Source organism: Numenius arquata, chromosome 5, assembly GCF_964106895.1.
Source record: "Numenius arquata chromosome 5, bNumArq3.hap1.1, whole genome shotgun sequence".
Lineage (NCBI taxonomy): Eukaryota > Metazoa > Chordata > Aves > Charadriiformes > Scolopacidae > Numenius > Numenius arquata.
Window position 1 is genome coordinate 54,750,304 of NC_133580.1, and position 144,179 is coordinate 54,894,482.

Below are 144,179 nucleotides of genomic sequence, written 5' to 3' on the forward strand. Positions count from 1 at the left end.
GACATGATTTCAATTGTGCCAAGATATTGTAAGGCTGTCGACTAGGTCTGCTATCCTAGTCCAGCTTTATAAAAGAATACTTTAAAAAAAACATTAAATAGTATGTGCAGCACTGCAGGCACTCTCTATATATGAATCTTTAAAGTAAAAGTAGACAGTGCTTTGAGAGGACTCGGAGGGGTTTATAGCAAGCATGGTGATATGTTCTCATTTGTATGGCAAGAGCACAAAAACTCCAGCAACTGGACCAAGACAGCAAGGTGAAATCTCTGCCAGGAGATTGGTGCTTACAGGAGGAGAATTAGAGAAAGAGGTAACAATATGAGAGCCCATACCATTCCTAAAAGACATTCCTAGATGACAAGCATCCAAAAGCCAAACATGCAAGACCCCTTTCATGCTCAGCTCCCTTAATGGGAGGAAACAATAACCTCAATAAACTGGCTTTTTGAACATCTGATGAACTTGCGGAAGGTCAGGAAACATTTCCTATGTTAAGAGGTTTACAAAGGAAGGTGAGAATTAGAAGAACGCAAGGCAGAAATGCAGAACACCCTGAGCATCCGGTTAGTTTAGCTTCAACCACCTATAATTCTCAGAGATCAAAGTGCCAGTCAATGGCAGGAATTAACACATTCCAACATCAACATCACCATAACTGAAATTAACCTGTGTCCCACTTGAAAATAAACAGCAGGCATTTTGAAAGAGGAAAGCAATCCTCCTTTTTTGCTCCCTCAAACTATTTTTCTTACATTTTTATGCTAACATTTTCTTCTACCCCATCTTCTTCACCTGTCTCCCCTCCAGTGTCCTTTTCCCCATTTGCTTTCCTTCCATTCATTCATTCACCCAGTGTGGTGTATGTGGAACTGACATAATGCTCACTCTTACATCATTCATTCCGAATGGTTATCAAGCATGGATAAAGGCTCTATGAGAGAAAAGAAGAATTAGCTTATCGCCTACAAAGTAGAGGCAGTCCTTACAGGACCCTCTCAGAGGTCAACCATCCTTGCTGTAGATTGTTATGCACTTCCATAGTCTCACTGCAGCACCCTATTTCCTTTCATAACTTGGTCCCTGTCCATGAGCTCTTCAGGGCATCTTATTCCTAAACAGGATCAAAAACATTAATACTACAGGGAGGAGAGGGCGGTGAATGTAGAGGAAACAGAGTAAGAACCACCATCAATGGGCTCAGAAAGATCAAGAAGAATTGCCAGTCTAGAAGCCCAAGGACTTAATACAAAAGAGTCACTGACTACTGGGGAGCCAAGAAGAAAAAATCCTACCGCCTGCAAGGTAGAACAGAAATACACAGACAGCTTGTAATAAGCCTGACCCACATCATCAAAATAAATAAGAGCAAGACCTTTCAGTTATAGCAGCAAGGTATACTGAGACAGGAAGGGTGTATCTTTAAGTAGTCCAAACATCCTCTCTCCCAAAAAAACTCACACTTTACTATATCCCAAATCTAGACCTCTATAAAATGCATTACAACTTCTGTCACTCACCTGTTTTCAAACAGCAGGCAGCTGTCACTGCCTGAAAGGAAAACCGCATTGTATTACACTGAGCTATCCATCAGACACAGGTTAAGTGCTTTGCTGTAGCTGACTTAGGGATAAGCTTGAGTTTACAGAATTCAACAGCTTCAGCCAGCAAGGAATACAGCAGTTCACTTCCTGAACCGAGCACGGGGCATATGGTCATTATACCAATGCCCCTCAGCTTGTAATTTTAAATACAATAAAGAGTTGGAATATTCTGTGCTTTCAAGATGAAAACACTCAGCTGAGAACAGGTAAGACAGACTCCAATTTAGCAGCATCCTCCACTAAAATGACCAAGCTCAAGAAAGTTGCTCTTTCACATGCACATGGCTGGTCAGTCTTCAAACATGAGCCAAACAAACATACCCAGCCTTCAATTAATTTATTTTTAACACCATTATTTTAAAGTAGTTTTAGTAAATGAATTTAAATTAATGTTGCTGATATTATCTACTTCAATAGCAGTTGTAACTATTAAAGCAGTTAAATGAAGCACATCAAAAATATTTCCACTGTTTATTTTTCAGTTCAGTAAGAAAATATTCTTCCATGATCCACTGCAGAGGGTACTTTTGACAGGTTTTTTTGTTGTTTTGTTTTGTCATTCTTCTAAATAACCTAGGAATAATGCACTGTAATCTTTAAAAAGTATTTTTTTCTAAACTTTGGTACGTACCACTGGGGCATAGGGGCAGGGGGGGAACAGAATCTAAACATCCCAATCAATGTTCCAAGAGGCAGAGCAGAAGACAGTCTGCAGGACAAGGGATACATTAAGTCACACCAATGACTGCTTGAAAAAGTTGATGAGGAGAATGCTTGCCTCACCAGAATGAAAATCAGTTTTAAGCACCGAGAAGCCAGTTGTCATTATGGAGATCAGAAGTATAAGTGAATTGAAAAATTATTAGACATATTAAGGAAAAATGTTCGCAAGCTATTGAATTATAAGGGTACAATCTGCAGCTCAGCAAACTCCTATGCCACAGACTGCCATAAGTTTAAAAGAAAGCCCGGGGGAAATATCAGTTTCTATTCATCTCATCTTTTTTCCCCACAGGCGTCTGTGACAGGACATGGAGAAAGAGATAACCACCAGACATCACACCAGGCTAGATGGACCTTTGATCTGATATACTATGACTCTGCTAACAGTAATCCACATCAAAAATAATTTTGCAAGGTGTATGCATTTTGCCCGCATCACAGTAATTAAGAACAGTCAAGCAATTCTCTTAACAGACAACTGCAAGTTACCTACTTCCCTTTTTCAGATACAGGTAAAAATCAAGGCTAAGAAATAATATGACTGCAGGTAATTATCTTCAATCAGCTGCAAAGCTAGAATAAACCAGCTAAGAATTATTAGTATCCATCCTTGTGTTGAAACCACTAGATGGTGCTTCTAAAATGAAGCAATTCAGTACAGAGAACTCTAAAACTGAGTAATGTATACTGATAAGTTGCCTTCCTCAGGATTGTTATCAATAAGTAAGAAAACCTCCTCTTTCTTCTGCATTCGAAAGTCATTAAATGTTAATATAAATATTGCATTAAATATCAAGTTTTGTTCACAAACTGCTGTGCCCAAAGGCTTTGGTTATTGTATGGCACCAATAAAAAGCAGCTTTATGCTAAAAATAGCATTTACCTCTTCTTTCACTCTTCATTCAAGTAGTTTCCTCTAAGACATTTTTCCCCAAGACTGAACTCACTCTAGTTCTCTTCTGTAAAGAGCAAATCCTTCACTTTTAAGATCTGGAAACCATAGCTAAAATAAGACACTAACTGCCTTCTACCTATCACTCTGTAAAATCATCCTTCCTTTTTCATTCACTTCCCCAAAACTAGTCTCAGTAGTTGCTTGGCTACTCCAGCAGCTTCATCCCTTTTGATTTCTGACTATATCCATCCATCAAAACACTGCTTAAAATAATTACCCCTTTTTCTGCATCACATTCTACTGACCCAGCTTTAAAAACACTCCTTACAGTATGTTAAGCATAGTTAACTGTCATTTTTTTTTACTATCTTGCATTCTTCTAAACTTCAAATTCCTATTAGTCTTTAAAGACACCTTCCTATTTTTCAGCTTACAATCAATTTTCTCCTATAAAAATTCCTACAAACCTGTTTCTTCTCTTCCTTTAAAAAAAAAAAATAGTATTGACTATATCCTACTGTATTTCCCATCTTTTACTTCTTTGACTCAGTTCTGCCACTAAGCAACCCTGACAGCACTGCTAAGAAATACTACCTTATGTGCAGCTTTTAATGTTCAACCCTCACCTACAACTTTTTTTCAAAACACTTCTCCTTGTGCTAAGTAATGCAGAAACTCCTAGAGGTCATTTGATTTTATTTTTGCCATTGGCTCTCACTTTTATACTTTAGGGGATTCCTCTTGATCCTCAAGGAATTCTCTCCCTCCCCCCCCCCCCCCCGCCTTGCTTGTATGGGAACTTCTTCCAAGATATCCATTTGCTATCTCTTGTTTTAAAGCCTTTCTTAAATTAGCATACCTATCTTTTGTTCAAAGTCCTTGAACAACTATTATTAGCAACTATTATTACTAGCTATGGCTTCTTTCTTCAAAGGTAGCTTAGTAAGAACACCCTTAAAAAGTTAGAGAACTGCACTATGCACAAACACAGAAGCAAGCCTTCTCCAAGTACCAGCCATTCCACTTATCCCTTAATGTTATTTCTGGTCAGAGAGCACCATTGCAGAAACACGTTAACAGGAAGCAAGACCCTCTTGTCTTGAAAATGTATCTGCTAAGCCAGCTGCAGAAAGCAATGATCAGATTTAAAAAAGAAACCAATGAAAAGTACTTTGAAGCAAATACCCAGGAAGATGGCAACTACAATTCTCAGCATCTCCAAGGACTCTAGGTGAGAAGATATGTAATCCCTGAAGCATGTGAAGGAGGTCTGCTGAGCACCTACTTGTCAGTAAGCGTTCACTCCTAGCTACAAGTTGGGGCCATTTCCGTAAGCCTATCTTCACATCTCCATGGGAGTTACACAGCCTTTTATTTAAAACAGACACTAACGGCACAGCTGTACCTTGCTCAATCTTGGAGGAGAGGAGGGTTAAAAAAAAAAAAAAATGATACAAAACCTCCAGGCTTATGCAAGCCTTGTGAGCATCATTGAACTGGGACAAAGCATTCACAAAGCAGTATCTTTACTACCAATGACTATGAATTCCGTGTGAATTATAGGAATGCAAAAAATTCTTCAACATTTACCGCAAGAAGTTTGCATTCTTTTCTACGTAAAAAAAACAGGAGCAAAAAATTAGGTTAGGGAATGCACAACTGAAATAAATATCAGAAAAAGAGGGTAAGGTCTCATGAAAAAATATATTCCTTGGCTTTTCTTCCCCAGGTAAGTTTCACATTCATAGATGTCAATACAAAACAAGCAATATTTTTAAAAATTAAAATATAAAAAATAAACAGAAGATGTTTCAGGCTGTTATGCTAAACAGATGAAAAATGTCTTGAAATTGTGGTAAGAGACAGTCAAACACTTAACAGTTCTTTCAAAATATCAATAAACTTGAGCACAGTTCAAAAAAGCTACCCTCATGAGCTAGTTAACCATGCCTTTTTCAAGTTCTTTATATTTGAGCAGCAACATTCACCGAAATTATTCTGAACACTTTGGATATCAAAAACATTTCAAAACTCTGCAAAAGCAGTCCAGTTCCGTATTTTTGCTGGATGCTGAGATCTGCCTGGGAGCAGGTTCTGACCTGACACCTGTGGAATGCTCCAGCAGCAGAAGGTACAAGATAAGAAATTCTCTGAAGTGACAGGAAATATTTCTATTATATCTGTGCACACAGACAAATATTTTTATTTTGAAGGAATCATCCATTGTCTCAGAAAGGTGGCAGTGCCTGGAAGCCTGTAGTGTCCTGAGGAGGTCAAACACAGTAACTATTGTTCCACCAGTGTGCTGCAATTCAAGAACAGTATTGCTTCAAATCACTCCTCTTCTTTTTCTCTCGGTTCAAAAGCAAACACCAACCCCCCTCCAAAACTTAACACATTGAATCTGAAGTCCCCAAAAGGAAAACACATCATACACAAAACATTTAAAAAATTAAATAACAGTAACAACCAATGTGCACAGGAGGCTGGAAACAAATCTCTGCTCTGTCTCTGTTACATCAGTTAAAAGTCTGCCTCCTACCAACTAAGCGGATCACACATCACTACTATTTATTTCATTCTCCAGTTACCTCTACCATCGGCATTTGATCTGGGTTATTAAAATCTGGTATATCAGCATACCTGAAGAAGTGCTGGACAGGAAGAGCACTGACTGCACAAAGATCTAGCAAAGTCGTGCTGTTCTCATGACACACTCACAAAATTAGTCAAGACTGTCCACTTCCTACACCCACATTTTCTCTCCAGTCCTTGGTATGTTCAGACAGGGAGGCAGCAGTTACCAACTAAATATCTCTGTCTAGATGCAGGTCTCTGCATCTTACAGGAACTTGACAATTATCTTGATAGTTTTCTAAGTCCATCTTGTTAAGCAGTATCTGTTCTATTCCATTTCCTGGTCTCCCCCATTTACAGAAATTAAGCTGAATTAATTTACATATTTGGGGTTATGAAGAATTATGAAGTTGTTCCCCTAGGATTAAGCTAAACCATATATTCAGGTTTCTGAACGGGCTGTACTGTAAATTTGCTGCACTCTGATGTCATTCCTCACCTTCCCTCCCCCCTCTTCAAAAGTATCTCTGAATGGCAATCAAAGCTGTAGGACCAATGCCAGTAGCATCAAAATCTGCTGCCATGCAGAAGTCCCATTATATGATGGAACGATCTGGAATACTTCAAAAGAAGCATTCCCCAGCATTGGTAGTAGCAAAAACTAACTGATAACACGTACCCGACATCTGTAGTACCTAACAGAGGATTATAACTAAGCAATATAAGTCACTAGTGGCGACAGCCCCCATCAGAATAAACATTCAAAAAAGTAATCTTCAGAATACATAATAGTCAAAATAATTTCAAAATAGACTGTGGAACCCAGGAACCTTTCAGGAGGGAATCCTAAGGATTCCTTGATTAAATAGAAAAGCAAGTAGTATAACCAGGAAAGTTACAGTCCCTAAATGTGAACTCCTCCACCTTAATTTCCACCAAAAGCACTATTCAAACTTCTGTGTATTCAATGCATTATCAATACCAATTCAATAGGCACACGAGAGAAAAATGCTCGTTTCTGAAAGAACACGATTATAGCTCACCAGTAGCCCATTCTGAATAACAGTACAAAAATGATGTAGTAAGCTATTGAGAATAACAAAAACTATTCACAAAGGATAAATATACAGAAAAAAAAAAATTTTAAATTAATTTATGAGGCCCAGTGTCATGCAACAGGCTTGCAAAGTTCCTTTACCCACAGAAGAGTCCCACAGAAATATAAGCGTACGCTGTTTGATACAGACTTTGGATGCTCAACATATAGCATAGGAACCAGGTATTTTAATAAGGTAAGCTTTATCATAAAAAGATGAAGTCTCCATTAGAAAGAAAATTAACGTGAAAACCAATTAGTTTTTATTTTAAAAGTGACAAAAGCTATATTTACAATTATTTCTCCTGCATTTAAGATTACAAATATTTCCTGTTATTCATTAACTGTTGCTCCTTGGTGTAAAACAAACAAATAAATTTTATTGAAAGCTCCCTGTATTTTTTTATTGTGTTTTCAGTTACCTAATGTCTAAATGATTTTCCTTTCAGTTATCAGCAGCAATATCAGACAAATACGTGTTCTTCAACAGTACTCACCCAGATTACGACTACACACAAAATCCATAGAGCCAGCACAATCTGAACTTTTATTTTGCATTATTTCTTTGCCTTTTTTTTTTTTTAAACCCTAGCATACTGGCTGGAATTCAAGTAATAGAACTGTGTGCATGGAAGATGTACAAAAAAGGAGGCTTAACACTATTACTGAAATTAAAACATAAGGAAAAAAAAAAAGGGTGCTAGAGACAGACAGGGGCAAAAATTAAAAGCAGTCGTTCATGAAGTAAGTAACTACGCTGACGGCTGTAATGCCTGGACAAAAAACGACGCTGCAGAGGTTCACAATCAGTAATGCCCTTCATATACGATCTGAACATCACATGTGAGACAAGATCACTCTCCAGACAGTTGTTATTTAACTCGTGCCAAAAGACGATAATTTCATTGCAAAGCAAGCTATGATTCTTGGATTCCTTCCAAGAATTCCATAGCGAGAAGAAAAAGGGCAGAAAACGCACACCTACAGAGCACCATTCAACAATTTTTATTTTTTTTTTTTTTTTTTAAACTTAAAAAGTTCTCAGGTCCACGCCGATAGCACTGACAGCAGAACAGGACCGACCGAACCGCCTCTCCCCCGCGAACCACGGCACACAGCCGCCGGCAGCTCAGCCGACACGGGGCTACCCAGGTGCCGGTACAACCGCCCCCGCGCCGCGGTGCCGCCAGCCGGTCCGCAGCCCCCCCGCGGGTTCCCCGGTGCCGGCGTCACCCCCCGGAGCTGGGGAGAGCCCCGAATCCCCTGTGTCCCTCCCCGAGGCCGTGCTCCCGCCAGGGTACAACCAGCACCAGGACACAGGCTCTGCTTTGTCATCTCCCCCCCGCCGCGGGCCGGCCGCTCCGCGCACGCCGCTCCGAGCCGTCCGCCCGCTCCGCCGCCGCGCACGCTCCCGGCCCCTCCCGCCTCACCCCCGCCGAACGGCGTCCAGTGGGACTCCTCCGACAACGAGCGAGCCGACACCCCCCCAGCCACCGGCTCCGCGCCGACCTCACGGCCACCTCCGCGGCGGCAGCTCCCGCCTGAGGCACCGGCGCCAAACGACCCACCGCCGCGGTTGCGCCCCCGCCTCCGTCCCCGTCCCCTCCGCTCGCCCCTCAACTTCCCGGCGGCGGGGTAAGGGTGACCCCGGCGGGTGGGGAGGCGAGCCGAGGTGCCCCCCGGGCAGCGGCGGCCGCCCGGCGCCGGCGGCTCCTCACAACTTACCTTGGGTTTGTAGAGCCACTTTCGGAACCTGTTCATCATCACCGCTGCCGCCACCCCACCGCCGCCTGCCGCTGCCACGGGGGCTGCCGGCTGCCCGCCCGCGCCGCTCGGGGGACCGGGGCAAGCCCTGCCCCTCGCCGGGAGGCTCCGCCGGATCGTCGCCGCCGCTGCCGCTCTTCCTCCTCCGCCGCTGCCGCCTCCGCCTCCTGAGGGCAGAGGCCGCCGGCGGCTGCGGAGCGCGCGCTGCCCTCAGCGCAGGGACCGGGCGCCGCGCCGCGCTGACAGACCCCAAAACATCGCGCGGCCGGCAGCGGCGTCCCCCCCGCGCCACCAGACGCATGCGCAGGGGCAGGCCCACCTTCTCCCGCCCCTCTGGCTGCCGCCGCCAATCGGAAAGCGGCCGGGGACGGTCCTCCCGCCCCCCCGCGGCGGACTCGCCCCACCCACTCTACTGCTCATTTGCGTAAGACGGGGAGGGGGCGGAGGGACTACGCGCCCCGGCATGCCACGCCCCGCAGCCGCCGGGCAGGGAGGCAAAGCGTTATGATCCGGTGGATGCCGGGACTGGTAGTCTTCTCCACTGACAAGCCTTGAGCGTCTCAGCTTCAGGACAGCAAGCCCCTGCTTGTGACAGTCAGCCCCACCCCAGTGCCCGGTAATCGGTTAATTGATTTCTAGCCGCCCCTGAGAACAAAAAACGGGGAGGGGGCGGAACGGGTTGCTTGACAACAGCGGCAAACAATCGCCGCCATCTTTTTTTTCCCGGCCGGGTAGTTCTTTGCCCCAGATCGGGCCGTTCCGCAACACGACGGCGGGTGCGTGGAAGAACTACAGCTCCCAGCAGACCCCGCGTCCCTTAGCAACGGCGCCGGGCCGGGCAGGACCGGGTCGGTGGGCGCAGCGGGGTCTTGGCGGCTGGAGGGTCCCACCGCGCTGAAAGAGGGGCGGCGGGCTCCGGCGGGGAGGCAGGCGGCCGCCCGGGCTGGCGGGGACAGCCAGGTACGGGACTGGGTCACGGCCGGGCTGAGGGGCCGCCCGTGGGGACTGCGCGCTCGCGCCGTTACCTCAGGCGGCGGCGCGCGCCCTGGGGCCCGGGGAGCTGCACCCCGACGGGCTCACCGGCCTCAGTGAGCAGCAAGGGGGCTGCAGCCGTGTGTGGCACCTTGGAAAACAAAACTGGGTAAAATGCTTGATGAGTGTGGCACGCAGGAAGACACTGGTGCCCTCGGCAGGTTTATAACTACTTCACTCCTTTATTAGGTCTCTATAAATACAGTAGAGAAGATCAGTGGGTCCTGTGTTATAATGTAGACAGGGTTGTTGGGCTTTTCTCCCAGTTTTCATTAACTGTTGTGATTTTTGGGCAAGTAGCAGCCTTGGTGTCCTTTCGCTTACCTATCTGGTAAGTATAATGCAACTTACTTCCAGAAGGTGTTGTACAGGGGATATTTAATTGTGAAGTTCCACCAGATATTTCCACAGAAACAAAACAAAACAAAACCCAAACCTGAGTCAAAGAAAATATTTGTAGTAGGTGCACAAAACATTGAAATACTTGCAAATTAAAAATGAACGTAAGATCCAGGCCATGGCTGCTCAGCATGAATGTTCTCCAGCTGATGTTTTGCTGCCTTAAGGGAGGAATCTGCTGAAAAGAGAACCTGTGCCCAGAACTGCTCTCTGCTGTGCTCAGGTGACAGTCAGCGATGTAGAAAAGTCCACAGTAAATGAGAATGGCAGGATATAACCGTTGGGACAATTGTAACCTGTATTCAGTGGCTCTTTTTCTAGCTCACAACTGAGAGAAAAACCTATTCCATTTTGAGCAGTATCTACTTGACCTGACTGAATTTTGCAGGGAGGCTTATTTCAGCTCTCTCTTTAAGAAGGACGGCTTTTACCAGAGGAAATGCAATTGCAGTGTTTCTAGGCCAGGAATATAGGAGCCAGTGTAAAACCTGAAGGAATATTTCAGGTCATTGAAACTAGTCCCCACAGTTGTGGCCAGTCTTGTCCTATGTAATTGCTTTCAAAATACCTCCAAGCTCCATTGTAAAATAAGGTTAAGTCAGGTTCTTACCTCCTTTAACTGAAATTCTACATCTGTTAGTGGAAGAAAATTTCTACCATTTTGGACACAGTACATATCATTTCTATACATAGCAATTAGAATATTCTCCTAAATGGCTGGGTGGAACTAGGGCAGCATGTCGTAACACAAAGCATTTTATTCCTGATATGCATGTTTTAAAACATGATAATAATAGCGGTTTGTTTAAATACAATCACAAGTGACGTTTTTCTGTTAAGAAACGCCGCATGTCCAGAGTTCTCAAGGCGTTGCTCTATGTCTTAGTTTTCATATTCCAGTTTCTGGTTTTAGTGATTGTTATTTGGAGGGGAGAGGTTCAGCATGTACAGAGCATGAGAGCTCAAACTTATTTCTACTATGCCAGAAGAAGAGCTATTTATCACTGGGAGAGCTGTTGGAGCCTGAATTATGATTCAGCCCGAATGAGTACAGAAGTATTTCTCTCTCCCTTATCCAAAATCCCTTGTGAGTGTAAGAACCTTGGCAGGTACAGAGAAACAGATCATGTTTCTCAGAGGAGTGGAGAAATGGTGATTCCTTCTGCAACAAAGAGACACAGTAGCACCTCTTTTTTTATTTGCCATCCCTTGTCATGATCCAGCCCTGTTTTGCAAAACTTCTTTTTTCAATTTTGTCTTGGTCATACCAGGTAACTAAGTGCCTATATTGAGCATGATCAGAGACAAATTATTTTTTTCAGCAGTTTGAAGTTAGTAATTAAAAGTGCTGTTTAGGTAATTATTGAGTATGAAAATGCTGAAAGACAGGGTACAAGAACACTGTATCTGGAAATGTTATGATATCCTTTTAAAACAAGAAATGAATTATCTTTACCACACTGGGAATGAATCATCTTGATCAAGCATTCTTTTCTAACACCAGAATATGATGATATATAAAATACAGGAATGATTTTCAAAATATATTTTTATTTTCACCATGAAAAATGGCTCCTGTGCTCATTTTTTCCATTGCTAAAAGAGATTAATGACTTTCACCCTTGATCATTGCTATCATTGGTCTTTCATACACAACATGATGTGCAAGTGTAAAAAAAAAAAATTATATTTTTTGTCGTGTGAATATTAAAATTGAGGTAGCCAGTTCTGCAAACTCTCATGCATATGAGTAAGACATCATTTGAGATAGATATCATCTAGTCATTTCACAAACAAAGCACCAAGCATAGAAAAGTATCCAACTGCTGTGCCTTCAAAAGCCTTGGCAATGGCCTAGACTACTGATGTGTTGTGATCGCTACCCAGCTTGCTGACCAACACTGTCTCATTGCTTCCTTATATTTCCTCTCTGTTCCTATTCTTTTTTTATTTTGGAAAAATAGGCTGTTAGTAGCAACGTGATAAGATTTAAGGCTAAAATTTTGCTTTCAGTTGCATCTCAGTGGGAAGAGTAATGTATTAAATAGGACCTGTATAGCACACATGCAAAAATTCATGCTTTTCTCTAGTATTATCTCTAATCATATTTCATCAAATAACCTGATACAGAAGCCATTTCAGGTATCATCCTAAGGATCTTTTGAGACATTTCAGAATAAGAAATATGTAATTATGTCTTCTATTTTATTGATGTTTGTACTGTATTCTCATTTCTCCTGTTAGCTGTTCTGAGTAACTGTGATTTTGAAAGCTTGACCTAAATGTTCTTTTCTACATTACTGCAGTATATCTTCTCTATGAGCCTATCAACATACATTATGCTACAACTGAAGGAGGCATGAAAAATTAATGATTTACTGTATTTATAGGATTCTCCATGGTGAAGATGGTCAGCCATGGAAAACATATTGCAATAATAGTACAACAGCTTAACAAATTTAACCCTGAAAATCAGAGCGTGGAGGATTTCTTGAATGAATCGGCTAACATGTTGCAGGTATATTGTTTCAGTTTATCTTACATAGCTTACTGTGTTTTACTATGTGATTTTAAATATAAAGATATCTGTTTTCTAACATGTTGTTGTAACTTTCATAGATTTTTCTTACAGTGACATTTTTCATCAATGACTAAAGCCCAAATTTTTATGGTTATCACTAGAAAACAAGGAAGTAAAGATCAGATGTGTTAACTGTTTGGGTAGCAACAAAAGATGGGGAAAGCAACAACTTCCTAAAATGGATATGACGATGATAGGAAAAGCTTCTCTTCCTCTTCTGACTTAGCTGTTCTGTACTTTCCTATGTCCTTTCCTCCTTCCAAACAGCAGTTTCTGTCAGCAACACCCATTTTGTATATATGAATGCAGTTCAGAAGCTGACTCACAGGATCAGGTATTCTTGCTTTGAGGACATAAGTGACCATCAGAATAGTGGGACAGAAGGCAAATGGTGAGAATTTCTTAGATATTAGGAAGAAATTCTTTACTGTGAGGGTGGTGAGACACTGGAACAGGTTGCCAAGGGAAGCTGTGGATGCCCCTTCCCTGGAGGTGTGCAAGACTAGGCTGGATGGGGCTTTGAGCAACCTGCTCTAGTGGGACATGTCCCTGCCCATGGCAGGGGTGTTGGAACTCAATGATCTTTAAGGTCCCTACAAACCCAAACCATTCTATGATTCTAAGTGACAGTAAATCAACTACCTGATTTTAATCTAATACTGCAAGTAACCAGACCAAGATTTGCCAATATGTAGCTATACTGGCTGAAGCAGTTCCCATCCTTTCCTGATGAGGACTGTCACCTCTTCCCATCTTTTTGTCCTCAGTGCCACCCTGACTTGTGCTGATGCAGCTACTGGATTGAATCAGCTTTAGAAAATCACTAAGGGAAGACAGTAACATTGTTTAGACTGCTATTGTCTATGCGTGCCATGTGTTATCAAACTACATAGTCAGAGACCTGATTCCACACTGCTGTGTAGCTCATGTGCTCATTTCCACTTCTGACAATAAGGTCTAAAAGTTAGATAATCTTTTACATTTATTTTGCATAAACACAAATGACTACAAGAATATAAAACTATGGAGGTGTGATACAAAAATCAGAGGCTGCGGCAGTGAATCCATGCACATTTCTTGGGTGCTTGCTTTCTTAAACAGTTTCCACTCAGGCCTGTAGTTTCTGCCACTGCTGTCCTGCCCTGTAGGACTGGCATAACTGTGCATTCATGTGCTGAATTACATCAGGGAACTGATCCAGTTTCAGAATAATCACCTTTCACTGGGCAGAGAGCAGGTAAATTCAGCTGCCACTGCTGCCAAAATAAATACTTGTAAAAATTAATATTCAGATCATTGTTCTTCTCAGCCCAGAAAAGGTGATACAAAGGCAAAAAAAGCAGTAACTCCATTAGAGAAACATGAATCTTAAGTTTCGTAATAAACCCTTTCAAAAGAGAAAGAACAAGGAGGATAGCTGATGCCAAAGATATGGCAGAAATATTTTTGTGGGATAGTTTCAGTTCACTTACTACATAATATTTTTGCTGTGAATTTATCTGAGAAAGTAAAAAGTAAGATTTGTGTTTATATAAAATTCAGCTTTGTTTCAATAACAAATGGGTGATTCTAATTTATCATGGAAAATTCACTTCACTTCTTTCTTTTCTATTTCACAATAGGCATATGATCCTAAAAATGCTATAGCATTTTTGTATACATGATTTCCAGGCTTGGCCACTAACCAATTAGTCAATATTAACTGACCCATGCAGAAACTTACTCCAGTTTTTATCCTGATTAACACCAGCACTTTAAATCATAGACTAGATTCAAGCCTGTATGTCTCATGTATGACAAATAGCAAACCTAGTGTTGTGTACTATTGACCAGCCAAAATTCAGGAGGGTCAGATTCCAAGAGCACAAATCTAGATAATTGCAAGACACAGCTCTCTTTATATTTATTTACTTCCTTAGGTATGCAGTGTATCAGACTTGACTTTTCTACAAGTTACTATCTCCTATTCTATTAGACTTTTCTAACTGGTTATTTGGTTTTCCATCCCTTAAAAGTACAATCAGATTCCAGTTATTATTATCAACACTCTATGTTCCATTCATATTATATGTCTTTATTGTATTTGGATGTTCTGTAGTTTTATGTCTTTCTACTATGATACCTGAGGTGTCTTGTTTAGTTCTTTGATAACCTGTTAATGACTTACATAAAATATACTTCTTAGCCTATTGTCCAGCTGTTTGTGGTCATTTCTGATGAAACCAACAATTTTGGGGAAGGTTATTTCTCTCAAAATAAAAAGACAGCATGCACAGGTCATTGCAAAATATGTTCAAGGGAGGTCAGCACCCCAGCAGAGTTTCTGCCAGGCTGCAGTATCCACTACGGCTGCCAGTATTGTCAAGTGCCAGATCCTAGAGATAAGTACCTCTAACAGCCACATATTCTCACCTGAACTGCAAGGAGCAGATAGCAAAGGACATTTTGCAGAGCAAAAATATCTGTCAGAATGAAGTAGGTTTCGAAGAGCAATATAAATGCTTGTAGGAGCTGATCAAAAGTAATAAAATTACTTGTTTGGAAATCTAATAAATGAAACAGAGAGATGAGCATCCTTGGCTGATCAGAAATGGAGGATTACGTCAGTAAAAAATAAGAGATAACAGGTAGAAAGGAACTGAATTGTGAAACATCTTGATAGCAAAGACAGGCAGCTTTCATTTTATGTGCTAGAATCAACTGTGGTGGGGTAAGTGGGTCAAAACAGTGGACTAACAGAACAATATCTTAACGATATCATTCCAGATAGTTGATTTGCTAGAGAAAGATTGGGTTAGTTAAACCCAAGGAAGACATGTTTATTACAATAAAATAGGAAATGTTGAGACACTACCTTAGATTTTTAGCTATGAAGCAATCGGTAAATACTACTTGAAACCAGCTGTTCAAAAAGAATGAAGAAGATGTGCACATAGACTGGTTATGATATCCTGGAGAACAGTCTATGTGAAAAATGACCTCTAAAGTTATGGGCTACGCTAACAGGCAGGGTGGCAACAGTACCAATAATTGAGGAAAGAAGTAGCAAGCTCTGAAGTTTTGTTTTAGCATTGTTGAAATTAAGCTGACAACAACAAGAAGTAAATGTCACAGAGGAAGGCCAGCAATTCAGACTGTAGGGTTCTTATTTGTGTACATGATAAATGTGAATATGTTATGAAAGTAAGTTGGATTTAGTCCTAAGGGAGTGAGTCTGGAAGGCACAATCTGTCTTGATCAAAACATCCGTCAACCATCTACCAGGGGCATAAGACCATTCTTATGGGAATCCTTGCAAATTAAAGCAGTAAAAATGACTGACAAAGTCAGGCACAGGAAAAGAAATTAAAGCGGGCAACCAAATGTATGTTAAAATGAAGGACTTTACAATATGAATATATAAAAAAAGAAAGAGGCATAAAATCCAAAGGGTCAAAGCTGTACGGTGAAAATATACCAGCCACTAGGAATAACTTGCTTTGCAAATGATAGCAAAAAGTAACTGGTAGATTTCCATTTTAGATCTTTTACTAAGCATAGAATTGGGTTTTGTTGAATATTCTGCTCAAAATCCAACACATTTCCATTGGTTTCACTGTGCTGCTGCAAAGATGGATCTCTTCATCTCTAGATGTTCCAATTTTACTTACACGTAAGGTTAGATAAATAATTAAAACCCAAAATACCTGATTGTGTGAAATAATAATACTATATTTTGCTCTTTCCTAAATGCTGTGTAGAAATTTTTATGGTTTTGGCAGTTCACAATGGTTGGGAAATAGCTGTACTGTAAGAGGTTTGGGAAACGCTGCTAGCCAAATATTGTAAAGACGGAACAGAAAGATAACCCAGGTTCTGTTCTAAGATCTATCATCTTTTTATCCCTGTCCTTTCTCTTACCCATCCTCAAACTTACTTGCCCAGGTCTCCTCATTTAACCTGTCCGAGTTCCAACTCTTCAAGTTGTTGATTCCAGTGTCCAGCAAGTCCTGCTCACCTCAAAGTTTTGGTTTTGTCCTGCTCACCTCAAAGTTCTTGCACATTTGGTTCCAGTCTCTACTGTACCTAAATCGAATCAGAAATATCCCTCTCTCTTCAAACTGAAGCCCACAGAGAAGATAGGCAAGACATGCTTTCTTCTATCAGTTTGAGCTCCCAGACTGACCCAGCATGGCTTGTCCCAGTCTCATCCTGTATTGTAGCGAACGCTCTGCTCGCCCTGGGCTGTGTATGGTAAGGGCACACAGAATCTTCAGGGAAGCTTACTGCTACAGTATAAATTCACACAAAACACACACAAACAGATATTTTTGACTTGGCAAAATGTGCATGGATTTTCCTAAGAAAACCAAAAGGCCAAATTTGTAAGGCACTGCTTGACCCCTTTGTGCCACTTTGAAAATAGATCCCTGTTTCCCTGCGTTTGATTTGGAGCTACTTACTGTTTCCAAATAGCTAGTTAAAAAACTGAAAATTTGACAACTTTCTATCAAATATCACTTCCTTATATCAGACTAAGGGAGCCACTGTCATCTTATTCGTCTTGAATAGCCTGGAAAGATATCCATTAACTTCAACAGAAGCAGCCTCTTGATTATTATTTTTTTTATTTCTTAATGCATATTTATAATTTTATTTAAATATCAATGTTCCCATCTGAACATATTCTCTCATTGTAGGAAATCTTGTCTCAAGCTTCAAGACAGAAATCTGTTTGGAAAACATTTGGGTGTACAGTCTGCCTCGAAGTATATTCCAGAGTGACTGCCCAAAGTCAGAAGCATGACTCTGTACATATATTGGTTTAAATAAGATAAGTAGTTGGCCATCTTTATTTATAGAGAAATGATGGCATTAGATACTGCTATCACGAGTTATGTTTTTATATGGGATTTAGCTTTACACAGTCCATTTACAGTACACATCTAATCCCTCTGTACTGCTTTGAAAAAGCACCCACCTTTCCCTGCATTTTTGTAATTGAGGTAGATCAAGCAGATAACGCATCCAATAAACCTTGAGATATATTTTTCTTTTTTGCTTTTTTTACTTTGCAACCACTCAGTATTTCAAGCTAGAAATAAGCAATCAGAGAATTAGTGCTACAGGAATAGAAAGTTAGTTTAAAGAGCAGAGGTAAACCATTACTTTGACAGCAGTTCAGTTCCATCTGAATAACTGTATGTATAAAGATAGAATCTTTTTTGGTGTGATGGAAATGCATAAATAAATTGCTGTCAGGTTACTAATAGTGTTTAAAACCAAGGTGCCAAAAGCGAACATAATCTCTACAAGGCAACTCAGGAAGCAACAGAGAAAGACACATTCCATTCTCAGTTCCTATCATCTAACTCCTAGTTCACGCTTCTATATACGAGTGGAGTTACGGAAACTCACTGTTAATTAGCCTTCCGTTTTTAGACAAATACAACTGAAATAGGGTAAGGATTTTTAGTTCTTGAATAGTGGGAGATAATTAACATGTTTTCCTCTAATTAGAATGTTATGATCAAAATTAGTCTAGAGGTGATTCTGTGTTAAACTCCATATATTTTATTTCTGCAACATGTGAATTTTATGTCATAAAAGGAATTTCTATTTGTTGTTCTCAGTGAATGATCAGACTTGATTTTCTTCCAGGAAAAAAACTACACTTTGACTTGTAATTCAGTTATTTTCAGTCTTCATGTTTATTGTATTGTAAGTTATGATCCTTATAACATAATATTGGACTTGTTTTTCACTGCAAATATTTTCAATAAGAATATAGGTTCATTAGTGTTATGATGGGTGATTCCGAGTTGCAACAAAAAAGCCTTCACCTTCAATCATGAAGAATCATATTATGCCCCTCAAGCCTCCTAAAACAAATAAGCGCAAATAAATGCTTTTGCTTCAGTGTTGTGACCTTGTTGCTATTAAAACAGAATTCAATTTGGATGATTGTGAATAACACATTAACTTAAAATAATTCTTTAAGTCTATCTCAGTTCTTTAAATTACTAGTATTCGCATTCAAATTTACATCTCTGTTTCTATTTTTCTTCATTTGAATGTCCAGTTTACTTCTCCTTATTTATCTTCCTAAATGCATTTTAATACTCCTTTCATCAGACTGATGTCCTCCAGATAACATCTTTGCTCTTGTGTACTAAACCCCCCTCTTTTTATTAAGTATTCGTCATTTAAATCTATCAAAAATGACCCATATCCAGAGTGATCCTTTATCCGGTGTATATTGCATGTAAGCATATTGTTTCATCAGGCCATTTATAGAAATGGACTGCATGGGTTCGTTTTGAAAAAAAAAGATTATGTTCTGTATCTAACTGAAGCATCCCAGGCTTTTTTTTTCTTCCTTGTGACTGTTAGAATCAAGCTTTTGCTATGATAACAAGAGACAGATTTTAACACAGAAGTTACCATGCAGTGTTTGTGCCTTTCTCTATGCAAATAACTACTTGATTTTCAGTGGAATTATTTGCTTCATTTGCTTCAATTAGATTTGAAGGATCAGATCCATCATGTTGGCCTTTATAAATCCCATTTACAGAAAAGCTTACTTCTGTAAAATCAGAACTGCCACCCCAAATTCACTGTTTTACTCCTTTATCCTTCTGATGTTGATGGCAAGATGAACCTGTTTGTGAGCTTTCCGTTTCGCAAGAACATGGTGTAATTTGGCATATTCTTCATAGTTCTCATTTGTGTTGGTTCAGCTGGGTGTCTCACACATGCCCACTCAACTGTGAGTAAAATCTCCAAATGTCAAAAGTCATAGATTTGGTTTCAAATATGAAAATAATGTAATCTAAGATTATTTTGATACGTGGTGAAAAAAATCCTACTAAATTATACAAGTCTAATATGTATTATTAGTTACTGACATAAATGTAGATTAGGATCTTTCTAAGGAAAGGACGGAATCTGATTTTTCTGCAATGTCCCGCTTGTGATTTAATATTAAGTACAAGGGAAAATAACATTAACTGTACTTCTTCAAGATGGTCAGCATTATCTTATGAAGATGAAAATACTAGCTTGTGACTGCAACATAGACTGTAAGTAGTAGAAACAGGACTTTTTCCTACTTATAACCTAAGATCCCAAGTTTTTTCCCTGTGTTGAAATTACAGGAAGCATTTTCGTTGACTTCAGAGGGAAAGAGGACTGGGTTCTGGTGACTGATTCAAAACCCAGTGAAGTCAATAGGAATATTTTCTTTCATTTCCACAGCATTTTGATGAGACCCTTGGAGAGGACTAGCACTGATATCTGAAGCACTATACATTAATCAGAACACATCTGTAAAATGTGCATATTCTGCCTAGAAGTAGAGAAGTGCAGTACATACTATTACTCAGTTCTCTCAGGAGGTGAAAGCTATTTTATCTTTTCATCAAATATTATCTTCTTTCTAAAATGTTTGTTTCACCTTAAACTAAGTCTTTATTCTGAGAAGTCTCAAACAAGGCAATGCTGATATTCTTTTTCTTCCTTCTCTCCAGAAACAAGTGCTTTTCTTTCTCTCCTTACCCATCCTTTTCTGATCTCTCTGGCCCTTAAACAGGTCCCATTGTAACCATCCTTATTGCCATATACCCTCGGTGGCGAAGCTTGCTTTTTGAAGATACTTCTCCATTTAATTCCTGACATTTCTTTTACTAACACACATTGAAAGTTGTTTGTGTACAAAGTCCTATGCTTAAGCTTTCTTACACAGTCTCTTCTCTCCTTGAAGAAACTGGACTGGCTCCCAGCTACAGCTAAGTGTCAGGGAGCAAGAAAAATACATCCACGGAGGCAGGCTAAGGGCATTAAGGATTTCTCAAGTCGGGGAGATAACACCAATCAGCACATATTCAGACAAAAGTTATGTTTTTTTCACAGGATCACTCAGGATAATTTCAGGTAGGATCATTCTTTTATAACGTAAACATTTGGGAATCAGAAAAAGCTGAAATTCAATGCCATAGACAGAACGCTTTCAGATATTTTTATGGGAATGACATTGTGAACACATATAACTGTATTTTACTTATATCCAGTGTAGCCATTGGTCAACACAGTAATATATAGGCTTCCAAACATTAAAAATCTAGGACCATCCACTATTCATCTGCCATAAACTTACTATTCTTTACACGACAAAACAACAAATAATAAACTGTAACATTAGAGATAGAGAGGTTGTTTCCTGAGCATGGAATAGGTATATTGTTCAAGATCTGTTTAATCTTCTGATAAGTTTCAATATTTGGTGCAACAGAAGATGGTAGCTGCATGTGTTACTTTCACCTGTAAATTATCCGGCCTTCTTCGTGCTGAAGGACTCACACAACATAAATGCAAACATAGCTAACTGCTAGTTGTTTCAGAGAAAGACATGAGGTAAAGTATACTTGAAGAGGTAAGAAGATGGTCTGATGGACAGAACAAAGGCTGACAAATTAGCATTTATTAATTCTTTTCTTGTTGTCACCAATGACTTAGTTTGTCGCCTAGGGCAAATCTCTTGTCTGCTCCATACCTTAGTTAGTGCATTGGCAAAATAGCATTAGCCAAAAGGAATCTCATTAAATGCAATTGTGTTCTCAAAGTGTTTTGAGAACCTAATACAAAAGGTGCTATAAATGTACGATCTGTCATCATATTGTACTGTTTCAGGACCATTTGACCCACTTCTGAAATACATCCCACTGACATAAAAAGCACCTGTCCGGGGTTGAGAGACACAGGACTAACTTTTCTTTTAATGCTGAGAAAATTGCACTTCTGGAAGACTCTAGTGTCTGAATTTGTGAAAATATTTACTTTATAGCCAGCCAGGCTCCATGGGATTCAAGGTTAGTGTTTTCGAGCCTTGCCAGGTGCAGGGACAAGGAGGAGCAAGGCCTGGGCATTTGACCCAGGCTGGCCAACAGGAGTATTTCATACCATGAATGTCACATCCAATGTAAAATAGAAAAGTTTGCTGCGTAGCGGGCTCTCTCCCTGATGGCACCGGTCCAGACAATTCCTTGCCCCGGTGCCGGAGCCCTGAGGCCTTCCCTTCCTCCTGAAGCCATTGCGCTCGCAGCATCCGATACTTGCTATCCACTGCTGGGAGTGCACAGCTTCCTACTGATATGGTTGGCTGAGTATAATTTCTGTATATCTTACATCAGTATCGGGATTAATACTGGTTCTTTAGTATTATTGTTAATTATTTAGTCTTAGTCTATTAAATCTATTTATATTTCAACCCTTGTGTTTCTTTGTGTTCCCCGATTCCCCTTTCCGGGTGGGGAGGGGTCATCGGGTGGTAGAATAATTGTCTAACAACAATAGATTGTTATAGGTTCTCTCAAACCGTAACAGCACCATAAAGCCACACAGAAAGAATGCACTTAGGGATTCGCGCTACAAGTGACACCTTCCCAACATATTATGTTCCCAAAGCAATTATGATTTCAGACATACAGATAAACAGTAAATATCCTTGATGAAATTTGTTCAGGACACAATGCACTTTCTATGCAGAGAGTATCCTAACTGTTTTAAATTATTGGCTCAGGTTTTGATTCACTACATTATCAGCAGGGCTTAACCAACAACTGGCTCACCTTTGAGATTTCTTATCTAAGTACTGTTCCAGCCCAGTCTTGTTTAGTTTATGATGAGTTCTGATGAGATCACTTCCTTAGATAACACAGCTGCAGGCTGCTTAACTATTCTCAAGTATTATAAGTAGAAGCAGAACACTTAGTACCATTTGTAATTGAAAGCAGGTTCAATTGATGATATTTCATGAGAAGACTCTTTGGTCCGTGGTCCACAGAACTACCAATCGGTACTTTAGTCCCCAGCTGCACCTCCTGTCCCCTTGTTGCTTATCTTGAGGCCATGTGTGGTTATGTACTTTCTTGTTCAGGAAGTAAGAGTAAGCACTTCTTTCTGTGTTTGTCCTAACAACTAACTTCTGACTGACTTGTTAATTCAGAACAGTAAAAGGAGTAAATGTAAATATGCAAGTGCATTTTTATGCTGTAGTCTGAACTGCATAGGAGATATGATTTGGGCACTGGTGTTGTCTTGTTGTTGTCTGTTTGTCTACTTTTGGTCATCTCTCGAAAGTACATTTGAAAAGTACTGATTTGTTTTAGCACTTTATACATGTATGATATATATCAAAGTCCTAAGAAGGCGAATGCAAAAATTCTAATCAAATAAGGATCTTGGAAACAATTTAGCTTTCTACAAGAGATAGTTGTGAGAGTTTTTGTTGGACTTGTTTCCAAATAGGTTGTCCGGTTTTACTATGGACCTTCCATTAATTGTCAGAGCTACTGCTGTCTGCAGATTCATTTGTTCACTGTTCAAGGGGAACAAGTGTTTTAGATTCAAAATGTCACAATTATACTTTTACTGGAACTACGTCATCCTGTCTCACTTTGCTGTCAGGTATTTATGTTTGCTTTTGCCTTTTATGGTGAATTCTCAGATATCTCATATCTAATAGGGGATATATATTTGAACATTTAGTGGGAGGTTAGATTTCTGGATTTTCTTTGTCAGTTTTATGAAAGAACTTCCATAAGTCTTCATCCAGAAAAGGTATATTTGGAATAGACTATGTGCCTCACAAGAATGCTCAGTGCTTAGCCAGATGGAGTCCTTGCTTCCCATCAAGTTTATTTTTTTGCATATTTTCTGATACTTTTAATCTTTTTCCTCTGCTTTTCCATTTGTGTCCATCCTCCATCTAAGCCCTTCTGTATCTCCTGTTTTCTGTTATGTTCCTTTTTACTCCTTTCTCTGTGCTCCTTCTTTGCCACCTCACTCTGGTTGGCTTAATTTTCCTAAATGCATTCCCCTTTATCTTTGTCCCATCTCAAACACAACCTGTCAGTTTTTGTTTCTGTAGAGCCCTGATTAAGAATGTAAGTGATATCCTGCTTATTCACACTTAAGTCTCTGGTGCTGCCCAGGAGACTCTGTGAAGCTTCCATGTCTCTATGTAATGATTAGTTTGGTTACACCACTCTTTCTTCTTACCAACCATATCTGTGTCACAGAATATATTCAGAGTCATATCTAATTACTTCAGTTATAGAAATAAAGCTTTTCTATCATTATAACTATTACTAGCCTTAAGACCTAAAAACCACAAACTGAGCTTGATTCTGTTTCTGTATGTGCATCATTAGTAATACTGTCTGTTACAGTTCTGCTAGAGAAGTAGTCATGTATTAATGTAAGCCCAATGACAGAAAAGAAATTGCAAGGATGTATTTAGGTGTCATTTTGCCTGCATATGTGTGTGTATATCCATATATAAATATATATTTATATAAATATAAATATATGTGTATATATTTATATGTGTGTATATAAATATATACATATATTAAATATATATATATAGATATAAAAATATACATGGATATGGATACAATTATATGGAGGCACTATTTTTTTCCAGTGATGATGCACAAATTGGAAGAAATGAAACCTGGCTTTTGAGCAGGAGTAAGTAAAAAAGAATTACGCTTACCCTGAATGATAACCTGAGAAAATACACTTGGAATGCTTCTGCATAATTTTTTATATTTAAAAATTAGAACTGTAATTTTAAAGTTTTGCCTTGTATTTTCTCAGTCTCAAAGCCCTAGATAGTATCATACAGCAGCCTCTAATAGTACTTTTAAACTAGGAATGAATCACATTAGGGAAATAAAGCGATCAAGATGCTAGAAGATAGCCTCCTAGGTAAGGTGAACCTCCTGATATATTATTGCAGTTCAATTGTTCCCACATCTCAGAGCTGTGCGAGAGATCATATATCAGATGTGGACTACATGTTTTCATAGGATAAAAGAAGCTTTTTTCTTGGCTTCTTGGCTAACCTCCTTAAGTCAAAGAATGTTTATTGTTTGTCATTTTGTCATACCGTGGCTGTCCTTATACAGTTCATGTAATAACAAACTGTTCTGAGCTTCAGATTTTGTTGCAGTGTTTTAAAGATGATCCACACTAGAAGTCATCTCATGTAATAACAAATATTCCATAGGCAATTTATTATGCGTGAAACTCACTGTAAAGTTCAGGAGCATTCAAACTTTTTAAAGGAATTATGAGCTACGATACCAGTGGTGTGCAGTGGGCATCTGACCCTCCTCTTTTGTGTTCTCTTGTGGTATTGCATGAACATTGCAAGTGACTGAGAGCACAGCTGGATAAGAAACACACAGTCTGCATTAACAAGAATCCTGGCACCCACAGGTTTAGTTTAAAATAGTCATATTCTCCAATATTAGGTTAGCAATTAGTATTATTAGCAGTTAGTATTGCTAACCTAATATTGGAGAATATGACTATTGCAGTAGCAATTAAGAGTCTTTTCCATAATCCCTGTCCAGCTTCTCCCCTTCATTTAGTCTCCCCAGGTAGCACGTCTACAAAGAACAGGTTTCCTACTGGAAAAGCAAACTCTTATTGAAACTTTGTCATACTGTTGATTAAGTTAATCATTGCTTATAGCTCAGAGACTTCAAATTTTCTTTGCATTAATTGTTGACTTTCACACATCAAGGCCTTTGAACTAAATGTGTATGTCAACAGATAACCTGCGACTTTAACATTGGGGAAGGTTACGTTTTACTTAACAAGGGTCGTTAATTTGTTAGGACTGCCCATATTTGATAGTACTAGAAGTGTGTCAACCCTACCAAAGGCACTGCTGTTCATTATTCATGTTTTCCAACTGCTTCAAAATGATTGTATTTCTCTTTGTACACAACACTTAGTAAGTAATCATTATTAATTTTATATCTCTATAGACTCTTAATGTAACAGAAGAAAAATTTGTATTGGATACACTAGCTGGATGCATAGAATATAAATCCTTATTGGATGTAGTAGTCAATGCCTTTTTTGTTCGGGATGGGAGATACTGCCTGATTTCTGAGCGTAATCTCTATATAGGTAAGTTTTCTCTAAAAACCAGATGTGTGTAAACACCAAATGTGTTTACAATAGAATTTTTTTTTAGAAAATGTTTTACTAATTTAACGTCTTAATATTATATTACATTTGATGCATTGTCATTTGCCCAGTGCAGTATGAAATACAGGACCTTTTCCAATGGCCTTACAATGTGAAGCCTAAATCTTGAAATTGTTATTTAGTCTAGACTCTCACAGTGTTAACTGGAATTTTCCTGTGAGAAAATTGTGCAGAATATGCCTGCAGATTAGGTAACATGCAGATGGAAAATAGCATCAGTGACTGGAAGAAGTATCTTGGAAGCTTAACCGTTACTTTAAAAATTGTTCTTCAGCAATTTCCCTTTATTCTCTTCTATACAACCTAGTACCTCTGCCATTCAGCTACAAAATTGTGTAACAAAGCTCTGTCTGCTGAGGAACACAGCATGTCTCACAGTATGAAGATACAATTGTCTCTACCCATAGATGGGTTTTTTCATTACTTACCAACACAATCCCATAAATAGACTTCTGTCTGTCTCCATGAGTGAGGTCAATTATTTTCCATGTATTAGTTATTTGGTTAGAATCAGTTACAATACAACTATATCTGATAGTGTGTGCTAGTTAATCAGAGTAGTTACTACTCCCAAAGCTATTTTAGGCATTGAGAAGTATATTAAAAAGTAATATAAAAATATTTTTATGCTATGCATTTAATACACATGTACTGAGGTTGATTTACTAAGTCCCTAAGTAAGCTGTAATTACAAATGGCACTAGCATTGGTTCTCTAAGTCAGACATGTTCTGAAGCTTTGTTGGTACTTTGAAAAGTCCAGTCAATTTAATTCAAAGTGGTTGAAAAAAAAAATTATCTAATATAAGTATATCTACATTTCATGTTTTAAAAGCTATGAAATTTTTATGGCACTTCTAGTTGCTTCCGTCATAATATGGAAAGGTATAGAAATGTAAATCAAATAACAAACAAAAGGGAACCTAAACTGTCAAGGATGAAATTAATAGTATATTGAGTTTATTCTAAATGGTAATGCTTCATTGTCTCCATTTCTCCAAAGCCATGTTTTTCAGCGTCTGGAGCACATAAATTCTACCTTTAAGCTGAGTGTTGCTATAATTGGATTGTCATGACTGGTCCACTCAAAAGCCTCCATTAATCATAGGCAGAGGGTAGGCTCCGGAAAATTTTCCTTTATCAACAAGTTGAGAGTCTAAGGTCATTGGCTTACATTTTTTTAAGCCGCTTGTGATTCCCTTTGCCAAGCTGCATTGACACTTAAATGATCAAAGCTGCTTATAAAGGCTGTTGCTATGTGTGAGCAGATTTGAATTTAATAAAGCTTGTAGGAGATAAATGTATATTCTACTAAGACTGCTTAAATATGTTGCTATGCTAAAGCACAAGATTGAAGCCTAATGATACACTGAGTTGGCTCCAGCACATTGGCCACAATTTACTGATTTTATCATTACTGTTTAGTGGCAGCTAAAATACTGCAGTGCAAGTGAAGTCTAATTGATCAAAGTGAATATGGTCAACTGGAAGCTGGCACAGGAGCTCATGAACTTTATAGGTCTGCAAAAATCTCACAGCACTGACTGTGCCTCTTCCTGTATTGAGCTGCATACTTGCCAGAGAGGGGTGCAAGAATCAGATTTGGATTTCCCAGAGAATTTCACAATTTAAAATTTTGGTTTTATTCTAACTCAGAATAAAAACAAAGATTAAAAAATTTCTGCAAAATGGTCACTTGCCAAAAAAAAAAAAAAGGAAAAGAAATACTAGAAATGTCATATTTTATGTCTAAAATTTTTGTTATGTATAACATCTATATGAAATATGAAATTTATATAATATATATGAAATATATATGAAAACTTTAAAAACAGAGTATGTTGAAAAATTCACTATCAAAACTTTCTTTTATGTCTCCTATTCACTTTACATTTTCCCAGAATAAGATTGCTTACACTGAAAATGTTGGTTATACTAAAAGAGAGCTGTTTCCAACAACGTAATACTGTCAGAAACTTTTCAGTCATGTCTCTCAGGAGCCGTTTGACTCCTGTTCTCCCTGTCTTGTTGCCAGACTAAGACAGAATTTCACAGATGGAATATGCAGGTAGAAGCTGGTACTAGTACCCAAAGAAACAGGCCACCGTTTTTCTCACTACTGGCCACTCATTCTCACCCCTGTCATATCTTCTCTAGAGTTAGAACTTACGTTTAGCAGCAATCCAGTGAACTGATCAAGAAAGTGCTTCAGGTAAAAATTCACAATCTTAGTTTTAACTTGGCTGTGTGGGTGACTGTACTTGCCCAAGAGAAGAAACACCAGGAAGCAAAAGGAGGGGATGGGAACAAGCAATTAGGGGTTGATAGAGCTTCTTGTTTTAGTGGTGATGTTGGCATAATGAAATGACTGTGAAATCACGGCAATATCTTACCTTTGGCCTTACAGGATTCCAAATGCTGCTACGGTAGATCTCCCAGCTTTGCAAACAGATATTTGCAGGCATCCAAAGGACTTCTATGAACGATTTCAGATAGCTACAATTGTTTTACATTTTTTGTGTAAATGGACAGATCCTCAGCTGTTAGAACTTCCCTAAGATTGTGTAGATTTGCACTAGCGTGGATCTGACTCTTGAAAAAGATAACTAACTTATATGAACCATACCACAGAGTCACAATGCTAATAATGAACATAGGGTTAACATTATAACTTCATATTACAATTTGTCAGTCAAGCATTATTTTGCCCAGTTAGATAAATAATATTGAATACTATCTAAAATAAAAGTAACAGTCTAAATCCCAGAGTATGCTGAGTATAGGATATAGGTTTATTAGAATTTCCTGCTGCATTTTAAATGTATGTATCTTTTGATAGTTATTTGTTATCTGGCTACTTTTCAACTACAAGAGCTCGGTCTTCAGCACTTCAGCAGAATTGTGAAATCTCTGGACACTGCAAAAATGCAAAAGGTAATTAAAGTATAAAATATTTTTTAAAAAATAATTAATGATCTCTTCATTGTGTTTGATTAATCAGAGTACTTTTCTCAACTTTCAGGATAACTTAAATGGAGAAATTAGTGTCATTTTCTGTTCAAATTCAGAAATTAAATTTGTCTTTTTTATCACAAAAATCTTCAGTTTCTACACTTAGGGAGTGACTTTCTCATATTCAGTCAAAGATCAAGTTAAAATGTATTTTATATAATCTGGGAAGGTAGAATAATGTCATGATTTACAGTTCACGTGATTTACAGTTGTCCCTCCAAGTGCATACAGACTTTTGGTTCTACTCACGTTCTCTCTTTGACTTTAGGCAGGGTAAGTTTTTTTCTGTAAGGAATGAATCTATTGAAACTTGCAGTTCCTGTTGATTAGTGTTCTTCTTACCTGAACAACCCACTGCCACTTTGATTATCAAGTCTATTGTCCCTGCATCGTTTTTTCTCCTTCCCAAAAAGCAATTGCTCATTTGGAGCTATGCATGTACCGATTGCCCTGTTACAACAACATACATCCAACTGACCAAACCATTGCTGCCAAATAGAAACACGACAACAAAGTTCCGCCTGGCTTTTCCTCTCTGGAGTCACAGATTTGGGATTCACTCCACTACTTGTTTGCTAATTTTTATGAAATTTGTAGAAATATAAATATCTTCTGCTTCTCTTTCAAAATGGTTGAAAGTGCTAATTATCTTAAAAGCTATGTTGTAAAGGGGGAGAGGGATAAACTGAGCACCAAGGTATATATACTTTGAATGTTCACATGGATGCCAGTGTCTCTTTAATGAGTACAGTTGCTTTGTAATATGTAGGGAGAGAGTAGGTTAGGTTGTCTGCATAACATTTTTAGAAACACTCTTAGTCACTTTGTTTTGGTGGGCTTACTATGGAATGTTTTTTATTAATCCTTCCAGAGACAAAAATGATACATTTCATTAACTGTTAGAAAGAACAGAGAAGTGGCTTGAAGAATTATCATAATCTGGTAGACAGACAAATCACTCTGTCTAAAATGCTCTCCCAGCCCCTTCTACAGTAAACATGTTAGCCACTGGATTGGATACATCTTGAGCTCATTCAGCTAGCAACACAATTCTCCCACTTCATGCCAGTTATCTCTTGTTGATTCCATTCACCAAGCATTAATTTCTACTTCCTTGTCTGGAGTAACTTTTTTTCTGATAGGGAAGTGCTGCATTATGCAATGGTCTGCACCTGCTACTTTTTTCCCTGTAGATGTAACTTTGCTTGAGTATCTTATCAGATCCTCATCACCATGGTACCTAGGTTTTCTTCTCTTGCATTAGAAGAGGTTCTTTGTCTCCAAAATGATGCTAGATTATATTAATGCACCTGCAGCACAGGATTTAGATGCAGCATTTGGTCCCCCCAGCAACAGAGACAAAAACAACAGGAGGCAGATCTGCAGCCTTAGCAACAGAAGTTGTCAGAAATTTGGGATTCTCCTTCAGGATGCTGACCTGTAGATTTTGCCTCCTGACTGTTGTGTCTGAGTTCAGCAGAGATGCAGAAAAATTATTCACTTATATTTACTTAGAATAGATTTACTTTAACTAAAAATTATGTTTTTCTGCACGTCGCAGGATGAATGGAATTTTCTTACCCATGGGGATAAACCTTACTCAAATGAGTAGTCTTCATAAAATTAAATGGACTACTCAGTTGAATGAGATCAACTTGTGTGAGTAGCCTCTTAAAGGACTGGATGACGGAGTCCGTGCAAATGAAAGTGTTTCCCTATGGTTGATGTACGTTCAAATATTTTCATTTAGACAGAATATCCAAGCAGAATTATAATGGTATCTCACTAACACATGTTCCTCTGCTTGAACAGAAAATCATAAGATCACATTCTATAATATTAACAATACATGCAAAAATACTTTATGGTTGTATAATTACAGAACCATAGGATGAAGCCCTATTTTGTGACTTCAGTGTGATTGTTCTTCTAAGAACTTAGTTATGCATTGCTAGTTTAAGCCTATTTTTCCGTTGTATTTTTCATACATGTTATTCTTTTATATTTGTTGTAAAATGTAAGGGTATGTATGTTAGAGAAAATACACTGTTGAAATAAAAATTTCAAGTAAACAGCCTTTATATTTTCATAATTGTAAAAAAAGCAAAATAACCAGTGTTTTCCTTCTAGCATTCAAGAACCTGTTTTGTTCTGTTTCTGTTCTGATTGCTTCTAACAGCAGTGAAGTCCTTTATAAAGAACTTTTGAGATCTGGAAAGGAAAATCACTATATAAAAACTGGGTATTGTAATTGCCATTCTGATAAGGTAGGAATAGTAGGACAAGTTCAGCTTCATGGTGGACATAGGGGCAAAAAAGCTCCAAGCTATGTCATACAGTGGCAGAAGGACCTGAGACCATGCCAGGACACTTTTCTCTACACCTTTACCTCAGGATCCTCAAAATAGAGTTACCCATTACAATTTCTTCAGAGGAAAGCCTTCTTAAGAGCTTCTTGCCTTCCTCTTCATTTGTCTTTTGCAGTTGAAAGGTACAATCTGGTACCAAGGTGGTACCAAGGTGGTACTCAAGGTGGTTGAGCTGGCACAGCTGAAGAACTAAACTACAATAAGAGGGAAAGAATCAGCAGATGAAGAGAGGAGTAGTCAGGATCCTCCTTGATTGCCTTTGCTACTACAGCAAATAGCTGTGGGTGTGTACAGCCAAAATAATAGCTTCTCGGGTAGTTGCTGATCTGTATGGAGAAGCAGAACCTGCTGTTCCTTGCCGTTACTTGCTTAACTCAAGAGTCAAAAGCTTATGTTGTGAATATAAGGATTTCAGCTCTGCAAATAACTACATGGATGTAAAGATAATACCAAATGAGGAAACTTCCCAATTTTTATTTGCTTTTTGGAAATCTGTACAATCCCACTGTGTAAAAATCCATTAAGAATATTAGCAGGGCATGTGCAAATTCTCAAAAAGCAAGGTATTAATTCAGCCAACCTGTAAAAACGCACTACAAAACAGTCTTTAATAATACACACTTGTCCTACTACAGCCAGAGTACATTAAAATAGTAAAAATAGGTACAATTCATTTCTTGTGTAATTCCACCACTTCTAGAAGGGAAATGAATCTCAGTTATCATGCTCTGTGAGTAGCAAAATTCTTGGAACATTCAAGACAGAGGAGTAAGCAGAATAATGCTGTTACTAAAATGACTGTCCAGTAACTTCTCTAAGAAGACAGATACTGGTAACATCCAGAGATCTGTGAGAACTTCAAGCCACATTTTGCTGCTGTAAAAAGCAAAGACTGCTGATACTGGGGTTGCCACCTGCGCTACATGTGGCCAAAGGCAAAACAGAAATATAAGGCTTTTTTCCTAGCAATTCAGTTCACAAAATGCAAAAGTTTCTGTTGTTAAGAAATGAAATGTGCTATGGCTTGATGGGTCTTATTCTGCCTACACTCACCATCTGTGATATGGATTATCAAAACCAAGAATGTGGACTTCAGCCCAGGCAAACTCTGATCAGAAATGACGTCTGGTAATCCTGCATTGCCATTTGCCATCCCTGCATTGCTTGCATAACCGTTCCAGGGCAGCATTCAAAGCCTTATATAGCAGGATGCATATTGGGACATATCCTTATCATAGCATTACTCTAGGGACTGTGACTGAAGCAGTACTAATATATACATCACAGTATTGATATCTGATTACACACTTAACCATCCTCTGTACCTTGTAGGAGTACATCATGGCATTTATCAATGACATAATTACCCACTTGTCTTAATAAAGTGTGAAATGTTTATAACAAGTACATGACTGGTGTTGCAGGAGGAGGCCTCAAGGAGTAATAGCCAGCTGTTAAATACAACACCTAGAAATCACTGTGTGCTTTTATTATAGTTTCATCTACCTTGAAGAGGTAGTTGAGTCGCAAGTACTTTGTAAGATAATTACAGCAAATATTTAAGAAGACCTAGATGGAGAAAAACAGTCAGGGAGAGCTGAAACAACAGTTCAGAGGCTTAGTTTCATGTGGCAATGTAGTAGACAACTGGTTGATGCCTCTGAGGATGAACTAGGCTATAAAAGAGGAATACTGAGGACACAGAGAAGGAGGAGGAGTTCAACTTAATGAAAGCTAGTGAAAGAAAACTGGAGGATTTACAAATCACCACCTGCAGTATTTCTACATCAACTTCTGTGAGTTCCCTGAATACCCAGAAATTTGAAACTAGTTTCACCCCTCAGGGTCTGCCTCATTTTAAGTATATCAATCCATGTTCAGTCCACCCCTGTATACACACTTGCTTACATGGGTTTAAAATCACGTTTTTTTATAAACTTTGTGTATAGTCAGGGCCTTCCATAAGGTAAGAAGACTACTTTGGCAGGGAACATGTTCTCTGGGTCTGTAATCATATATACAGCTGGGATACATGGATGTAAAATTTTGTCACAATAACTGGTAGAAGTAGTGTATATACAGTGCATCAGTTCTGTTGGAGAATATGAACTCTGCCTAGACTTCTAGCATTTTATTTATACATTGCATCAGTAAAAATTACTATGTTAGGTGAAAAATGTAATCCAACATGCATGCACTACGGAGAAAGATTCTCCATAAGGAGACTGAATGAGTTTCTAGACTAATGGGATGAACTGCATCCCTTATCATATACTTAGCAAACTCCATTGAATCTGGAAGCACCCAAAAACCAACTTCTTCACAATTCAAAACTTAGTTTATAGTCATGCTTTTGGGGATGAAATAATTTCTTTTGGTTGATGTGTTGATATGCCAGCATCTGCAATTTTGTGGAAAAGCAGCAGTTTCTAGACAAGAATGGGAATCCAAGAGGGCAATATTCATTTAGTCCTTCAGTTGTTGATCAGTCTTTTGACTCTACCAAAAGCACAATAGATGAAAATAAGACTAAATTTACAGGTTACTTCTTTACAGGTTTAAGACTATAGATTTTAAGTAGCAGACTTTCTAACCAGTTGAACATCTGCAGCAAATGCCTTGAGTCAAATCTGAATTGTTTATAGCTGAATTTTTCACAAAGCTCTGAGCCACCTTGGGCCTGGCACCACCTGTGAGTTATAAAGCTCCTTGGTAGTCCTCCAGAACTGAAAACTCAATACAAAGACCTATATGGCTCTGTGGAAACCAATCCAAGACAGGGCTATTGCCAAGTCTGAACTAAGTTCTGCAGTCTCCATTCGAAGCTTCTCAAGTGACTGCACACTGTTTTCCAGTATGTTTCATAATGTCTATATTATTTAGTGTGCTTTTTTCTATTACTAGGATTATTTCAGCATGATACTTGCTTGTACTTTCATTTCCAAGAATTTTAATGAAAAAGTTCAGGTTCAAGTTTGGAATTTATATTGCTGTAAATGATACATGCTGAATCCGAGTGCCATTTTTCAAGAGTCTGTTTCAAAAGGCCATTTGAGCTGTTCAAGTTTTAAAGAAAGGCTCTTGACCTTCTGGTGAACTCCAGAGGGAAACAAAAGTTCAAATGTTAGTTGCTCTTTCTCCAGCATGTAGAGCCCTACAATGTGTAAGTGTGCAAAATTTCAGTCTTCTAGTTTAATGGGAATATGCCAATTAATTATATTTCAATAAAAGAAGAAACCATATTGTGTAGTGGTTACTACAGTTTTGCAGCAATCCTCCCTGCCCAGTTCCCAGGGAGCTGAAAGGAACTTCAGTAATTCAGATGCAGTGCCAGGCCTGAGATGTTTCTGGGCATTCATCTAGTTATAGATAATCAGGAGTTGATTGTGGGTATATTAGACTCTGAAACTCTGTTGTATAATTCTATTAAAATCAGTATTGTAATAGTGCTTACTTTAATTTTGAATAAAAACTTTTGTTTCACAATGTTTGAAGCAAATTAAAAATGTATGAACACATCCCCATGTTGCAGCCCCTAGATTTTTTTTCAGGCCACTAAAAATATTTTAGTCTCTATTACCGTTTCATAAAATAGGGCTGAAAGACATGGGCCTGTCCTAACAGAACTAAGAACCTATAAATATCAAGCACCTATGATTATAATTACAGAATAAAATATAAACAAGTTCTTCAGCTGTGTTTGTAGTAAAAGCAACTATCTTTTTGTAGTTTTATATACACTGTACCTTCAGTATTCATATTTAAAAGAAATCACTTATTAGTTTCTTAGATTCTTCTTCAATGCCTTGTATTTGAACACATGGATAAAAGATGAATGGAGTCAGTTCTATGATTCACTGTATGTAAAGGAGAACTGGATTGATCCACTGCTAAGGTAAGCAGTACTTAAGTAGCCTGTTGGCACCTTGAAGTTTAAAAGCTGGGGAAAACTTCCCCTGAAAGTTCAATTTGCTGTTCAAGTGTTTCTCCTATTGAAGTCACTCGGAACCCTTCTTGTCTTTGTGAGGCTATAGTAGTCCCCTTAACCTACCCAGAGGCAAGGTTCTCTGGTAGAAAAGTCCTTTCACAGCTGTTGTACATTTGGTTCTCAGTGCCCCTGAACAGATCAAACATCATACTCTGAAAAAAAAAAAAAAAAAAGAGGTTCAAATTATCGTACAGAGTTAGATTCGTGCCTCATAAGTCAATTCAACATCTGTATGACATTAAGCATATGAAAAAAGATGTTTGACTTCCCTGAGTTTGGCTTTATGCACAGATTTGTTATGTCAATGGTCATAAAATCCCTTCTGAGCAAATCAGATAAGCATGTAAGCAAGTCTTTTAAAATTATTATCCCTTTTGCAACATCATTTAGCAGTTTAAATGCTATGAGGTGCCAGGTGTGTCCACACCTTTGTTAGGTGGTGATGCAGTAGCATGACAACCCGTGCCAAACTGGAACATTTTCATGTGCAGAAACAGTAGCTCTGCAGCCTATTGTGTCACTTTTTGACTCTCCTTGTTACCCAGGACAGATACCATTGGTACACCCTTGTGGCTGCAATCACACATCCTCCTCGCTGCAGTATAGATTAACCCAGATGATGGCAAACGCTGTTAGACAAAAATATGTTACAAACAATGTCAGATGAAGAAGTTTGCATCTAGTTCTGTCATATCAAAGTCAGTAGAATTATTTCATACTATGTAGATTATGCCAAATTGGCAAATGTATAATATAGATTTGGCTTGCAACACTCCAAATTCCACTCAGTTCTACAGGAACTGCAGGGATATATTTAAAGTCAGAATTTGACTCAATATATTCCACTGTAGTAATTTGAACGTATGCTTACAATAGTATAAAGATACAGATAGAGATGTAGAGATGGAGATACACACACATATGCACACACTTTGTATATGTACATGTGCAGGCAGGCAGATGCTTAATCTATTGCTTGTTTAATTAACACTAAGCTTATTGGAGCTGTCCTTCACAGTCAATTACATTCAATGTAACAAACACGCGTTTTGCCTAGAAGTAGTAAATATAAGTTATACAAGAATGTTAAAGACCATGTTTGGTTACTGGTTTTGAAACTTCCTTCGAGGACCTGAGGATGCATTGATCAGTTTAATCAGTTCAGTAGCTTAAATTCTTTTAAATATGTCTTTGTATTCCTCTTTCTAATGTCAATGAGAGTAATATAAAGAGTCCTATTTATTTTAATGGAGCTGCGTTACTTACAGAAGCTACTTGCAAGCTTCATCCCATAATGACAGTACTAGTTAAGGTAACAGTACTAGTAAGGTAACTAGTTAAGGTCACATAAGCAAGTTACTGTAAATTTGCATTGTCAGCTGCTTTTTAAGTTCAGGGAAAGCTCCATTGGATAGAATCCATAGGATAGAATACATACAGAGGAGGAATAACTGACATGAAGCTGTCACCATAATGATCCCTGTGGTAACTGGTTTGTGTCCTACCTTGAATTCATAGAATCATAGAATGGCTAGAGTTGGAAAGGACCTTAAAGATCATCTAGTTCCAACCCCCCTGCCATGGGCAGGGACACCTCTCACTAGAGCAGGTTGCTTAAAGCCCCATCCAGCCTGGCCTTGAACACTTCCAGGGATGGGGCATCCACAACTTCCCTGGGCAACCTGTTCCAGTGCCTCACCACCCTCACTGTAAAGAATTTCTTCCTTATATCTAATCTAAATCTCTTCTCTTCCAATTTAAAACCATTGCCCCTTGTCCTGTCACCACTCTTCCTGACAAAGAGTCCCTCTTCAGCTCTTCTGTAGGCTCCCTTCAGGTATTGATAGGCTGTTATAAGGTCTCCCCGGAGCCTTCTCTTCTCCAGGCTGAACAACCCCAGCTCTCTCAGTCTGTCTTCATAGGAGAGGTGCTCCATCCCTCTGATCATCCTCGTGGCCCTCCGCTGGACCCGTTCCAACAGGTCCATGTCCTTTCTGTGTTGAGGACTCCAAAGCTGGACACAGTACTCCAGGAGGGGTCTCACGAGCGCAGAGTAGAGGGGCAGAATCACCTCGCGAGACCTGCTGGCCACACTTCTCCTGATGCAGCCCAGGACACGGTTGGCTCTCTGGGCTGCCAGTGCACACTGCCTGCTCATGTTGAGCTTCTCATCCATAAGCACTCCCAAGTCCTTCTCCTCGGGGCTGCTCTCCAGCCATTCTCCACCCAACTTGTATTTGTGCCTGGGGTTGCCACGTCCCAGGTGCAGGACCCTGCACTTGGCTTGGTTGAACTTCAGGCAATTTGCACGAGCCCACCTCTCCAGCCTGTCTAGGTCCCTCTGGATGGCATCCCTTCCCTCCAGCGTGTCAACTGCGCCACCGAGCTTGGTGTCATCAGCAAACTTGCTGAGGGTGCACTCTATCCCACTGTCCATGTCACCGACAAAGATGTTAAACAGTACTGGTCCCAGTACCGACCCCTGCGGAACACCACTCGTTACTGGCCACCACCTGGACATTGAGCCATTGATTGTAACCCTTTGGATGCGGCCATCCAGCCAGTTTCCTATCCACCGAGTGGTCCATCCATCGAATCCATGAGTTTCCAATTTTGAGACCAGGATGTCGTGCGGGACAGTGTCAAATGCTTTGCATAAGTCCAGGTAAATGACGTCAGTCGCTCTGCCCTTGTCTACCAAGTCTGTGGCAGTATTGTAAAAGGCCACCAAATTTGTCAGGCACGATTTGCCCTTGGTGAAGCCATGTTGGCTGTTTCCAATCACTTCTTTATTCTCCATGTGCCTTAGCAAGGATTTCAGGAGGATCTGCTCCATGATCTTGCCAGGCACAGAGGTGAGACTGACCGGCCTGTAGTTTCCCGGGTCTTTTTCTGCATTCTGCAATTCTGCAATTCTGCACCTTTCTGTCATTCCTTGGAAGAAGTCTGAACCTTCATACAAGCCAAAATCCAAACACAGAGACATCAAAACTTCTTGACTGCCCACAGGGTTCATTGAGGGTTCATTTGCTAATTCACCGAACTCCTTACATCTTTCTATTTTTTGTTAGAACTGCCTGTGCTTTGAGATTGTTTTGTGTGTGCTCTGTCAGTTGGTAAAAGTGGCAATACTCACACCACTCTTTTTTCATAGTCTATTCGCCTAAGTGTGTTAAGTGTGTACTTAGCTTATGACAGCTGCTTTTCTGAGTCATAGTCTGATCCTGCTGGGAAGCGAACTGGACACATAGTTGCTTATTCAGTAAAAACTGTGGCTATTTCACCACCAGTAGTCTGAATGGACTAGCTTCTAGCAAGAGGTGAAGTAACCCCATGAGTATAAATTCATAGGTCAATTTTACTAAAATTGAATGGCTGAAAGCATTATAGAATTTGCACCAATGCCAACCTCATATACTGTGTGTTTGTATGAGAGAAAAAAATGAAATAAAATTGGGAAATCTGTTTTTATTTGAAGATGGCAGCCAAAAGTACAGCAACTGATTGGACAGCTCACAGATAAATTAAATAATCGTACTACCACTATCAAGACTTCGACGGTCACTCAGCCAAAGGAATTTAATTTGACTGTACCCAAACCACGTGCCATTCCTATACCTCTGCCAATACCAGTACTGGAAAAAAGGAAACCCGTGAGTTTTTTTATGCTTTGAGAGATACTGAGTTTTATATATGCTTGTGCAAAAAATCATGGTACGGGAGTCTCTTCCAAAGTAATTGTAGAAAATCTAAAACCTTTGACAGATCAACAAGGATTTTTGTAATATTCTGTGTTATTGAGGGTCAGATTTCTAAAAAAAATCCCAAACTAATTGTTTTCATTTCAGTGAATGTTGTTTAAGCAAATTGTAAGCCAAACAAAGGAAAGGGAAAAGGTTGGTTCCTGTAGTTGTTTTGTGACTTTTGGAGGTAGAACTATAAAATGGGTACTAATTGATGACAGCTTTCATACAAGTGTTTCTGGATTTGTAAGATGTTTGCTTTGAATAATGCACTGAAGCAGGTAAGAAAACTACATTCAAATGAAATTTTTTAATAAAATTTTATAAACTTAGGGTTTTTTTGTAGATGAACTCTCATGAAAATAAATGCCAAAGCAATTTCACTGAAGATGAGACAGAGTCTAGGTTTGCAGCTCCTCCTTGAGGGTGGAATTTGTATTAATGGTGAACATCTAGAATCCAGGTTTTTCAGCTTAATTTTATTTCTCATGTATAAATGAGGCTAGATTTATCTTTGAAATGCTACACTTTTATTTTACTCATTGTCTAAGACTGTGATTCGGTTACACTGGTACAAATCGGAGACACATGATTGGTTTTAAGTTAGCTCACTGGGGTAAGGCAAACAGGATTTGGGATCAAGCTGCTATGACTAACTTAATAAAGACTCCAAAATCATCTATATTTAAAGGCAGTGGGAAGTGGGCTTGGAAGTCATAGTTTTGGGCATTATCTGCCACCTTGTATTAGCACTTCAAGTTTTAAATAATACATGTGTTGAATGCTCTTAGAAAGCATTTACATCTTAGGATGGCAGAGCAATGTAATGGTAGTGTGTTATGCAGTTAATGGGATTTTACATTGAAACAGCTTAATACCAGGATCTGAAAAACTGCATTTAATAACTACTTAATCAGTATAGGAATGAGTCATATTGCTGTCATTTTAGTACCTTTGTGCTGCGCAGCTCCTCTTAGAATAAATTTGCTTCAATGCGGCTGCATTTACTGAAGTTCATTTGTGTTTTTAGGATTATACTAAATTTGGTTTACATTCTGGCCAAGTCTGCAAATTTAAAAGCTTGTGTGAATCTAAAACCATTAGCACAGTAGTGACATATGTTGTGCTCATTTCTGTACCTATATCTCAGCAAATTAAGCTTCACTTTAATTTGCCATATTATTGCCAGTATCACCATTTTAGACCCTGAAATGAACAGAGACTGAAAAGACAGCCCAGATGGCAAGAGAGAGTTAGCAAAGTGAGAGCAGGCCATAGTTTTGGCTACTGTACGGTGAGAGTTGTATATAATTGAGAGGAATGCATGGAAATAAAGCTCTCCCAGATGACATCCTATAATCTGTTCCAGAAATGTTCCCGTCCATTTTTTCACAAAGTTGTTCATTTTATGAGATACCCATTTTTTCTCATGGTTCTCATGCATCTGTCAAAGAACTTGTCATGTGGCGTATTAGCAGGAACTATCGCGGTAACAATGACTACAGGCGTGTTACTGCTCAACTTTGAAACAACTGTATGAATTCATATGGAGGCGTCTGGATTTTGAGCAATGACTACTGATAAGTTATAGCTTCCCTATGGTGAAATTAGTTCATTCTGATTATAGGATTATTATTTCAGGTATTTCTTTCTGCTAGGTTGTATTATATTCTATAGTAGAGATAAAATGCAAAGTAAGATGAGATGTATCACATACACTGAGTTCAGGAGCTGGGGTAGTACTGCTGTCCTGTACACTGAACACATGCTTCCTTCACAGGAGAGGACTGGAGATGTGGCTTACTGCAGAAGGTAGGGTAGTTGTCTTCCTCAGTGATCTATACTGACCTTGGAAAGTTTCATTGGAGTAACATAGGCCTAGAAGTTTAGGATAACCATTTATCATTATAAACATTCATCAGAAATGGGGGACAGTAAGTGAAAAGTAAAAACACTTTAATTTTGAAATTTAATAAGGAAACATTTCACTCTAAATATTTGGTCTGAAGACTATAAATTCTTCTCTCCACTGTCCTTTGCACACAAGCACATGGATGCACACACAATCATGCACATATGCATACACACATTTATAAATACAATGAAAGAAAGATGAGTGCTTTAGCTTAAAGTTTGCAAAGGAAACAAATGGAGACAGGTGCTTAAACCTGATAACATGCAAACTGATTTGGACACATCTAACCTGCTTGGATATCTTTGTCTTGAGGTACAAATAAAATCCATTCTTTCAATATCACCACTGTACTAGAATAATAAGATTATGCAATTATTTTATTTTTGTTTTTTCTGTAAACCAATAATGTAGTTAAAAAAATAAAAAGGTTCCACTGAGATGTTATTGTTACACCATTCAGCCAAATTTAGTGTATTTTTAGCTATTTTCCTTATTATTTCAGCAGTGGTTTATGAGTAGAGCTTTGCTTGGTTATTTAAAATAATAAAATGGGTGAATTCATTTGGACAATACAGAGGATTTAGTTTGCAAATATATAGACCCAACAATATATTTATCTTTATGATCTTGTTGTGTAGGAAAGTAGAAGCTCTTAATACAATAGCATTGCATTAGCTTGCCCTTGTCCATCTTACAACAGTAGCTTTAAAAAAATAGAAGAGGGATGACTACCACAAAGTTCAAAGTGATTATTCATGTGGTACCTACTCCCTAAATAAACCTCTGGTAAAAGGATATCCAGAAAGCTGGAGAGGAAAAGCAAGGTTGGTGTCTCTTATGCCCAGCCCCCTTTTTTTTCACATTAGGATTAAGTAGGTATAGTTTGGCCTTTTTGATCTATCTATCGCTGGCATTTACGATTATAGTGACTTATTAATCCTCTTCTGGCAACTGGGTAATTGCTGTATTGTCTATCTGTCTGTCTGATTGGTACTCATCACCATGGCATCTGAGGGCTAAATTACAAGGCCAAGATCATTTTTGAAACAGAGCTGATTGAAAAGTCTCCTACTTAAATTACTTGGAATAAGCACAGCAGTTTCTGAGGAGAGATTTTCAGCTTACACTGGCAGATGAGTACAGTTTTGCAGGTAAAGCACATGACTAGGAAGAAGAGTGAAATAAACTGATACTCACTGCCTGTGCAACCCTTTGCAAATCCTCTGGGCTTTAATTTCTCCATCCATAAAAGCATAATAAAAATTCTTAGATACTGCTGGGAAATACTTTCAGTTCTACTTCACTTAAAGAGCTCACAAAAATACTTGAGCAGTCTCACCAGTGCATTTAATTGCTGGCTTCTTCTGTTTGTGCATTTGTTTTGCCTGTAGATAATGATGTCAAATAGCAAAGGCAGTGGAAAGTACATCAGATTCATGAGTTTTTCAAAGCATAGCTCTTTATATAGTCCAATAAAGCTAGTTGGGATTCCTGTGTTCTCTAAACTGACCTGCAGTACAGTACAGATTATACATTTTTCCCATTAATTTTTGAATTAATTCTGTAACTTCTAACTGAGCTACATTTTTAGCAAGATAAACATTCAAGCAGATGTCCAGTAAACTGGCAGACTATTTCACCCACATAGGAAGGGGACATCCAGTCTTTTTTCAGAGTTTGCTTCTGGACAAAATTTATTGCTCAAGCAAATGTTGAAATCCCCCAGAAGTTTCACCCTAACTCAAACCCATACAGTCCCTAGTCTCCTGTTGTTCCATATGACAGCCAGACAACAAGTTTTTCCTGGTCATTTTACCTGTAGCACTTTCTGATATGTGAATGCTTTCCCAAATGCATGGATGCTAGAAGGGCCCTCTCAGTCTTCTTCCTCAAAACGTTTAATCTATACCTCCAATGGTATTCCCTTACAAGGACATTAGGGCAGCCATGGAAGACCAGAGCAAAGGCCCATACTGCACAGTGTATTTTCTCCAGCAGTGGCCAAACACAGATGTCTAGGAAGACTACAGGGATGGGACAAACATAGCTGCTGCTTTCTCTAACTGCCATCTCAGTCTCCCACCATTTCAGCTCAAAGACTTCCTCAGTTACAATGAAGTTCCTGGGTATTTAATAAACTTAAAAGGATTTCTCTTCCCTAAACTTCTTTGGAGCCTCTGTAACTCGTTACTACTACCACACGCTGTGCCGGAGAGCTCCACTGCTTAACTGTATTCACCTGCCCTATCTGGCCAACAGTGCTGTGAAGCTGAAGTTTATGAGATACCAAACAGAACTCTTCCCCTTCTAGCAACTTCTTTTTCCCCTTGATAGGGCCTATCGAATGTATTGTTTCTTCAGCCTTCCTTGTACTAGTTTCAAATTTATTTTTCTTTCTGGTCTTTTGTCCAGGGGTTATATTACATTGGACAGGACTGAAAAGCCTGGGCAGTCCCAGCTAACTGGAATCTGTCCATGTCTTCTACACTGTCACTAATAGAAAAGAATCAATATTTAAAAAATAAATGCAGCCCTTCTACAGTAAAAGTGAATGTGTTCTTTTCCTGCAAGAATGTGTTGCTTTGAATGTTTTATACCCCATATTGTGGAGATTATTGCCTTTTAATATAGGTTCCTCCAAGCACCTACAAACCTCCAAAGGAAAAAAAGCAACTAGAGGAAATCAAAAGAAAAAATCGGAGAAAAGCAGAAGTAAGTGTATTATGTTCTTGTTCTAGTCTTTCTTTTCTTTTAAACTGTTTCTCCTATAATTTTCCATTTTCACAAGTCTTGGAACTTTATCCAAAACATATTTGCTTTTGCACCTAATAGCTCTTTCTCTACAGTCATGATGTTTGTATCCTCTATTCTGTTCTATCACCCTTTTTCCATCTTCCTTATTTTATTATTAATTATCTGAGACAAGGTCCACCTTTTATTCACTATACAAGTACTGTCATCTGAGAAATTATGCAAGTAGCCATGTAAGGTAGCAGAAACATGATTACTTTCTTCTCTTCACAAGCTTGAAATAGTTTGGTGGCTTTTTTACTCCCACAGGACATGTGGATATTTAAGGTATTCACTTAATTATTAAGGCTTCAAAATACAAAATATATTCAATATTTTTGTTTGTTTTCTCTAGTAACTGATAAATAACTACATATCATCACCCACTGCTTTAAAATATCAGCAGATTCTGACTTCTTTTTTGTGCAGACTCCATACTCTTTTCTTCAGCAGGCTGAGAGAGTGGGAAGTGATCACGATTTGTAAGCAAGCAGAGCACATTGTCTGTGTGTTAAGAGAGCAGGAGAAGGGAGGGCCTGGAAAAACAAAGAAATAGATTTTGTTATTTGATACAAACTTTGATATGAATCCTGTTCAGTGAGTTAGCTCCTATCATAGTTAAAGCAGATTGCTGTTGTCTTTACCTTGGAAGGGAATTAATTAAATGTCAGTTTCCACTTTCTTTCTTCCTTCCTCCCCACACTGCAATCACCATACCAAATCGAGTAACAGTATAAGCTCAATAAAAGGCATGCTGTTTGACTCCTTTTTATCTGTACTCTCCCACTCCCATTCTGAAAATGCCTTACTCTAGCTTTCGCTAGCCAGTACAAGTCCATTTATCACTGTTCTGAGTTCTCCTCCTGTCCTTCTGAAAGGGGCATTGGATTCTGCTCCTAAACTATAGTAAATGCTTTAATGTGTAATAGATTCTAGAGGAATAAACTTTTCATTCCTTTTCCTGGCCCATCACGCTACCTATGCATGGAATTTCATTATAAAGCAATACAACATTATTTTTTATCATTTTATTATTTCCATATTGTGGATAAAGCACATGCTTATTCATCTGTGTGCTTATTTGTACGTACGAACTTCCTAGAAAAACTGGGCAGGAAAAGCAAGATATCACAGTGCCTATATTGTCAAAAATCTATGACAACTATATAACCCCTTAACTACCAGCCACATTCTTCAGTGGAGAAAATACATGAATACAAAGAACAAAGGAAAACCACCACAGAAATTATAGCTGCAATAACAGCAGTTTTTGTCGCCTCTAGAATGTTATAAAAGGCATCTAAGGCATTCACAAAGGTCAGTTCCCTAGACTGTTTGCTAAACAAGCTGAAATGTTTGGTCCTAAAAGAAATACGCATTAAAAATGACATTTGTTTGATAGCATTTTTGCAGAAGCTATAGCTGTCATTATTAATGACCATGGCTGAACGTCTGTAAGAATGAGTGAGAACACTGGAAGCCAAGCTCCAGACAGTTATGGAAGCACTGATGTTATGGACAGCTGCTGTCCAGAATGCCACTAGAAAATCTAGTCTGTTTCACAGCTTTGATTAGAGATTACTGTTTATAACTAAAAGAAATATCCAAAAACAGAAGGATGGCTGCCTGTACGAATGAAAGGTGGAATTACTGTTAGGTGTGTGCCTGTTGGAGCAACCCTTGGTGCTCAGATCCTCTGATCGTAATCTTCTATTTTAACTCAAAACAAAAGCCATTGTTTGTTAGCTATGCGGAAACAGTTACTACCTGTGGTACTGATGTGCTATAGATAATTATGAGGCTTTTAAGTTGAATTCTGAATAAGCAACATGTTTCATATGGGCATACCTATCAAGGCCTGATGCCCTGTGCAAAGGATACAACCAGGCAGGACTATGTAGAAAATTAAGACTTGCCTACTTCAAGTCTTTAATCAGGAATGAAAATTCATATAAATATTGAGTCAAGCTTTCATTCATTGGAAACAAATTAATATACTGGTCTGGGCCGCAAGGCTTTTAGAGACAGAAAATTCTTATTAGACAATTTAAATGTATCATACTCTTTAAGCTAATTGCTTTAATTTTAGGATCTGCTCCTGAGAGCAAATGCTAACCGGTTCAGGTGTGCAACCATGAAGCCTGAAACGGGAGAGGTACGCTACAATATACTTCATTACCTAAAAATCCCCCAGTATGAAGATGAAAAATGACTAGAGTATTTAAAGATATCTCAAAGTATTTGAAAATTTTTGTTCATGTAGGGTTAGGAATTATGTGCTATCCTTTATAGCTGTACTGTCATTTCACATCCATGCTATTATTTTCAGATGTAACATACTAACATTAGCCTCTTTGGATGCATAATGCACAACCCCCTTTTCTTATACTTCTGGTGCTGCTTTATTATTCTCCTAATTTTCACCTCCTGTAGTGGGAGGTGTCCCTGCCCATGGCAGGGGGGTTGGAACTTGATGATCTTTAAGGTCCCTTCCAACCCAAACCATTCTATGATTCTATGATAATTTTGAGACAAGCAGCCTTCCAGTGATACTACTCTAACAGATCTTCAAACTGGCAATATTTCTCTAAACCCACATATTATTTTTCCTTTAACTTTTATGCCCCAGAGCAGCCAAGCTGAGGGAATAGTGGTCCCATTCATACAGAATTTTTGCTTTGGTTGATTCCCAGTTTACAACTATGTCACCAAACTATGTATGTAATATATTTATTTCATCATCAAATCTGCATACTCTATTCACGATGTTCATGCCCGTGATACCAGACACTTTCACATCAGTATCTGTAGCTAAAACCATAAAATGAAATTAATAACCATCAGTAGAATTCTACCACTATTTAGTAATTTCCTGAAGTGTTCTTTGACACCCTGTTTTGTCCTCCCAATATCTACTTCAGTTAAGAGCTGAATATATTCATATACTTGGGTGATATTTCATAGTCAACCAAAACGTCACTGTTGCTTTTCTAGGATTATTTTAGCCAATGAATTTTAGTTAATATTTGGACATACCTTCGTATGTTCAGTCATTTGATATGAATGATAAGTTGGGTGTACATTGCAAGTTTTTGTGGATATAAGGATTCCAAAGTGTATCCCCTATGATCATATTTGTTACTCTAGATGAACATTCAGGAGTGAATCTTGGTAAATATTTAGTATTTTTTGCTGAGTACTTGAAAATCTGTCTCTGAAATCAAATAATGTAATTTTGATTTGAACTGCAGCACACACATGACAGTACAACAAGTGAACCAGCATTCCAGGCTCAAAAGATCCAAAGCAAGGTGAGTAGCCTTTAAGGTACTGTTGTCAGATGTACTTGAAACTTTGGAGTGAAAAACACACACACAAATTCCATGGTGACGCAAACTCTACTGGAATCTATATTTTTACACCAAGTTCTGTGGCCAGGAGAATGGCATGGATTGGGTGAATGGCACATAAATTTTGGCCTATGCACCATAAATGGTCCACAAAGAACTGGTCAAGGAGCAACAAGAGTCTGTCTACTCCAGAGAAACAAGGAGCCAAAGGTAATGAAAGCACAGGCAGTGTCCTCACCAACCAGGCCACAGTATCTGAACGTGACAAGGTTGGTGAAGTGGCGAGTTCTGCTAACAGCCAGTCATCCTTAAGACAAAGCAAGGCAACAAGTCAGGTCTGGGGTCTACCCAGGAAGTCCAGTCAGGAGACAAGGCTACAACAGCAACACAGGTCCATGATAACAGGAGACAGAACTAGAGAGACAACCAGGAGCAGAATTACCTCCAGCATAACAGAAAAGTACTGAAGCAGAGACCTGAGCTTAAGCATGCCCCCTGGACCAATAAGCAGAGGTTGTGAATGAAGGTCCTAGGTGAGGCTGGTCAGGGCAATTAAGACCTGTTAGTTCCGTGGGGGCCCAGAAAAGTTGGGTGCAATTGCACAATGTAACCATATTGCCTTAATGGTGTTTTCAATTCCAAAGGGAGAAGTTTTTATGTAAAATGGTAAGGACTGAGAATAGTCCACAGGAAAAAAAAGAATTGTGAACCCATGGTTTCAGAAGTCAGCATAGGGACAGAAGAATCTTCCATCTGTAAATCACTGTTTCAAAATGAAATCCTAAAGAATGCTGAGCAATCATTCCAGTTAATGACTGTCTGATACACAATATACAATCAGTCTGGATGTTTGTCTTGTTTCCTTTAGATACATACTGAGGTCATAAAACCCACTATACTGATTGCTTATCTGCTAGGATTTCTAAGGGTCAGAGAATTGTAAACATGGAAAATGGGCTGTTCAGCCTTAACGGTGTAACATGTGAAAACTCACATTGCTATTTCTGCAATAACTGTACTACAGATAATCTTCATTTTTATGTCATTCAGTCTGTCACCTTTCATTTGTTTCATGTTCATATGCAGAATAATTTAATGTGGAAGCTGTGCTTGTATTGTGGCCTCAAATACCTTGTGAGCAGGTCTACCTACTGTCTAAAACTGTATTTAGGTACAGCTGATATACAGTTTGGAAAGACTGACTCCTTGCTTGGGGAACTGGGCATCTGGCAACTATTTCTAAAGCATGTCTGGCATTTATGACATACTGAAGTTATTTTTAATAACAGGATCACCTACTCAGTCTGCTTGCTTACAATCCAGCAGCATTTAAATTACAGGAAAGTAGTAAGGTCGCAGTTCCTTCTGTACTGAAAAGAGGGGGGAAAAAACCAAACCAGGAAATATTTACATAGTTAACCCAAACATGCATGACCTGTAATTATGTGCAGTTAGTTCAAGATTATGTATATTCCACTTCCTTTTCTGATAATTTAAAATACCGAAACCTTAGTGTGGACTAATGAGAGTCAAACCATCTGCCTAAATTGCATAAAGAAAAATATGGATCTGGCATCTTATGGCATTGATCAGGGCCACTCCTAACACCTCCTAGTATCTCCTCTAGGAGCCAAAACTATGAACATTTCTACATGTGTCAGAGAAAATGTCTACTCCAAGTAGAGTACTCCTTTTTCCAGTTAGATTATGTATTTCAGGAGACTGCAGTATATATTAGTGCATACAATATTTGCAGTATATAGCTTGAGTGATTCTTTGCATCTGTTTCTCAACCACTCATTAAGCTGTTAATCTGGTATTTAAATACGTTTGGATTCTGAACACAGAACTTGTCTGGATTTAGGTCAAATGTGTCATAATTAAGCTTTGTTTTCTGCAGGAATGATCCCAGTTCTTATCCTACCAGCACTGCTTTGCTTCAGTTCAGATCAGGTCTATTACATGTCTGCAAAGATGATAATTTTTTTCTGAATAGCCTACTTGTGCAGGGAACATTTTTAACTGGCAGAGAGGTTGTTCCCTTCCTCCCTCAGTATTTAGAGGTTGTCTGGGAGTTAGTCCTAAGGCAATACTTTGAAGAACTGCAAAGCAGCCACAGGATCTAGTCCAAGTTACACCATAAGGCCTGAAAGTCACTGAGAACTGTACTTTACTTCTATTATCTAGAAAATGGATATGGGAATTGGTGATGCCAGTTGTCTTTTAGAAATATTTCGAAGTCACAATAGTGATTATTTGTAAAACACTTATGAGACCTTCCTATGAAAGGTACTGCTTATGTTTTACTTTAATGGTTTTGGCTAACTTGGAGAAGCAGTTTATTTTCTTCGTCCAAAGCAGCTGGAATCTCCACACACTATGTATATGAGCACTGAAAAAAAAGGAAAGGAAGTGAACACATTCTATGGGATTTGACATGGTCCAAGAGTGATTACAAATTTATAATCCACTTGGGGGAATTTGCTGATTTCTTAAGCAGCTTGAGTGGTTTATGAACAGCATGCAATTTCATTGTGAATGTCAGATTAATGCTAGATGAATGCTTTAAGCAAAATTTATGCTGTCTTAGGTCGATTTCTTTAACCCATTGAAATGTTTTTATACTCTGTTTTACGGTTTACATTACTAACTATGCTATATACATTCCCTTCCTGACAGATTGACAATATACCTATTAAATTAAATGCTGCAGCTATTTTAAGAGAGGGTGCCCTCTATCAGCGGAAAATGGAACAGGAACTCAAGAGGTATAATCACGCTTCTTTCTCAGATTACTTTTCACATCCCTGGATATAGAATAATTAACCACATTTAAAATAAGTAAGTCAACTCCAAGTAAACTAAAATAATGGATCTGTTGTAAGGCATTAGGAAGCTATTCTATTATTTATATTCAAATAAAGAGAAAAGTGGACTGAAATGAAAGTCTACATTAATGTCATTGTTTTACTGTAGTTGCTATACAGCATGACAGTGTTCTGATTTAGCACTTTGGCTAGTGTCCATTTGTAAAGTCCAATAAGGATCACTTGTTATATTTATTCCAATTTTCCAGAATAAATAATGACCCAAATACACACCTATTTTTGTGTCCATTATAAAAGATCCATGTATATTAAGCCAAATAATTTCATATACCTCCATTTTCTTCAATGGTTTGTGGTCAGCTACATGCCAAATTTGATACTCGAACTTGTTTATATGTGTATAAAAGTTGATTGTATGTATATGAAAATACCTACCCATTTCTGTCACAGTAAGACATGGAGGACTAAGAGTGTGCTGTTCCACAAAGCAAGATAGGCTGGGAGCTGAGGGTGACAGCAAGGTGCATAGCGGCAATGTCCTCACTGACTACAGCAGCTCGGTTCCATAGTACCCTGGCAAGGCAGCAGAGTGGATCCAGCGACAGACAGCAGGGTCAGGAGATGGTCCAGTGATGGCTAGATGAGTCTGTAGTGACGACTCAGGGCTGAGGTCAAGCCAGGAAGCCAAGTGAACAAGGCAGGTTCAACAAGGTACTAGGCTGGGCGCACGCATATCTACAGCATAGCTTAGGCAAAGGCTGTTGACATCAGCTTCAATGTGGCTCCCAGGAAGAAACTACACACGCAACGGGACTTTCCATAGCTTTTCCTCAGACAGTTCTTTTCACTCAAGTCTGATCCAATGTTATACAGTTGCACTGCAACAGAGCTGTCTTTGAATACAAGCAACTAAATCCTAGGCAGGAGTGGGGAATAAGAGGTTGCAGGTCCTTTTGGTGAACTTAGGGCTCTATGGAAGCCTGACACAAGCATTCCTCTGACACAAGGAATCCTTATTCAGCAGCATAGGTTTTCAGCGGATATTAACTAGGGAGAGGGTGACTCCTGAATGGGCACTGCAGGTTGTATTCTATAACTAGAATTACAGAACATTTTCATTAATAATTTTAACAAAGATAAAACCTACATCATGTCATCCTGATTTAGTATTATATCTAATCCACCTGACTTAGCAGGATAAGCACTAAATATTGTTGGCATTTTAAGTCCCAGAATGACTGCCTAAGGTTGGATTTGGTCTTTGGACCTAGCAAATTTTGGTATATGGATCAGGATTTTAGCAGTAAGTTATTATGCATCATACAGCTTCTGTTATCAGCTATGTATGTATATTGAGGTTCTTTTATATTACATGTGAGACTGTTCACTCCATCTGGCAGAATTCTGTTCCACTCAGCAAAGGAACAAATTTTCCCCATAACTCAACAGTATTTCGTGTTAAGTTCTAGTCTTCAGCTGCATTTAATATACAACAGATACATATATATATATATGCATTGGGGAGCAGCAGTAAGGCACAATTCACTGCATTTTTGTCTCTCTGCCCTAATTCTTGGCTCATTCAATCCTCTGCTGCAGGACTTTGATGGACCTGCCCCAGGGTTTTGCTATGCTTTTCTCTCTCAGCCAAGCATAAAAAATAAGAATGTGGTTTTGCTTAATAGCTGAATATTTCTTTGCCTCATTACAGCAATATTATTTAATTGACAAAATACAAAACAGAAATAAACAGAAAATTTTTTAGTCCTCTGAGTTAAAGTGGCCAAGAAGATTGCCAAAGAGAAAAGGCGTTTGTTCTTTCTACCTCTAAGCAAAGTAATCCTCTGAGAAAATGTACATACATTGAGCCTGATTCTCCTTGCTCCTTAGGAGAATCCATATGTAGCTAAAGTTTGCCCTCTCTTTGAGCTTTGTTTTACTGCAAACTTTCAGGTCCATGCCCTGATACACTTTCTTCCAGCCTGTTTTTCCCAGGCTTTCCACATAGTAGGAACACCTCTTAGACTGGAATTAAAATACACTTGTCAAATGACTTTGTGATGACCGCCTTTTTTTATCTGCAGAGATCAAACACCTTATATCACAACCAAATTACGAGAAATGTTTTATGAACCAAGGCACGACTGCAGAGCCAGATCCCTAGAATCGTATACTCTTTCTTCTGTCTTGCAGAATTGAAAATTTGCTACGAGGGGCTGGAGACCCATCTGAATTCTTGGAATGGCAAAAACAGATGCGTGGAAAAGACTTGGAAGAGCAGCTGGCTGAAATAGAGTGTAGGAGGCTTCAAGGGAAACTGAGTCATGAAGAGGCAGTTCTAGCCCATCAGACTGTAATTCAAGAAAATAAAAAGAAAGCTGATCTAATGAGAGAAGAGGTAATGCACACAAAGTTGCTCAAATTTTGCTTACATTCAATCAGTGTGAAACATACCACAGATGATACCTACTATAAGAAGGTGTAAAAATTCTATTCAATGTCTCTATTCACTGGAGTCTGCAAACAATGGAAAAGTAGTGCCATAACTTCCAGACATAGCAATGCTTATACAAGTGCTTGATTTGATTGATAACACTTACGAAGTATATTGAATAAAACAGAAGGTTAAAGCATTCTCGCCTATATTCATGGCATTGTGCATATCCTTTTTGAACAGATACTGAGATACTAAGCACCATTTGCAATGAAATCACCAATATATGACTAATTTCATTATCTTATTAAAATGAGAGCCACAGATATGAAAGAATTTGTTTTCTTAAACTGATATAATTCAATTTACTTCCTATTATTTGACATGCCTAGTTCTCTCTTAGAGGAAGATTCAGGGGGAGAATCCTCTTTGGATCTATATAAAGGAAAAACTGAATATTTATGCCAAGAAGTGTTTTCACACAGTTTCCAATCTGGCAAATCACAGTTTCCCAAAAACTTTGCTAGATCTTTTCATTCTTTTCCCAAAATCACATTATGTTTTCCCAGTGCTTTTCCTATAAATTAAACAAGTGATCAAGAAATAACTAGTGCTATAGATTTTAAATTTTTCATAGTCACAATCACAGGCTTTTCTTTTCTATTAGCCCAGTTTGCTGCTATGCCCTGTATGCTAGCCGATGCTTTTCTCTTGGCCACCTCTCACAGATGCCTCTGCAGTGTCTCAGCAACTTAAGACCACGAATGTACAAGATTTTCATAAAGGCCATGCTGCAAAAGGGACTCTTGCTTAACAAGTTCCTTCTCTGTCTTTTAAAAAAATCTTTCAACATTTTTTGGCATTGAGTCTTCATGTCTGTTTAGAGAGGCTGCAGCAAGAACTTAAAGTGAACCCTACTATGTACAACTGAGCATAGTGTGATGGCTCACACTCATTCCAAAATTATTGTAATTATTATATTCGACTCACTTTCAGAGCATATGTGTTTTATTTGTTAGCAGAAATGTCCAAATGTGTATAGATTTGGGGATGTGCAAATCAGACTTCCTCTCACCTGACTAATTCCAGGCAGCTCCCTTCACTTGCCAACAGATGCCAGCAGGAAACTTTATCCACATGGAGATCTCCAGGAGTATGGAGCACCAATTCCCCATTCACCAACAGCTGTCCTCCTTCTTTTAAAACACGAGTCTTCCTCTAAAACAGAACATACAGTAAGGAATGTAGTCTTGGAAAATCCAGTTTTCTGCTTCCTGTTCATTTCCTCTGACAAAGAAAGGAACATGATAGCCAAAAGTGGACTTTTGTGTGTTATAGAGAGTTGACTTAGGCCCAAGAAGATTCTGCAGATGCATAATCAGCTGTGTATTAAATTGGCACCCTGCTTGGTATCTCACAACCAGATCCTAAAATGGCTTTTTTTGTCTGCTTTTAGAAATGTGTGGGAGGGAATCCTGGAAAATATCAGTGCAAATGTTATGGACGGCTCGTGTTGTAAATAAAACACAGAGAGGGGACCTTAAATCTGGGTCCCTATGTTATCCCCAGCCAATGTTCTTTGCTACTTTTGTGGATGATGTAATACTTTGAATCCATTTGTCCTTGCAGCATTTCAATGATTTGAGGCACTCAGATCACCAGTTATCAGGAATTTTATTCACCTGTTTGTTTGGGATTTAGAAAGCAGAGCTGATGCACCAGTATGCAGAGAAACGCCTACAGGAACAGAAAGAAGTGAGAAAGCTGGTGGAGCAAGTCGTGGAAGGACACAAGAATGCAAAGCAAGCAAAAATAAAGCTCCAGAAATACAAACAGCAGATAGGTATTTATATATTGCCAGAAATAAAAAAAAAGAGAGAGATGATGCCAAATGTCCCTAAATTACTTTATTTTAGTGGGCTAATTACAATTTTTACAGTAAGGAAAGGAAAGTTGAGGGAAAGATCCAGGCCATACATTTCCATGAATCATAGAATCATAGAATGGCTAGAATATGAATTCCAGGAATAAGCTGGTAACAGATAGATCAAAAATTCTAAGCTACTGGTCATGGGAATTGCTCTTTGTTTAAAAGGGAGAAATACATCACTAATGTTCTGTAAGTAGTTTCCCTTCCTTCTAAAAGTAGTATATGTGTAGGACTGTACTTTTTGTTAAATTGAGTTATGAAGCTCAGATTCTTTTATCATTAAGAGAGGATTTGCTTAGCAACCAGTGTGAAAGAATTACGACTCAAGATTATTGTCTTCTCCAGAGAAGACAGTCCAGAGAAGATGACTGCAGATAAGGAAACAGAAGTCATCTCCTAAAAGGACAGTATCACAAGGGAAAAGGATGCACCACCTCCAAGACAGGATGAAGGGAAATATGTTACTCATCCTCTATTATTCTTGAAGAAAATTCTTCACTGAATGCATTAGCTAATGAAGTCCAGGGAGAAGGCTGTTCTCACTGGCATGGCTGTACACATTCCAATGCAATGCCATGTTAATATCTACTGTATGAACAGGCTACCTCTAGTTGTGCATATTTTGGTGAGCAGACTTTTCTCTGCTAGTGTATCTCCATACTCATATCAGTAAGGCTTGAGGCGGGCAGAGGGTGTTAGCTACGCCGAAGTGGCCTAGCAAAGCATACCAGCCTTTGCAATTAAATTATTTCTATCATATATGTAAAGGAAAAACTATGAATATTTGCTATTGTATAATATTCTTTTATTAAATAATGAAACAGCATGCACTAATTAGAACACAAATTACAAAGCAGTAATTCAAAGCGTCTACTTTATGTATGTATACAGTATGTTTATGTGTTGAATAGAACAGATAGTGGAGGTGGGAAGTACTCATTTGTTTCTTTAATCATTCCTCCCACCAATGCCAGACTGTTCCCTCAAGTACCTTTAGATCAGTAGTAGTATCATTATTCACAAATGCTTATGAATTTTCCTCCAGATGGACTACTTGTTAAAATATGCAGCCAGCTAACAGAGATTAGGTCTTTTCTTTCAGTTCAGGAAGTTTGTGAAGAAAATCGAGAACTTCTTCGACAAGCTTTAGAAGAAGAGGAGGAGAAGCTTAAGAAAAGATACGAACTAATTCAACAAATACGAGCTATTGAGTCTTTACCAAGCCTCAGACACAAGTTTGTTGATTTAACTGAGGTAAGCTCAAAAGGAAAACCCACTGTTTTTACACAAATGTATATTGGATATGTTTCACACATTCAGAGAAATTGTGTACTGTATGCAGATATATCACAGTCTGGATGCATAGCGTTAAGTACAGTGACCCCAGTGACACAAAGGTTAGATCTGAACTGAAGCCTTCACAGTTTATAAAATGAAAATGTTACCAGGAAGATGGTAAGTGAAATCTTAGTCCCCTTGAGCTTTCTTTTAATTTTGCCAATAGGATCTGGGTTTCCCGATGTCTTTCAAAAAGACATCTTCACAAACGCACAGACTTGTCAGTCCTGGGTAAGGACTGAATGAACAGAAAGTTTGGACTAATGTACAGTTGTTCATATTGCAGTGATGATTGCCATAGTAATCATCAAAATTAATTTCACTTGCTTTCAAAACTGTCAACATTCAGGTGTATGACAGAGATTGTCAAGAGAACCCAAAACCTGCTGAGTTGTTATGCATGTACTGTGCAAATAAATTAGGTGTGTGTAGTTAAGTCTAAGTAAATGTATCCTAAACTTCCTGGACTTACTATCGATGCACAACAACTGAGATTGCCTGAGACTGGGCTTTGCAATGCCCACTTTTGCAGAATTTCCAGACTTAGGTAGCATCCATAAATCTGTTATCTTACCACTAAATCAGAAGTCGAGTAATACTTCTTCCATTTGTCTTATCGACACTGAAAGCAGAATAACACAGAATAATATAAAATTGTGTCATCGATCTTAAATATAATCCTTTTGGGTTTTTTCTTTCCTTTCATGAATATTTAAATGAAGATGAAAAATTAAAAAACATCCATGGCCAGTCTGCAGAACCCATGCCTGCAGAAGACAGGTTGAAAGAGTTGGGGTTGTTCAGCCTGGAGAAGAGAAGGCTCCAGGGAGACCTTACAGCAGCCTTCCAGTATCTGAAGGGGGCCTACAGGAAAGATGAGGAGGGACTCTTGATCAGGGAGTGTAGCGATAGGATGAGGAGTAACAGTTTATACTGAAAGAGGGTAGATTTAGATTAGGTATGAGGAAGAAATTCTTTACTGTGAGGGTGGTGAGACACTGGAACAGGTTGCCCAGGGAAGTTGTGGATGCCCCATCCCTGGAAGTGTTCAAGGCCAGGCTGGATGGGGCTTTGAGCAACCTGGTCTAGTGGGAGGTGTCCCTGCCCATGGCAGGGGGCTTGGAACTCGATGATCTTTAAGGTCCCTTCCAACTCTAACCATTCTATGATTCTAAGAAATTTTTTACAATGAGGGTGATGAGCCACTGGAACAGATTTCTCAGACAAGTTGTGGATCCCCCCTCCATGGAAGTGTTGAAAGCCAGGTTGGACGGGGCTTTGAGCAACCTGATCTAGTGGGAGATGTCTCTGCCCATGGCAGAGAGGTTGAACTAGATGGTTTTCAAAGGTCCCTTCCAACCCAAATCATTCTATGATTCTCAATCTCAACTTCACAGCTCCCTTATACTCACTATTACAAAAGCACTGTGAGTGAATTTGCACACTTTTGGTGATAGCTTGCCCTGTTTTTTTCTTTCTACACAAGGCTTTTTCAGGCTTAGTGAAATTCAGTATGTGTCCATAAAATTCTCATTCACTCTCATAGTTTTTAAAGTACCCAATTCTTCCCTTGGTGGCACTTAAGTTGCTTGAACACCAGCATTATCTACTGCACAGGTATAGGACTTTTCATATTTTAGGAACCACTTCAATATCTTCAATGAATATTTTTGAAATGCAGACACTCAAAATATTCAGCCTCTACCATTCTATGTTTCTATGAAATTCTCTTTCCTAGACCTTTTCAGTGTCTGCTTGCCATGCTCAAATACTACCACTGGTATATATGCCCTGTTGCTAAACATTTTCCTTTCACTTCCTGTGAATACAACTTGACAGTCATTGACTAGTTTAAATTAGAGGCAAGTTATTATAGCACTTACTATTTGCAAATCACTCTAAATTGAAATCTGAGAATGAGAGAAATGATCATTTACTGTTTCATTAACCTATGGTAGTACATATTTTTCAAAGAGATGCCAAAAATAAAGACTGCTTAATATGGAACTCTTTTATCAATCTTCTACTGATCCTACTGGTGACCATTGTTTAGGTCATGTTTTTTAGTACACATGAGCAGTGTGGAAGCAGAAACCACTGAGCCAAAACTGAAGAGTCTGACTCTAGGTGAAAAATCAGTGACGATCTCTTCTTACTGACTCAACTTCTGAAGCTTTAGAAAGAGAAGGTACAGGGACCAAAACTGCAGGAGAGACTCTTGCAAATCTTGGGGAAGTCCCCAGGGATGAACACCCTAGACACATTATCCTTCGCTGACAAGCTTGTATCATTAGATTCTCCAGACTAACTTAATAATAATCCCTCTTAAGCACCAGAGTTGTAGCACCAGAAAGCCAAGCCTGGTTATTTGTCGTACTCTATTTTGTCATTTTATTGCCCTTTCCCCCCACACCTGCCCTACCCCACACCCTGCCTCTCTATTTTCTTCATCTCTCTTGGTTTTCCCCCTATTTCATGGACCCACTGCTCTGAAGAGTCAGAAAATGGTCACTGGAGGACGAGTACCTGACTAGACTGCTTAGGTGGCATCCCAGACCAGAGAAGAGGGACTGGACCCAGGTTAATTCTTGCAACCAAACTGACAATCTGAGCATCTATCTATAACAGAGCATCCTTCTCTTTTCCTGTTTTTTTTTCCTTCCCCTTCATGTCTTGTTTTGTGAAAAGTTCAAATGCAGAAAGGGGACTACTATTATGTCAACAACTTGCTCAGCGTTCAATACAAGGGGGTTTTTTTTCTGCTAAAAAGGATTGCTTGAAAAATTGAAGGCTCTTTAACTAATTTCTTTCCATTAGAAGGATTGTAATGAGTTTATCTTTACCGCTTAGTTTCAGTCTGAGAAATACAATTTGGAGGAGTGTTTGTTCTTTTGGATTCTGCCCCCCTCCCCTCCTTCATCCTTTCCAGACTTTGTCATTAATTTTCTGTCATTAGTTCTGTGGAACTAAATTCTAACCAATGTTTCACTCTTAATGTTATACAACTGTATAGCAAGAGTCAGGTTAGCATCTTGACTTCCTGCACCCATATATTCCATTATAACATGTCATGATACAAGATATGCACCAAAGATGTGTACCAAAACTATGTTAAGATAGACAAAAGAATATTATTTGGTGTAAAATGGATTAAATTTTGCAAATAAAGATATACAGGAGCTCAGTATTTCTGTGGGTTTATGCAAGTTTTGCAAATATGTAGATGTATATATGAGTATACATAGGGAAAGGAAAAGTATATTTCGGCAAGGGCCGAAAACTTCAAGTGTTCACAAATCTGTTTAGAAATGATGTCTTCATATGCAAACTAAGGTGCAGAAGTCTCTCATTACATCTCTGAATCAGGTTCATTATCACTCTCATTGCAAAGTGGATTTTAAAAAGCCTGCATTAAACATTCACGTTTGAATATTTTAACTTTGGGCATTAAGATCCAAATTTCCTGGGTACAAAGCATTGTTTAGTCTTGGTCTTTTCAGATAAAAATAGTAGATGCCATCATAGATCAAATTTATACTTTGGAAAAAGATAAATACAAAAAATGCATATTTTTTAGTGTAAGGTCTGTTCTGGTTTTACAAATTAAAAAAAAAATGCAGTTTTAGACATTTTAAAACTTCAAAAGTCTAATTAAAACTAAAAAGTAAGTCAACTAGATTTTTTTTGGACAGCAAATACATTGTATTTATGATCAATCTGCTGTATATTTCAATGCTTTTTCATGAAGTGTTTTATGAGCCTTATATTTTTGCACAGAAAAAAGATAAGCTCTACACCTTAAAAACAGCTTGTAAATAACAGTTAGGTTAGGGCCATCCCTATCTTTTTAGAAGCCAAAATATATTCAGCATGATTTGGAACACAACCAAAATATTCTGGGTTTACTCATTTACTCTCCCCTTGGTATTTACAGTGTTATTTAAACTTATATTTCATGTTCTCTAGACTGGTGGCCATGGTTTAATTTGTGAAATGTCAATAGTGGAACTACGTGAACGCCTTGGTCTACTCAGAGAAGCACAGAAGGCAGCAGAGGAAGAGAAGAGAGACCAGATAATTCACGAAAAACAAGCTAAGGAACAACTTCTTCTAGACAAACTGGACCAGATTTCCCTGTTCAGAGCAGAACTTGGACGAGCAGCTGCTTTAAAGTCAGTATAAAACAGCCTGTGACATTTAAGACACTACAACTTCGTTAATATTTTGCTAGCCCCTTGAGGAGAAAAACAAGTAGAGAGCAAAATACGGCCCTTTTATAAATCAGTTTGACTTTTGTCAAGGATTACACTGGGGCCAGAATTTACTTTTTTTTCTTGAAAATAATTTGCATCAGATTTAACAAATCTTTTTCATCATTTTGAATTTATGGTTGCAGACACTCCGTAAACTAGTGTTGACAGTATTGCACCAGGATTCAGAGCCAATATTATATATTGAGAAAGAAGTTCTGCCTTTCTTCTGTTCCTTTTCAGCTAATCACCACTAATTTGGTGTTATTAGAGTCATTATAACTTGTTACGTAAAGTGGCTTCTCATTTTCATCTAAACCAATACATTAAGGCTATAGTTTTCTTCCTTGAACTTCATTTGTTATGTGAAAAGGCAGGCCTTATTTTAGCAGTTAAAAATATTTTAGGAAGGAAATTTTCTGATAACAATAATAAGTTATAAATTAAATATATTATAGCAGTAGATCAAAGAGAAAAATCTTTGCTTACAGGCTCTCTGATCAAATTTTGTATTCATTATTCATATTTATTATTCATTATCATATTTATTATTCATTGTCATAAAGGATCCATAACCATCATAGATGCCTCACATATGCAGAAGACAGGTCTCTTCCACAAAGAGTTTAAAATCTAATTTAAAGCTATTTAGAAAAAAAGCTGAACAGGAAGAAAGCCTGTGTAAAAGTGTAAAATCTGGCACACCTCTTGATCTTATGCCATTTTTACTGCATCTTGACTATTTGCCATTTTTTTCTTGTAAGTTGTCTTTCACCTTTTCGCTTTTGTGAATTTGAGAGGTTAGTCCTTGTCTTGTCGTATTTATTTTGCAAACAGGTGTTCAGGGTGTCATATTCTATCAGGCTAAAAGCACACGTCTTAAGACATGTCTTAGATTTGTGTTTATTGCTGAGATACCAAAGGTGGCTTCTGAAAGTTCAATTCATGCTATTGATTTATCTCCAGTTCTAAATCTCAATTACAGAAGGCAGTATTGATTCATTTAACCAGTTTTCATTAGTCCCAGTTCTAATTTGGTTTGTTGATGATAGTTAATGTCCAAAGACTGGGGTTTTTCTATGTTAGTACTTAAGAAGATAGTTTAATGAATTTAATGAATCAATAACTGCAGCTGCAGTGGATTGACTGCATAGGTCAGTGATCCTCTCTTCTATGGCATATATCGAGAAAAGATTTTAAGAATAAAGAACCTGAAACGGAGCTGGAAATACACTGTCAGTGTACATTCAGTGTTGTGAAAGCCTGTGGGAGCAATTCAAGCTACCATTTTCCACTAGAGATGCAAACCAGGCATTAAAAACTTGTATACCATAGAAAACCTGTTTCACTAGTAACTACTTAAAGCATCGTTTGTTATGCTAGATCTTTGGCAGTGTTAGGTGCCTTCCAAACTAGACAATTCTATAATTCTATATGCAGTCTGTGAATTTTGTATACTGCTGGGTTTCTTTAAAATAGACTCTTTGGCTTAATTCAGATCTAAACCTGTTCTGATCCTGAAATAAGCTATGCTTGAATGAGAAGCTAACTTTGATTCACTTTTTGTCCTGACTTCTGAAATGTTTTTTAGAACAGACATGCATGCCAAAGATGGTAGAATCCAAATGAAATTAAACACTTAATTTGCAAGCTTTTAGTCAGACTTATGATAAGTAATACCATAATTTTAATTGAGCCCTGTTTGCTCTCCAAATAAAGAAAATACAAAGTTTCGTTACAGATGCTATAAGCCATTTCCATTCATGTCTCCCAGACAATCTATGTACCGTAACTTGGGAGCATCTACTATAAAGAGGCATCATCAAAGTACAGCAGCAATGTTATTCGTTGGGAGTATATGTAATGCATTTTCATCTAGAATGCAAATCTATGGTGTTATTTCTGTTAATGCAGGAGTATAGCATGCTGGCCTATTAGACACTTTGCTGCAGCTTTTATTTCTCTCTAAACAAACTATCAGCTTTGTGTGTTAAATCTGATTTACAGATCTTGAATCCTGAAATATCTATCAAATCAATGTAAGTGATTAATCACTTGGGTTGTATTATTGATACACTGCACAGGAGATGTAAAAAGCAAATTTTTATGTTTACAGAATGAATTCATAATTATAGGGATAGAACGGCATATCATACCAATAGTCCTCCTAAGATAGCCTTATGCATCAATATAAAATTACATGTTGTATCTTAAATTGTATTATATTGAAGGCTACTGCTAATTAGCTAAAGTATGGTGGCTAAGCTTTGCTAAACAAATGTGCTTTAGTTAGTGTCAGCTGGAGTTTAATTGGGTCCCTACCAAGCAGGTTGCTTTCAGTATCATTTACAAATAGACATACATCAACACAAAAGAAGCACATTGAGCAAGCATATAATGAGCTATATTAAACAAAATAGGAAATGGAACATGAAAAATTACAAAGACATCAGCCTTTAATAGACTGCAAGCCATGACATCCATCACAGCAGTGGCTTTGGAAGTGCTCGCAGAACACTTAAGAATCAATTCAGTATGTACACAGGACGTCCTTTTAATTGCTAGAATTTCACACAGTTTGAAAATCAGCACTGGCATATGAAGTGGACACACATTTGAGTTCTCAGCTTTCGAACATTAGCACTAAAAGATTTACGAGTGTTTGAACACATGATAATGTACTGAAGTTATGTGCCTGTATACTTCAGGTACAATTCCCTTTCATTCCAGTGAGGCTACATCTATTACTGCAAGTAATCTAATGCACTAAGAATCAGGCAACAGATCAAAACGCTTGGTGCTGAGGCTCCCTCCATCCACATTATCTGTGGTTTGGGAGGGTTTACTGTGGGCTGAATTTAGTATGGTCTTGAGGCCACATGCTTACATCATTCATGTGGTTTAAAGCTGTCCAGAGGAAAGTTATCTCACAAAACTTCACATTCTCAATTCCCAGCTTCTCTGCAAGTTCATCTAATGAACACCACGCTCTCCTTTTGTTTGTCTCACATAGATGGCAGTAGCACATCCATGCTTCCACCAGCCACTGGCACATATGTAAGGCACACAGAAGCCAGCCTTATTTCTGTTCGTGCTCATGTTCCTGCCTTGTTTGCTATCCTGCTCATTTTCAAGTGACGTGACAGTGCCTGCTGCCCAAGCCTCCTCCCCTCTCCAAGTCAGGGCAACACCCAGATGAAAGCAGCAGCTGCTGTTCCAGGGCAACACTCTTAACTAACACTAAACCTCCTTGACTACCTTGTAGATGAGGAAGAAGAGTCACAAAATTTTTATGAGGAACAAGACGCGCAGACTCCCACCAACACAACAGTTTACCGCATCCCCATCTCACACTGTGGCAAAGGTGTAGCATGCTGGGGCCCAGTGCTGTATTACAATGGTGTGTTTGCCAAGACAGCAAAGCACTCCTTTCTCTCCCTGCCCCTTGCCAGTGCTTAAACCCCTCCTTGACAAGGGGTATTGGCCACACACCAGTGTAACACCTCTCTCTTGGCCTGAACTGGGGAATGGTGGAAATAGTGTGAGGGCAGCAGGAAGACAAGGGGGAAGGCTGGTTAAGCAGAGGGAGAGGAGAACAAGGAGAAGGGAGGGTTGTAGATGACTAACTGTGATGGTCCTTTCCAAGTAGAACAAGCTCCCTAAAGCAGGTGTTTCCTGGAGTGTGCAGGTCTGACTTACGGGGTCAAAGGCCTTCTGGGTGAGGAGGAGAGAAGGGAGCCCCATCCTCCAAAACTTGTAAGACACCCCAGAAGCACAATGCTGTGATGCAGCATGGAACTGAGGGAAGGAGCAGAAAGCACATGGAGGTGGAAAGATGTAATGGGACCATGTGCCACGGTATCCCTATGTGTGGCTGTTGCTTCAGGCCTTCAAAAATATAGCCTAGAATAATGAAAAAAGCTGAATAATTAGCAATATAAGGGACTTTGGTTTTTTACTTCATAATATTTGTGATTTCATAAATTGCACAAGTTTCATAAATACTTGGGGTTCTGTATGTGTTGGCAATAAGGAAGTAAGATTTAGTTTCTCAGTCCTTACTGCTGGTAATCAGTCCTTCACTAGCACTGAAACAGAAGGAGAAAATTTATCAGCAATGGTGGATTGGAAATATTCAAAAGTCATCTGGACACAGTCCTGAGCAACTGGCTCGAGGTGGCTCTGCTTGAGCACGTAGGGGTGGACAAGAAAACCTCTAGGGGTCCATTCCAACCTCAACCATTCCGTGATACTGTGAATGAACTTTGATTATACAGCTTCATAACCTTTACTTCAAATGAGGAAAACACTGTTATGAATAACAATCACTTCCCCACCTAAAATTAGGTGCTTAATAAAATTAACTGTTGTGGAATGGAGTCAAATTTTGAGTCCTTAAATCCCTCACATTAGTACAAAATAGCAATCAATCTAATAGTGTAGTGCTCTTAAATGTCAAAATAATGACTCCCTTAACAGTGAACTGTTAAGTTAGATATATTCATTTTCCTTACTGCAGTAACTAAGAATTATATAGGGCCAGACAAAAAAGGCAAGGTACCATTAAGTACAAACAGCCTTAGTCACTGAGACTGAGAGTATGAGGAAATTAAAAAAAAATAATAATTGTTTATTGCACAATAAGACAATCCTACTTCTGCTTTTAAAAATATACTTGCGTTTATTGCACAAGACTCCATTTTGTAAAGTGAGCTTATAAATAGAGTCATAGCTGCTTAAGTTGGTATTTTGGTGCCTAGAATGGTCAAGTAGCCATTTTACTCCGTCTCCTACAAGTATTGAGTCAGTTAAGAGCTGTGATACGTCTGTTTCCTTATACTTTTGATGTACAGCTAGAGTTTGAAAATGTAAATGAAGAGCAAAATGTAGTTTCCAGAAAGAATCCTCAGTGCAAGTCTTCAGATTCCCCACTTTTTAAACACAGCTGAGAAGACCTAATCCACTGTTCCACGTGTTTTCATTTCCTACAAGAAAACCTTTAATGCTGAATTGCTGCTTCTTCAGCTATAGGCTGGATGACCTACTGGACCTAGAGTCCATTTGGCCAGATGCTAAAATCGCAGGGCAGATAGTTAAATAATTACAAGGGATGTGTAAGAAGACTCTGGACTGCCAAACTCCATGACAAGTTTGTAAAATGTGAAGTAAAAAAAATAGTTCTGTATTATGTTTTTTAAATTCATTATATTTACTAAGGAAGTCATTGAGACAACAAATATGGGATGTCAACTGCAGTTTACGATGCCTGGAATATTATTTTAAATAGAAAGACACTTTTTACCCATCACTGATGGAATTGTTCTGTACATCATCATAGTGAGCAAAAATCTTTCTGCTGCTGACTGTACACATAGCTTACACAAAGTGAGTAGAGAATGAAAGCAGTGGCAGATAAAGAAATTTTCACTGTTTGCTTTTATAGCCATATTCTGTTGAATTTTTCATTTATCCGATACTTTTCCTCCTTTGAGTAGTTTATACGTGCACCCCAGACTTCTACAAAATTCCATAAGCACATTCAAGAATCTCACCTCATTCCTCAACACTAAACGGTACTTTCTGACAAGGTCACTGAGCAAAAACTAGAGTTTGTTAAACCATTTCAAATACACATAGACTTCAAAAATATTACAATTTTTTTCAAAGTCTTTGGTAGGGCAAGACTCACAAATGGATGGAGGACTCTTGTCTGAGACCAAAACAAAAGAAAATTAACAAATTCTCTTTTGGATCAAAGATTTGACGTTACATTTTAGGAACTGGTATGATTCTTAAAGATTGGTTTTCATTCAATGTGCTCATTCAATACCAGGAGCTGGTAAATAAACTTAAAAGTAAAATTAAAATGGTTTCTGCATAAATTATCACATAATTTTCTATTGAATCTGGAGAGGCTTTTTCTAACTATGTACTACCTCATTCTGACTGTCTGGTACCTTACTTCCCTAGGAAGTACGTGATATGGGGTGACAGAGATCGTATGAGATTTTTCTATCTCGAGTCCTGAAAGTTTTCGACTCACCATCACAGAAAAACAGAATTTAAAAATTTCTTTTTTTCATCCCTTCCCCTCTTTGAGTTTCTGTTATGATGCTCTGTTATGATGGCAGCTGAAAATCTATGAGATTGGCAGCTTTTCGGAACAGTGTAGATGACTGGCACATGACTTGATGTAGAAGAGGACTGAATATTAGTCTGAAGATAAGCAACTATAGACAATGTTAATTCAGAAGCAGCTGCTGTTGCCTCATGATGTTAAACCTCTTGCTGTATTTCCTGCAATTGTATTTACAAGAAACTGGATTTGCATGTAATGAAAGGTTTTGCTGCTTACTCCCACTGACAATATTTAATCATCAAGTGTTTACATAAACCCTTATTGTTATATTCTCCTATATCCCTTGGAATGTAATGCCTTGTTACAATGCAAATAGAAATAATCCATGTTCTCAATTAGATTAAACGATAGTACATAATTTTTAGATTTACAGAATAGTGTTAAAAATTAATCTCAGTGTAGCTGAGTATGTCACAGTATTAAGAAGGATAAGAAAGTGTTATCCTAACCAGACAGGGTGCCACAAGCAGCAGAGAGGTGCGGGAAGCATCTCAGAAAAGCAACTGGAAATGAGAAGCCAAGCTAAACTGTGCCCCTTATTTAGAGTCACGCTTAAGAATGTAACACGGGTCAAATCTCCCATTCGTCCAGTTCCTGAGGATTTAGGGAACTCTAATCCAGAATGGCTGCTCTGAAGAATACCTACTGGTACAGAGAGTTTCCTATTAGCAAAGATGAAGCTAAGGCAGCAGACAAAAGCCATCTCTCCCAAGACAAAAGAAGTGTTTGGATCCCTGCAGTCTTGATACAGACACTTCTTAAAGCAGATTGGTGGTTTTAGCATCAGAAGGAACTTCCTTCTTCCCATTCCTCCAGAGCTCCTTGAGAAGACTGTGCCTTGTACTGAAAACACTGTGGTATAAGACCAAAGAGATAAGGGAAGAGTTCTCTTGTAAAACATTTCCAAGGGGCAACCTGTCTGTGAAATTGGTGCTGCCACTGACAGAATAACAGTTACAGTATCGGCTGAACAATCCCTCAGAGCACTCTGCTCTTGATCATTTGGAGTCTTAATCTGGTTTCCAATAAAAGCAATTGTAATGTCATCCTACCACAATATAAAAGGACCTTTACAGAGCTATCCTTGCCAGCTGAGAGAAGGCATCAGATCTACCCTGTTGATACATTACAGAATTATGTATATTCTTTGGTAGAACTGACACTTTAGCTCCGAATTAGGCCAGAGAATTACAGCTGCCCATGACATAATATTAATACTACAGCTCAATCATAATGAGCCAAATTCAAGGGCAATGTTGAATAAAAGAGGAAGTTGGATGTTATCACTATGCAAGGTGGTGTAACCCACATGAAGAAGTTGTGAGTAAATTGTGCCAGTTGGGTGAAAGTAAGCAAAACCAGATAAAATGTAAACTTCAGAGGACAGAAAGGTAGCTACAATAGAAGGGGGAAAAAAAAGATTATCAATATCCTCTCTCTTATGCCTTACTTTTATGCTGCACATGATGCTATAAATTTATGCTTGCCTAGACCCACTAACCTTAATTAATACATCACCATTCCATAGGTTCTGAATCTGGGCATTGAGATTACACATAAAAGAATATCTTTCATTTGCCAAGGAATACAGCAATCGAGATGAATACTAATGATCCTATAAGGAAAACTCCATAGTTCTCACAAGCAAAAAGCTGCAGTATTGTCACAGGTTTTGCGCATGATTTTTCTAAAGAATGTCATGTCAGGCTTGAAATACTTCAGATATTGTCATCATGGCAGCCTGTGGGAAGAAATTATTCTGTATTGTTTAGTAATGCTGTTCTGTAAACACCAAGAAGCAAGTTGTGAATACCACATTCATTGAGCTATATGATTTAAACCGGTTTCGAGTCTAGCTGGTTCCCAGAAGCAAGAGAAAATTCATTATTATCAAGGTAATATATGCTCATATGGATTTATTCTGTGAGTCGATATTATTTTACCTTCTCCTTGCTTCTTTTTGATTTTGCAGGCAAGAAGAAAAGAAACGAAAGTCCCAGTCTAGTGAAAGGCCTATGAAAGATGAACGCATTTTAAACCTGCAGAAAAAGATTATAGAAAAAACAATGGAGCGTAAAAAGCAAGCAGGACTCTTAAAGATTACCCCCCAGAAATCCAGCATCGCACCGAGGAAGGTCTGGGAGTTACATAAGGGGAAAAGCTCTGCAATAGACCTGCTGCTCACAGACCTTTGCTCTGTTGCCAGCACTGGCAGGGGGGGCAGAAGCAGATGGTGCCATACGTGGCTGGCGAGAGCAACTCCCTGCTTCCTGCATCAGCACAATTGCTCCAAACCATGGCTTTGACCTCACCTTCTTGTCACACATTTCTGCTACCACAGCGCAGGGCTCATCCGTATGGAACACTTCCCACTTTTATTACCACACACTCTCATCCTACCAAACTAGCATCTTATGCCCTGTCCCTAACTCTCTTCTCTCTCAGCTTCCTATCGCACACATCCCATTACACCAAATAGGATACTTACCCCCTCTCTCACCCAATAAGGGTTCCAGTTTATCATTCCTATGTTTTTTAGCTCACCTTCCCTCAGCCCAGTCCCACAACATCGGATGGAAGCACCAATAGCCCTGTAGGCTTTATGCTGGTTCACACTGGTTGTCTTTCCCTGGCAAGTGTCTAAACAAAGGGGGGAGGATCTGCTGCTGCTGCCGCCTCTGCCATTGCCTCATGTGTGCCTAACATTTAGAAGTGGTTCATATACCAGTAATAGTACGTGTACCACAGCATATGGAATGCTGCAGTGAACAGTCATGATGGGATCACTTTTTAAAAGCTGTACTAGCCCAATGTAAAATTAGAATTAAATCTTGCAATCTGTTAAAATAATAACTCCGGCTATTTTGTGAGAAAGTCAGATGCAGCTGAATTCAATGAAGAGGAAAACTGTATTTTTCAAGTGTGTATAGTTTAAAAACCAAAATAGTGCAATTTTTCAGAGTATCAGTGTTTGCTGCCCTCAGAATCCCCACTTCGGGCAAGCAAAATATGTAGGTGCTTATATAGACAAGTAGGTCTATCCCTTTCGGCAAAGAAAACATTGAAGAGCTATTTGAAGAAAGCAGTTCCTAAATTGGGATGGCTTCCTAAACTGAAGTTTTGAACAGATGCTTAAACACTTTGCTGAATGGCGTCCAGAGTAAAGCAGAAGCAATAAATACAGACTTCAAAGGAAAGCAGCCATATAATTACAAATGTGAGATATTTTTAAAAGAAACAATAAGAAATTATAAATTCACAGCTGGAACTTTTGACCACCTGATGTGGGTCTGCATGAGTGCTCTAATATGACATGAATGAGAAAAAAAGCCAGGGTTTGAAATTTGTTTTGATGTTAGATTTTGTCTTTTTCTTGAGCTTAGCTTTACACAGTAAGTCTCTCAAGATGTCACAGTGCTTTGTTTATGTTATGCTCAAACGTTAAGACATCTGTGAAAAAAAAAAAAAAGAAGAAAAAAACAATGGAAAAAATTCAAGGTTACTATAAATTATTTAGCTGTTTTGGTTTCTCTTCCACCAGTGCTGTTCAGCTCTGCGTGACCTATCCAAACGTTACTACAGGGAAGTGGCTCAGTTCTGGTCAGCTGTTCAGCAGCATCTTTTTTCTAGTTGAACAGCATATTGCTCAAAATGGCGTTAGTGTGGCTACAGGAGAAAATTCCTCCCTTAGTATAACACAGTAGGTATCTGGCATTCAGGTTGTACTGCTACCTTTTAGGTTCCTCAGTAAATAGAAAAAAAGCTGACATGAACCCCTTGTGTTAAATTTCATAGTCCAGATTGTGGCTTCAGTTACATTTGTGATGCCCCTTTAGGCCCAATGGGTTTGTGCTGATGTAAGTCAAGGTAGCATTTTCTTATAAACGACTGTTATATTCTTAATAAAACAGACTTTATATTGCAATTTGGAAAACTAACCGTAAGAAAAACTACCATTAATGAAAAAAAAAATTTTTTTCTTTACCATTTTAAGCGAAGAATCAGATTTGAAAGTAGCAGTTTTCTGTTTTTTTCTGAGCTTTTTGGGGAATGCTCCTTGTGAACCCAGCTTTTGAATCAGCAAACCACTAGAGTCTGATAGGATTTGTGCAACTGTTCATTTTGTAGTGTTGCAGCTGTGTTTAATTAAACTGGGCAACTCAAGTTACCTTTCTGTTCATCGCGCTCAGTTTGATGTTGACAAGTTTCCCAATCATGTTAGCAAATAAACTGTGTTGCCAGCCAGCCAGATTATCAAGTAGAAGTTCAGTGTATCCTCTGAAGAGAACAATTGTAGTCTTTGCAGTCTGATCATCTGTGTGTCTCTTCTGCAGGATTCTTTGCAATGGAACCGTTGGAAAGAACTGGAAGAGAGTCGGGAACGACAGTTCAAGATCCTTCAACGTGGCTTCATGGCCAGAGAAACAGCTCAGAAAATGGCTGCCTATGAAGCAGCAAGAAGTGGAGCCACAGTCTGTATATTGCGCTCTGAAGTACAATAAAATACATTTGGAACAAATTCAGGCCTGCTGGAAATCTCCCAGTGCGCCTATTTCCTACAAGGTTGAATTTTAATCTTAATTTCACCTTTACAGTGTGATTAGAAAAATTCAGGTCATACAGGCATAATAGAATAAAAATGTGTTAATTTTTTTGTAATAGAATTTTATTTTTAAGCTATAATGATACATTTTTTTCTGTTAGAATCAAAAGCTTTAAGAAACTGAAACCTTACCATCAAAGCTCCTACATCAGAATGGGAAATACCTAGGTAAGAATGTTGAGATCTGTATTCCTGTTATCATTGTATGCTATGTCATGGTTTGCTGTGCTCATCTTCCAAAAGAATAAAAATTGAGGGCAAAAACCACACAACATTTGTTTACATATACATCTTTTCAGAAGGCATGGTCAGCCCGAGTTCCTAACCCATCATCTCACAGGACAGTAACTGCGTGTAAGAGGATCACCAGTTTCAACACCGGTTTTAGAAGATGAGGGAAAAAAACGCTTAGAAGGTTTAGATGATGCGATAGCCTCCGGGAGCCAGAGACTCAATTCAGTGACCCAGACAGGCCACCCTTCTATTTGCAGATGTGAATCTCTTCAGTCTTTAAACAGTGGAAGGAGAACATAACATCATTTGATCTCTTTAGGGAGCTGCTTCCAGAAAAAGTCAAAATTCTGTTGCTTACCTAAAAGATAATTTGCCCTTTATGACAATTTCTATACTGTGTAAAACAGCCTTTAAATCACAAGACTTATTCTAGGCACAAAGCCAAGGAGGATATAAATCTGAATTAAAATCTGCACAGCAGTAAGACCATGTAATGTATTTCTATTTTAACTCGATGCCAGTTACTAAGTGTTTAATTATGGCTATTGCAAATATTTAAATTGAAGGAGACTGTCGCTGACATTAGAGTCAGGCAGCTGCTTTTAATGCTCTCACATTACATTTCTCACTTTTTACTGAAGGAAGCCTAATGGAATTCTTTTGTTGCCACCTAGCTGTGAAGATCACTTCCACAAGCTGATAAAAATGCGCTTTATTTTTCATTCAAAGTAAATGCTGCGGTAGTCCACAAAAGTAATATAGGGCTCATGCTCAGTAGAAAGAGTTAAGGCACAGGAGAGTGAAAACAAGGAACGACAGCGGAACTACAGAGAAGAGGGAACTAGGATTGTAAGGGATTGTAATAGCTTAAAATGACAGATCCCTGGTGGCAGGGAGTTTTATCTCCCTCTGTGGTTGTTGAGCATTCTGGTGCATTGTATTCCAGAACAACAAAGCCCAGTGGGTGACTGTAACACCTGGGTTTTCCAGAAACCCGCAATTAACAGGGGTGACAGTCACAGTCTGGGATATTGCATGGCTGAACAGTACCTCTTCACCTTTTTGGTGTATCTTCACTTTTAGAATTTAAAAAAAACCAAACACATCATTAAGCAAATGGATAGATAGGAGTTTTTAGGTAAGTAATATGGAAATATTTCTAAAACCTATCATACTGTGTGCTTCTTCCCCTGTGATGCTGCACCCAGTTTTCAAAATTCTTACTAAATTGCAATCAAGCTGATTCATAACTATTTCCTTCTCCATATTTTCTCTACTCTCAAATGAAAGGACTGAGGAATAGAGCAATCTCAATAATCCAGCTGTGGAATTCACAAGTCACAAATTCAATTCACAAATTCAGAAGTCACAAATAGCCCTATTGCTCCTTTAGGATCTGACGCATAAATTTATCTTCATAATCAATGTTTTGAGGGACTTAAAAGAATATGAGTCTCTCAGGAAAAAATATCAATACATTCCTATATTGACATTTTTATATCAATATAGCCTATTGATTTTTCAGCAATGGCGGGTCTTGCAACAGAATACACAGAATAACATTAAAAATACCACATTCCTCTTGACAAACGTGGCTGACTTCACGCTGGAGGCAACAGATCCTATCCGGAACCACTGGTCACTCGCGCACTTTCTCTGGTATTCCTGTTCCAGCAGGGTGGTGCACAGAAACCTGAGGTCTGGTAGGACTTGTTAGCACTACATTACCAAGGCAGCTGTAATGCCACTGGAAGCAGGTGAGCTTTGAAGCAACACCGCTGCGTTCATGCTGCTGCCTCGGCGTCTGCGGCAGGGACCATCCCCAGCCTGCTTCATCCACGCACAGGTAACTGGGCATCAGCAATGCCTCTGCGCTCCTTGGACACACAGGTGGGTGAATAATTCATGATTCATTCATTTACACACACCATTGGCAGCCAAGAATATAGAGGTAAGTGAACAAGGCTGACTCTTAAATCATCTCACAAAACAGACATAAAATCAAAGGTTTCACCTGTCTGATCTCAGTGACAGACTCATTAAGAAACCCTTTTAAGTGCTGAAAGCTGCGCATTCCTGAGGTCTCTTATTTCAGTGTGACCGGCCAGATCACAAAAGCCTTCACCTGCAACGAGGCCCAGATTAGTTGAGGAAGGTAAGATGGAGGGCTTTCAGCCCTGTGATGAGCCTCAGACCCAGGGTACTCACCCACGCCTCCTGTCACGCAGTCGCTGCTGGCTCCCTCTTCCAAATCAGCGCTGGTAACGAGCCAAAGCCCACGCTCAGTGGCTGCCTGGCCAGGCAATCTGACCTGCCCTGGAGAGCACAGGTATTTTATTATTTAAATGAAAACAAAGACACAGAGACAGATACCTTGGAATGGCAAGCAAAAAATACATAGTACAGATGTCAAGTGCTGTTCACCCAGGGGAGGAGGAGGCAAGAAAAGCCACCAGGAAAACCTATGAATTTATCTACAAAGAAGCGAGCAGCTGGGCCCCGGGGCAGTGAGATCCGGGAGAGGCCAGATGACCCTTGGGTTAAGGCAAAGCAGGTGGGAAAAACCTGCTCTGAGGGTGAGGTGCCGGCGCCGCTACTCCTCTGCAAGTGTTTGTAACAAGATACGCAGGGGATCTGGACCAACTCTGCCAGAGGCAACAGGCAATGAGCTCCCAAGTTGACGGCTCTGATGGATTTTGCTCAGTGCATTGGAAACACTTCCAGAAGGCCGGCATTGTCTATATGGCAGTGAGGGTGGACACCCCCAAAGCTCACACACGCTCCCCGAGTACAGCAACATTGCAGAACACAGCAAACGCCCTTTCAGGGTCCGTCAGAGCCGAACTAACCATGGGACCGAGGAAAACTTTCCACGGGGGAGAGGCCACGGACAGGCCCTCGGGCCAGGTCGCCCCACCATGAAGCGGCAGCAGGTCGCGGGCAGACCCAGCCGCGCGCGGAACTACAACTCCCAGCAGGCCGCGGGGCCGGATAAGAGGCGGGGCCGCTCCCCCTCATCCCTTCCTGATTGACGTGCGCGATGGCCACTCGGTGAGCCGCAGGGTGGCGGTCCCCCCAATGGCGGAAGAGCGGAGGCGGGCGTTGCACTACGCCGGTGCCGGGCCGGGCGTTGAGGGTGAGTGCTGTAGGCCGGGGGCTCGGTCGTGGGGGTGGGAGCGGCGCCCGGGAGCGGCACCGGCGCCCCCGGGCCCGCCCTGCCTGTCTGAGGCGCCCGGGGCGGCGGGCGACGGGTGAGGGGAGAGAGGGGAGCGGGGGCAAGGCGGCCGCGCCCGGCCACTGTGGGGGAGGGGCGGGCCGGGCCGGCGCTGAGGGGAGCTGGGGGAGACGGGGCGTCGTTCGCCGGTGCGCGGAGCCGGGCCCTGCGCGGCGGGGCTGGGCCGGCGCTGTCCCCTTCTCCGGGGCGGGGACGGTGACCCGAGCCCCCTCCCCCGGGCGCGGAGCTGGGGCACGGCCCTAAGGGGCGCCCCCTCAGCTGTCCCCGGCCTGCCCTCCCTCCGCCTGGGGAGCTGGGTGGCGCGTCCCGCTTCACGTCCCCGGACGTGTCTTTATTTTGATTTTTCCATCTCCGCCGCTCTGGGGGGCTCCGGGGCCTGCCAGCTCCGCTGCCCGGTCCTCAGAGCCGGCCCCGGCCGCTCCTGCCCTCTCCGCCGGACGAGGCGGCTCCCCTCATCGCCGGGCGGCCGGCGGCAGCGCTCGGGTCCGGGGGAGAGCTGGGTCCGCGGCCGGTTTCTGCCCCGTATTCCCTCGGAGGCGAGACTAGCCGGTCCTTGCAGACAGGCTGCGCAGCTTCTTGTGCTGGCTGGGTTGTAAGCTGCATGTGCTGCGGGGGCCGTTCAGAGGGTGCTCTGAAGCGGCTGAGAGAGAGACAAGTGCCGGAGTGGAGACCACAGCATTCCCCCTCTCTTCTGGAGGAACAGCCGTGCCTCTGTGCTTGCAGTAGATGTAGCCGCCTGAAGTTGTTGGTCTGTCCTCCCATTTTGTGTGACAGCGGGAGTGGAGGGGACGCTTCTGTCCTACCTCAGTGTCCCCCCACACCTCCATTACACGACGTGAAAAAACCTTCTTTTTCCTTTTTTTCTGTATCTGATTTTGGGACTATTGAAAGTAAGCTGTAGCCTCTTTCAAAGAAGCCGCTGCACATAAGAGCAATGAGGAGCTTTTCTTCTGGCCAATCTTCACCGTCCTTTGTTGTTTCTGAAATAGAACATCTGGCCCACTGAAAGTTTTGCGTGTGTTTTTTGTTCTCTGGGTGTTATCTTAGTTTCTTTGTTTTGGTTTGGTTTTTTTGGTTGGGCTGCTCACAAACGTGTCTTACTTGTCTGTAGGTGTAGCTGACAGCTTGGAGTAGGTAGAGGCTGTTTATCTCTCATCTTTACTCTTACAGTGCCTCTCACCAAGCTTTTGTAGAATGGGACTGCTTGACCTAATTTGGATAAAACATAATAGATTCAGCATCTGTTTTCACTAGAGTTGCTGTAGTGCATCTGAAAAAATGAGAACATCTTTAAAGATACTGGAAATACACATGATTGCAAAGTTTTGAAGGAGTAAAATGGCACATCACTGTTCCCTGTGATAAAGACTAGCGCTTTGTGGTTGGTATGTGCATCTTTTGACCGCAAAAAAATTTTTTTATATGTGTTTGCATCTTTGATACTGTGTGTGTTTCCTGTTGTTAGGCGTGCAAAGAGAGGTCTTAAGAGTGGAAATGAGAAGCAGAGTCTTAAAGGCGTAACATATCATATTTTGACAAAAACAATAAATATGTACTGGCTTTGTCACCTGTGTCTTGCACACACCAAACATTTAGATTGACACTATTGCTTTCTTTAAGTAGTTACTTTAGTGTATTTGTAATGTTCAAGATGATTATGAAGTAAAGTCTGGTTTGTGTTAGTAAGACATTAGCTTAAGCTAATTTGCCTCAATTCATTCTAAGCATGTGGGAGACCAAAACTTAGTTTTCAGAGTGGTGTAAGAAAAGTTTTCAGGTTATGTTATCTATAGAATCCATGTTTTTAGAATTGTAATTCAAACATGTTAAATTAGGTCAACTTGAACTCAGTGAAAACGTTAACTTTTTTATAGAGGAAAAAATTTAACAGGAGACTTTATTGATTCCCATAGTAATTATTTTTCTTTTACTCCTAACATAAATATTCTTAATTTAGATTACCTTTAATTTTCTTAGATATCTACCTATACAGAGAAAGGTTGGTGGATTTAGTCCTTAAAATGCCAGTGAGTTAGCTAGAATAAACCTTGAGCTTTGTTGTTATGAGGACAACACTCCTTAAGCCCTTGGGAGAGCTAAATGGCAGGAATAAAAACTACATGAGCAAAGCTCTGCATATGAGAGGAAGGGGGAGTGGCTTTTTCTGGTATGGTGTCATCCTGCAGTGATGCAATAAAAAGTCTGTAAAAGTTAAAAATATTTATTGGCTTGCTAAGTTGATCTGCTAAGTTATCACATTTTAAATTTTTTTTTTTTTTTTTTACATTTTTAAAAAAGAAATCTTAATTCTAGAATATTGAATTCATCTATGAATGCAGGAGGTTGATACAAGAGAGATACCGAGGTGCTGGAGCGGGTACAGAGGAGGGCAACGAAGCTGGGGAAGGGCCTGGAGGATAAATCGTACAAAGAACAATTGAGGGAGCTGGGACTGTTTAGTCTGAGGAAGAGGAGACCGAAGGGTGACCTCATCACTCTCTACAACTACTTGAAAGGACGTTGTAGAGAGGTTGGTGCTGGTCTCTTCTCAAAAGCAAATAGCGATAGAGCAAGAGGGAATGGCTTCAAGCTGCAACAGGGTAGGTTTAGACTGGACATCAGGAAGAAATTCTTCCCAGTAAGAGGGATCAGACACTGGAAGAGGCTGCCCGGGGAGGTGGTTGAGTCACCATCCTTGGATGAGTTTAAGAGTCGCTTAGACGTGGTGTTGGGGGATATGGTGTAGGGAAGAACTTTGTAGAGTAGGGTAGATGGTTGGACTCGATGATCCCAGGGGTCTTTTCCAACCTAGATGATTCTATGAACTGTATTGTTGAGTCTTGGGAGTCTTGGTGCTGGGTTTCATAGTGACTGCTGGAGGAGGAGCATATAGACCATATCACTTAATTTGGGCTATTCAGTCCTGTATAACAAATCATATCATTAAATCGAATAGCCCTGAGGTTTTGAAAATCTTTAAGGAATTCTTATTGATGATTACATCTCCAAATGTGCAAAAATTGGAACTCTTTTGTTTACCTCTGTTCCTGTGCACTGCTAAGGTGATCTGTGGTGTATTCAAGAAAGTAAGCTTTGCCTCATTTTTGCTACCCATTCTTACAGTTCAGGTAATTAATTTTCAATGAAGTTTCACACGTAAGCCAATAACATGTGGAAATCTATAGCCCCACAGAAGAGGTTTGTTCTTAAAAGAAAAAAATTGTTGCTGGATCATGAGTCTCCTTCCATAGTCTTAATAAATTCCAGCAGTCTGATTTTCTTTATAAACTTGACTTTCCTGAGCTGGGTCACGTTGATACTGATAAACTTGCCTATGATGATTTATTTTAAGGTGGTTTTACAATGATGAGCTTACTTATGGGTATTCGTTCTCAACTTATAACTTCAGAAGAAGCTTCTGAAGAGGTTAAGATTTGAGCCACTAGAGCAGCTAGAATGCTTGTGCCTTGCATATACTCTTATGTATAAAGAAAGCCTACTGCTGATGATGCAAGATTCTGGACATTAAACGATCTAAATAGTGATGGTGCTGTCACTTAGTTCAAAAAGTGGCTCTGTACTAAGTTGCCTTTGAGATCTGATATTAGATCCTCTCAGACATGTCATAATAATCCTATAAATAATCTGTTCCTTGGTGTCTTGGTAAAGAAGTTTGAGAATATTTAATATGGGTAAGGTGGTCTTAGCATGACAGGCCTTCTATTGTGTCCTACTTTTTTCTTTTCAGTATAATTTTCAAATTTACATTTTGTTTGGGGGTTTGTTTGTTTATTTGTGGGGTTTTTTATTATTTGGTTGGGTTTTTTTCTTCTTTGGTACTTAAGCCACTTGTGGTTAAAGAGAATCTATGCAACGCTTCGTGTTTGGAGTCATCCCAGGTGCTTGCTCCCTGCCATGTTTTTAACCCTTTCTAAAGATACTTTGCCAACATACCATTGCGCTGGGTTGTATTCAGTGTTGAATCTGAAAAGCACGAGTCTTGTGAAACCTTCTGGGTGTTTTACATCCCAAACCGTGCTGTCTAGTGAATATATCAGACTGGGGTTTTGTTGTCTTTCAGCAGTGCAGATAGGTCAGTGTATTAGGTTGCTCTAACAGGTTCTATTTAAGAACAATCCTAACAACTTGTAATTTAAAGTTAGGTTATATAAAGTTTATTTCTTTATAATCCTCAGATGTGTGTACCAGCTGACATTTCCCAGCTTTTTAATGTCCAAGTATTTTTTTCCAATTCCTTATCTGAGCAGAAGTAAGGAAAATGTCTCTTGGCTTTCTTGATGAAATAAACTTAGAAAGAATCTAATGGCATAACTTCTTAATAAACCTCTTGTGTTGCTCAGTCTTGTTCTTCCTCTTGCTGTGTGTGGAAAACTAAGTTATGTTCAGTTTCAGTTGTAGCTGTTAGATGAAGATGGTAGCTTGTCTTTGAGCAGCTCGTTTGAAAGAGGAGATGTGCTAGCTTTAGGGATGATTTTCTCCCTTCTCCTCCATCCCTTTTGCTGTGTCCTCCTTGCTTCACCTTCTTCTTCCCCTTGTCTCCAAAAAGCTCCAAACCCAAAGCTATGAATAATAATCATATCTAGCAAGGAACTCCTGTAGCACCTAGAAAATGTTCTCACAGAACAGTCTCTCTGGTTTGTTTTGTATGTGTGCAGAATTAGGCATGGTCTTGTTTTAAAAATTCTTGTTCTCTATTCCAAAAATTCAGTGAACTGAGTAAAATAGGATCTTCCCAAAAATGTTGGTAAGGCTGGCAGAAGTGCTTTCGTCCTTAACGGGTGAAATGAAATCTAGACCTTAAGAACAGTGGAGTGAAGCATGTAAAGAGACCTCGCATTAACACAGTGTTACGAGAATCATTGCGTAGGTGAATCCTGTACTGGGGAAGCAGGAGACTGAAATGCAGTTCCCAGCTTTCTCTGATACAAAACTTAGTTTTCAGCATTCCAGGTGGGAACATAAGGCTATTGCTCACATTTGTGAGAAAAACTCTTGAAAAACTATACATGTAAGTTTAGATTTAAAAAAAAAAATCTTAAAGCTATAAAAAATGAGAAGATTCATATTTGGAGAGGGAGTTATACATAACAGTTCTGAAAGCGTCATCTACTCTGACCAGAAATCTGCCTGTGATCTCACTGATCACTAAGTCTGGAATATAGCAAATGGTCCAAGTGCAAAAAAAAAAAAAAGGCCTAGCTGTAGGTGTCTGAGGCTCAAATACCAAACTCTGGGAGTTCCCCTCCAGCTTTGGACAGAAACTGGTGACTCAGGAATGGGAATCTTGGGGAGGGGGTGTATTGAAGAGAACAAGCGTTACAGCTAGGTAATCTTCTCTCTCTCCTTTTATTTTAGGTTTGGAAGCTCAGACCCCCAGAAATCTGGATTTTTTAACAGTGTGCTACCTAAAGGATTATAAGGAATTGATACTTGTAGCTTTCTTGCAATTTATTTTTTGGTATTTGTACCTCTCTTTCCATAGTTCTAGATCAAGAAACAGCATGAGCACAGTAAGTATTTTACTACTCAATGCGAACCTGATTCTTAAAATGTGGTTTTTATGGTACATCTATAAACATTTTTAAGAGTTTGTAGTAAATACACGGGAGCATACAATATTAAAACTTCATGTTCTGTGATGCTTAATATGCTTAATCTCTCTAGGTGCTACCAGTAGTTCAGAAATGCTTACAATGTGAGAAAAAATGTTAGGTCAGACTGATTCCAGTGGTTGGCTGGGCACGAACATATGATGTAATTGTGAACTAGTGAACTAGTTTTCCCATTTGCAAAGCATCACAATATGTTTTTTCTGTTGTGACCCAACTGGTAAGTGATCTGGGGTGATGTCTTTTGCTTGATGCAACTTGTTCAGGTAGGAATGACCCATGCCACCATTCTTTGCATATTACAGCCGTTCAGGGGAGTGTTTTGGGTATCCTTGTGTGCTTTCATTGGTGCTGCAAAGATGAGGGCCACTCTGAAAGAACATGCTATGGCTTTGTTCTCTCTTAGACTCAACGAAAGCGCCGTGGAGGAGCAGTTAATTCTAGGCAAGCTCGGAAACGAAACAGGTTGATGGCTTCTACTGCAGAAATGGCTTCAGAAGCAGAGCCAATAGAACTTGAAGAAAGTGGTAAGCTTTCTTTTTAACTTCGTAGGGGCATAAACTGCTTCTGGAGGATTGGGGTCCCACTTAACCTGTATTTTTGCTAATTTCTGGGCCCTTTACTGGAGAGGAAGGAAAACCTCATTTTAGAAAGCATCTAGCATGGCATCTGTAAACAACAAGCCTGCTGACAACTCTTTTAGTTTGTTACTGAGAGGCGATAGATTCACCACTAGTGGTAGGTTAGTTGTGTGAGGAAGGTACTGAAATGCTGCTCAAACATCTGAATGTCTAGGCTGATGAGCTGGGAGTTACTGCAGCTGCCACTACAGATAATGGCAAACTAAGTTTGGGAACTCCCAAGTTTTAAGAAGATAATTAAAAGTTTGTCATTAGTTGTGCCCTGTCCCTCAAGGGAGAGGCAGTGCTTGGTCAGTATATTTTTACAAAAAGTATCAATTTTAAAAGCCTACTTGAGGCTTTAAATAGATATTTAAATTGCCTTCTGAAATCCTAGAAAAGATTAAAAGTCACTATTGGTCTCCAGGTAATTATATAGCTTTTTCAGTTCTTGCTGTGCATTTGGCTATGACAGGTTGGACGAGAGATGAGACAGGAACATTTACAGCATGGTACTGTAAAATTATTATGTTCTATATAATTGACATTTTATTATGTGATAAACATTCTCCTATGTGAGATGAATAACCTGTTGCTGTTTACCTCCCACAAGCTTGTCATACAACTGAACTGTATGAGGAGCTCAGCTACTGTTCCTCTTCCATTGTAAATTGCAGAAGACTGTGGTGGTAATGCTCTATGTGGACTGTTGAGGGCAAAACTTGAGTGAAATATTGGATACATCCCTCAAGCGAGGAGCCTCAATTTTATTCCTTTGCGATCTTTGATCTTGACTCTAACATTGTGTTTTTAAGCTGGTGAAGAAGTCGTAGATCTCACGTGTGAATCCTCTGATCCTGTAGTTGTTGATCTAACTCACAATGATTCTGTTGTGGTAAGTAGTGAATAGCATACTTACCTAAATCTTGTAGTCAAATTAAGTTTGTATTATGCTCCCTGATAGAATCTGGCTTTAAGGATAAGTTTTAAGTTCGAAGTTGACTTGTCAGTGCATGAAAGTCACGTTACGAGTCAACACAGAAGCTGCTCTGGAGGTGTGCTTGCAGATAGTTAGAGGGTAATCAAAAATGGCTTTTTTTCTCCAGAACTTGGGAGAATAAATACCAGTCACGGGTAATGTAGCATAAGGAGATGCAATTTAAAGTTGAAGCTATTCTAGATACATCGAAAGTATAGGCCAGTGATTTAAATAAAAATTGAAGGAGGTAACAGTCTTTGACTTCACAAACCTGAAGTGTTTAGCTGCAACATCAGTTTAAGTTTCTCCTGTCAGAGAGATGCCAAGTGCAACTGTGGCCATGGTTCAAACTAGTTCAGTTTATTACTCCAAAAAGTCTTAAAAAAAAATTTACTACTGTTTTTAAAGCTAGGGTATTATTTGATCCCATCCATGTGTAGTTTATAACCTGGTTTTTGGGATGCGATTACTGCCATGCAGAACCAGAAACAAGCAGCAGGAATATCATGAGGGGGTGTCTCCTGCTGGAATTGTTCTTAAGCCTTTGCAAAGGCAAGGCCTCAAACTGTACAACATAATCTGCGTTGCCCCAGCTGTGGTTCCACCAAAGATAATAGTGGGTTTGGGGTGGATTTTTTTTTTTCCTTCAGCAACTGTTAATCTAATATGAAGTGTTTGTGGATCTCACACCTGAATTTACCTGTTCAGGGGAGAAAAGGGAAAAGTATCTTCTACAGCCTAAATCAAATTAGGGTACTGAAACTGGGGAGCAGGGAGGAGAGTATTCAGATGGTTCCTAAGCTGCCTCCATTTCTATCCCTTTGCAGCAGCATGAGCAGAACCAGAAGCAACCACTTATTTTCAGAGCAGCTGCTAATTTACTACCGCTTTTAACATTTTTAATCAAAGTGAGAATGATATCCTGCCATTCTTAGCTTGTTTTGTTGTAAATACTTAGCTTAGTTGGTGTTTGTATGTAGCACTAGGGATGCACAACAAAGTCTAATTGAATTTTCTTTTCTCTCCCTTCCCACATATATTGATGCAAGATTGTTGAAGGTAAGTTGACGTTTTATAATTGATAATGTAGTTGTCCTAAACTCAGTTTTTTCTTTTCTTTTCCAATGAATTTGAGCATCATGGATAGAAATTGCATTTGCCAAGAGGCAAAGGATAGTGCAAAAGTATCCGACCAGCGTCTTAGAGAATGGATCCAACCTGTGTTTGATAGTCACTATCAGAGCTCGTAGAAAGTATCTGAAATAAAATACATCAAAGCTGCTGAAAATATATTTTCTTATTTTCCAAATACAGAAGTTCTGTAAGCCCAGAGTTGATGATAATTTTAATTAGCAGTGGAACATCTGTTTTGAGTAGGAAAATGTTGAAAGGTTTTTTTAGCCTGTATTGCAGTGAAGGAAATCAAGTTATTTGTGTTCATAGTATTCACTTTCATTATCTAGTCTAACATGCCTCAAACTTAGTATTGACAAGTAATAACAAGCATGGACTTTTTTTTCTACTTTTTTTCCTACTTTTTTTTAGTTGCAATAGCTATAGCTGTAAAGAAGTTAATCCTTTACACCTTTCAGACCTTGTTCTGATTATAGTGTCTGAGATGTATTAGTATGTTGTTACCTGCTTACTTAGAATGTAATCTATTCTGTGCTCTGAATGAAGCCAGAGCAAGTAAAAAATACTTGCAATATAAGTTGTAGCTGAATACTTATGCAGGAAGGAACTTTCATTTTGTGGCTATTTATGTAATTTTTATTGATCAGTGGTTGATTAGTGTTACGTGTACACTGGAGTTGCAGAGAGAATTATTGCATGTAGGTTTTAATTGTTAAAATGCAAACAGCTGTTCTTTAACCTTTGCATGTTACAGACTAGGCAGTTAAACATTATTTTAAATCTCCTTTTGTCTTGGGCAATTCAAGTTATCTTAACTCAGGAGGGAGATAATGAAAATTTCTAAGGAGACGCTGCTTATAGTATTTTTATAATTTCCAAGTACTGTTCTTAAAAAGATTCATTTCATAAAAACTGCCTTTGATTGGGGTAGGTTTGGTTTAACACCGATAAAGAGTGGAATGGTTTAGCATCGTACCTGGATAGAGTAGTGAGCACCCATAGCAGCTCCATGATTTACAGCTTTAGATTTTAGCATCTCTTCCATCGCTTCTGAAACATTCTGAGCAAAGCACTTTCTGTGCTTACCAGGCCCTTTAGTTGTGTATGTGCTACCTCGCCATGTCAATTGGAAACTTAACTTGAGTCCTCTCTCTCTCATATCACACAGCAATTGTTACAATTCCTCAACATGGTATTGTAGCTTTCTCTGTTAGTAAGAATTGGGAGACAGAGCTTCCCTTTAAAGGGGAGATTTATTCACAGGTAGTATAACTATATGAAACTTAAGACCCAGAGAACCTTTAAGAATCATGTTTTAGCTGTTTGTAGGGTGAATAGAGCAAGTATTTTGTGTCGATATGTAGCAAGCAGAATATTCACAGTGTCTGGAAATGTTCAGCCCTAATATTTAGGAAACGAGTTTAAGATGGCTTTTAGCAGAGCTGAATATGGTCCATTTAAAATATGAACCATTACAGGCTATTTATAATCATGCATTTCAAGGACAGTTTCAGGGATATAGGTACTATATCTAACTTGCCAAAATTAAATTTCAGAGAATCAACGGCAAAGGAGAAATCTTAGACTAAGAAGTCAGCGACAGTCGGACAGCTGTGTTCTGAGTAGCGATGATGAAGATGAACCAAGAGATAATGATGTGTATGTGACAGATAAAGTGTCTCGAGAATTGGGACCACTGGAAGATGAAACTGCGAGTTCAAAGTATGTATGCCTTATGATCTACCGAACATTGAATTTTGCTTTCCTTATACAGGACTAAGTTATATTGCTATATCGTGGCTATTCTTTGAAGTCCTAACTTAATCAAGTTAGTTCCCACTTTCAATGAGTACAACATCACATCGGGCCTGATGACTAAACGATACTGCTTGCACTTTAGTATAAAAAGCCAGCCCAAGACAGGTGTACAACTCTGCATACAACCTTAAAGATGAATGTAGGGGTATGGCAAGGAAGGAGAATTAGTCACGGGCCATAGCTTATAATGTATTGCACTTAGTTTTCATTAAAAGCTCTAGTAGTCGTGTTAGATACGGAAATATTTTCATTGCTGTAGATGAGACTTGGTATCAAAAAATACAGGTTTTAATAAAACCCATGTGCTTTGAGCCTTTTAGATGACTGGAAGGCAATGCAGGGGAGAACTTGGGTATGGAAATTTTGTGTGTCAGGTCTTAAGTATGCCACCTAAAGGGCTTACAGTGTTCTACAATGTAGTGCATTTTGCCAATGGATTTGTAGATTTTTTTAAAAAAAATTTTGTTGTTAAGTATGTAGGTGAATAAATCTAATTAGTTAGTCTGAAAAATTAATGTTTTGTTCCTTACATCTCAAGCTTCTCTGTTAAAGGCTGTGCATTCCTGCTCTGTTTAGGTAAGGCTAAAACAACTCAGTGCTGCAGCACTTAGCATTGATGAAAAGGTACTGATGCTGGAGATTGTCACAGAGCCATCTACACTGTTACTCTGTAGTGTTAGACTGCTCTTGCTTATATGAAGGTTATCATCAATTGTAATTAATTACTGAGTTGGTATTACAGCTGCTGCATAAAGAATTTGAGTAGTAAAAATGGGAGAACTAAGGAGTTAAATTAGGTGTGTGAAACAAAGGGTAGAAGTTGGTAGTGCTCACTCCTTGTATTTAAGATTATACGATGAAGGATCTCTCATGCTTTATGTTTAATAAATTACAAACTGTTGCTTAGCATGGGCGGTGACATAATAAAGCCAATTGTTTATGGCAAAGACTTATGAAAGCATCTTACTGTCATTGTTTAAAATGTAGATTAATCTGTAAATAGAAGTGGCAGGAAGTTCTTCCTCTTTCTGATCGAGAATATTATTCAGCACTTGATGGTATGACACATTGCTTAAGCAGAATAGCTACGTCTGTTAGTAAGTGTGTGTGCAGTGCAGCTGTCCTAGAGGCTGAAGGCAGGCGAGGGAGGTACATCTGTAACCACAGGTTGGTAACAGCCACTGAGTTGGTATTTCATTCTCTGAAGTAGAAATTTATTTTTTAATATTTCCTCACATTAGTGTGTTCCTGCCCTACATTTTATATGGAAGGAGTTCTTGGTATGAGTATGTTACTGGGCTGGGATGTTGCTAAATTAGAATAGGGGGATGTTTTCATTTCTGACAACAGCTTTCACTTCTAGAAAGGACAGCTAGATGGGTTTGTTACAAAACTCTCTATTTATGACCTGTTGAAGATTGTTATTGCCATACATACACTGCACAGTGCCATAGACTGCTGATACTTGTAATAATAAAGCCGGGTGACTAACTGCACCTTGCCCCTACTGAAAAGCAAGAGGCTATTTCCTTTAGGTAAGGGGGACCCTAGCTACTTAGTAAATGCAACGACTTGAAAGAGTTAAAGGTACGCAGGGGTCTTCAGATGAAATGTGTCCTGGCTGGTGTGTGCAGTCGGATGGTTACATCATGTTTTATTTATGGGTAACCCTCAATGTGTGGTGAAATTAATGGATGCATGTTCTTTCTGGTTTTGTTCTCTCTCCCACAAGGCCGTCTGGTACCGTTAGCTGTCCGATTTGCATGGATGGCTACTCAGAGGTAAGGGTCCACATGTTGTCATCGTTTCTTTTGTGTTGGAGGGAGAATGGGGCAGAGGGTGAACTGCACAACTCTTGGCTTATATGGGACACTAGAGACAGCTGGCTTGAAGTGCAGACCTTAGATTTAAGGTGAAACTAGCTTGTAACTCAAAGGCATTTCTTAGTGGTGTATGCAGAAGGAGAAACGCTTACCAAGGTGGCGCTGGAAGCTCTCTGGGCTTCTCATTATTTAGTAGTAATGTACTGATTCCAGATACTTCAATTTGCCTGGTGCCAATAGATCAGCAATGTTGAATTCCTTATTCCAAGTACTAGTTGTCGTTTCTTTACTTCCAGATAGTGCAAAGTGGAAGACTGATTGTGTCAACCAAATGCGGCCATGTCTTCTGCAGTCAGTGCCTGCGGGATTCCCTTAGGAATGCCAACTCTTGCCCAACCTGTAGGAAGAAACTCACTCACAGACAGTACCATCCCATTTATATATGAGTACTTCTGTTTCTCAGGACAGACTCAACTGGATTTTGGGGGAAAATGCCGTGTTTTCAGTGCTCTGAAGATGTAAAGAGCAGCAGGTTGTGCACACATCCAAATAAAACTGATTTTTTTTTTTTTTGAGAATAACTTGTACATATATAGACAGCTTTTTTATGGTCCAAGCTGCTTCTTGTTATGTCCCTGGTTATAATGTTAAATTTGTGACTGTCCCTAAACTAGACCAGCAGCCTATGTCAGAAAGGAAGCAGCTAATCCATTTCCTTCTACTTTTTTAATGCTTAAATAAGAGGGGTCTGAGTGTTTTGTTATTTCTTACTCTTTAAATTATTCCCGCCATCACATACAGATATGAAGTAGTTCCCTTTCAAAATACAGATCAGCAACTTGCCATTTCATTCCACTTTTGCTTTTATGCTGTAAGAAGCTCATGACTATATTGCTTTCTGCTAGACCATCTTTGCCCAAGGAGAGTAAGTTCTGTAACAATGGATCGCTTTATCATAAATCAATATTAAATTGACAACCAGGGTAATGCAATAAAATAACCTGCTGTTAATCAGCAATCAGGTTTTTTAAGCAGAAGGCTTGAACATGTAGATGTCTTTATGAACTCCATGAGATCTCAAGTACATAGACAAATCGCAACGTGTACAATGTGAAAATACTTCTTTAAGTGTTTTAACTGCCAAGAATTCCTGTGTTTGAATCGCAACACTGAACTTATTTTCTAGCATGATGTGATGGTCTCTTGGGTTTACTACTGTTCTGTAGCGCTCTCTCCTGATCACTAAGGAGAATATCGTCTTCTCTAGGCTTGCTAGTGAGGAGTAAGCACCAAATTCAATCCTGTCCTCATCAGCTGAATACCAAACTACCTACAAATCTTCTTACTGTTTGAAGTGTGCCCAGCGTAATGCTTAAAGCTTAGTGTGTTCACTTCGCTCTTCAGTTGTTATACTGACACCTGACTGATTTTAGCCTGGTGAATAGGGTTAAAAATGAAATAATTCTATTGCCAAGTAGAGGCTTAAAAAAGGTTTGGTAGCAATCTTGACTTGGCAGCTTTTTCAGAGAGAAGTTTAATCTCCCTTTGCCGTGAGAGTTATCCAGCTTTCTTTAAATGTGCATTTTTAAAAAAGAAGTCAGATGCGTGTCCTAGGAGAGATAATTCCTCTGTCAAAGCAAGGCAGGAATATGCAGGTTTATGCACCGTTATCCAGTCACTTTTTTTTTTTCCCCCAGGACTGAGTTATAAATGTCTGCTTTAAATCCGTTACAGCAAAAATCTGCAAGCTGATGTGGAATCCCAGATGAACTGATACAAACAGGAGTATGGTAATTAAATGTAGATGAGTTGATTAAAACCAGTATTTTATGATCCACATATGCAGTAGCTGCATCTATGAAGGCTGAAATTCAGTCTATGAAAAAAAATATTAGTCAAAATTAAACTGAGATGCCTTTTGGCAGTTGGTGGCTTACGATTCACCTTTAGGAGCACCATCCTGTGCTCTGGTGCAGCACGATTGTAGGATACGTTTAGGTAACATTGATATCTGATGTGTCTTTGCTATAACCTGTCCTAGGGATCTGTAGGAAGGCTTTAATTAAACAGCTCTTCTAATTAGCTGTCTCAAGTTCCGTATTGAAGGTTGCAACCTGAAAGTGAAGTTGTGGGGTTTTTTTTATTAGGCAGTTTAGGGGTGTTTGTGGCTGTAGTAATGCTAACGGAGTTCTGTTCCATAAGGGCTGGCTTAAGAAACGCAATATCTTCCCCACCCGGGTTTGGAACAGCTTTGGGTCAGCCCTGTTATCAGGAAAAAGCAGTTTCTGCAGTGTGTGGCACTACGGTAACTGCTAAAATGTTACACACCTTTAGTTACCCTGTGCTCCCATCGGTAATACTAATGACATGCAAGGACTACAGCAGTCTGAGGACAGTGTGGTGACAACAGCAGCTGGCGTTTGTGTCCCAAAAAACATAGAAATGATGAAACAGTACTAAAGATGGCTTAAAGAATTACTTGCATGAAGAGAAGCAGCCCAGCGTTAAAACTCAAGATATTGAAGGGCCACAGGAACAGCTTTCTCCCAGTAGCTTAACAAAGAACAAAAAGAAGAAAAAATTATGGCCAGTTTTCCTTGGGTGGCTACTGTACGAGAGGGCTGATAAGAAGAGGATTTAAGGATTTACCTCGGGATGAGGGTGAGTCACGTACCCGTGCATCCTTCCCAGTGCACTAGCCATAGCCTGAAATGACTTTGCACAACTCCCTCCATGTAAATATCACTTTATAGTTTGTGTCTCAATAAATACATCTAATAAATTACATCTAAAACTTAGATACCACAAACTATGAAATATTTAACAACGAAGTTTTTAGGTTTTTTGTGCACCCCGTGAAGCGCCACAAATTTTGTGCGTCTCAAAATGAGTTTTAAACTCTCAGAACATGGAAAAATACTAAATTGTGTTACGTGCTTTTTTAGGGGGGAAAAAAAAAAAGTAACCCAAAAAAAAAAAAAACCCCCAAATATTTGAGTTCCAGTAATGTTTCACATTGGCAAGAAGTGATAGATAATATAAAGGTTTTTTTCATTATGTAAATGTATGTCTTGTTGTATATAGTTCAATTTTTCCTGTATTTAATTGTATTCATGTCTGTCTGTCCCATCTATGTTGGACTCTGCTGGTAGGCAAACAGTTCTTTTAACAGGTGGAAATAAAACTATCAGTTTGATCAATCGGAAGGGCTCGTTCTTCTAGTCACGCTGTATTCATTGATTTTTATTTTTATTTTTTTTTTCAGGGAAGAATGTCCAAAATCCCCAAACTTTTTGGTTCTTTTGACTGTTGTCTGGGAAAAGGAGAAAGGTGCTGCCTGGGGCGGGAGCAAGGAGAGGATGAGGATGGGGCCTGGTCCTGCTCGAGAGCGGGGGATGCAGGGGTGGGCTCGGGAAGCGGGGAGGGTGCCCCTTCCTTTGGGTACGGGGGACCCTCACTGCTTAGTAAATGCAACGTCAAATTTGTGACTGTCCCTCAACTAGACCAGCAGCCTATGTCAGAAAGGAAGCAGCTAATCCATTTCCTTCTACTTTTTTAATGCTTAAATAAGAGGGGTCTGAGTGTTTTGTTATTTCTTACTCTTTAAATTATTCCCACCATCACATACAGATAGGGAGTAGTTCCCTTTCAAAATACAGATCAGCAACTTGCCATTTCATTCCACTTTTGCTTTTATGCTGTAAGAAGCTCATGACTATATTGCTTTCTGCTAGACCATCTTTGCCCAAGGAGAGCAAGTTCTGTAACGATGGCTCGTTTTCATATGAGATTGATTTAATTGACAACCAGGGTAATGCAATAAAATAACCTGCTGTTAATTAGCAATCAGGTTTTTTAAGCAGACAGCTGCGTAGGCACAGGCTGTTTGCTGGTGAGTCCTCGCTGCTCCGGTTAAGCCCGTGGTCTGCTTCTGCTGAAATACCAGGTCCGTGGGAGCTGCCCGCTGCTCTGCAGCCAGATCTGACGATTCTGCGAGGTGACGCGTGCAGGAGTTGCAGGAAGCTGTTCCTACTTGGGGTATGATTCTAGACCGAATTTCTGGAGAGGAGAAGCGGTAAATATGAACCAGACATTAAAGTCTGTGAAGCTGAAGTCCAGGACCAGGGAAGGCCGGTCCTGAGCAAGGAAGCCAGGTAAGAAGCATGGTCCAAGGAGCAGGTGGGACACGTAGTCTGGGAGATGCTCACGTGCTGCGGTGTCTGGAGTGAAGGGTGAGATGACTGGGGAGGATGGTCCAGGGGACTGAATGAAATGCTGTGGAGTGGGGACCAGTGCTGGGGCGCCATGAACCAGAAACTGGAACTACGGAGCCACGTGCAGAGATGTGGCTGCAGCCGAGTCGTGTGTGAGCAGCCAGATGGAAAAGAGGAACTGCAAAGGGGGGTCATCAAGGGTGAGTGCTGGTGTAGGTCAGCTGGATCGGCTTAGCGGGGCCATGGCTGCTGCAAGGAGCTGTTACGTTCTGGTTGCAGAGCTTAAACCTTGATTTGCCTGGGTTTGGTCTCATGGGGTGGTGACACAGCTCCAGGGTGATGCAATGCTACCTATGAAGCCTTTGTTAACTGTAGAAACGTATGGCCTTGTGTCGCGTCTGATATACACTTGGTGGCAGCGAGCGCTAGTTTCATATATTCTGCTTAAATCTGTTTTATTCTGTAGGTCAAGAGCATGAGATCGAGCCTTTGGGCTTGTGACAATGTTTTAACCTCCAAATATTTTGCATCTTTTTATCTCTCTTTTGCCTGATGATGCCAAACCAAGCTTGGTGGCTTGTGTGGTGCTGTGTTTCATCTGAAGACCAAAGTTGTAATAGTTTCTAGAGCTGACTTAGGGCCTGCTGACAGTGAGATGCTGTAGGGCTGCTTCATAGTCTTTCTGACATCCTAAGTGCTCCTAGAATTATTCTTTGAGGGTTCTGTAAAGGTATGAGGAACAGGAATATCTGGTCTGGGACTTCCCAGAGAAGATTGCCATCCGTACCCAGGAGAGTCCCCGGTGCTGTGTCCAGATGCAGTTCAAGAGTTCTTTCCCCTGGCGTGTCCCTTCAGAGGGGGGTCCCACCCGTGCCGATGGTGGAGGATGAATACAGATGTGATCTGATGTGTTCTTCTGGGTTTGTTAGGAACGAGATGGAGGTCTCTTAAGACCGTTTCAAAAAGATACTGAATAGTTGCAACATCTTTGATTCAGTAAAGCCCTTGATTACACCAGCGACGTAAACCTGAGAGCCACGCTTTCCACTGGTGACTCTGCCACCCACATACTGTAGATTCAGGCTTGCTGTATTTCTGTTTTCCATATTCGGTGTTACCTTAAGGTTGTAGGCAAGGCAGTCAACAGCAGATACTTTGTGAATGGGGAACTGCTTATTTCTAAACCTATTTCCTCTCCCAAATGGTATGAAAAAGACATTAGCATTAAAAAGCTTACAGGGAGAAATCACAGGTTACGATATTGATTTAATAGAGGTAACAGAGGTCGGAGGATTAACGGTAGGAGAGGTCTGTCTATGCAAGCAATTGCAGACGTCCATTTTAAACATATTCCAATTATTTATATGGAGACTTGCTTCCCAGGGAGTGCACAAAATACATTCACATCGAGTGAGGGATTCTCCTTGTTTCCTGGGGAAGGTGAAGGAGCTCCGATTCCTCTAGCAGTAATTTATCCCTCCTTTCCTTCGGCAAGTGTTCATCCCTTCGATCTCTGCCCTTTGCAATCCCCAGTGGCACACGCAGTGACAGAGCAGAAGCAACCCCTGGCTCAGCATCCCCTGCTCCTGCAGAGCATCTGAAGGTGCCAGGCTGAATATTCTCCTCACTGCAGAGATCTCAGCTGCGGCAAGGTCCTTGCTGTGCTCCATGAGTTCCTGCTGCTCCTGATGGCAGAGACCTAGAGCACAGGCGCCTCGTGGCTCTGTGGGATGGGGTAGATGGAGCAGCAGCGGGTTTTTTAATGCCAGTTCCTGTGTAGCTCTCTTTGCACGTCTTGATTTGCAGCATCATGACAAGTGGGCACTTTATAATTAGTGTGATTAAAAGTGCACACATTGCAGTGGAAGGGAGCGTGTAAATTAGGCGTTAAAACTCTGCTGCAAGGAGCTGGTGTGCTACGGCTTCTTTCCTTTGCCATAAATTCCTCCATAAATCTCATTCCAATTCTTGCTCTGTGGAGGAAGGGAATGAAGCTGTGGCTATTTCAGTGACCAATGTTCCAACGCTATTTCCCCAAATCATTTATTAATAGCCACGAAGATCGTAGCTTATTTCTAACTAATTCAGCAATCAAAGTTTCAGACATGGATCATGCATATATTTGTCCCTTCCTCCTCACTGGAGTGCAGACAAATGAATTTTAAAAATAGCCTGGGGGGAAGGTTTAAGTCATTCATTTAACAAGGCTCTTTAAAAGCTTCTGTTCTAACCCGCCAAATTATAGGATGGTTATAATTTGTTTAAGTCTTTCAACATTTAAGAAAATGCCTGCCGCATGTTGAAGCATTAGCACCCCTTCGCTGAGCAAGTGGAGCGTGGGGCTGCGGGAGCAGCCGGGGCTCGGCTGGGGAAGAGAGCTGTCTGCTCAACGCCAGGCCTCATCAACTGCAAAGAGCTAATTAGAAGAAATGCTTGCAAAAGACTGATTTTTTTTATTTTTTGTTTTTTTTTCCCCCAACACTTCTGGCTAAAATATATTTGAAGGGCTTTTGTCATACCGAGGGCTCTCTGTCAGCAGAGATAGTTCATGAGGTTTGCCATCCAGCGTTCCTTTTATTTTCGCCTTCTCCTTCCTTTTGTATTTGGAGGCAGAGAGCGTTGCACGAAAAGCAGCGCTGCCCGGCCCTGTGACCTTCACCATCACTGGGAGAGAAAGGCACTTCCAGCTGGAGGTGCTTGGACCCTAAAACCGATTTTTATTATTATTTTTTATTTGCCCAGCAGAACTCAGCCAGTTCCATAAACTCCTACAGCCGTCTGCAGGAGCTGCAAATCGTCCCCCAGGAGCGTTGCCCGAGGGGAGCAGCGGGCAGCGATTCGAGTGGTGCTGCAGGCTGGCGGCTCGAGAAATCCCACCTGCTTCCCGACAGCCAAACCGTGAAGTCAGGCAGAGCCTTCGTTTCGGAGCCTCCTCCCCTGTGGAAGCGCCGGGCTGTGGTTTGCCCGGTGTGTCTGGGGACATCGAGGGAAAAGGCTGGCGCCTTCTTTGCCGGATCTGCTGGGAGCCCACCGCTCCCTCCGGCAGCAGCGGGGTCTCACAGGGCCGGAGCGGGGCAACTCCTGTTCCTCTGAAGAGATGAATGAAAGAATTGTGTCGGGTGCGCAGCAGCTCCTTGGAAACGAAAAGGGAAGTGGGACAAGTTTCAAGTAGAATCATAGAATCATTCAGGTTGGAAAAGACCCCTGGGATCATCGAGTCCAACCATCTACCCTACTCTACAAAGTTCTTCCCTACGCCATATCCCCCAACACCACATCTAAGCGACTTCTTAAACTCATCCAAGGATGGTGACTCAACCACCTCCCCGGGCAGCCTCTTCCAGTGTCTGATCCCTCTTACTGGGAAGAATTTCTTCCTGATGTCCAGTCTAAACCTACCCTGTTGCAGCTTGAAGCCATTCCCTCTTGCTCTATCGCTATTTGCTTTTGAGAAGAGACCAGCACCAACCTCTCTACAATGTCCTTTCAAGTAGTTATAGAGAGTGATGAGGTCACCCCTCGGTCTCCTCTTCCTCAGACTAAACAGTCCCAGCTCCCTCAATTGTTCTTTGTACGATTTATCCTCCAGGCCCTTCCCCAGCTTCGTTGCCCTCCTCTGTACCCGCTCCAGCACCTCGATATCTCTCTGGTATTGATAGAGTTTGATAAGAACAAAATGGAAAGTAAAGCTGCGTACGCTTTTGTCATACCTCAGCATTGCTACCTAGATATTGTGTAGGATTTTATTAGTTTTCTTATTGTTTCATATCTGTTATGATGCCTAGAAATGGACAAAGCTTATTTTGACATTATTTTGAAAACAAATGTTTATGCATTTATATTTCTGTACTGTCCTATACACTGATTTTACAGCTTTGCAATGCTTAGATATTCTGGCCAGAAGAGAGAGTATCGAGCCCAACCTCAGTCATGCCTCTGGACTTCCATGTCTGAATTAGCAAATACCCACAAGACTGCATCCTTAATATCTGAGGGATCCCTGGGGTAATGTGCTGTGTTTACAGGCTGGGAAATGCCTGTGGTCCTGGCCTTGCATCCCGCATCCCACATCCCCCGCTCCCCGCCGAGCTGCTGCCCAGAGCCGTGGTTTTGCCAGACCTGGACACGGCGCAGTTCACTAGGACAGAAATGTCTGTCTAGTTTAGCTCAGATCCAACACTCCGGAAGAGTTTGGGGCAAGCCTGGTGTTTGACAGCACGGCTTTGGCTCGTCCCTGGACACGCAGGCTTCCCAGGGCTGGAGCTCACCTCCCCAAACCAAGTCACGTTGCTCCAACCTCATGCGCTGCAGTCACATCAGCCCGGACCCCACGGAAGAGACCCACCAGCGCTGACCCGCCCCACGTGGCTTGGGGAGCTGCACCCTGCCACCGGATTTCTTCTGGAAAAGGGTCTTGTCTCAGGTGGGAACACCTGGGAAATGTCCCCTCAGATGCAATGTCCTCAAGGAGAGGAGGAGGTGACACCACGATGGGGGGGGACTTGGTTTCCTGCCAAACCCTTGTTTGGGGTTTTGTGCCGTGTCTCCCTATTTTCTTGCTGTGGGAATAATCAAAACATATAAATAGGATAAAAACAAGGTGGGGAGATAGGCTCCTGGCTGGTGTTGCACTGTTTCGGTGGGGACTCGCACCCTGACAGAGGTCTGGGATCGGTGTTTTTAACCAAAATCCAAAGCATAAAACCATCATTAGCTTTATTTTTCTTAAGTTGTAATGAAATGTTGTTGGAACGCTGGGTCGAAGATTTTGTTCATTAAACAACAGCAACAAAACTTGATTAGGAATGAATGTCTTTCTAACTAGTCTATTTTTCCTTTATGCCCTGAGCACTTTGAAGAAATTAGTGGTGAATAGCAAATTTTGTCAGTGTTATGAATAATTATACCTGCAATTATTAAACACTTGTTATTAAGGCAGATGATGAAGCTGGCGATTTCTGTTTAAGCTGGGTACTGATGGTATTAGGGAAGCCAAGAGAAAAACAAAGGAGATGATTAGGGATCTTGGTGGGACATACGGAAGAAAGCTGGCTTTTATTTAGCCTAACGAGGGAACTGTTAGAGAGGATTTAATGTAAGTATTTAGTGTATTGAAGAATATTGCAATAACAGGCCCCGTATGAGAGGGAAGGGATCGTTCAAGGTTAATGGCAAACGTTAAAACACATTGTTGTGATTCTTAATTTTCTTCGGCGCTCCACTCCAAGCCAAGCATCACACCAATATCTTGCCGTACGTTTCACACATGAGGTAAGAGGAGAAAAGCCTGACCAATACCCGGGAGGATGGACAAATAGCAAAATGATACAATTCACAGAAGGGCAGTTTGAATCTAACATCAAATGTAGTGGTTGAGTCTGCTGGGACCCTGCTGGGAGCTTCCCGGCCCCCGGCAGCACCCGATGCTGGAAAGGGAGATGTCCAGCCTGGCAAAAGCCCCGATGGGACACTCGGGGCTGGCCACCTCACAGCATAGCAGTAGCAGTTCATGCTCTTAAAGCTGCCCCTCTTGGTTGCAAATCCTGCTGACCCAGGAGAAGATCCTCCTGCCTCTCATTGAAGAAAAAATTCTGAAAATATTTGTAAAGAAAGTAAATAAGGCCCCTCTCGGAGCTCTCTGGGCAGCCTAGAAATGAAGAGCTACCTGGAGGCATCATAATCCAAAAGAAAAATATTTTTCTTCAAGAACAAAGTGTTTTTTTGGAAAGCATTTTTATTTATAATCGTGATAGCCCCATGCAGGACACTGATATCACAACACCCACTTTTTGTTGACCTCCCTGCACTGCAGCACATGGGGCTTGTGAGCCCTGTGCTGGCCCAAGAGGAATTCCTCGCCTCCTTGCTCAGATTTATTTCAATTCACGCCGGTTTTAATTCATATTTACTTGGCCATCGTGTTCATTTCTCTGTCAAATAGCTGAGCGCTCTTCAAGTGACTGGTGAGAAACGGAGTCTCCCCTTGCTGTGGAGTGTCGGGCTTTGGCCACCAGTGAGGTAGTTGTGGCTTTGCCAGGGGTGCTGTCGGTGTGGACCAGCCCAGGAGCAAAGGCCAGACAAGCCATTTTCCCCATCCTCTGGCTGGAAGAAGGACGAGAGTCTGATAATACCCTAAGATATTGCCACTGCAGAAACAGAAGCTCACTCTCCTACGTGGAGGGGCAAAGACCAGAATGCATATATATATATATATATATATATACACATAATTCAGAAAATAAGACTACCTTGAAAGCTATTTTTTTCCAAGAGCCCTGCTGAGGGCTAGCACATTTGGTTTATATATGTCCAATGGGTATTGCAAACAGGTCAAAATATAGGAAGGGACCTTCATGACTGTCTTCAGCAGACAGGATAATGGGGATTTCCCAGTGCTGGCTGTTGTGCATAGGTGCCAGGATCCTACGGATTTCTTGTGACAGAAGGCGGTCGCTGGTGCTGGGGTGCACGCCACCGCATCGCTCGCCCGTGGGCCAGCGAGGATTTGAGGACCCTTGTGTTATAAATTCCCATCATATTTTGTTCCTGAAGGTAAGATGCCAGATGGGCTTAAAAGATGATCGGCTGTTTACTCTAGGGTCTGTGTGGAAAAAGAAATTATGTCTCAGATTAGAGATCAGAGATGAGCAAAGTGAAAACTCATATTTTCCAAATGACCTCAGCTCCAGCGGAGAGATTAACAGGCAGCATTGGGATGTCTCCATTACACAGGTCTCCACCTAATTGTTCCATCTAGACCAAAATATTTTCTTTCTGCTGCTGTAGAGCAGATGAAACTCTACTAGAGAAAAATAATGAATATTAGCTTTCAAAAGGATGGTGATTTGGGCCGAAATAAAATTCCTGTGGTTGACAATATGTGCTGGAGTTATAAGATCAAGTAGCAAATTACTTCCCAAATTGCTATGGGGAGGTCTTTGAAGCGGTGAATGGGGGTAAAGCGTGCCGTAATATATTTAGCAACTGATAATGCGAATTGCAGAAGAAGAGAGGAGAGGAAAATAAATTAACTCTCTAAAATGCTGTTGAGTATTTATGGGAGGTAATAGGTTTCCTGACACTTCTTATGAGAACCTGATTGTTAGTCCCGGGGTCCTGGAGAAATGCCAGTTGAGGTAATCGTGCTCTCTCAGCCCGAGTCACGGCCGCAGCCGGGTGCCGCTGGCTTGTGTCTGCTCCCAGCCCCTCCACCGCATGGGGAAGCGCTTCCCACCTCTCTCGTGCCCTCCTTAGGGTGTGGAAACTGATCCCTCCGAAGTTCTCCTGATGTTTCAAGACCCTTAAAGACTAAGGATAAAATGCCTATATTCTTGCACGAAAAGTATCAGTGTTTCCCCCCCAGGCTTCCCACCGGCAGCTCCATGGTCTGTCCCTGTGCGTGGCTGGAAGCTGCTGTCGGCCGCAGAGGAGGCGCTGGGTGCCTTTGCTGGCCTGACTTGGCCAAGTAAGTGAAGGGCCCGTTCCTGAGGAGGGAATTTCTACCAGTCCTGGGGGGTTTGGAGCTGATGGGCGTCCAAATCATTAAGGAGTTTGGTTGCCACTCTCCCTGAAAAGCACGGGCTGATGAGGCAGAGAGGGAGAAGTCCCTGTTTCAGCATGGGAAAGTCCTCGAGAGCAGCTCCTGTTGACAATGTCCCTTGGCTGGGAGTGAGGGGGTTGGCCCCATTCTCTGGCTGGGTTCCCTGTTTTCCCCCCGCTGAGCTGCTCTACCTGCTGCATCTGTTACTTCCCACCCAAAAATGCTTGGTTCTTTGCTGGTTCTTCTTGGTTGAAGACTGGAGGAGGTGTCAGGGTCACCTTGTGTAGTGCCGGCAGTTCTCAGCCAGGCTGGAGGAGAGGGTGAGGAGTCACGGGTGGCCGAGACCTGCAGGTTTGGTTGGAGATAGGGAAGCTGAAGGTATGGTCCTTCAGGTAGTGTCAGCAGCAAAGAGAGCAGTGGAGGATGGGTTTCAGAGGAAAGCTCACCATTATTTCTGTGAGCTCCACTCCTCAAGAGTGATGGGTACCTGGATCAGCTGCAGTTTGGGGGATTGTGATTAGAGTCAGCTGCTTCTCAGCACTACACATCCTGGTAGATGACTTTGAATGTGACCTTTTCGTTACTTTTATATTGAAATTCAATCGGTTTTACATTCTGTATCTATGAAAAAGACTGACGTATCTGTTCAGCTCTAGATAGGGTTAACTGAAAGGTAACGTAGCTCCCAAAAGCCATCAGCACTGAGCCATGTCTTTGCCTTAGTTGAGACCTGACACACGATGCAAAAGAGTCTCAGTACTTCTGCAGGCAGCCCAGCTCTCTGATGGACACCGTCTTTATTTCCTGCGTAGATTAAAATCTCTTAATCTGAATCCTTTACATTCCCTTAGGACTTGGTTACTGTAAAGCACCTTTGTCAACTTTTAACTCTTCAGGGTCACCTCGCTGTATTTCCCACTACCCTGGTGAACATGAGCTGTGTAAACGTGCTCTTCCATTGCAGCTTCAAAAAAATTAGAGAAGAAATCCTTTCCTGTTAATCTGAAATAGTTTCTTACATTTTTTTCAGTGAATAAGAGAAACAATTTTAATAACCTTAAATTATTTTCTAAAGATCTATGTAAAAATAGCATTTCAAAATATTAACATTAACCATTTCAGCACAGGTGGGAGTTCTTGGATCTCTGAAACAGTTCAGTGTAACTGCTGTGAACTCATGAAGTATCTTGGTTAGCTTTCTTGGGTTTTGGGGGGTTTTTTGTTGGTTTTTTTTTTTAAAAGGAAACTGCTTCAAAATGACGTGCCCATCTCAGCTTAAGAACAGAGCAGCTATTTAACGAGTAGGTGTACACAAGGCCAGAGTGCCCAGAGGGTGCTCAGCTCCACCTTGAGTACTGTGTCCAGTTTCGGACCTCTCACTACAACAAAGACATTGAGGTGCTGGAGCGGGTCCAGAGAAGGGCAGTGAAGCTGGTGAGGGGTCTGGAGAACAAGTCTTATGAGGAGCAGCTGAGGGAGCTGTGATTGTTCAGCCTGGAGAAAAGGAGGCTGAGAGGAGACCATATTGCTCTCTACAACTACCTGAAAGGAGGGTGTAGCGAGGTGGGGGTCGGTCTCTTCTCCCAAGTCACAGGCGATAGGACAAGAGGAAATGGCCTCAAGTTGTGCCAGGGGAGGTTCAGATTGGATATTAGGAAAAATTTTTACACTGAAAGGGTTCTTAAGCATTGGAATGGGCTGCCCAGGGAAGTGGGTGAGTTGCCATCCCTGGAGGTATTTAAAAGACAGATAGATGTAGTGTTTAGGGACATGATTTCATGGTGGACTTGGCAGTGCTGGGTTAACGGTTGGACTTCGTGACCTTAAGGGTCTTTTCCAACCTAAAAAATTCTGTGATTCTATGATTCTACCTGTGCCTAGTGAGCCAACTTGTGTCAAGCAGGTATTTAAAAGATGAGTAGACATAGTGCTTTGAGATATGGTTTAGTGATGGTTTTTGTCAGTTTTAGGTTGATGGTTGGACTAGATGATCTGAAAGGTCCCTTCTGACCTAGGTGATTCTATGATTCTAAGCCCCATCTCCTGCGGGGTGTCTGTGTGCTCCGGCAATCTGCCCTTCGGCTCCACCAGCCCCTTCAGTTCCTCTCTAGCATTGGATCCACCAGAGATAACACAATTTCTGCATTTAACATCCCCTCTCCAGAAGCACTGCTGCTGAGAATGCCTCACTGGTATCAGCCGCCACAATTTAATTAGCACCTGATCTCACGCTGCGAAAGACTTCCTGGAATAACTGATGTAAGAACAGAAAGCTGTGATGTAAGAACATGCTCTGCATAATACGATTGGTAATCGGGGCACATTTAAAGCAACAGGCCCAGCTGTGTAGCCTGGCCCTAGTCTGGACACATGGGGTCTTCATGATGTCAATCTGCAGGAAAAGCAGTCAGCTAAGGCGGCTATCGCTGTGGTCCCTCACCTTCCTCCTTCCACCTCGATGCTCCCAAAGAGACACTCTGCGACAGTTTTTAATTGCCGGGACTTGCATTTCACAATTCACACAGCAGGGCCAGCAGCACAGTGTTCAGTGCTGCTCCCCCAGCGCCCTGAGGCTCTGTGCTCCCAGGAGAGCTGGGAACAGATGATGGCTTGCTCCACAAGCCAGCGGTGGCATCTGCCTGCAAACACAGGGCTGGACCAGGTAAGGGAATCACGTGGCCCGGAGGGGTGCTGCGTGAGAAGAACTGGAGTCTGGGTTCAGATCCAGTTTCACCTAGCAGCCTCAAAGCCTCCAGGTTTGGCTGGTGGTTTACGCTAGAGGCAGCCAAACCTGGCTCTCTGAGCAAAGCGCCAAAATCGCTCATGCTTCCCAGGGATAGGGATGCACAGCCCACTCCTGGGTGGGCAGCCGGGGGCTGAAGGGGCACAGGGCAATGGCAACAGCCCTCAGGGACAGGGCAGGACATCATCTCACCCCTGCAGGTGCTGCAGGAGCACAGCCCACGGCATCAGGTGAGGTAGCCCACGCTGGGGAGGGTGACTGCCCAACAGTGGGGACTTCAGCCCTTACTTGCAGCAGCCTCTTTCCCTTTGCCCTGTCTGCCTTGCACCTTGTTCCAAGCCCTGAATACACTTCAAAGAATTATAAATCAATAACAACGAGCGTGTTGCAGAAGTTCAGTACATCGGAGGTGGATTAAAAGGCCATAACTTCCACGAACAGACGTAAGCATTGAGAGAGATTTATTTTGAAACAGCTTTGGTGCTCCCTGCGCCAGTTAGAACTGATGCATAAAAAGTCTATAATCTGCCAGTGACTACATACACAACGTGCTGCTGAAGTGATGCTCGCGCCCTAATTCAGATGCATATTGTGCCCTCTGGATGTACCACGGTGCTGCCTGGAACTCAGCACAGCAAATACATACACACAGCCTTACGTAGCCAGAAAGCAGAGCTGCTGTAAGCCTAGGATTTGCACAGCCCAGGGGTCAGTGTGGTTTTGATTTTGTGTGTGGCTTTCATCGTTTTCCACGGAAAATAAACTTCCACTATTTCCCTACCACACCCCACCCCGATTTCTCTGGGTACAAATAACAAATACGTGACCTAAGGCAGTGCTGTGCCGCTGGGTGTGGAGGCAGAGGTTTCGCAGCACCCCACGCTGATGCTCAGGCACCATCCTGCAGCCACCAGCAGCTCCTGCATGGTAGCCATCCTGCTGTGGGAAGAGCCAGGATGGGGCCAGCCCTGAGCTGCACAGGGCCAGCAGAGCCCTGCTGCACCATCTCCAGGCTAAGCAGTGCTAACAGAGGTAATGGTGAGCTGCTAAATTTACTCCAGGGTCCTTCCTTTGCAATATAGGTAACGCTGCGCATCTTGCCTGCAGAACAGGAGAGTCCCCTTGGTCTTCTCACTGCAAATCCTGCCTTGGCAACAAGGGTGCTCCCACGGGTTTGTGCCCAAGAAGGAGGGGAATAAACCAGCCAGCTCATAGAGACATGAATACGTTTGTCGTTTATCATATTTTAACATCAGAACAAGATTCTCCTGTGGTGGATGGCTTACTTATTCTCTTTGCTGCCCAAACAGCCAGACACCACTCCAGACTCTGCAAGTCTTCCATTGCATCAGAGGCCATGGCTGAGAAGACCTCCAGCTCAGCAAGTGCTCGGTTGCATGACCACATGTTACTTTCCTGGTGAGGACTGGAAAGAGGAGGGGAGATGACCAGAACTCTCTTCGTCACTATCCATCCTCCTCCTTCCCAGTTTTCCAGACTGTAGGAGATTCTTGGCCAGGTTAGTGCTGACCTTTCCTTGTTCCCACCTCCAGTACATTTCAACAGGCTGACGAGAGCAAGTCAGACATCCATGCTGTATCACTGCTTACCATCTCCGAGCCGTTAATTTCATCTTGAACTCTACGGGACTGGGCAAAACTGCCCTGGGAAAAGGTGTCCTACAAACAGCCCGTGTTTGAGGCCTGGGGCTGGCTTTATCAATTTTCCTTTGAAACCTCTGGCATTGATTGCTTGGAGGCAGACAGCAGCCCAGAAGAAGAGATGGTCTGACCTAGGTGGACATCAAAGACTACTCTGCAAGAACAGATTTTAATGCTTTAGAGAAATGCTCATTACATCCAAGTGTGTACACTATATTTTTACAGTTTCCCCACAGAATTACTGTAAGGAAAACTGAAAAGGAGAGAAGCATCTTCTGGGGTGAGCTTTCTGTTTGTTTTCTTAGGACACCGACTGAAATGTATCTATTAAACCAAGCATCCACTGCTTGCAAAACCACAGGGTGTTACGAAATTTCAAGCTGAAGGAGGTCAGCAGAAAGACTCCAGTGAGGGTAAATCAAACTTAAAATAAATGTGGCATTTGGTTTGTGGCAAAACTCAGGAGAAGAAATTCCAGAAAGATGTTTTAAAGTTTAGAAAGTGTTCCCTGAGATTTCAGGAGGTCCCAGAGACAGCAAGGGGCCAAGAGTTGCATCCACAGCAAGCTCTTTCTCTAAGGAGCCCACAGAAAGGAACATACACCTTTCGATTTATAAAGTAAGAAAACTTAAAATCAGTCTTTCTCAGGTAGCTCGAGACTTAATATTAGGCATGAACAACATTTGTAACCGTCACGTTAGAGGACAGAGCTAAACAAGAATCAAATGATTAATTTTGTTGTTTACAATGAAGGTATAGTGCTCATTCTGAGGTGCAAGGACTTGAACTGCATTAGAAAACACTCACCATCTCATAAAATAAATGCCCTAATTTGTCTTTTTTTCTTACCGGTCTTTAAAAAATGATTACAAATAGATCTTTTCTTTCTGCCTTTTTCCTACCTCTATTCAAACAACGCCCCGTCCAAGGGCATCTCTCAGCTACAGCTGCTGCTACCTGCAAGAGAATATGTAACAGGCTTCACCTCCAGGCATCACCTTGGAAACAGCACAGCAGCTTTCTGCAGCGTCCAGAGGAGAGCGGGATCCTTTGCAGGGAAAGGAAAAAGGCATTGCCCTTCTCCAAAGTGCTCTCAATCTGTTCTTTATGGTAGGTAACGGTACCCAGGTGGACGCATACCGGCATGGGCTGATGCTTGCAGCTCCACAGCCCTGAGCACAGTGGGGTCAGCAGGGTGAGCGTGGTTGGGTGCACAGTTCTCGGTTCCCAGGCACGGGATGTTGTTCCCAAGACTTGCATTAATACCGGCGACGGAGGTCTGTCGAGCGCATCTCTCGACATCTCTTTTGTTATCACAAGGAGGAGTCTTTGTGTCAAAATGTTCTGCACCGCAGAGGGAGCCTGTGGCTGTTGCAGCAACACGACTCCAATTACAAGGAGTTGCATTGTGCTAAAATAAATCACTTCCTCCACTAGCTGATGTCACTGTGGAAAGGAATGGCTTCAGAGCCGGCAAGTCTAAGGCTAGTGATGGTCAAAATGGTGGTGCACACATTCAGCTTCTCACAGAAAGGATTTATTCATTAAAGACAAAGCAGCAAGGCAGTATCAATCCCTGTAGAAAAAACATGAGTGACACGGACACTTACAAAGCTGTTGAATAAAGTCAGGCTGGTGTTTCTGTCTGCCTTTAATCACACCTTATCCAAGCAGCCCAGCATTGCCATCCACCCTCGCTCTGTGCACACGGAATAGCTCTGCTGGCTGCCGCAGGGTTGGCTGCAACGTCTCCGTGGTGTTTTGGCCACCCCAGAGATCACTTCCAATCCACTGCCATAAATAAGGCAAAGCGAAGGCCTGGGAAGGCACCTGTGGTGTAGGTCAGTCTTGTAGCATTTCTCCTGCTGCAAACCAAGGGGACCCTGTTTGTTTTATCCAATTACCAGGGAATTCTGCAAGAGCCAACCTGTGCAAAAGGGACGGTGGAGCTGGGGGAGATGCCACCGTGCTGGGGGAGTGTTGCAGCCTGTGGCGATGTGACAGCTACACGCGCCCCTGTCTGTGTTGTGTTTCTCATGAACTGAGCTCTGCTTTAGTAATATTTTCACAGCAAAACACAGTAATGGGGATGCTGGTGAGAGGGAAGCCAGAAAAATAGCAGAAGGCCAGCAGAGATTGTGTGACTGGGTGTCAGAGAGAGCAAGCACTGATTTTCTTCAGCTTGTCAGCTGTCTGTGATACTTGTGCATACCTTTCTTTCTAGAGGTGGTACAGGGATACTGTAAGAATAAGGATCACTTCAGCTTGCAGGCAGAAAGATGCTTTTGCTAAAGGTGAAATGTTTTGAGAACACTCCTGACACTGACAAGACATTTTCCTCCACGCTTGGTCTTGATGAGACAGAAAGACTGCCTGGGTCAAAGGTGGAGATGCTGCACCCAGAGCGGAAATCAAGTTTTTCCCGGCTTACTGCCTTTTTATTGCAGGTGAATGACTCACTGTCCACCCCAGGAGCTCACACCACGCAGCCTTCAGCAGCCCGCACTGCCAGCTGCAAAGGAGAGAGGCAGTGCCTCCGGGTGCCAGCAGCCACACATGGCATCAGTAAGGACCAACGAGATCCAAAGCACAATTTCCCCTCATGGATGGAGGCAAACAGGACTTTGGGACTCGGGACACGATCTCACAGAGATAAAGCTGGGAGAAGCTGTCACCAGCTGATGTGTCAGGGCTCTGTGCGTGTTGGTGGTCCCTCCAAATCTTCTTGAGCCTCAGAGAAAAGATGTGGCAACAGAGAGCAACTTAGCAGCCACGCAGGATGGCTAGAAACCATAAAGCAAGCAGGTTCATTTACTACCTTGACTCTTGCAGGCTGCCTCGGGCTGAGAAAATCGAATGATCCACAGAGGGTGAAGCAAATGAAAAAATATAAACATCTGTCTCTGGTGCTGGTTGAGGGTCTGGGAAAAGAAGCTCACCTGCATCTCAAGGTGATGGAGGCACCAACAGGGCCTTGGGCTTTGGGAAGTGATCACGTCTGACAATGGGAATGAAGTGAAAACCATAAATTAGCATCATTATTGGGCAAAGCAGAGCTCTTATAAGAACAAGATAAGTTCATGGTGACAATAACCTTTTTATTTACAGATGTTTAGGTTTTCCAGCTGAAGGCCTGAGCTTGAAGATGTGCAGCCATGCAAAGCCTCCCTGGTGCTGCAGCAAGGCCAGGACTAACTTCCCCAACAGTGGATACAAGGGGATGTGGGGGGAAGAGAAAATGGGTACTTGGTGTTGCCATGGTTACTCTGAGGCTGGACTGGCTGAGAAAGAACAGGAGGTTACAGTAATTTAGATGTATCCTAAGTATTAATTTTTAAGAAAATGCTTCAATTTATTATTTTTTTTAAGAAAAGGGTTTCATCCTGCGCAGAGGTGACATGGATGAGCTCACAGGTCTGGCAGTGGGACATTTTGAGATTACCACTATACTTAACTGTAGTGCATGGACCCTCAAAGGTGCTCTGCCCATGGGCTGCCTTTGCACATGGGCCTAATAAAGTGAAAGATAGGGTGGCTCAAACACTCAACATTTTTCCTTGACCCCTTTGCCTTTTGTTCTTCTGTTTTCCATGGGCTGCATTTTCTGTGCCATCTTCTCCTGGTTTCTGCTTCCCCATCCTCTCCCCTTCACCTCTTTGCTGCTGGAGAGGCTTGCTGGCTTCTCTTCAGGAGACTCTCATCACAACTGAAGTCCCAGAAACATCTCCAAAATCCGTATCTTCCTTTCTTCCCTCCAGTCGCCACCTCGCCTCCTGTGACACTCACTCACAGGACACTCACCTGCTCTCCCTGGCCCACCTCCCACCTCTTTTGGGGGACTTTCAGTGCTGTGAGGTCATCAGTTTATTGGACTTTTTTTGGGGTATGTCTTCCACAGCTGCAGTATTTTCTTCATTTGCTCCTCACCATGTCCAAGCCCACTCTGTGCCCCTTGCCCAACAACTGCTGGGACTCAGCAGCTCTTCACTCCAATTGCTGCTTCACTTCTCTGCTTGGCCAGGTAGAAACGGCTTCTCTCCGTATTTCTTCTGACACAGGACATGGCGGCTTTGATATCACTGCCTTCTCCCTCTCCTTCTTCTCTTGGATTAGGCTTTTTCATATGAGGCAGCAAGGAAACCCAAACGCGATCCTGCCTTGGCCCACAACTGAACCCGAATACGTTCACACATATTTGTACAAAAGCCCTTCTGGTCTCCATAACAGGCAGCTATTTGACACCGCGTCTGAAACATCGCAGGCCGATTGCGATGTACCCTAAGGGATGCACTCCTCATCTCTCCTCCACTTCCCCTCTTCTTTCTGTTCTTAGCAATAATTACAGCTGGGGTTAGACAAAGCCTTCATTGTGCCAGACCTCCAAGCATAACGGGAGGAAAATGCTGTAAAAACTCACCCAAGTTAACCAGGCAAAACAGATGAGACTTCTTCTTGCAGTTTAACAGCAACATCGGGAGCTTTTGCTAATTCTCCGGAAAACAGGGTCACATTTCAAAACCTGGGAGGTGAAGAAGATTTTACTTTAACAGCTAAGAACATGCTCAGCATGAACTCAGACAGCTCTATTTCCCTGAGTTATAGGCAGACCAGTGTCTTAGGGGGTGGAAAGTACTGCTTTGGCTTAACATGAAGGTGTTCAGACTCCAGCATCTCACCCTGGGAGAGGAAAAGGGGACTTTTTGTAAGGCTTTAACAGTGAAAGCACTAAGGAAATACTGTATGGAACCGGTAGAACTAGAACAGCTATTAAATTGCTATGAAATAGTGATTTAGTATTTTATTGCCATTTAAAAAGAAAAAAAAAAAGTTTTTAAACTGCTTTAATAAATGCTTGAGGGATGATGCTTTAACCAGCTATCACAAACGCTGTGACAAGGCAGTGGATATATAACTCCTTACTGCAGATCTGAATTGCCTGAACATTAAGCCGTCCTAACGCAGGATAACAAAACCTAGAGCACAGCTTTTCGAGTGTTGCCTATATTAGATACCATTTCTTAGATTGTTTAATAGTGGTTTGACCTGTGCTAACAGAATTCCATAGACTTCTTACATGATGTTACTATTGTGTTTTGTAGGAGAAAATGGTGGTTTAGTTCAACTGTGGTGGCTTTTTTTACAGATCAACCTACTTTATAGATCAGATCAATATGGTCCTTACAATCTTCAGTGATTTACTCTGGAAACAGTAAGATACCATGCCAGAGAGGCTCAGAAGGAAGACTTGTACAATGGGGTTTTTTTCCATTTTATACAAGGGAAACTGAGCCCAAGGAGGTTAAATAAATGATCAGAATCACACGGGGCATTGGGCAGAAAAGGAAACTCAACCCAGACCCTGCACGTCCTAAGCCAGAGCACGAGCAGTGAGTAACATCCAAGGGGTAACCCAGGTTAGATCGAATTCTAAACGGTATCATCAGTAGAAAGACATCTTCCAAGAAACACATTTCTGGCAGCCCTTCCCCTACCAGCTTTCTAGGCTTTCAAGCTGCCAAAAATGAATTGCTCTCTTTGACAAAGCTTTTGAATTCATTCAGGCTGAATCTGCTGCCCCTTCTGGATTTGAGTTATTAACCATCAGTTTTATCGACGATGCATCCAACTACCACATACTCTTAAATAAAGATATTTTCCACTGTTTTCTTTTGCACTTTGAAGCAAACAGAATTGCTTGAAATGTAGAGAGGTGACCCTTCTTTGAGAAGGGCAGGATTTTCAAGTAAATCTTTAGCTTAGAGTACTTTTCACAGCAGCAAGTTATTTTACTGAAGCACATGATGCAGTGGTTTTATATACCATTTATTTGCAGTCATGTAATGAAATAGCTCTTCTTTGTTCCAGCCTGTTTCCAATTTAGTCACCAAGAAATAAAGGAATTCAGAGAATACACCCATCTCTTATCTGGCGCAACAGCAATGTCACACTTTTAATTTTGAATGAGATGACTAAAAGTGCTTCATTAGCCAAAGATGGGAAGCTGTTATATGGCCTGTAGAAGTTGAAATGTCATAGAAATAAGTATAAATAAAGTTATCATAACCAAACCCAATTACAGCCTGCTTCCCTTTACTTTAGTTGGCATGAATTGCCTACAATAATGTAGACAATTTAAAAGGGGGTAGAGAAAATTTCTCTTTTCTCAGTCATCCTTGACTCAGGTACCAATTAGCCAGGATGGGGAAAACTTACCCTTGAAAACACAATTTCCGGCTATTTAAAGTTGCAGTGCCGTCTCACTGTTGTTCAAAATCATATGGGCACCAAAACTGGGAGAAGTGGGAGGAAGACTTGATCCGAAGAAGACAGAAAGAAAGATGCTGCTTTTGTGCCCAAGCTTGCCAGTGTTTGCCAGGGGGATGAAACAGGCAGAAACCAATACAGCGACCCAGCTGAGCACAGCGCCCTTAAAGCTGCTTTGACATGCTCTCTCTTGACGTTCTTGATAACTGGTAGGGCTGCAGGTGGTAAAATGTTTGCAATGTCCAGTCTTTCCTTGTTCCAACCTTTCCCAAACAAACGGCATGTGGTTGATGGCGTGATGTACTCTCTGAAGGTGGATGCTTTAAAAATGCACCAGGGTGTACGACTGTGCCCTGATTTCTCTCTGGAGTGAAAAATAAAGGTATGCACAAATGGGTATGCTAATTGTGACCACAGGGGTTAAGATCCTTTTTATTCATACACATGAGCAATCTGGTGCACGTGTCATTTTTACTACTTCAAAATAAATAAATAAACAGATAGATAAACTCAGGCTAGCAAAAGCCCTGAAACCCAGCAACCATAACCCTCTACTAATGGTTTGTGCCCAGAAACAGTGTACATTAACAAGCCCATTTCTGCTGAAGCTTTTGATATTGCTGTTGCACTTGACAACTCTGATACCAAAGTGGCTCAGAAAATGTCTCTGCCGGCCTCGCTAATGCACAAACTGCCTCCTTGCACTTACAGAAATGCCTCTTGCAAGCACATACTGTGCAAACACGTCAGTGTTTATTAAATCTGTGGCTGAGATGTGGAGCGGCTTCAGTCTCCTCTGATACCAAGGCAGACAATGTTCTACCCCCTGCAGAATCAGCTCTTAGCTGGTAAATAATGCTATATTCTCATTCTTCCTCAAGTAAATTCCCTTTCTCTGGCAATCACACACTCTTGGAGTGATGCCAGACTTATCCAAATGTGACTTGCCCTTTGGGGAATTTCCTTGAATATCTTCTCTTGTAGGGAGGAGAGAAGCTCAGAATTATGACACCCTGTATTCATATAAATACCATGAAATGGTTGTTTACAGTGAACTGCTTATCAATCCAGCAAAAAGCCCCACTGCGCAAATGATGTGAAGTGGTTACAATAACAGGTAGCTCTTAAAGGACCTGCAGCTGAAACCCAGACGTATTTATACTTGCTGCTAGGAGGTTTCTGGTGCTCAGCATCTTTTTGGATCACATCATGATATTAACTGCTCAAATTTCCTGAGGGTTAAAAGACCTGGTTTGGACTTCAGGAGACAAGATAGAAATTATTCAACAATCCAGGGGCAAGTTCCAACAATCTCGTCAAGCAAATTAAATATTTAAGTTGAAGTATAGATGCTTACCGTGGTAAGGAATTTGGTCTGGACTGGAATTTCACGGCTGGTTTTGGTATGTTTAATCTTGGACCAAACGCTAGCCCCCAATGCCCCAGGCTCAGAGGCATCTCAGCAAGGCCACCTCTGAACCTCAGTCTTCACTGAAACATGCTGCTCTATGAGGAGTGGAAATCCAGTTTCCCATGGGGTTGGACGTTGCATCTCCACATTCCTCCTTTCCCCTCCCGGCTCTCTCATTTCCTCTCTGCCTGGCCAGGCAAGCGGCAGAATCTTTCATGTCATGCTTGAAGATATGCATGAGCTGACTGGCCGGTGGGTTTTTGCCTCTAGATAAGAGATAGTCTCAGATAAGAGATTGAAAGTGTTTTTCCCTTTGCGGGGCTACCCTGGCGATGTGGAAGTTCATGTCTGCCTAAAGCTTGTAGGATGGCATATCTGAGGGATCTCTGCTTCTGTCAAATGGGACTGAAAGTGATTGGTGGATTAAAAAAGTTCTTAAGCAGGTCACTGAGACAAGGTGGTAGCATACGGTTTGGTTTCCTTTGCACCCTACTGCTAGAAACAGCTTATAGAAATTAACTTTTCCAGCTTACTTCTTTTTTAGTGCTTCAACTGTTATGTTCTTCTGCAGCCAAAAACCTCACTCCAAACATGGGATGTATTTTCTGCATGGCGTCAGGCGATTCAGATTAACCTTGTGTCAGAAGCAAAAGCAGCAAAACTTAGTTTTGGTGCCTTGTTCTCCATTGTGTCATGTAGCTAAAGATGGACTGGTGGTAGGTGTCTACACCACAGGCTAAGGTGCAAAGATGACAGGCTCATGGGGGTTTGAATCCGTTCCTCTTCTCTCTCAGACTCTGCTCAGGGCGGGGACAGAAACAGGGATGGGCACATTGCAGAAGACCTGGAGAAGAGAGAGGGCAGAGATGAAGAACCTGAAACACACAGAATTATCGGCTTCATCAGGGTTCCTGCTAGTCTATTTGAGCAAGGCACCATAAAAACCAGTGCCATAAAACCCAGTGTCCTGCCATGGCTTCAAAACTTCCTCAAAGCGAGTGCCCCGTGTTTGCTCCCCTCAGCCTGCTCACATGCAGAACATGACTCCCACCCTTTCTGCCCCACTGTGAGACCTACAGGCCCCGTTCCTTGCCAAGCCGCATTACAATTACTGCCGGCACTGAATCTTTATTGCTTGGATTTGATCCGTGTGTTGCTTTTCCAGCTTGCTCTCCACACACTCCATAACAAAGGATGGGCAGTGCCCTCGCTGTGCTGTCATCCCTTCCCTCCTGCTGGGCGGTCATTCCCAGGGGAGCACCCATGTGCTCCTCATTCAATAAGTGGGGAGGCTGTCAAAATGTGCAATGAAGAAGGAACGTGTTCCAGATGCATGAAATGACACTGGGCTTCCTGCAGATGCCTGTGGGCAAAGCTCCAGGTGTGGCTAGTCCAGCTTTTAGTCCTGGCTTTTGTGTCACTGCCGTCCCCCTCTGCCAGGCAAGGCCGTACCCAGCAAAGTCTGGGCTGCAGGAGAGTTACTAACGCTTTAACAAGGAGGGTAATTTGCTTCCTCAGTTGAACTTTGTCCGTGGCCACCGTGTTCTCCATTATTCAGTATTTTTAAGGTTGGGACCAGAGATCTTTTGGAAAACATATTGTCATCCAATAATAAGTGAAATTTTAAGAATGATGCTGAAGGTGGTCAGGTAAATTGGGCTTTTCTAGGCTTAAAGTCTATGACTGCAGCATCTTACAGCCCCAGTTCTTCACTTCCTTCTGTTCAACAAGGATGGATGAAAGATGCTGTCTGTGACTGCTGCTAATTCCCCGGTGTCAGGCTGGTGGAGAGATGCTCCCACCCAGGACTCCCTCTCTCTTGCCATCAAAGAAAAGTGGAGTGAGCCCATAAAACCCCTCACTGTTATTCTGGGTTCAACCGCTCTACAAATAGCAATTAAAATTCATTAACTTGATTGCTCAGAGACAAGCAGAGGGAAATTGGACATTTTTAGCCCTATTCTCTGCTGGGTTTCTCAGACATAGGGTGGAAACCTGGGTGATCCATGATGCTCTGTTGAGCATCCTCATGTTATGAAGAGATCTGCTACTACAACCACAACTCAGTGATAGGGAAAAATAAATTATTTGGGTATTTTGAGGAAACAGCTGACAGAAGAGCGATGAGATATTCTTTTTTCCCCTGTGGTGATAAATTTAAAAGCCAAAGAAGTGGAAAGATAAACTGTAAGAAAGACTCACAAAGTGCATTGTTCATTTTGATAATGCTAAAAAGTTCCAGATCAACAAGCGCAAAAGCAGAACATGCTTCCTATCGGTACAACTCACAATGAAATTGGGCACGTGCTTGTAGGTGCTAAAAGTTGCCAGGAGGCAGGTTCTGATCTTTCAGCAGTCACGCTGCGGATTAAAACCGGTGGATAGATCTAGCATCTTTTAAAAGGCGCAATGAAAGAGTGACACCCCCACCCCCCCACCCCCACCCCCCTCAACCTTGTTATACAGCAGTAGCTGGAAACAGGAGAAACACTACTAGAATAATTCTGACCCGATGGGCAGAACCAACCCAAAATGCTGGAAGACCTCTCAGCAAATGACTGCCAGTGCTTAATTTTAAGGGTTATTGGCAGCAATGATGGAAGAAAAAGGCAGAGAAGAGGAACATCCCCAGTGATCATGGCCTGGGCTCCTCAAGGCAGGGAGCTGGCTGGGGAGGCAGGACTGGAAACTGTGAGCAAGAAGGCTGCTGCTGTGTTTTCCTACTGCATGGGGACTCTGTGAATAGAGAAGATCACACTGTGGAAATATCCTCCTCACCCCCCCAGCACACCAGCAAAGCTCTGAATGTGCAGGTTAACACCGCTGCCGAAAGGTGAAAATTGGATTTTATTCTGAAACTCGAGCTGAGAGAGTGAACTTCATTCCCCGCACACTTTCTTTCAGGAGTTTCAAAGCATCTGAGGACAGACTTGTCTGAGCTGCTCTGCTTCATTTTGAGCTGCTGCTGGCATTGCTGGTAGGACATCCTCCAGCTGCGTGCCAGAAGCCCACAGGTACACCATTTCCTACTGCCAGAATAGGAAAAACTGGGACCAGTACAGAATCTTATTTGGAGTCTTAGTGCTGATGTGCAAAATGTTTCTTTGTAGCTGTTTCGGTAGGAAACAAGGGACAGAAATGTGGCCTTTTAATACAAAAAGGCACCATATTTCATTATGTTAAATGTCAGCTCGCAGAGAGCAACGTTACACGACATAACCCATATTTCAGTGGCCACAATTAAGCAATGCCTTATAAAATGCAGGTTTTGTTTCAGAAGACCTTCTTCAGAATAGGCTGAAAGAGTTTCTGAAAAGTTGAGGATCAAAGGAATACTGGAGAAAAAAGTTGCTGAATTAAGATCAGTTCAGTAGACATACATGTTCTAGCATCCCCATTCTAAGAAAAAGACTGTTCAGTTTATTTACTGAGGTATTCAGGAGAGAAAAAATGTCTTGCTTTTCTGCTTCTGCATTTATTGTTTGCAAGTTCAGCACAACACAGGAGTCTTTCAGCACTGGCGCTGAGAACGAGCACCCAGAAATCACACATCATCTCAGCTACAGCAGGTACCAAGTCAAGGTTTTCCCTGGGATATTGTTCTCCATGGTGGATGCTCCGGAGCAAGTCTGACTTTCTGCAAGATCTCTGTGCTCTCGGCTTTAAAGGACACACTGTTTAAGGATCAGTGAAGATTGTCTAGAAAAAAGCCAATAATCATCAAGCCGAAGAGGTCATAAAGATCCTGAAATGAAATTTTGTTATGCAACATGTGAGATTCCTTTTATTTTGCTCTAAACCTCTTCAGCACTAGACGAAGTTTTCTCAGCTGAGGCATCTGGCTGTGAAGCAAGTTCCAGAGGAGATTAGGAAACTGAATTTGGCCATCTAAAGGAAAAACCTGCAGTCCTTTTTTTTTTTTACAGAAAGCCTTGCTAGAAGAATGACATTGCTTGTATCATTCTTTGGTTTAGTCCCATCAAGCAACCAAAAACTCTCAACCAAAGCAAATAAATTGATAACCTTATCCTGAGAACATTTTCTTTCTTTGAAAAGGAGGCAGTGCCCAGTACTCCATGAAGGGCCATCCAGGAACTTGTCAATATTCTATCATATGCAGAAGGAGCTCAGATACTCTGGCGGTGCAGGTGGGCTGATTGAAAGGCACTCAGTGTAGATACATGCTGTGATGATGCTTTACTGATCTGCGTGCCCGTTTGTAATCATGATGCTATGGTTGTGTGACCACTGACAGAGCTCCTCTGTGAGACCTCGGTCACCTCCAGGTGCTTTCCCAAAGAGTGGTGGGATGCGAGTTTGTGGATCACGGAGAGGGTCTCTCACCATTATGACGGTGCTTAAATGAAGGTGATAGAAACAGAAGGCTGGAAGAGCCCTATCTAGTCTCATGCCATGCTGTGGCAATGTCCAGTACAGTAAGTTCTCTTAACCCAACCTGGTTGGGTTAAAAAAAAAAGAGACAGAGCAGCCTCTGGAGGTGAACGCCATGGACCTCTAATGCCACAGCCCCTGTCATAAGGGGCTCATAGGAGACAGTGTCTGGGCTCAGTATTTTCTAACTGTTTTCACTTATGTAAATACTCATGTAAATACATCCTTCGCTATACCCAGAAACGTGCGTGTTCACTCTCCTGTGGAGAGGCCTTTTAGAAAGATGAAGTTGCTATTAAAATGACAGCTTGTTGGACAGCAAAGACAAATTAGTGCTAGTTGCAGAATAATTACATTGACAAATTGCTTGAGTTGTATAATGTTAATGTCAATGAAAAGCACCGGGTCCTCAGCAAAACTGTAGCAATACGGGGGGAAAATGGAGTGAAAACCAGGACCCCAAAGTAACTTTTGGAAACGTAAATAAATCAATAGTCCACTGAATTGGGGCAATTAGAGAACAGTGGAGAACAGAAGGACAGCTTTAAACTCTGCAGGGCTGCCTTGCACGTGAGCTGCCCCTGTGGCTTCAGTCTATCACTAATCTCACTAAGTAGCATTTGCAGAACTGGGAACTAAATGCATAATTAAGAACACCTTGAAACTAAAGAAACCATAAATTTTAACCTCCCTAGCACAGAGGGTATTATTTCAAGACGAGTAAGGATTAGCAGATCTCGTATTTTTTAATTGCAGTTATAACAACAGTTCAGTGTATAGATTCCTGATGTCACTGTGTATGCAACGTGAGACCACAAATATTCCAGCGAAGCGGTAAAATCATCTTAAGTTTTCCCATCCCACCTCGGCAACTTGAAGGTAACTGTGACCTGCACAGCTCTGCATACAGCCTTCTATTGACTTTATGGCTCACAGAGAAAACTACAACGCGGCTGAAACTGGGCTGATTCAGAGGAAAAGGACGGGAAAGCACGGCAGCCATCTGCACTGTTTATGCAGTGAGTTTTTATGAGTGTCGTTCCTGCAAAAGGTGAAAATCTTTTGGAGTATAAATAATTTTTCCCCCCAAAGGGTATTGCAGTGTATTGCCAAGCTTTAAATTAACAATGAGATAAATTAAAGTTAGTTTGTTCAAATGACTGAGTTTATTTTCTTAGGGATGAGGTGGAACATTTTAAGTAATTTCATTCGAGTAAGGGCAAGAAGCTTAGTTGTAGGTCTTCACAGCAGTCAAATTAATTTCCTCTCCCTTTTGCTCTGGTTCATACAAACGTTCAAATCCACACCAAAGTGGCAAGTTCATTACTAAAACAACCTACTGGCTCAGCAGCTAATTGTGAGTTAAAAACAAGGTGTGGTAGCTGAGTTCAGTTCAAAACCATAAAAGTAATTCATTTTCCTGAGCACTAGTATTTACTTGCAGTTTTTAAAAAAGACCCAGATCTGCACAGTTTATAAAAACTTACCATCCTGCACTGTGAATTTTCTTTAATATTGAAAACTCAAATTTAAAAAAAAAATCATCTGAATGGCCCTTATTTTCTGCAGTGTAAAAGGAAAACATTTATGTTTTTATAATGAGAGTATGGGAATTAAATGCTGTGATGTCAGACTAAGTACTATTACTTTAGCTCCCGTATGGTTGAGTGATTTTACTTTAATAGTTTCTCATAATAATGCTTTTTATCTGTAATACATAGGGGACAGAGAGACTGACAGAGCTGTAATCTTTCTTTCAGAAGCGTGGTGTTAAATGAACAGGGGCCAAGTGAAAATATAATTCTGAAAGGAAGATAAAGACAGCCCTATATAAGACTGAAATAAGACGTGTCACCATTTCAAGTGAAAGATGTTAGCTCTGAAAATAATGCCATATATTAAGAAGAGATGCCACACGAAGTTAGCTTTGAATTTATACTACAAGGCCTAGAATTTATTTGTTTGTGGCAAAAGGCTGCACACAACTGCGTATAGCCCCTGCTCTTGCCACTGCTATCTACTGTACATGCAGCACTGTCTGTGCTGAGCACTGAACGCGTTTATGAGGACTAGGGCCCTACCCCAAAAAACTCACCGTTTACTACACCACATCATGAACAAACATGTTCTCCTGGTTTCACAGCTGCCTGCGCATACACGCAAAGCTCCTCCGTGTGCACCGAGGCAAACCAAGCCTGGAACAGCTTCAGCGTAGAACCATAAACCGGTAGCTTCTAGTGGAGCTGCCAACTGCTCATCAAGACAGGCTGAAATCAGTGCCGCCTTCCATCTCTCCCCAAACTTCTCAGCTGTCTTTTCCATGACCTTTTAAGTGCATATGGTCATTGGTGAATGAAAGGTCTGACCCACCATTGCTACCACGCAGTGCAATCAACCTTTTAACACTGGCAGTAAGATTTTTATACTGCTGCCAAGTTACCACCAGGTTTAACGTGCTCCTATCTGTTATTTTTACACCATGCCACCCAGTCACGTCAAAGCCACAACGTTTCATCCTTCCTGGGCCCGCACAGGCGACTGCACGTTGCGGAGAATGACCTGGGAAAACAATGGCGGTTGCGGCAGTGGTTTGTCATCAGCGGGCAAGCCGTGATGGCAGGATGAGTAGCCTGGTTGCTGCAGCTGGTGGCGTCAGGCTACAGGAGAGACTCCCTCGGCCTAACCGGGAGGCCGGCACCTCAGGAGCCATTTGCCTCACGGGCAAAGGCCCTCGGGGGCTCTTCAGGGGGAACACAAGGCCCTCAGCCACCAGCCTGAAGGGCACAAGCTTCGTTTTCGGCCTTGCCTTGCACAGGCGTTGGGGAAGGCAAAGCCCCCACAAAGCCGGTCGCACCGAGCAACGCGGGGACCGCACTCCCTCAGAGCAGCGGGTGGGCCGCGGAAGGGACCGCAGCCCACCCGCCGCTCTGAGGAAGCGCGGTCCCTCAACCCCCCCATGAGGTAACGGCTGTGGCCCCTTTAAGGCGTGGGTCACGTGGTGCTCGCCGGCTGCTGGGCGGTGGTGTAGTCCCTTGACCGGGGTGGCAACGTCGGCCGGCGGGGCGAACGGCGGCGGGGGGACTACAACTCCCAGCGGGCACCGCGGCGGCGGGTGAGCTCACCGGCCGCTCCCCGGCGGGCCTCGCAGTGCACGCTGGGAGTTATAGTCCGCCCGGTCGCCTCTGAGGCAGGCTGCGGGGCGGGGCCGGGACTACGTATCCCGGCGTGCCCCGCGGAGTGGGTTCCCGTCAGCGCAAGGGGGAGCCCCCCGACGTAAAGGGGGATCACTTTCCCCTTGTGTCCGCCATATTGGACGGTAACTCTGGTCAGCGGCGCTGGGGCCGAGGGAGTCCCCGTTGCCGTGACAGTCGGTGCGCTCCGCTCCTCGGCGCCCGGGGTGGCCCCTGCCCCGGCCCTGCCCGTCCCCTCCGCTACCGGGCGCTAGCGGCGGCCCCGCGCCCCTTCTCCTCCTTCCTCTTCTTCTCCTCCTCCTCCTCCCCCCCCGCTCCTTCCTCCCTTGCCCGGGTGTCAGGCACCATGAGTCCGGCCGACGCCAAGCGCGGAGCCAAGCGCCGGAAGAACAAGCGGGGCGGCGGCCTTAGCAGCACCGGCGGGCCGGGACCCAGCGGCGGCGGCGGCGCCGGCGGCCTGGGCAAGGCCGGGGCGGCGGCGGCGGGAGCGGCCCCTCTGCGGGCTGCGACCCAGGCGGCCGCCGCCTCGCCCAGCGCGGTGAGCGGCCTGCTGACAGCGACGGCCGCCGGCAACGGAGCCCTGGGCGGCGGCGGGGCCGCGGCGGGACACGGCGAGGTGAGGGGAGTGGGGAGTGGGGGGAGCCGGGGCGGGCGGCGGTGACATCCCGCTGCGGCGGGCCCGGCACACACCCACCCGGGCGGGCGGGGGGCTGCCGCCGCGCCATCCGCCCTCTCCTCCTGCCCTTTTCGGTGGGTGCGGGCCTCGGGGCCTCGGCGGGGCGGGGGGAGGGAGGGCTGGGCCCCGGGCAGCGGCGGGGGGCCGCGGCGCTGGCCGGCCGGCAGGGGCGGGGGGGGGGGGCCGGGCAGTGTCCCCGGCTCCCCACCCTTTGTGGGGGAAGGGCAGCGCAGGCAGCGCGGGGCCCTGGTCGTCCTGGGGTTTCTCCTGAAATCCGGGCGGGAGCCTCCTCCAGCGTCCCCATCCCCGGTGGTCTTCGGACTCGGGGCCCCACCTTAATGGAGGAGCTGTAAGAAATAGGTGGCCAGGCCTTGAAAAAGCAAAAACGTACCTTTGTGTATATTTTTTTCCCGATTAATGTTAAGGTCCTTTTTGCAGTAGATGACTTCGTGAAGCATTCATTGTAGCTTGAGCTGTGGTTTGCACTCTGGTGCCTCACAATTATTTAGATCTGTTTTATTATTTCATAATATGGTGAAATTCATTGGGAGCAGATTGCGTGATTTAATTGGTCTTTTTTTTCTTATGAAAAATTGCTCAGCGGATCAGGCCTTTAGAAGGTACCCTGCTGGCTCAAGTGACAAAAGAGTAAATAAGTTCACGTTCCTTTCTCTTATAAAGGTTGCCCCAATTTTTTTTTTGCTATCTACACAAACCTTGCGTTGAGGTATCATATTTACAAAAACATTTCCTGCTGACACTATCTTCAGACTTCCATGTGTATGTCATACAGCCTACTCCGTTTCCTCTCTCACTCTTGTAAACTTGTACATGTGAGGGGGAAATAGAATAAATGGCTTTTGTGATGTAGGGTGTCTGAAATATCATGATGTAACAAATGGGGTTTGTTTTCTTTTTTGTTCTCCATGTAATTTTGTTAACAAGCTATTTGGTGATTGTAGATTAACTTTTTGCTTCCCTTCCCTCTTTAAAACTTTTCTTTCTACGCTCATACTTGGTTACTCAAAATCCACAGTGCTTTAGATTACCCTTTTCTGTATGTCTTTTCTAGTCTGACACTTATTCCAGGCATAATTTACTTTTGGGATGGTAGCCCTTACATCATTTAGGTGTCCAGAGAAATAACGTGTGTAATGGTGAGGAGGCGTGCAAGTTGTTATTTGTAACTTTGCAAGTCATTACTAAACTCTGTTCTAGTTAAACCTCTAGCAGGAAGATGCATCTTGTTCTGTTTTACATCTTAGATTGCAAGCTCTTCGAGGCACGAGTTCCTAGGTATTGTTGGAATAAACATGATAATGCCAAGGGAAATAAAACAAGCGGTGGAGTGATGTGCAGAATGGGACACTGATGTGACTGAAATAGCGAAGGCTCCACTATCCCTGATATTTTGATTTGTTTGTATCTTGTGGTTATGAGGAGTCTAGGACTTTGGTTCTAACCTAACTGCACCATATCACATCTTTTTCTGATATTCCTGGTAAAAGGGCAACATCGCTGCTAGTCTTCCTACTTCATGTTTCTTCTTCCTTTCAGATTAGATAGCTCCTAATAAAATTTCTCACTCTTCAGGAGTCTTCACTTGGAAAGTATATCTTCAAAATTAAATAGAGTATTTCAGCACTAAATTTCTGGGAAAATACTTCTCTATCTTGCATGTACTGGTATATTATTTATACTTTTGTAAGTATGCACAACATGTTATTTTTGAATGCATTTGTAACTTTGTCATAATTGATCTTTTTTTGCTTGTACTCTTAGATGTGTATGCAATTTGTCAAATGTTTCCATTTCACTTAACAGTGTGCTACAAGTGATTCTGAAGACTGATGGACAAACGGGGAATTAAGAAGTCGGTTAAATAGATCACTCAGTTAAGCTAGAGTAAACCTGCAACACAGACCTTATTTAATCAAACAGTAAGCATATTAGAATTAGATTCTGAGGATAGATAAATCCCTCTGTTCAGTTTCTGAAAGGTAAATGTTTATACTCTGTAATACTCCTTTAAAGTTGGTGTTACTGCCTCCATACTGGCTTCAGTGCCCTTTTTCTTGACATTTCCAATATCTTTCCAATGGTGGTGACATACGAAAGTTGCCAGTACTTACAAATTAACTGATAATCTTGTTTCAAAGATGAAAGGAAAGATGAAATCGTAAAGCATTGTGACACAACTGTTACTTAGATGAAAATGCGATCTCCTTAATGGTTAATAATTTGCTAGTTAGGGGTGCATGGTCAAAACAAGACTTCGCTCTTTGAGTGAAACACTAGCATATGTTGTTTCTGGATGAAGTTGAGAAAGAAAACTGTGTATTTTACGTGACTGATCACTTCTAAATTAGGTGCAATATTTGTTTTTGCTGGATGGAGAGTAAGCAACACACTAATAACTGTAAAGTAGTTACCAGAGTTGCTTTACTTTCATCTTACACAGAATATTGGGAAGTTCCAGTTAGTGGGCAAGAAAAGTCATCAGACAATTCTCTGATGGACAAACTTGAATGTTTAATGTCTGAAAATATATAAAATATAAAACCCCTCAGAATTTCCTATTTGCTTCACAGCATAATATTTTCTACGTGCCACCATGCTTTCTGTTTCCCGCTTTAGTCACTTCCATGGGTTTTAGGGCATCCGTTCTGGATGTGGTGGGCACATCCTCGTGCCTTCTACTAATGTTCTGTTAGGTGCTTCATCCAAAACTTCTCTAAAGTGTAGAGTGAAACAAGATGTTTAAGGAATGATCCCACGTGTGCTAAGCATTCTTGTGTGTTAATTGTTCAGGTTGAGGTATACTTTCAACATGCTTTATGAAACAGGTTGAACAGAGCTTTAAAATAGCTATATTTATGGTTTAAACTAAAAGCCCGTGTGCCAGTATTGAAATTCTAGCTAAGCCTGTTAGAGCTAACAAATATATTTTAATTGAGGTTTTTATACATCTTATCTGGAGGGTTTTTTTAAGGCTCTAGGCTAGATCCTGCATTAGAGTACATGTTAAGTCTTGTTCTGGGATCCAAGTGGGCAACTCCTAATGGAATATTCCTGGAAGCTATGCTGCCCTATGCACGTGCTTTATAGCATCCAGATTCATCCTCACTAGCATGTCAGATGTTTTAGAATGATAGTGAAATTAAGGATGCTTTGGCAGTGTTTCACTGCAAGGGAGTAATTCAGTTTTGCAAACCTGTAACTGTGTCGACTTTAACTGGAATTGGAAGCAAAGTCGTCGGGTGGTGCTGCAGCAGGGCTTCCCAAAGAGTTACATTTTTCTTTTCCTTACGGATCTACTTACAGCAATGTTATGGAGTGAAGAGTCAAGTATGCTATAAATAACAGTAATATGCAACCATAAAATAAAATAAGTATTTTGAAGTTTAATGTATATATTTAAAGAAATAGATCTTGCTTTCTCTTGAGTGTTTTTTTAATTTATATTTTTTTGTAATTCAGTAATGCATTGCATCAGGCCTTCATAATTTGATCGTATAAATTTTTGACTGATGGTTGGGTTATTGATGCTGTGAGATGCATTTGATTATCTTTATCAACCACTGCATAACTCATAGTGGTACTGTAATAAAATTAGCTGTTCCTTAATATGCTCAGGTACTTTGGAGTGAAGAGTTGTATGTCAATGGCTTATCAGCTGTAGTAGTAGTTTTTGTTACAGGTCTGACTGATCTTCTGTTATTAAGGGGAATAATTTAGTAGTCGTTTTACAATTCTCACATTTGCATTTTTCAAAGTACTGTTTGTCTGTCAAGTGTAGTAATGTATTAAATCTTACATTCGAGAGCTGTCTGTTTTAGAATTTTCATAAAATATTTCATTGGACTATTCCTTTATTATGAGATACTGCTTTTTAAATAGATACTCTATACAAAGCAGGCCATGTATTGCCACCTTTTAAACCAATTTTTTCAGTACCTTTGTAGTTTGTTGCATTTTACTGATACCTGTGATTGATTTGCTGATTGAGATTTTCCCTTTCTCTCTTCCCCCTCCATGATTCAAACATTCAAAAGAAATAGTATACAAAAGAGGAGCTTTGTCAGGAACTCAGAAGTTCAGCAAATAGCTAGCTTTTGTACTTTTGTGTAGGGCCTCCTCCCCTCCCAAAGCAAACCTATTTTGGCCAGTTTTTGTCAAGGCTCAGGTGAACTAGATAAATTCCAATACATAAAATAATACTGTAACCTCTACTCTTCAGGCTGAGGAAGCAGGTACTTCTAAACACTCGGAACACTTGATGAAAAATACGTCTTTTTGACAGTCTGGTAGCACATTTGTTCCTATGACTAAATGCAGTTCACTCTCTCTTTTTTAAATAGATGTACAGTTTCTGCCCTGAAGAGTTTATGCTCTGCTTGGTTTTTGTTTTGTTGGATTTTTTTGTTGGCTTTTGCTTTGTTTGGTTTTTTAAATAAAAGGAGATGTAACAGAATGGGATGAAACTATTAGGATTGGGTTTAGGTGGTATGGTTGAGTTAACTTGTTAATTTCGAAAGAGAATCTATTGTGACTGAAATGAATCTAACTGGAACACTTGAAACTTTAAAACAAGCTTAATGGTTGCATAACATTCACATTAATAGCTCTTTCTTAGCTTCTTCCTGTGATCACTTAAGGCATTTTTCAGCTAATAGATCTGAGACCACAGGCACACGTATTAGTGTTTCGTTCAGATCTTGTAATACCGCTCCTGGGAAGTGTGTGCCTGTGTGTACTCATGACCTTGACGTATATCCAATCCCCAAGTGCTCCATTTCTCCCCCACCTCCTGCACCTGCTATATCATGGTCAATTGATAATGAGAATAATTGGTTGTGAATTGCTAAATGAAACATGTGGAAAGTGTGTCCACAAAATTGCATCTGGTTCAACAGTGTCTAATCTGTACTAAGTATTGTCCTTTGTCTTTTTTATGAGACATTTGATTCTGGGTGTGAAGGCAAAGGATTTTTTTTTATTTTTTTTTTTGTTGCTGTATTGGTTGCAAAATGGTTGAGAGAGAGAAATCTTTTACTCTAAAGAACATAGTGACTCCCTTTCTGTCCAAACTTTTGTTTCTTGACTGTGAAAACGAAGCTATGTTGATTTCATTTGGAACTAGATTAATATGAAGAGTTAGCCCTTAAATGGGTGCATATTGTTGAGAATATTCAGGATTTTATCCAGTTCTTATCCTGTTTGTTTTGTGGGTTTTTTTTGATCCTAGGTAGTACCTGAAGCTTTGTTGAGGTATTCAACATCAAATTATTTTCTTGGTTGTGGCACTTACCCTCTTGTAGTGTTACCCCATCTTGAGGGGAGCCCTCAGATCCCTTCCCTTTTAAAGTCTGTTTAAGGAAGGGATCCAGGCTTACTCTCTTCTTGCCTGGCAAGGAGAGCTGAGTGGATGTGGAAATTCAGTTTGATGGTGTTTGATGCTTGCCGGACTAATGTTTGGTCCCTGATTTATGTGTAACAAGGGTGGTCCATAACAAGTACAGGTTTGCTGAAGGTGTGTTGTGGAGAACTGATGAGGGGAAATAACTGGGAAATAAGCTTTCTTTGCTTAGGATATACAGGGCTTCATGGATGTGCTAGGCAGTGTTCCAGGATTTATATGGATCTGGGTAATCAAAGAAGTTTTAATATTTGTTGGGACTCCTTCACTGGTGAGAAAGAAGGTCATATATCCCCTTTTATTAAGGTAATGAAAACAGCTCCCACATTTTCCTTTCTTGTGGTAACTTTTTTATTTTGATAGCGACCGAGGTAGCTTTAAACTGCTCAGAGAGATAATTCCATACATTAAATTTTCCTAGTATAATTAAAGAGAAGGAGAAATTTGAGTTTAATAGATAGAAGAATGCTGCAGTTGAGTTCTCTTTCTCTGTTAATATCTTAATCTATAACTTCCAGATTTCTTGTGCTGCAAGTGAAGAGTTCAACTGGGAAATCACATTTATGATGCTGCTCTTAGTGTTATTATGGGAACTGCCCAATTGAGGCTTGTCTGACAATGCAATAAAATAAATATGCCATTATTTTTTTGACACGAGAATTACTTAATTTTGTATTGTAAAAATTCAGAGTAGCCTATGACATTGACCTTCACCTCCTAGCTGTGTAAGGAAACACACCAGAAATAGTATTATGGGTAGGTCTGAGCAACATAGTAATTTTCCTGAGTATATATTTTCTTTTTTATATATTTCTATATATTTTCTTCTTTTTTAATATAGACTGTACAGCTGCTTTAGTGGTGCAGAAGTTAGTCAGAGCAGTGTTTTACGAAGTAGATTTTAGGGGAAAAATTAATGGGGTTGTCTGCAAACCTGTTTGAGGCTGTTGAACTGAAGTTGTTCGTGTTGGACTGATGATAGCGCTGGAGAAAAACTTTCTTGGAGTGTGAACTTTAACCATGTTCTTAAATAATCAACTTATCTTTTGTTGTACAAGCCACAAATATAGTTCTCTCAAAATTCCTAGTAATGATAGAACACACTTGGGCACCTGAGAGGGAGGCACTCCTGTTCTGCATCACTCTACAGAGTGGCCATCTCTCTCTACCCTTAATTAATGGAAGCCTTAAGGGACTTTGGTACAAGCTGGGTGCCCAAAGTTGGATAGCAGCATCTACTTACCTATGCAGTTATGGTTTCTTCCTTTAAATTTCACTGATTTTTTCACTGAATTTTTTAGAGTTGGAAGGGACCATAAAGATCATCTAGTCCAACTCCCCTGCCGAAGCAGGATTGCCTAGAGCATGTCAGAGCATGTTACTCAGGATTGCATCCAGACGGGTCTTGAAAATCTCCAGAGAAGGGGACTCCACAACCTCCCTGGGCAGCCTGTTCCAGTGCTCTGTCACTAAAAAAAAAAAAGTTAAAAAAAAGTTGGAGCTCAAAAGGGTTGAGATGAGTGATCCCCTCAGTCATTTCTTAAAATGAAAAGAGTAGCTTTGCTCTTTTATAGGGAGGAATCTAAATATTGATTACACTGTGCGTTTCTCAGAAGAAAAGCTTTGGGTACTTCCATGACATATTGCTATGTGTAGTCTCTTCTCAGGCCTGGAGAAATAAAACAGAATAGGTTGCAGATGCCTCTGCAGTGTTACTTCTGGTGGAATGTCACAAAGTTAAGTCCTCATGCACAGGACATCTTTACAGTAGTCCTCCTTTAACACATTGATCTGTTGAACAGGTTTGTAGTAGCTTTGTTGAATGTTTGCTTCTGAAGGAACTTCAAAAACATGAGAGCACAACAATCCAGGTAAATAATTAAGTTTTTACAGGGTTATAAAAGTCATTATTTTGAAGTCCAGAGCTTTGCGCTGCCTTGATCTCGAGCAGACTTGTCAGCCATGGCATGTGGGCTTTAGAGTTTCTCTTATGGTCTCATCTTCTACTCATCTTAGAATGTGGCTGTGGGAGGTGAACTGCTGGTGGTGCAGGAGGGGCCAGGAGCCCTGCACCACAATAGGCTGGGAGGACTAATTTCTGGGAGTGTGCATGCATGGCAGTTGCTCTTAGAAAAAGCTGCTGGGTTATTTTTTTTAACTGCTTTGGCAGCACTTCAGTGGTCTGTGTTGAACTGTGAACAGATGGAAGATGTGATCAGCTGTTGGGGCAGTGTTTGCTGCTCTAAATAGCTGTTCCTTGTCTTCTTCAGGGAAAGGTAGCAGGCTGGATAGAAGTGTCCGGCTGGCAGCCCAGGGGACTTCACTGTTCTAGATCTAAATTTTCAGATGCCCAGCTTTATTCTTCTAGATATTAATTATGCCTATGCTGTCAAAAGTGTTAGTTTAGTCATGGCTTGCATTCCAATGTCAGCTTTGCTCATTTTGATCCATAAGTCAGTTGTTGCTCACTTTGGAAATATGAGCTTCTCTGCTTAAAAGTTAAAGCCAAACCAAACAGTGTAGAGAACTGGGCAGTGGGAGGTTTATGTCCCAAATCTGTGAATACGCTGAAGAGGTAAGCTTTCTAAAGATTTATATGCTAGTGATTCATGTATTTATATACAAACTCTAGTGACTGATATCTGTGCATTAAATATTGTATGAGATATGTTAGCTATAGTATTTAAATCCAGTAGTTGTCCTGTAAAAATGTAAAGGGCTCCATGGACCCATAACTATCCATAGTTTTCTGAATTAGAAATATAAACACTGTCAACTTAAGTCTATACTAAGGGTTTTAGGACTTGGACTTCTACGGACAACAGTGAAATAACTGAGAAGTGTTTTTCTGTAGTTTTCTTTTTCCCTCCCCCCTAAGGTCTCGCTCACCTCCTTTGGGAAGTCTGTAAGCATAGCAGAAGTAAAAGCTGAAATTGCCCCCCAAAGCGCGGGTATTGGACAGTAAAAGGTAGATCAGTAGGCATGTTCTTTGACAGCATCAGAAGCTGAAGGAGATTTACAGTAATGGGTATTTCATTTATTTATAACACTCAGAAAGCTATTGGGAAGGAGGGAAGATGCATATGGCACATTATGTTAGGACCATCCATCTGCTGAGCCAGCTTTCATCTAAAATTGGTCATCTAAGATAATACATGATGTGGATTCATGGTAGTAACCCTGCCTCTCAGGTGGACTTAGCACAGCTGTGTGCTAGCATGGCTGTCCAGCTTCTGCCAGCGCTGGTGCTTAGTAACTCAGTGTTCAGCCATGACCATCAGATGCTCTTTCTGTAGCACCAGCAACTATTTAGGAGCTGTAAATCTGGGTATTTACCAACTAGACCAAGGTCTGAACAAGACCCAGAAACAGATCTGGATATACTTTGTATGTAGCAAAATACACCTTTCTCAGGGCCTAGTCTACTTCTATTCTTCTCATCTGTCAGAAGAAACAGGTGGCAATTACAGATCTGGTAAGTTAAGAGAAGTCTGTGATTAGTGAATGAGGATGGGGTCTTTGGAAGGATAGAATAAGACTGAAATGGCTTTTTCTTTCCTTTTGGATGATGTAGCAGAAGAGTTAACGTGGATGAGGAGAGAAAACTGTAGAAGAGGAAGCACTGATATTACATGAAATATGGTTTGCCTTTTGAATTGGGCAAGTGGGTTCATGAAAGAATGACTCTTGAACATATTGACTGAGCGTGACATAATTCAATTTTTTTTGAAACTAGACTAATAAGTTTTGTTCATGTCCTTCATAAGTTTTGAGTGTCTGTCATTAGTGATATCTAAAAGAAACTTAATTGTATCAGCATTGTAAGGTGAGGAAAAGAAAAGAAGGCTGCCAGTTGAGTCCTACTTCTGGAAGAAGTCTTAATGGAAGCCACAACTCCTTAAAATCTATGTATTTCTTTATTAACGCATATATCATTGTGTGTAGTACTGAAATTTGTTGGAAACTGTATTAAATGTAATGTACACATTTAACGTTCTGCAAAGTGCTGTAAGGCTCTACCTTGACTCCTGTTTTGCTTTAAGCTTTGTGCTGTCAGATTGCATCAATGACAGCTCCTTTCAAACAAAAGAAGTGGCTTTAGGCAGGGGTGCCGGATTTGAATGCCACCCGCTTCTTCTCTTTGAGGCTTTTTTCAGAGAGAGAAATAGCTGTAAACTTTGGGATTTCTTCTGTATTTTGGGACTAAAGTAATTTTGCTTTTAAACGGAGATGATTTTTTTTTTTTGAAAGTCAAAGCTTGTTTACTGTTTTTTAGGGTTTTTTTTTCCTCCTTTTTTTTTGCCCTCTATGTGCAGAAATAGTAGCTTTAGCGCTCAGATTAGAACTCATCCAAAGCTAGGAAGGTGGTACTACCACTGAATTGTACACGAGGGTAGTTCAGCTGTTTTCCAGTATTAAGTAGTTGTTTCCATTGACCTAGGTGCAAGAAACTAACAGTGTGATTTAAAAATGTCTTGAGTTAACATGTTTTTATAGATAAACTTTGGTTTCTTTGTGAATATTACAAGTTAAGGAACCTCTTCCGAATTTTATAACCATATTAAACCAAATAGTTGACTGTTTCAAACTTGTTGTAGGGAGTATTTCACAGAGATGGATGTGAGGCTCTGAATTTGGATAACAGTAATGTTGACGCAAGCCCAGAGACACTTTCATGGACAGATGCGTGAGTGAGACTGTGTGTGTGCATGCTCATACGTGTGTGCATGTATCCAAGCTTTTTAAAACATGGCATTTTTGAACATGGGTTAATCATGTTGCTATGCAAGTATAGGCATGATGTAAATACTTTGTATGTATGCATGTACATTTTTTGGATTAGGAGAACACATACATATGTATTAGGGCTGCTGATGGACAAAGAAGTGGCTGAGTTAAATGTTTAAAGGTTCTTTGCTACACTGAGTCTCGTAGTGAAACCAGTCATTGGGAACAGAAGAGTTTGCCTTAAAAAGCAGTTCTGAGCCACAGTACAGTTTTGCCAGCCTTTAGTGTTTAATTGGTGTGGAGTTAATGACCAAAAGATTTCTTAATTGCTGTAATGCTTCCAGGCTGCTTATCTTCAATAAGCTGCTGCCACAACAGATGGCAAGTTAGTGGTTTAGCTGAGGTTCACTAGAAGTTTTTCACCACTTAATTTTAATCACCATAACTTATCTATGTGGCTATAGATAATGTGTAGTTGAAACCCAAATCTTCACTGGAATAGGCTTCAGATGAATTAAGTTTTATTTTGTCCCTCAGCAAGAGATAGAACACTGTCAGAAGGAACTTTGCAGTTTTATCTGTGTGATCATCTTTATTTTATCTGTACTTCTTTATCCTGGCTACTCCCAGGATTCATCTCCACTGTACTGTCATTCTTCGCTTCTTTTCAGGGAGTCTGCAGGGAATTGTACTGGTGTCTGCTGTGATTTGAGACAGCTTGCAGCAGCAGCCTGAAGCTGACTGGTGGGTTTTTTTATTAGTGTCATAACTGGCTATGAGTCTGAAGCACAGGAATAAAAGTGGACAAAATTAAACTTCCATAATTTTCAGCTATACATTGCTTTTAAAAAAGATTCATATGCTTTCAATGGAAAAAAAATATGAAGATCTTTTTCTGTCCTGAAAAGAGGCTATCACACTTATACGGTATCCTCCACTAGCTATAAATTTGAAACCTTATGTAGGAGGAGCAGGAACTTTGTACTGAGGAACATTGCATAGTAACTAAGTTAAATATTAATTATTATTTTATGTTTTCGGAAGTGCTGTCATTGGTGACCTAGCTTACTGGGTTCAGAATTATGGGGAAATCGTGACACTTAATCACACATACTTTGAATATTATTTAGACTTCTTGTTGAATGTTTTTTTTAAACTTGATGGCTGTATCTTATGTCTTCATAATAAGAGTGAAGAGGAATATTCTTTTGTCAATATTTAAAGTCATTCTGAGCCCATGTTTTAATTTTTAATCAAGTGAAAATCTAGGAATTGTGTAAGGTTTAGGGGGTTGTTCTGGTCCCCAGGAATTTGTTAAAACATTACTAGTAATGGCCTGTGAGAATTTATTCCTTAAGTACGAGTAGAGCTTTCAAATAGAAGTCTGAGCGTGTGCTGACCTTTGTGGCTTCTGACTAAGGACATAGAAATGAGTTTTTGTCTAAATGTGAAGCCAGTTCTGAAACAAACTCTGAGGTCAGTGGGTTGCACCTGATGATGTTACCTCTTAGTGAGATTGGCTCATCCTCTCAGTCAATAAGGTATTTCCAATGATTTGACATATAAACTGCAATAGTCTGTGTTAGTCCATGTCTTTTTTCTGCTAAAGCTTAGAGGATCCCAACCAGTGTTCCCTTATACTGAAGACACTAAAAAATCTGTTCGAGAAAGTTACTTCCAACCCTGTTAGTATTTACGATAATCCTGAAAAAGTCGACATCTGATTGTTAGCTTTTTCCATGAAGTCTTGGCTTGGCAAAATAGCTGATACATAGTGTGCAATGTTATAATAGGAGGATACTTGAAGTATTGCCCTAAAAATAATTCCCAAATAATTTTATTTTGACATTTTAATTTTTCTCCCAAGCTAGGGATGAATTCTTCTGATGAGAAAATAATTTTCTATGGGTTCTTTGTGACTCATGTTTGCTTTTTTTTTTTTTATAGCAGGAAGTTAGTCTTTAGTGTTTTATTTTGCTTGCATTGTCCTATCTCTGACACTTCTGCCACAAATACATTCTTTTGTATAATTTGCTTGAGTAATTTAACTTTTTGAAGTTACATGCAAAGTTTTTATTAGTGTTTGTATTAACTCATGATCAGCAAAAAAAAAAAAGTTGATGCTGTGGAGTCTGCCTTCATTGATACTTTTAAGATTTTGTATTTATGACTAGATATTTTTAGTGTCCTTGTCTTCATCTTTTTCACCAAAATGGGTGTTTTGTAGGGGGGCTGTCTATGACATGATAAAGTTTGAATAAGTATAGGAATAATCCATTAATGAGTGTTAATACATGGTCAGGGAGGTGTTATGTCTGATTATTATTTCTTTTGTAGGTGTCTCTGCTTAATGGGGTTTACTGGTGTTTAGTGGAGCACTAGTCCCTTTTGTTAAACCATGAGAGGCTCACTGGAAGATGATGTTTTTCTGGCACCTGTTGCATCTGCCTGTCTAATATGTTGTTGTTGTGATTCTTCCTTTCCTCTTAAGCAAAATTTGATTGACCCTAGTGAACAGGGAGGATGACTGTAGCTTCTCTTTCTGCAAGTCAGCCCTCTTTGTGGTCAGGCATCCTGATCTAGTTGGCCTGCTTGCAAGGAAATTACATTGGATATGCTTAAAACTCGACTATAATGCCAGAAAATAACGTTGGGAAAGGCGTAAGGGATGGCTCTGTGTCCCAGTGCTACTGTGTGGAATTATCCTTCTAATTAGGCTTTTTTTTTTTTTTTTCCCATCTTCCTAATCACACTGGTTGTACATTCATGAGAAAGCATGCATTTGGGTGACTGGTGAGCAGGCAACGAGGAGGCAGGCTGAGCACAGTGGTGTCTCAGGAGCTGGGTGGCTACCAGGGAAGATGAGCTTTGTGGCTCTTTTTGTTCTTGTTGTGAATTGTCCTAGGTAGACTCTACTGATTATAGGGCTTTTTATCTTCTAATATATCAATGGATAACAGTATTGGTTGGGTTTTGGTTGTTTGGGGTTTTTTTTGTAATTGCGCTCTAGGGAGCAGACATAAATCCAAGCAACCATCTTTTATCGTACTGCTCATAACCATGCTAATTTAACTGTTCTTGCTTTGCCTTTTAAATCTCATGGTAGCCAAGTAGCCAGACCAGCTGCTAGCCTAAATTAGCTGCTTACTCGGTGCAAAAATGCTTTGCTGCAGTCTTACTGATATACCTGTCTTTAATTTCTTTCTGTTATAAAGGTATACTTGCTGAGTAGACTATGGTTCTTGGGTGTGGGTTTGGGGATTTTTCTTGTTAAAGAGCCCATTAGAACCCAATGTTTTATTGTTGTGAAGGTTCTTGTTTACTGGAACAGAATTATCCCTCAATTTCTTTTTTCATCACCAAAACTCATTAGACTCTCAATTATTCTAAGCGTGTGTGCTGGCTCTCAGGTAGTTCTTTGGTTCATTCTGTGCGTTTTAAACTATCTCCTTAGTTTGATGCCAGAGCTGAATGTAATATTCCAGAATCTTTTATCAGTGCTCTAAAATCTTAACTTCAAGTTTCATTCCATCCTTGTTTTTGTCTCATTCATTTGTCCCTCTTCTGGCTAGTGGAGACAGCACAGATCATACTTTTGTCACTTGTTTTTCTAACCTGCTCTTAAAATTACCTGATTGATGGGGACTCTACAACCTCACCAAGCAGCCTATCTTTGTCCTTAAATACTTTGTTGTTAATTTTCCATTGCATAAAATGTCTCTTGCTGCAATTCAAACATTTTATTGCTTGTTCTGTTTGCTATGGATACAGAGAGCTGACTCTTCTTCCCCTCAGTATTCTGATCTGTAAGCTCGGTGTTCCCAGTTCTTTCAGACTTTCCTGGCAGGTAATATTGTCTACGTCTGGTAGTTGTTCTCTTGTGGCTTTTCTCCAGCTGTTCCTGTCTGCCTTCAAGACCTGTGTTCAGAATGAGTTGCAGTTGTCCGTCTGAGACTTACCGGAGCAGTATTAGGTAGAAGGATTATGTCATGTGTCACATAAGCTATACGTCCCAAGGTAGCATTAGCTTTTTTTCCAACGGTCTGACCTTGTTGACTCCTCTTTTGCATATGGTCACTTATGCCTGTTTGGAAATACATGGTAATTCTATCAAGATCTTGCTTTTTAGGTTGGCTATGAGCAAGTCTCTGTAATTAAGACTGTCACAAACATTAATCAAGTAAATCATGACATTTATTCCTTCTCCCCTGTGTAACTTTGCCATGGAACAGAGTTGTACTGGTTTGACATGGCTTGTTTTTGATAAAACCAAGGTGGCTGTTCCTCCTCTCCGAATCATCTAAGTGTTTAAAAAGGCTTGTCTGAATATATGTGACTAACTTTTCTGGGGAACTGAATGGGAACTGAAAACAAACCAATATTATTCCTCAGGTGTTTCTGCGCCTTGACCATCACTTTTCTCTCCCTCAGTTTTTGGAGTTTTTTGTTTGGTGGTTTGTTGTTTTTTGGTTGTGTTTGGGTTTTTTTTTTTTTTTTTTTGAGGAGTGAGGTTGTTTGTTTGCCTCAAAGGGTTTATATAGTTCACCTTTTTCTAATCTTCTGGTATCTCAGGCATCCTCCATGAGTTTTCAAAGATAGGATTATTGATTTTGAGAGATTTCAGAGGATTTCCTCAGCAACTTGGTTGAATGTTATCAGGTATGTAGCCAACTTGGAAAAAAATGGAAGTACAGCTATTTCCAGAAATAGGTCGATTCTAGGTGGGTGTTTTTACCCATTTATTTGTGGTAATTGTAGTAGTCACCTGCTTGTAGTTGATATCTTTAGTGAGGACTTGTTCTTCATTAATCTGTTCTCCCTCTTCATTCAGTAATGGATGAATTCTCTTAGTAGTGGTAGTGTACTGAGAATGATTTCTTAGTAGCTTCAAGCTGTTTTGTGAGAATTATTTCATTTTGTGTCTTTAGCCTTTTCGGTTTGTCCCCTGTATTCTCTTGCCATTGTTATGCTTGTTATTCCCTTTCTGTGTGCTTTTTCTGAGTCATTTTTTTCTTGCTATGTTTTCTGTTCTCTTGCTGTGCTTGGTTTTCTTGGATTTGTTTGTATCTATTGTGTCATTTGAGAATTAGCTCTTCCTTGCCTTAGACTTGCCTTCTGTGAGTTCTTATTTAGTGATGTTAAATCTGTCTCTTGCTGTTCTTCCCTTTCCCTCTTCAATACCCATTGACTTGACGGTTCACTTCCAATGAAACTCTCTCATTGTTTACTGTCAAATCCTTCTTTCTTGCTGGCTATGGCGAAAGGAAGAGTCTCTGGTTGCTTTTGATGTTTTAAAACCTAAGTTCCTTGAACTGTCACTGGAGTTCTGCTATGTTCCTTTCCTAGCAGGTGCCTAAGTTCTTAGTTCAAGGTTGTTCCTTGTAACAAGAAGCCCTGTGCTTTTCTTGACTCTTCTACCTGCTCAGAAAATGTATCATCTGTCTGTCCACTGTTTTTGATGGTCTGTAGTAAACTTGCAGCTTGATAGCACTCATGCTTTCCTCCTTTTATTACTTGTATACTTGCAAGATACCTCTCTCTGCATTTGTGATGCTTACATCCTTTAGATATAGGGCATAACACTCCTGAGCACTTAGATTTGTTTGGTTTATTTTGGTTTGTGGGTTTGGTTTTTTTTTTTCCCCTGTGAACTGACTGTATCCTCTTTCTGTTTAGCATTCCAGGTATGAATGGACTCTTACGGAGTAGGTCATAGTCTCAATCACATTCGAGGAATTCTAGCTCCTTATGCTTTGTATATTAGTATGCATACCTCTTAAGACTGATGGATTGGTTGCTTGTTTCATGTGAATTTTGTGTCAGTAATTACTTGTTCTTAATTTTAGACTGTTGTTCAGCTTGCCGCGACATAACATCTTTGGACTCTGATGTTTTGCTCATGATCCTAGTGTAAAATACTCTCCAATCAAGTTGACAACCCGAAAGAGTTTCTTCAGTGTGTTAACTCCTTGAAATCTTCTACATTCTCACCTATGAGCATGTAGAACCTCATCACATGATCAGAGAAGCCAAAGTTGTCCTCTGGTAGCATGCTTAAACTCATTCATTTGTCTGCAGGATGAATTTGTTCCTGATAGTGTTAGGATATGGAGGGCTGACTGGAAGCTTCTTACTCATTCTTGGTCATTCTTAGGAGTATCACTAGTACCTGTGTGGATAAGCAGCCATGAACAGTAGTTGGCATGATGAATGAACATTGAACTGCCTTCTGCAACACCTGCAAGGTGGTACACATTTGCCTGTTGGTTAGACCTGATATGTGATTTCTGCTCCTCTTAGGAGTTGGTCCATATGACCTCTTGCTTTCTTGGGTGTGAAGGAGGCAGAGAAGAACTGGAGCAGTGCACAGCCCTCAGTGGGGCTAGGAGACACCTTGTTCTCTGTGCCTTTTTCTCTCATACAGCTGTTGAGCTGCTTTTGTCTTTGGCAATCTCTTCATAGATTGCTTCAAAGACATCAAAATCACAGATGTGTCAGCTCAGCTGCTTCCTGCTTCTCCCTAATACCACCCCCACCCCCAAAAACCAAAAAACGCTTTCTAAGACAATCTGTAGTGAAGAATTTACTACACTGGGATGTCTTCCTCGTGATCTTCCTCAGTATAGGAAATGTAAGCGACTGTTCCTACAAATCCAGTCCAGGTTTTAGGTTTGGCTCACTATCTGGATATGGCCCTTACATCTTTGGCTCGGGAACATTTGAGATGAGAGTTTTAGAGATGCCACTTTCCCTTTTTGTTCCAGTTATGTATGTTGGGATCATGGTTGGCTTCCTGCTATTAGCACCCCTGCTTTTTAATGAGGGGTAGCTGAATAGACTCCACTGGACTGTCTGATTTCTTCTTAAGTTGCAGCAGTAAATCAGATGCTTGGGTCAAAGGACTTTAAGCTGTACATACTTTCTCAGTTAATTCAGTACATTTCTGGTCTGTCCCATAGTGGTAGTTGAAGCACACCATGTGTTATGTTTCACCAGTGTATTTCATGTGGCTATAAGATACTTAATACATGATGTAATGTATGCCTGTACAGTGGACATCTAGAGCTGGGCAGTTTGGGCATAATGAAGTACAAAGACTGAGGTAATCTGCTCTGGCTATCAGCTTCACTTGTGGTTTTATTAACTTTGTAGTGATTTGTCAAGAGTGAGTATGTTTAAACCCTTTGTCGGTTACCAGGTGAGGTAATTTTCTTGTAATTCCTGGAGTAGAGCGTCTACAGTTATATCATTGAAACGATATAAGCAAGTAATTAATTCCTAAATGTTGTCTTGCACATCTTAAAATTACCTTTGAATGAATACTTCTTACTGCTCATAGGGAAAGCGTTGGCAAGTTTTAGGGGGTTTTGTTTTGCATAACCCTATTAATTTTACATATTTCTGTTCAGGATTGAAACATAAACAACGGATTAAATCTTTAACAACTCTCTGCTAGGAAAAAATGTATATGCGTGGTTGTTACCTGTCAGGGCTAGTTGAGAGAGTTTTGGGGCATTGTAACGGCCTGCTCAGAACACTTTTGGCCGTTGTACTGGGGAAAGGAAATGCTTGAATCATCTTCGTTATTAGCTTTTTGTATTTCTTGTAGCACGTGTGGCTGCATAATTATTGGACAAATGTTAAACATCTTTCTAATACAGGAAAGGCAGGATCCTTGTAGGAGGTGGGTTGGCTCTGTTCTGCTGTGTCATATTTGGCTACAAAGAAGGGAAGTATTACATGTGGGATATGTGCTTCTGAAGAATTTGTGATGTGTGTAATTAAAACAAAATCTCCTTCCCTCCCCTTTTCCCCTGGAGAGCCTGGGTTCTTGGTGGCTGCACATCTGGGCATTACAGACCCAAGTCTTTTTTCACTCAAGTCTAAGCTTGTCCATGCTTAAATTAGTTCTGTTACTTTGTGTACTTGCTGCCATTTCACCTGTCAACTAGGGAATGGTATTTAATGCTGTGCAGAAAACTCTTTAAATATAATTAATTGCTATACTTTAACCAGTAAAAGACATGGTTTCCTCCTTCTGCCCTTATGGCTTAATATTAAATTTGATTTTAATTTGGTTTCAGGTTTTTAAATTTGCTTAATCTTGCAAATTGTCCATACCTTTATACAAAATGCATTTTTTTCCTGCTTTTTATGTTACATGCAGTGTCAAAAGATATATATAAGAGCCTTAGAGAAACTACTGTTGGCAAATTTCTCTTGATCTCCCCTGCTGCAAATGATATTTAAAAAAAAATCCGAGAAGGCAAAGGCAGCTTATGTTGCGGTTGAGTTGCAAATAAATATGGACAACTTCAAAGCTTTTTCATGTGAACGGTGATTAAAATGTGAAGGGATCTAGGCAGGTTTTTTTGGTATTGCATATCTGTAGAAATACCATAAAATGCCTTTCATTAACTGATTCCCCTTCATTTGAAAGAGATCTTCACTATCCCTACCTTCAGTTCTGCCTCACATTCTTTGTGCTGTGACTGATAGCCTTTTACTTCAGTTGGAATGTATTCCAGGACATTTTACTCTGCTTTCCCAGTCCTTAGTTGAATTCTTGTCTTCTGCCCACCCCTAGTGCATTCCCAGAGAGAACTTCATTGCTTCATTGAGGTAAACGAACCAGGCCTCTTGCTGATGACCCTGTTTGGCTGTCACCATGTCTATTCCAGTTAGTCATTTCTTGAAGGTGGTTGACCAAATGAGGTCTCCTCCAAAGGGCTGTGAAGCAGTACTAATGCTTTCCAGTGTTTCTTGAAAACAGTGTGATGCAGAGCAGAATCATGTTTCCTTTTTCGCAGTCTTAGGGATGAGCATAAGCCATTGGTATAACCAAATCCTTCTCCCCAGTTGCTTCCAAATCTTAATAGAGAATTTATCTCAGGGTGTTCGGATGCAAATATGGTGCCAGACACTTGTCAGCGTCTCTGACTTTTTTTAGTGTTCCATTAAGATGTGAAATTCCTTGATTTGGAGATGGAAATTGAAAAATTCTGACAATCAGAAATGTAAAGTATAAGTAATTATTTGTATATGATGGAAGGAGTTACAGAATTACCAATGCAAACCATTAAATTTGTACGTGCACAGTGATACTTCTTAAAAGAACCAGTTTCCAATAGCGTATTTTTCAACTTACATGCAGTGCCTCAGATCGATGCAAAGCAAAATACGAAGGAGATAGAGATATTAATTGCTTCTGGCTTTAATGTGGATAAATGGTCTTATTTAGCCGAGTAATTGCTTGCGCAAACATAGGTATGCTGTAGTTTCTTGGTAACACAATTTAGAGCTGAGAGTCTCATACTTATTGTAGTTTGGATTTTAATCTGTTTGAAGACAATTTTCTTTAAAAGAAGAATGAAGGCATAATTACAAACAACATGAGCACGAGCTTATGTCATGGTTTGCAGCCTTCTGATTTGTATTTCATTTTTTACTTCGAAACATAGGGCTTTGATTCTTTGTCTTCACCATTTCTTTGCTGAAGTGTCATTGTTTAGTACACTAAGCTGTAATATTTCTGTGCTAAATCCTGTTTTACCTTACTCCCTTAAGTTTAAATATATATTTTTTTAAATTATTATTTTTTAATGACCAAAATTAATGTTCTGTTGTATTCTGGAAGTGAATTTTTTTTCCTGTATTTTTGATGCTGTGAGGAAATGGCTCATCAGGTGCTGCTGCCCATTTGTACAAATAGTGATGCTGTAGTTCACAAAGTGAAGTTTGACAGTTGGATAAAAGTGCAGCTTTGGGCTTCTTTTTGTGTGTGTGTTTCTTTGGTTTTTGTTTGGTTTTTTTTCCCCCAAGGGCAATATCTTTCATTTATTGCATTACAGTGTGAATTTCAGTATGGTAGATGATACATATTTTTCTAGTATGTGTTTATAGATCTAAGCCTGGTATAAATTGTGCTTCGGATACTTTTAGTTTTTTGTAACATGAGACAGATGGTTTTAGGTTCAAAGGAAGATAAAATGGCAAGATGGGACTTGCAAGCCTAGGCACTTTTCATGGCATCAGGGATCTGAGCGTTCTCCTGTAGTGATCCTTCTCCGCTGGAAGGCAATTAACCATTAACCACCAGAGACTTCAGTCAGTACAGGTTCACTATGACATTAATAACCGTTGCTTGGAAGCGTATGTCTTCTTGAGAATGAGTGTGTGCAGTGCCATGGGGATGGCTGGGCAGTTTTATCTTCAAGGTTGGGGTAGCACTGCATCTAGTGTCATCCTTACATTTTTCAAAAGTAGTAAACTTCAGCTTGTTAGCTTTCAAATGCAATAGGAGTGTTTTTGTTCCCAGATGATGTGGTTCTTCCAGCTTTTCGTCCTGGAAACTTCAGTTAATAATTTTAAATGGGTGTATTGCTAGTGGGCTACAGGGAATTGCGGTAATGCTGTTAACCTTTTTGTGTTGCTTTGGAAGAAAATGTGAAATTGATAAAACTTCCAGAGGATATAATGACTTGAAAAGGGAAAATAAGAGCTCTCAGCTGATTGAGGAAAACCAGTATGAGTTCATATTCTACAAACAAACAGTATTCATGCAAGTGCTGCCAAATTTCATGTGACTTGTCTAGGTAGATAGATTGACCTTTGGGGTGGCTGGGCTGGTGGCCTGTGCCTAACTGCACAATGTTTTGTGGATTAAAAAAAAAGGGCTAGCCTGGTCCTTGAATGTATTCACAATGGTATTAAATAGAGGAGTAGGGAGGTTATTTGGTATCCAGCAGGGATTTGTTCCTGAATACCAGTTCTTGCATCTACCTAGTAGAAAGAATCATGCTAATTGTCTGTGTTCCTGACTTCCAAGGGCCTGTTTCCTAACTCTTTCCAGTTTCTCAGAGGGTAAGGAATAAGTGACTCATCAGATAGAGGCATCTGAATACATAACAGAAGAAAAGTGATGATGGAGAGTAAACAAAAATAATGAAATTTGCTAATTGCCTCTGAGCCCAGATGAATTCTGTTTTAGATGGTTTTCTACTTACTGTCTTTAAATAGGGATTATGCTAGATCATATCTTCTGGAAAAAGCACCCAAACAGGAATTAATTCAGGAAGGTCTTTGGCTTTTGTTAATAGAAATTTCATGAGATCATGTGCCAGGCAGTGCTTAGGTATTTTTATTGAGTACAGCTTATGTAGGTTTGTTTTTAGTGGTGGAATTCAACTTAGAGTGTCTACAGAGCACAGCAGGACTTCTGGTAAGGTCTGGACACTTCATTCTACAAAGCAACCGTGTATTTCTTTACGATTGTTTTTTTTTTCTTAGCTTATTATTTGATAGTGATTAGTTGTCACATCAGTCTTTTTTTTCTTTTAAAAAAAAAAAAGGGGGGGAGGGGATTTTATTGCAGTGGTTGAGGTAGGAATGGATATATCCATCTGTAAGTTTCATGGAATGAATAGTTTAAGTCTGCATCATTCAAATTAAGGTCCAAGGAAGACATTTGTCCTTGCTTAACAAAACAAAATAGATGGAAACACTTTTCTTTGAGTATAAGCTTGCTTTAACTTCCAGTTAAAAAGTGATTGTAGATCATTCTGTCTTATAACGGGATACAGATCAGACTTTCATCTTTTTAATTTTGGTTTATAAATGCTTCCTAGTTCCTGTAGAGATCATAGTTTTTTTGTGTGTGCTAACGTTTTCATATTGTGGCACTATAACCTCTGAACTCCTTTTTTCCTAACAGGTGCTCATTTCCTGAAGGGTGTATTTTAGATTGATTCAGCTAAAAGAAAAATAGTGTGCTATTGAGGGATGCGTGGAAGGAAGGGCACAGAATATAGATGTTGCTCCCTTAAAACTCATTAAGGAATAACAATCTGCGTTTTTTTGAAAGTACTGCTTCAAAGTTGTCTTTTTGAGGTATTACTGAAAATAATTTTACAGTGATAGTTTCAGGCACCTTGGTTTGCAGTGTAGTGCACTTCATTTAAAGATGGCTGTGTTTCTGAGTATAGCTTTTTGTCAATCAAGATGTAATGAGTTTATGAATTTAAGTAGCTGTTTAGACTTCAGTTTATTCTGCTTACTGTGCTAGAGTGGAATTGTTGTGTCTTGGCTCTGAGGACCCAAAGGAAAAAAAGATGCAGCAGGTAAGTAATCAGTTTTGTGTAAATCCTCCAGAAGAGTTGCTTTTACCTATTTTCGAAGGACCTGAGTCCTTAAAGAACTAGAAGGAAGACTGGTTTTCTTCCTATTTTGCATTGTTCAGTGCAGTCTGATTTCCTTCCTCCATGCTCTATTTTGTGAGGCTTTTGTGTATGTCTGGTCATACTGAGAACAAAACAAAACCTTGATTACGTGTGCTTTTTGCACTGATTTAAAGTTATCTGTGTTTTTGATCCGGCAGATGCTAACAGTGCACGACTAGCACTTTTCCAAACCATGGGGGGATAAAAATGCCTTTAACTTTCTCCAACTATTAATATTATACCTTATGTTAAAAAACTAGGCTGTCTACACCACCACCTTTGATGAGCCTGTAAATAGCTCCATCTTAAAAAAAATTCTTTGGCACAAGGTCTTGTTGGCCAAGTAACCTAGACTTCAGTTTTAACAGGAGGTAGTAGAGACTTGTTATCTTGGTTCTGTTTTAGGGTATCTCCCAAAATGGGTGAGACAGGGACAGCCTCCTCACCCATCCCCAGCCTCAATCTTAACTCATAACTCTTGCTAAACCTGAAAGTATTGGTCTTCTTGAACAAGTCCAGTATATGCTTGCGACTTTCACTTTTAATAATTCCTCTCCCTAGATTGAACATCTATAATAATAAAGGCTTCAACTGGAAAAAGTATTTCCTTTGAAATTATTTCAGTTTCTGTTGAAAATTCTTTTGACGTTTTGACTTGGTATCAAAGGTCCTAAGGGATTTCACTGTTGGAAAGGAAGCAAATCAGGTTTGGGATCTTGGGGGTGTGGGGAGAATAATAATTTTGTTGAGGTTTTGAGTCAGTAAGGTGGCTTTGTTTTCTATATGCAAGGTAAATTGAGCTTTCTAGATTAAGCCTCCCATCTTAAGCTTGTCAGCTTATTTGACATCAACAATTTATTTTAGGAATAGCTTTTACTGAGCTATGGAAATACAGTGTTATGTTTACTTAAATCCAAGTGATAAGTTTTAATAATACAACTTGTTGAAGAAGGGAAGCCTTCAGAGAACCTGTCTTGCAGGTTAGTCAAATTCTGTAATGGTTTGCTTTTACTTAATAAAGAAAACACTGGAAGTCAATGTTAATACATTAAAAAAAAGTAAAATAGCAACTGAAGTGTCACTAACGTTATTTGTCTTATAATATTGCTTGTATGAGAACAATAAGGAAAACGACAAACAAGAAAACTATTTGTTATTTTGGCTAAAGAGGGATTTATCTGGATCTCGCAAACTATTTTAGCAGTAGCACAAGTCAAAAGGGATAGAAACCACTTTTCTTCTAAGAATTTTCTGTAGAGATGCTTGGGTAGTGAGTATTTAATTTTGGATTAATATTTTTCCAAATATATCTTAAAAGCTTTTAATAGATTTATCTTAATATGTTGTTCCTAATATGAAGTAATATCATACTTCACCTTTTGCAGGACTAAATGAGTGACCTACTTGACAAAAGCCTTGTTAGCTCCTTGAACAAGCATTTGGGTTTGTAATCGAGCGTAACACTGGTGCAATCTGCTTGGCATTTTGCTATCTTTTACTTGTCTTTACAAACAAAATGAGTGTGAAATCTCAAGTTAGATGAATCATCTTTTCCTAGTGCCAGCATTGTCCCTCTTCTTCCTTCCCTATTTATAGGTTATTTCCTGTGGTTAACCCTTGACTACATAATTCCCGCTGGCTAAGCGTGATGGAGGGTGTGTGCTACGATGGGCTAGTGTGCTTTACAGTCACAAGATTTCCAACCTGCCCTATCCCAATGTGTACACACAAGATCATACATAAATCAGTTCTAGTAACAGGCTGTTGGTTATCATAGTTGATATATCTCACAGCTAATGTGGTGTTCTGCAGCAAATCTGCTGCCACAAATGTCCTCTGTGACTGTGTGTGTGTATGTGCACAGTCATGTTGTGCTTAGCTCCTTGGCTGTCAAGTGGAGTTTTAGCTTATTTCTACTTCAGAACAGTATGGTAAGGTTAAACATCTGACTGAGCTCTCTGGTATGATATTAATGATTTCTGTTAATTACGATAGCTATTGAACATATGCTGTGTATTAGGTACCACCGTAAGTAAGGGCTGAGTCGACACGTTAGCTGTATCGATGTGCAGTGCTTTCTACTGTCCTGAGCCCTGCCAGGTTTCTCACTAATGCTTTATTCTTGGCTGTTGTTCAACTTCTGGCAACTTCTCTTTTTCCTGCTACTTAATTATTTCAGATCTAAAAGGTGTTTTGTCTGTACGAGAATAATATTCATATTTTGTATTTCAAATTTTGCGTATCAAGAGAGTCACAAAAGCCTTGTGACACTCCTTGGAATGCTTGTTCTTCTGCAGCCTTCGCTTTTCTATATTCCTGTTAATTGACATAAAGGTTTAAAGGTTCTCTGATACTGCGTGTAGTCCAGTAGCTTTTTAAAGAAGGACCAAGGGATTGACTTCTTCCATATCCATAAACAAGTCAGTGATGCTTTTTTCATTGAAAAGTTTTCCTGTCTCAAGAGTGTGGACTACACTGGAATAATACAGACTAGGCTGGGAAGGCATAACTTAGGAGTTTGTGAGTGTTAATGCCTAAAGTAGCATGCTTCGTAAAAGGGATTAATGGTCTGCAAAATTTATCAATTGGCCAGATCAAGTGTTGACTGCCTTAATGTGGATATTTAAATTTTAATTATCATCATCTTGTCTTTGCCTTCTCTGGTTTCTATTTAGTACTTCGGCATCCTTAGTATAAACAAGGATCTTTTTGTGTAGGAAACCTTCACAGCTTTCCCTGCTTTCCCTGTTGGTGATGGTTACAGCTAATCAAGACTCGCTTTCTCTGTCAGTGTCTCTCCTATAATACTGACACTCTCTGGCAAGCAAGTGTGTAAGAATAGCTGCATTCTGTTCGCTGTCACTAGAGATGTGTGACTACCTCATTAAAAATTTAGATGTTCATAATGTCAATTTATTAAGCAAAGCAGTCCTGCTTCTAAATCAGGGTGGGCTACTATGGTAGTTTGTTCATCAAGAGTTAATGAAACTGTTTGGAGGTCTTTATTCATATACACACACCACTACCCCCAAAGTGTATTTCACTAATGTGTTGTCCTAAACCATTACTATGTTTGGAAGTAGGAACCTCCAAACTTTTCACTGTTGCAAATCAAATGTTTACCAATTTCCAAGCTACTGCTTAAAAACTCTTTGGTCTGGTGTCAGAAGAATTTTCTTCTCTAAAAGATAATAATAAACTCTGGTAGCTGCTTGAGTTGCATGAGCATTGCTATGCCTGTGGACCTGAAAGTGTGTTGCATATTGGTGATTAATTTCCAGCCTGTTGTTGGGCATGCTAATTTTGCACTCTCTATACTCCAGTGCTAGGAAGACAACTCTTACATTTAATCTTTTTTTAAAATACAATTTTATTATGCTTTTCTAAAAGGACATGTCCTCTTACTGCAAAACCTCTAGTACTTTTGGGGGTTATTTAACAATGGAAAATAAGAAATCTTTAGACTTCTACCTTACCTTCTATTAGAAGAATTTCCTGTTCGCCTGCCACTTTGGCATGTGACTTTCATGACCATGGACAGGGACCACGAGTCACCCCGGGCCAGCCCAGCAGCCCCTCCCCAGGCACAGTGTGTCAGAGGATACTCCTACATTTCCTGGCCATGTCAGTATTGACCATAAATGTACCCATAGCTACAGTAGTAAGGTGGTCATGCTTTCCAAGAGGGTTCCTTTATGTAGTTCTTGGGTGATCATTCATCCGATTCCAAGACCTCCCTGGACGGTTTCTTTCGGTGTTAGACCATCCTTAACAGCAACTACTTTAATGAAAAAATGGAATACACTGTTTTTTGTAGTACAAGTAATGTTCAGCTTTATTAGG

The 144,179-nt window shown here is 40.7% G+C and overlaps 2 protein-coding genes across 2 annotated transcripts; both read left to right on the top strand.

The window, feature by feature from the left end:
• The first annotated feature begins 12,488 nt into the window (after window positions 1-12,488).
• On the top strand, window positions 12,489-70,305 carry CFAP99 (cilia and flagella associated protein 99). Its single transcript, XM_074148166.1, has 15 exons — window positions 12,489-12,608; window positions 25,493-25,637; window positions 28,557-28,651; window positions 34,881-34,993; window positions 38,565-38,739; window positions 43,376-43,456; window positions 45,624-45,689; window positions 46,786-46,845; window positions 49,564-49,652; window positions 51,906-52,110; window positions 53,848-53,989; window positions 55,179-55,330; window positions 59,381-59,586; window positions 67,776-67,938; window positions 70,138-70,305. The coding sequence occupies exons 1-15, from the start codon at window positions 12,489-12,491 to the stop codon at window positions 70,303-70,305; spliced, it is 1,980 nt and encodes a 659-aa protein (XP_074004267.1).
• A 3,413-nt stretch (window positions 70,306-73,718) lies between these two features.
• RNF4 (ring finger protein 4) lies at window positions 73,719-86,325 on the top strand. Its single transcript, XM_074147623.1, is given in 10 exon segments — window positions 73,719-73,776; window positions 76,999-77,003; window positions 79,252-79,279; window positions 79,282-79,406; window positions 79,912-80,032; window positions 80,941-81,020; window positions 82,154-82,163; window positions 83,795-83,960; window positions 85,789-85,837; window positions 86,176-86,325. Coding segments are annotated over 10 exon segments (792 nt in total).
• The last annotated feature ends 57,854 nt before the right edge of the window (window positions 86,326-144,179 follow it).

What these genes read in the sequence shown, in the direction of transcription:
- CFAP99 (XM_074148166.1), top strand. Translation starts at nt 12,489, where the DNA reads ATGGTGAAGATGGTCAGCCATGGAAAACATATTGCAATAATAGTACAA. An exon ending in TGAGCGTAATCTCTATATAG is followed by an intron (nt 25,638 to 28,556) that starts GTAAGTTTTCTC and finishes ATCTTTTGATAG; the next exon opens with TTATTTGTTATCTGGCTACT. An exon ending in GGACGAGCAGCTGCTTTAAA is followed by an intron (nt 59,587 to 67,775) that starts GTCAGTATAAAA and finishes TTGATTTTGCAG; the next exon opens with GCAAGAAGAAAAGAAACGAA.